The sequence below is a fragment of the Notechis scutatus genome, chromosome 1, assembly GCF_049901735.1.
Source record: "Notechis scutatus isolate UNSWTSFEM ecotype Mainland chromosome 1, rNotScu1.2, whole genome shotgun sequence".
Classification (NCBI taxonomy): domain Eukaryota; kingdom Metazoa; phylum Chordata; class Lepidosauria; order Squamata; family Elapidae; genus Notechis; species Notechis scutatus.
Genome location: NC_142009.1, coordinates 121,682,933 through 121,827,111, shown reverse-complemented (window position 1 = coordinate 121,827,111; position 144,179 = coordinate 121,682,933). Strand labels below are relative to the sequence as shown.

Genomic DNA, 144,179 nt, shown 5'->3' with positions numbered 1-144,179 from the left:
GTATATTAATTTTTGTATCTTTAAACAGTAAAAATTTTTATATCTGTTACTCCAAAGAAGCTAGCATTTTTATGTATTTTCTTCAAATATATCTCTTTATTAAAAAGAACAGTATAAATATATGGACTTTTTTTCTTCTTTTTTTCCTCCCTTTTCTAAAAATTGCATACTGTTATCATAATATTCTAGGGATTTCCAGGACCACCTGGCCCCAGAGGATCTTCAGGAGAAATGGCAAGTATCATTCTACTCTTTGTAAGAATTATTCAAGTAAAATATTAACCAATGAAGTAATAATATTAAACTATTGGTGATCTCCTTTTACAAGGAAGTAATCAATGTGCAAAAATTTAGAACCAGGCATACTGTGGTGTTCCATGAGAACAATTTATGATTTCGCTCATCCCATCAAGTGTGGTAATAAATCACTAAGGCAGGCAGTCTTTATATCACCACAACAATGGCTGGCTGACTCTGTAAAATCGCTACTGTAGAAGGCCTCAAGTGGCTTTATTGCTACACTTCTGGGTAGTTACGAATATGCCATTCTATTTCTGCGTCTTTATACTGTAACTAAGAAGGTCAGCCTTAATCATTATTTTAACAGCTTACAGTATAAATGTAGATTGACATATATATATATTTTGGTTAAAAAACATTTGTTCCAGAAGAATGAAGCTATATAATTTTCTTTTTTTAAATGGCTAGGGTTTATCAGGAGAACATGGAATACCTGGAAAACCAGGGATTAAAGGAGAAAAGGTAATTTTTAAACTAATATCCATAATTCCATGTATTTTCAATATTTTTGTTCCAATTATTGTATGGGTGTTATCTTGTCCCTCTCACATATGTTAAATATTCCATATTTTTGCTATCCTATTTGTTGTAAAAAAAATACTGCAATGAATATTTTTAAACTAAGGCAATATTTCAAATTCAATGGTAAATTTTGAGTTAGTTTAGTACCTATCAATTAAAGGGAGCAAAAGTAATATCTGGCTTCATTCATTTCTCCAAATGTTTAAAATGAGAGACTCCAAAAATTTCTATCATACTGTAATTTTAATGGTTTCAATAAAATTAATAGAAAATTATTACATTTTCTTTTAAATGAAATTAAATCTACTTTTTACCTAGCATCAGCATCACTTTGTCTTAGTTTTATTCATTTTAGGAGTTGACTTTACAGCAAAGCAAAACATGGTAATCTCCCCTTCCCCTTTGCCAAAAAGCAGCCAGAAAATGACTGCAATTTTAGAAGTCTCCAGCAGATATTTGTTCTTTTGTTTTTGGAGAGTTTCAATGTTGGAATGTTTTTTTTTAAAAAAAAAAAAACTTGCTAAGTACAAGAAATCCCATTAAGTCCAGCAACAAGGATGATATAAAAATTAATTGACTGAGGTTAATTGGGAATATACCTGAAAAAGTGGCTACCTATATTGACAAGTGGTTTGACAACACAAGAAGAATGTGGAGATAACCTGGTTCTTGTAACTTCCTATCAATTAGCATTGTCTTCATCTATATTACACAGGGAGACTCTGGTGGAATCATAGGCCCACCTGGGCCTCCAGGTTCGAAAGGTGACACAGGGCCTCCAGGATTAAGTCTTCCAGGAAAACCAGTAAGTATCATTATGTATTCTATTGCAGAAAAGATTATGAAATCAACAGAAGAAAAATTCCAACCTCAAGTGGAATTATCAAGCATTGCATATACTATTTCGTTCAGGACAAGCAATGTTATGTAGAGTTCAGAAAGGAGAAAGAAATTATATGTCAAAGAATTCAAAAGCAAAATTCAAATTCAAAATTCAAAAAGAATTCAAAATTCAAATTCATAAGAAAAAGGAAAGTAGTTTTCACGAACACTATTTATTATATCTCTCCCTATCTTTCTATTCTTGCAAGCCATCCTTTCTTCCACCATCACCATGTCCATACAACATTTCATGCAGCTTTGGGACAACCATGACCTGGATGATTGAGAATTTTCATAAACACAATACCTATTGTTCTTTTACCCAGCATTGAGTATTTTCAAAGATATGCTTGTGTAACTTAGAGCCATGAGTAATGAGCCTTTTGAAAAGATCTCTCTGTGGCAAATAGATGCAGATAACTCAATTTTGTAAGCTATTCAGTTCTACACTTTTCTAGACTTCCCCCACCATGATTCCCTTTGTTACTTCTCATAAATAATTAGCTCATCAATTATTGTGAAATTAAAACAGTAGTGAATAATTATCATTATAAGATATCTTATTTGGTTTTGCACAATTTAAGACACACCTGTGTCTTAAATTAGATTTTTTTTCCTGTCAATTTAAGAATTCTTATTATTTTCTAATTACACAAAAATATTTATTTATTTCACATATTTGAACTGCCCATCTTCCTCATGGAGGGTCTCTGGGCAGTGTACAATAAATATTAAAATACAAAAACAGCATATAAAACTTAAATTAGAAAATTTAGAATTTGAAAGGAGGCAAGGATGATTAAGATCTGCTACAACTAGTTCAAAAGGTGAAGAAGGGCTCTCAGGGCACCAACCAGCCCCACAGCTCCTCTAAGCTCCCCAAATGAGGCTGCGGAGCCATGTTTTAACTCCTTTCTGGAAGGCCATAAGAGTGGGGCTTGTCTCACTTCCGGGGGCGGGGGGAGTATTCCATAGGTCAGGAGCAAGGGCAGAGAAAGCTCTCTTCCTAGACCTCACCAGTTGAAGTTATTTAACTGACAGCATCTGCAACATACCTTATCTGCCAGATGGATGGATTGATGTATTGGAAAAAAAGACAGTTCCCATAGGTAGCCTGGTCCTATGTCATGTATGGCTTTATAGGTCACAACCAACCCGTTAAATTGGACCCCAAAGCAAACTGGCATGCAATACAATTCATGAAGCAAAGATTTTACATGCACCCTTCTTGGGGTATCCAGAATTGCTTGTATGGCCTCATTCTGGCCTAATATACAAAGTTTTCTCTCTTCATCTCTCCCCCCCCCATTTTAGGGATTACCTGGCATTCCTGGGACAATAGGTCCACGAGGGCCTAAGGTAGGGAAAGTCTATTCTAATGCTATATTTTAATTGTTTGGAGTCATGCTTTTATTCCAAGTTTTTTTTTAAACAAAGGCTTGTTCTTTTATCAGGGAGAAAGAGGGCTCCCTGGGGTACAAGGTCCTCCAGGAGAGATAGGGTCAGCAGGGAATGGAACCCCAGGACTACCTGTAAGTACAAAATTGGTTTTGTGCTCCTTTCACCCCGTTATTAACATGGATGTTTTTCTGTAATTGCTTCATTGATGCAACACGGATGGCAACTCTACCTGTAATGTATGATTGTGTGTGTGTATTTTTCTTTTCCTCTGTAAAGAAATGATAAAATGGGTCTTGGTTGATCCCACTTCTACACTTGCTAGCATGTCTGAATAGAATGACTAAATAAAGTTGTTCCTGTTTGGGTTTTCTGACTAGCAAGGGAATGGAGACAAAGGAATTATGTATTGCTGCCTAGCAAGGCAATTGTTCCTGTCTCTTCCCAGAGTGCAACTAAGCCAGAAGCACAGTTCCACACATATCTACTTAGGGATAAAAATGCCTTTGGGTCATATTATTCTCCCAAGCATGTCATTTGAAGTGGAGTAGTTTTGGAATTTTTTCTCTCTGTTATTTTATACAGTTATGAATGTCATGTTTTGTATATTTTACATTTGCATTTAAGTCTTAAATCAGAGAATAAACTGTTCTCTTCAGCAAGGGTTCTTAAATTCCAGAACCCCCTAAAAGAAAAGATGAATTTTTGTAACTATCTCACGTCAATGTAAATAAGTAATAGCTCAGTAAACAATAATTTAAAAAACTGCTAGCAGTTTTTGACAGATGGTCTGAGGCTATAGGTATTTTGATAGCTCTCTTGCTATGCCTGTAGAGTTTGATTATTCATCCTCTAAGTTGCTAATAACTACACAAAGAGTCTTGAGAAATATCTTGAGAAACTTTACTCAACAGTAAAATGTTAATAGGGATGCATATGAAAGGAGTGCATAGGTGGGTGGGTGGGTGGATGGATGGATGGATGGATGAATAGATGGCTAGATGGATGGTAAAAAAAATTATTCCTCCCTCACTTACAAGGAGCCATGTCTTCAGAGTAGAGTGCCGCATTGCAAAGATTTGCAGAATCTCTAAGTGGAGCAAGAAAAACTCCATACTAAGATCTCTGAGGGAAATTTTCAATCTGGATGGATGGTACTAAATTAGGCTCAACAATGATCTGACTGGTAAAAGCAGCTTCCTATCATGATTTCCAATATCATATTCTGCTGTAATCAACAGATCTGACAGAAGAATCTCAGCCTTAAGTAAAACATTTGTGCTGATGAATAACCAGACATGAGATCCATATCTGGACCTCATTGGATTTTTTACTTGGGCAAGTTTTCAATAGCAATAATAACCCCTTTTTTTGACGCAGATGAAGATGAGGACGATGATGATGATTGTATTCACTCATTGCTTTGTTTTTCAGGGTCTTAAAGGGCCTCCTGGGACACCAGGATTCCAAGTAAGATATTTCATATGAAATTTGGGTCAATATTTTTATTGTGCTTACTATTGTGCAAGTCTTCCTTGATACTGATGCTCCAAATGTTCCTTCTGTAGGGACCAAGAGGGCCTCCTGGATTACCTGGGACTCCTGGAACTCCTGGCCTTGATGTAAGTACTAATAAATACATGATAGTAATAACTTCTTGAACAAAAGCAATACAACAACAACAAACTCTGCCCTGTTTTTATGCACATTTAGGGTATTCCGGGACGAGATGGAAAGCCAGGAATCCCAGGCCCTCCAGGTGACCCAGTATGTATATAAACTAACTAGACTCTCTTACACTGAAGGCAATCGCTAAAATTTGAATACAGATAATCCTCAACTTACAACAGTTCATTTAGTGACCTTTCAAAGTTACAATAGCACTGAAAAAAGTAACTTATGACCACTTTTCACATTTACAGCCATTACAACAACCTGATCAAAATTTAGGTGCTTGGCAACTGACTCATTTTTACAAACCTTGCAGTAGCAATGTCCCATGGTCATATGATCACTTTTTGTGATCTTCTGACAAGCAAAGTCAATGGGGAAGCCAGATTCATTTAACAGATGCATTACTAACTTAATAACTACAGTGATTAGTTATTGACTTAGCAACTGGCAAAAAAGATCATAAAATGGGGCAAAGTTAACTTAATAACTGTCTCACTTAGCAGCAGAAATTTGGGCTCAATTGTGGTTGTAACTTGAGGACTACATACATATACATACATACATACATACATACATACATACATACATACATACATACATATATATATATATTCTTAAGTTTTCGCGGGTACTTACATGTATAGCATTCAGCTTTGTTCGGGTATTTTCCCACGTCATAATAGTGGTGCTTTTAAAGTTGTAGCAACGTTTCAGCAGAATCTCATCTGCCATCATCAGGCTTTTGTATAGTGTTCGTCTGTGAGTTAGACTTTTACAGTGGTTTCAGATTTAAATTTGGGGCAGCCTATTGCTGTGCCAGAATGGTTTTTTTCTTCATCCTGATTGGTTGAGAGTCTTGGTCTGTGTTTATTGGTCTTGGAGTTTGCTGTGTTCTGCTTCTAATATCTTCTGTCTGTTTTTTTGGCTCTTTTTGTATCTTGATTGGCTGGCAACATTGTGTTACTTTATTGGAGGCCTTTAGTGCAGCTTGGCTCGGGTAAATGGACGCTATCATTAGTTAGGAAGCTGGGTTTCATCTGGGTGCCTGGTTGGGGTGTGTTTGAGCTGGAGGTATCAGGGGGATCTGTTTGTGGCCAGGTGTTTGCCTGGCTTGTGGTGTGGAGATTTTTTGTTTGTGAGTGCAGGCTTCCAAATGATTGACAGCCTGGTGGAATCATCTCTTCTGTGTATATATATATCTATATCTATATCTATATCTATATCTATATCTATATCTATATCTATATCATATATATATATATATATATATATATATATATATATATGGATCTTTGGTTATTCGGGTTTTCTCCCGCGGGAGAAAACCCGAATAACCAAAGATCCACATACAAATACCGCGAGAACCTCAGAAAATATATATATATATATATATATATATATATATATATATATATATATATATATATATATATATATATATATATATATATATAGGCATTCATGTTCAGAGTATTTTCACGCCATTGTAGTTGTGCTTTTAAAGTTTTAAAGTTGTAGCAACGTTTCGATACTGTATACAGAAGCCTGATGATGGCAGATGAGATTCTGCCAAACGTTGCTACAACTTTAAAAGCACAACTACAATGACGTGGGAAAATACCCGAACAAAGCTGAATGCCATACATGTAAGTACCGCGAAAACTTAAGAATATATATATATATATATATATATATATATATATATATATATATATATATATATATACACACATATACACACACACACACACATATATATATATATAACCTCAGAAAACTATATATACATATATATATATATATATATATATATATATATATATATATATATATATATATATATATATATATATATATATATAAATATATATATATATATAATATATATATATATATATATATATATATATATATATATATATATATATATATATATATATATATATATATGTTTTCTTAAGTTTTCGCGGTACTTACATGTATGGTGTTGCTTGTTCGTATTTCACGCATTGTAGTTCTTTTAAAGTTGTAGCAACGTTTCAGCAGAATCTGAACCAGACGGACACAATACAGAAGCCTGATGATGGCAGATGAGATTCTGCTGAAATGTTGCTACAACTTTAAAAGAACTACAATGACGTGGGAAAATACCCGAACCAATCCATATATAATATATATATATATATATATATATATATATATATATATATATATATATATATATATATATATATTCAATTATTTACATTTGAAGAGTTGAAAATATCTTTGAATCAATTCCTTAAATGATCCCTACATTGCTAGAAAAGATATAAACTGAGATAACCCCCATAACTCCTCTTTTAAAGGGCTCCTAAATATACCATATGAACAACTACAAAAATTAGCGTTATTCAGAATGTCAAATTCCTTGTCTCAAATCCTCCCAAAGAGCTGGGAGGGATTTGGAATAATTCAGATTTGGGTTAGAAAGAGAAATTGGGAAAACTGAAGAATTTCAGAAGAATTTTTTCCTCACTCTCTCTGCAACTCTTTTCCTAGGTTTTTTGAGGATATTTAATGTAAAGTCTCCCTTGCAGGCATCTCTTCCAAGGTTTCCTCTATTAAAAAAATAATTCTCATAAACTGCCCCCAGTTGAACTGAACCTCCTGCTAAGATAGTCCAAATGCAGAGTTCTTTCCTTCTACCAAGGACTTGTCCCATTGTCTCAGTCCTAATAAAACAGGAAGAAAAGTAGCAATGATGGGCTTCACAAATTGGAAGCATAAAGGGAAGCTGTGTAACGGTGTGGTCTTGCCCATGGGAATAGTTTTAGTAGGAAGCTCACTTTTAGGGACTAAAAAAGCCAAACCTTTAGATATAAAAATTGAAAAGGAGAATATAAGGAAAAATGAGAATGGCCAAACAGATTTCAAAACAAGTAAATATAGGCAACCCTATAGAATTATGTATTCCATCATTCATAAGGCTTCAGTCTATGTAGATTCTCAATCATCCAGGTCATGCATTCAAATGACAAAGACTAGAGTTTAGCAACTAGCCTTCATTTCTCTTTTTCTTTCTTCTTTTTCCCTTGGTCATCATTGTTCAGTTTTAAAGAATTTGGTGGATGATTGAAAGCCAGCCTCCTTGGGGACACTGCCAGTCCATCTCTAATGTCATGGTTCTAGCTAATTATGAAAATCATTACCTAGCAACTGAATTACTTTCCTAGATACTTCCCCTAAGTTATTCAGTTTGGCCCATACAATCAACAATAGAGTTCTGAAAAGCAGCATTAAAAGAAAAGAATCAATGTAAATAACAATAAAATCTCACAACAATTTATATAATGCCAGGTTAAATTCAGATTGCTTTCTGCAATTATTGATCATCTTTCCCAATGTCAAAAATATGGAACAAACTGCATACCTTATTAACTTTAAAAACAGTGCTACATTTTAATATAAGTAAATTATCTGAACAGATGGAATAAACAAATACAGTAAAAAAAAACAAACAATGTGTTTTGGGTTCATGTAAGCACAAATCTAACAGTGTGTTTAATTACAGGTTGCTCTTCCTCTCCTTGGTGATATGAGTACTTTATTCAAGGTAATTGCCTTTTTGTAGCCACTCTAACCAATTTTTTAAAGACACATTTTCATAGGCTAGTTGTTTTGGGTCCTTTTAGTCTTATCAGTCTTTGGCATGCACTAGTCTCCTAGTCATATACAGTAGGTGGCATGATGATTAAAGGCAATGGCAGATCTATATCAATGGCCCTCTTTATTCATAATTCACCATCCACAATTTTTATTAATCATGAATGGTAAGTCAACCCAGAGTTTATTATTTAGGTAAATTTAGAGTTTCATGTGCCTGTGTTTTTTAGTCCTTCTTCTGTTTGTAGCATGACTTTGTTTCTTTTCTCCCCCCTCCCCACTTTCCATTCAATCATGGCCAATTGTCAGGAAATACGACTTCAGCAATAGAGTGGTCAATGTCTGGAATACTCTACCCGACTCTGTAGTTTCTTCCCCAAACCCCAAAAACTTTAACCTTAGACTGTCTACTATTGACCTCACCCCTTTCCTAAGAGGTCTGTAGGGGGCGTGCATAAGCGCACCAACGTGCCTACCGTCCCTGTCCTATTGTTTCTCTTATTCTTCTTTTATTTTTCTTATATGTACCCATTTCATGTATTCACAACTATGTATACACTTATACTTATTATCTTGTAAACAATTGGCAAATCAAATAAATAAAAATAAATAAATAAATAAATTGTCAATGACCCTACAGTTTTCTTGGCAAGGTTTTTCAGAAATACTTTGCAGTTGCCTCCTTCCTAGGGCTGAGAGAAAGTGACTGGCCCAAGGTCACCTAACTGTCTTTGTGTCTCACTTTCTTTCAGTTTCTAGCCTGATGTCTTAACCACTACACCAAACTGAAACATTATATTTCTTTTATAGAAATATAAAATGACTATTTTTTCTGCACATATAACATCCATGCATTTTCAAAGTCTTGTTATCTAAAGTTTTGTTTTAGCAATTTTTTACAGAAGTTCCCTGAGTAATGAAGGCCCTCTTCTTAAGTTTGACATTTAATGCTATTCTTATATTTATCACTTCTAAAACAAAAATCCAAAATAAGGCAACACTCTGCTTCACAAGATCTATCTTAGAAAAATAATCATCAAGGCTTTTGATATTTTGATCAGAATGTTTTTCTCAGAAGAGAAAATGCAATATTGCAGACTTATCATAGGCAAGATCTTGAAGTCAGGAAGATATATCTAGTATTATGTCCTGTGCGAATACATTCTCCAAAGCTACGTTTTTGTTTTGTTTTTTTAAAAAAACCTTTACCATTGTCTTTGTGCCATTAAGGGAGATCCTGGTCCAAGAGGTCCCCCAGGAATCCCAGGAAGAGAAGGGTCAAAGGTGAGTTCCTCATGTGAGCTTGTTAAAATGAAGTTTGATAATTTGTGGATTTTATTTAATTATACATGCAAGGTTGTTGCTTTTTGAAGTTGTAAATATATTGTTATCACTACCAGAAATAATCAACATTTTTGCAGATTAAAAGATCATGTGCATCCCACATTCCTGCACGTCCCCCTCAGAATAAGTGACTAGTCCTAATTGGTCCTCTCTTCTGGAAATGGCATAGAAGCTTTTAATTAAAGAGATGGCTGCACAGGAGCAGAATTTATGAAGGAAACATAATAAGAAAAGGAATCTGGGCAAGGCAATAGACTTTTCAAGTTCACAGATTTTACACTTTGACCTGATTTCAAAATAACAATGTCTGACCTACACGAGTCCTCTGAGTTGCAATAGTGGTAGTCCTACTAGTTTATTGTTGGACTCATTTGATTAGACTCCTCAGTCTGGTTCCTTGATTTAACATGGACAAATGATTTTTTTAAAAAAATTACTTTCTACTTAATGTTGCACTTTACAGAAAACGCAGGAACAATGAAGTACCAAGGAGAATTCCTGTACAAAATTATCTTGAACATTTTTAACAGCTGATTCATATATACAGAGTGATCTCTCTTACTCTGTCAATGCTGCAGTTCGATGAAAATTAAACAGTTCTCTTGAATTTAGTAGGATTCAACTCCAAGTGTTTATTGGATTACAAAATGTAAATGTTTATATGCATTTAAGCTATCATTGATGGTGCAGTTGTTAGAGTTGTGGAACAAGGAGTATGTTACAATCTCTGCTGTGCTATTTTAGCATCCATTACTTGAAACTGTTTCCTTTTAATAAATGTGTTTTATAAACCAGGTCATGTATATTTTCTTTGTCCCAAGGGGAGCAAAGGGGAACGTGGATTTCCTGGTCTTCAGGGAGAGAAAGGTGATGAGGTATGAAGATCTACTCCTGCTGTAACTAGAATAGTTTTCCTATTAGTGCTACCCTTGTCATCTTCCAAGTCTTCATTCTAGGATTTCAGGCATTTGATTTAACAAGCCTTGCTGCTGTCACTGCCACATCTATTAACCCTCTCACTACAACCCTAGGAAGCAAGACATTTTTGACATACAGAAAGCATTTCTCCACCATCCATTCCTCACAAAGTGAATTTACTTCATGCTTCCCCCGCCTCCTGCAAAAAAAATGATTTTCCTTATTCATATTACTGAGTGCAAAAAATCTCCTCTGCCTAAAAAAACATGACTGCAGGTTCAGGGATTCCCACATGACCAAGGATCTTTCAGATAAAGGGATTTTTAATGAGTGGATGTTTTTTTCCCAAAAAACATTTTTAAATTAGGAAATTTAAATGGAAGGTTATTTCTTGCTTTCAGTTGAATAAATCATCTCTTGATGAATAACATGCCTTTTCTCTAAATCTCTTTCTGTTGGATCTGGAGGAGTGGGCGCAATAACGGAGACGAGGCATCGATAGTGACTCAATTTAACTCTTTAATAGTGACTTCAGAACAGAGCAACAACAAGGGCAGCAGCAGCTCTTTTATAGAGCTAGCTGCTGTCACAACAACCAATGACTTTGAAGTAACCGCTCTAAAAGCGTCCAATCGGCGATGGCCCATTGTCAGCCAATCAGATCAGCCAGAATCGGCCAATCACGATTCGCTTATCCGCGGGCCAATCAGAAGTGCAGGCTTACAAGCCTGCTGCTGAAGTAAGCTAGTATAGTTTTTGACGAATGAGTTTATTTAGTTCGTAACACCCCTCCCCCCTAGGTTCCATCTGAGGGGTGGGGTGACATATTCTCATAAGTAGGCAGGCCGTTTCACCTGTCTATTCGATTTTCGCTGTTCCACCGGTTTCTGCTCTGGCGCTGGCTCCGGTGGGCTGTTTGTAGAACCGGGTGGCGAAAACGGTTCCACTATTCCGCTCAGGGACTCAGGGCTGTCCTCTCTGTTGTCATCCGGGCTCCCTGGACTGGCTTCTATGGCCGGGCTGCTTTGTGGCGAAACAATCACCCGGCTCGGTCCACCTCCGGAAGGTGAGTATCCCATGGTTGGCTGTGAAGACTGCTGGGTGTCAGTTAGTGGGTTGTCTGCTATTTCTATTTCGGCCCCCTCGATTTCCCTCCCCCCTCAGTTTGCGATTCAGGGGTTGAGATAGGTTTAGGTGCCAATCGGGAACGAAGTTGGTCTATATGGCGCTTCCATAATTTCCCATCGCTAGTTTGTAGACGGTAAGATCTGGGGCCCGTAATTTGAGTTATAGTAGCGGGGACCCACAATGGATCACCCGCAAAGTTTTTCGCGAAGACTAAGTCGCCTACCTTGAACGCACGACACTTGCTGCTGGAACCGCAAGGTTTTTCTGGCGTGTAGGTTGGGTGTAGGTGATCGAGGTGTGAGCGAAGTTTCCAGCCCATCAGAAGTTCGGCCGGGGTTCTGTTTGTGATGCTGTGCGGGGTGATGTGTTGGAGGAGAAGCATTTGGGTTACTTTGTCGTCAATGTCTCCATGTTCCATCTTGTGCAGGGTCTTTTTTATGAATTGGACCATGCGCTCAGCCCTGCCATTGGCCGCAGGGTGAGCCGGCGAAGTTAAGGCATGGCGGATTCCCCGGTCGGCTAGGTACTGTTCAAAGGCTAGGGCAGTGAATTGGGGACCGTTATCCGAGACTAAAATGTCAGGCAATCCGTGCGTAGCAAATAGTCTATTTAATTTTTTAACGACGGCTTCTGTGGTGGTGCTCTTCATTTTGTGGACTTCGAGCCAGTTGGAATAGGCATCCACAGTTATGAGAAAAGTGTGTCCCTTGGTGGGTCCCGCAAAGTCAATGTGGATGCGGGACCAGGGACCACAAGGTGCGTCCCATTCAGTTGGAGGTGCCTTCGGTGGGGTAGCGTGGATTTCCTGGCATTTGTTGCATGTGGCTACCCAGGCTTCTATCTGTTTATCGATACCTGGCCACCACACATAACTTCTTGCCAATGCCTTCATTCGCACGATGCCTGGATGACCATCGTGCAACAGTTTTAGAATGGTGTGTTGTAATTTTTTTGGAATGACGACTCTGTCTCCCCACAAGATGCAGCCCTTCTGGTAAAACAGTTCCGTCTGTCGATGTTTGAAAGGCGCGAAGGTTTCGTTGGGTTCGTTGTCAGGCCAACCTCGTTCCACCCAGCTGAGGACTCGAGCGAATACAGGATCCTTTTTTGTTTCCGCGGCGATGTCTCGTGCAGTCAGGGGTGGTGCAGGGAGAGTTTCGATTTGGAGTGCAGTTAAAGTTGGAGCTGGATCGTCTATGGCTTCCGGTAGCGGAGAACGACTCAAGGCGTCAGCGTGGGGAATGGCTTTCCCCGGGCGGTGTTGCAGTTGATAATCGTATGCGGCTAGAAACTCTGACCAACAGGTCATTCTGGGTGATAAGATGTGGAGAGTTGGTTTGTCTCCCGCTAAAATGCCAAGCAATGGCTTGTGATCGGTTATTATGGTAAACGGTCTGCCATATACATATTCATGGAAATGTTTAATAGCGGATACAATAGCGAGAGCCTCTTTATTGAGTTGGCTGTAGTTTCTTTCAGTCTTCGATAAAGTTCGTGAAAAGAAAGCAATAGGTGCTTCATTTCCGTTTGGTAGGACATGACTCAAGATGGCTCCTACCCCAAATGGTGAAGCGTCGCAGGTGACCGCTAAAGGCAAAGTCTCGTTATACTGCATTAATACAGCGTCTGAGGTTAAGAGATCTTTTACTTGCTGGAATGCTTGTTCTTCCCGATGTCCCCAGACCCAGGAAGCCTTCTTGTCGAGTAGTCTATGTAGGGGCTCAGCTACAGTCGCCTTTTGGGGCAAGAAGATGTTATAAAAGTTAATGAGTCCTAGGAAGGCTTGGAGGTCTGTTTTATTCCTGGGTCTTGGGGCGTTTTTTATTGCCGTTACTTTTTTCTCAGTGGGATGGATTCCCTTTTTGTCAAGAAGGTACCCCAGGAATTCAACCCTCTCCGTACAAAGTTGACACTTGTCTTTTTTTACTTTCAAACCGGCGTTTTTGAATTTCTGAAGAACCGTTCTGAGTCGTTTCTCTAATACGTCTTTAGTGGGGGCAGCTATCAATACGTCATCGAAATAAGGCACGAGACTGCCTTGTAGCAGTCTCTCCATCAGGCTTTGGAAAAATGCCTGGTGCTACACTCACTCCGAACTGGAGTCTATTACATTTAAACGCACCTCTGTGCGTGACTATAGTCTGGGCCTCAGCGGTTTCTGCATCTACGGGTAGTTGCTGGTATGCCTGGGCGAGGTCCAATTTTGCAAATATTTTTCCGCCACCCAGGGAGTGAAGAAGATGTTGGACCACAGGTACCGGGTAAGCACTCTGCTGAAGCGCGTGATTTAGGGTGGCCCGGTAATCCCCACAAATTCTTATCGATCCATCGGGGTTGAGGCTAAAAGATATGGGGGATCCCTTGTACTTGCCTAGCTTCTCAGTGAACACGTCCTGGAATTCCTGGATGAGGGCCGCTTCCCAATCGCTGTTCCCGGTCTGGTGAATGCCAGCTAGTTCAATTCCCAGTGGAGCGAACCACTGTAACCCCAACAAGCTGGGTCGGTCTCGATCGACGATGGTAATAGGCAGAGTTGCGGTGTGGTCCCTGAAGGACACCTGGACGTGGCGGGAACCGGCAACGGGAATCCTGTTTCCCTGGTAGTCCCGTAATATGATTTTTTGGATGCTGAGGTCCTGGCGACGGATGTCAGGGATCAGCTGCTTGAAGGTTTTCCATGAGACCATTGATAGTGACGACCCCGAGTCTACTTCCATTACGCATGGACGATTCTCAATGGCGACCTTCACTCGGATCTTTCTTGCATCCAAGGGTGATGCGTGACCAATGGTAATGGTTTGATGCGCCTCTTCTCGCCTAGCTGATGCAGCAGGCGCTCGATTTCTGTAGTGATAGTGGTTCCATTGGTGATTCAGACGGTCCTGATTTACAGGTGGGCTGCCCGTTCTTCGGATTGGGCTTGACGCTCACTTGCTTCTGCAAACCTTTGCGATGTGGCCCCTCTTTCCACAGGAACGGCAGAGTGCGTCGAGGAATTTGCAGTCCGATCGCGGGTGATTGGCCCCGCAACCGGCACATTGACGTGCAGGTTTCTGGCTCTTCAGGTCTCGTTGGTCGTGCTCTGACCTGTGTCGGTTGACCTCTTCTTCCTCACCATCAGACGAGGATTCGAGGTCTTCATGGTGAGCCGTTGTTGAGTGCCTCTCGGAAAAAGGCATAGTGTCACTGGCGAGTTGGCGGAGCGGTGCGTTGGTGCGGCGCATTTGAGCGGCCGACTTCCTGGTTGCTTCTGCTGCAGTAGCATCGGCGATGACATCTGCGAGGTCGATGTCCCCTTTAGCCATGATCTTGCTCTGCGCAGTGTGGTCATCTAATCCCAGAACTATGCGGTCTCTCATGGCTTCCTCGAGGTTTGCGAAACCACAGAGGCCTCCCAGGTTCCGGAGGTCCGCGATGAAGTCCCCAACGCTCTCGTTTTTCCGTTGGTCCCTCTGGTAAAATTCGTGCCTTCGGATAAGCATTGGTACCGCAGGTGCATAATGAGCTCGGAGGATCGGTGCGAGGATATCCCAATCCATTGTTTTAACTTCTGCTGGTTTAGCAAGTGCCTTAGCCATTTTAAAAACGGCAGGCCCGCAATGGGTCAGGAAGATCGCTCGTTTCTTGCCAGGCGCAGCGTCTTTCAGATTGTTGGTCTCCAGGAACATCTGGAACCTGTCTATATACGAGTCCCAGTCTTCGTTAGCTGGGTCAAATGGAGCGGGTGGTATGGCGCCGCTGGCCATCTTGCCGTTGTTGGCGCGCTCTTAACCACGTGCTCTGTTTGGTACTCAGCGAGTGCTCAGTCAGCTCTATCGTCTCCGCATCCCACCCTCGTCGCCAGTGTTGGATCTGGAGGAGTGGGCGCAATAACGGAGACGAGGCATCGATAGTGACTCAATTCAACTCTTTAATAGTGACTTCAGAACAGAGCAACAACAAGGGCAGCAGCAGCTCTTTTATAGAGCTAGCTGCTGTCACAACAACCAATGACTTTGAAGTAACCGCTCTAAAAGCGTCCAATCGGCGACAGCCCATTGTCAGCCAATCAGGTCAGCCAGAATCGGCCAATCACGATTCGCTTATCCACGGGCCAATCAGAAGTGCAGGCTTACAAGCCTGCTGCTGAAGTAAGCTAGTATAGTTTTTGATGAATGAGTTTATTTAGTTTGTAACACTTTCCATTTTTTTCCTGCCTTTAGTCCATCAGCCTGTCTTTTTCTTCATTTCATTCTCTCCCTTTTTTCCCCCTTTCTTCCTCTTTTTTCCCCTACCTCATTCTGTTTGCTACCTGTTTCTCCTCTCTCTATAAAGGAGAATAGTGGATTTTGCAACATTGTGTAATTGGCCATGTCTCCACTTGGTAGCTGAACAGCTATAGCAATAGCACTTAGACTTATATACCGCTTCACAGTGCTTTACAGCCCTCGCTAAGCTATTTACAGGGTCAGCATATTGCCCCCAATAATCTGGGTCCTCATACAAGGGCTAATCATATATACCTTGACAACTAGCTTATCAGAATAAATTTGCTTTGGGGAAAACACCATATTTAATCGATTTTAATAAAAAAAGTGAGCAGAGGCTTAAATACAGTTTCATCTGTATACAACTATGAATGCCTTATGCTCCAATGTCCATTAGCAAAGATTAAAAAATATATAGCAATAATGGCATTATGTAATATAGCACCAATATAGCAGAAACCTGTTCAATAAAATAGGAAGAATTATTTCAAATTCACCGCAGGCAAGCAATTATATTTATATATTTGGGTGTTTCACAGTATCCTTATGGGGTTCCTTTACAATGCAATCAAAGAAACTGCAATAGCAAAAAAAATCCAGACACCTGACGTCAAGCGATTCTTAACAATACTTTACTCTTCAGAGTAAAGAGCAAAAGGCAAAGCCAAATAAAAGGGCTGGTTTATAATTGGCAATTAGATTTTTAAGAGACTCCAGAGTGAATGCAAATCTTTTTATTAGATCGGTAGGGTGCCACCCGGACACATTTGGTTTCTGAGCAAGAGTCACACTGCTACACAGATGATAAGCTTCTTAGGCAATCTAGCACTCTTGAGTGATTCTCACATTCTATCACACAGCCAGAGGCTAAATTAATCCTTTATCCAGGACAGCAGATTGTATCTGAACAAAATATAGTTTCAAAATCAGCAAAGCAGGGTTGTACTTTAAGTCAATCTGAAAATGTTTCTGGTTCCACTGATCTTTGAATAAACCTCACAGGAAAATTTTGAGAGTATACATGTACTAGAAATGGATTCTTTTCCCAGGCCGAAAGGGAGAATTAAAGTATGGTATCAAGAAACATGTTCTATTTCCAGATTTTTTAATGTTTCTTCAATATTCTCTTTTATTGTATATTCAGTTTTATTGTAGACTTGAATTAGTACCTGCTTTTTTCCCTATGTGTTTAGGAACCTTCTTACCAATTAGTATAATGTTTGATTCATCCAAACTAATTGTGTATAGAAAATATTTACTGCTATATAACTGCATTTTCTATATATTTAGGTAAAGATTGTTGGCAATGATTTAAACAAATATCACAGACACCCAAGCATAGTTCACATATTCCCATTCTCATATTTTGATTTATTTCAGGGCCTTCAAGGAATTCCAGGGCTACCTGGTGTGGTAGGACCACCAGGACCTTCTGTAAGTATTTGATTTTATATTTGCCAGTGAAATCTTGCAGCCTAACAACTTGACAGCTGCTGCTCAATGTTCTTCTCAATATGACTTGAAAGATGATTTGCTAAATTGAGTGAAAATAATTGTACTTGATAGGTTACAGAAAAAGGAAATATCTTAGTTGGTTCCTTGCTAAGCAGGGTCAGATCTGGTTGGTACTTCAGTGGGGATCAGTAGGAATGTAGAATGGCTGTAACAGTTTTAATAACATCTCAAAAGAAGATATGAGCAAGGGATTTCCATGTTATTTTGTAATATAAAAAGAACATCTCATGATTCCTAAACATGTTAACGGTATTGGAATTTAAACAAATAATGCAATAACTTGAAAGAAAATATTGCTTGTAAACTTTGCAGTAATTGCAATAAAATGGTGGTCATATCCCTAATTCTCTTTTAGTAGAATTGTCAGTCTTACACTGAGATGAGTTATATGAAATGCATTATCTGCAAAAGGTACACTCTACATTGTTGGTTTTGGTTTATATCTGATATGTCAGATGAAATAAAATACATGTTTAAATAAATAATTGCACAAAATCATTTCTTTAAGATTACTTTCCAAAAGCACAGCTTTCAAACTCTAAATGTTATGACATTAAATTCTTTTGTTTTGTGTAATTTCTTTGTTTTACAGGGCACAATAGGAAGATCTGGACATCCTGGTTCACCAGGAACAAAAGGCGAGAAGGTCTGCTACTCTTCACAGTACACACATACCCCTCTAAAAGCATTTTTGTTGTTTCTACTTAATTTCTTCTTAGTTAAATAAATTAATTCCAGGTACACCCTTTAACATTATTGAGATTGAATCTTTCATTTTATAGAAATTCGAAGATGGATTTGTGGTTTTACATAGTTTGCATAGCTATACAAAGAAAGTAATAACTAAATTTGTTAGAGCGTTTTCACATAGAAATATTTTAAAATGCTATTTCTTATCTCAGTGGTAATTCCAAAAGTTCTTTGCACTTGACCCTCAATAAATATGGGCTCAAACATTGATTGTTCCTGATAGCAGAAATTGTAGTACTTCTGATCTCATCCTTTTGCTGAAAGTTTATGACTCACAATATGGTCATTTATCAACATGTAAACCCCAAAACTAACTTTTTAAACCTGTTTAAATAATTTCTTTGAAATGTACTAAGAATAGATGAGTTCATTAAAAAAAAACCTTAAGTTTGAAGTGTTCCGAGATTTTCAATGTCAACAGCATTCTCGAGACTCTCATAACCCACCTGTGGTTTAATGTTCTTCATTTGAGAATGAATGCCTTCTGCTACAACAATTTGTTTCATAGTACAGATTAATCACTATCAATGCCATCTTTTAAAATAGAGCAATGCACTTTCTTTTCATTTTTATATGCTGAATTTATATATTGCAGAGACAATTTGTCATAAAGTTTTTAGCATTGTGGAGACAATTTGTCACAGGGAACTGGTGGCAGTTATTTAGAAAAAATATTTTTATCTTCAATAAAATATCTCCATTTTTTTCAACTTTATTAACTTTAGTAATCTATCTGCCAAATTCTGTATCCTACAGTGAAGTACCGTAGTTACTGATAGTATATTACAGCACTCACATAAAGAATGTTGATTTGGTCTTTTTCTTCTGAATATATTTTTTAAAATGCAAGTAAAAGAATAGAATTAAGTTTTTAATTTGCATGGTAATTGTCCCCATGGTTAGATTAGAATATTTCTTAATCATTAAACTGAAGTGCAGAGAACTTTTTGAATTGCCACTGAGATAAGAGGTAGCATTCAAAAACATTTTATGTGAAAGAGCTCTAACAATTCTAAATATTGTTTACTTTGTACTACACATTTTAAATGCAAGTATTATCTGTGTATATTCTATAAAATCTTACTGGTCTCTGTGGAACAGGTCTTTTCAGAGTGTTATTCTTTTTTTGGTTTAGGGAAATGAGGGTGCTCCTGGGAAGCCTGGACCACCTGTAAGTAATTTGAATTCTCTTACAAGTGGCTGAAGTCCTAAAATATTTCATAGTATGATTTTAGTGGAATATATTCCCAAAGTTAGGGTAATATATCAACAGGAAAGGTCTGTATCAAGGAAAAACTGAATCTACTCTGGGGCTAGAATTAATTTCCTAACAGCTTCAATAGGTCAAATGTTATCAGTCCCTTTATTCCTAGAGAAATGCCTGGTCTTAACATGATCTGTTTCTGTAAGCAGAAACAATATCTTCCTGGAGAAAGATAGTCCATGGAATCAAAGCAGGGAAGTTCTCCCGTCTCATTCTTCATGGAGACCTTTTTTATGCAGCAACAAATGGAGAAATATTATTCAGTGATAGTCCTTGAAAATATTTGGATTATATTCTCCAATCATTTACTGCATAGAAAAAAAGGCTTTGGAGGTGGAAATGTCAATCTGTACAACTCCTTCAAGACTTTGCTTTTTGCATGGTCAAATGGAAGGCCATCTAAGTGCAAGCCAGAGTCATTCTGCCTCATAGTTTACCCTGCCCTGGAGAAAGCTAGAAAATTGGAGTAAGATGGCTTAGGAACAGGAGGGAACCTATAGGTTGATCCTGGAGATCCAGAATTTTCCCAAACCTGCTTTTTGGTTTAGGAGAATTTCTGTTTTCATATTGTTGTCTCAGAATATGTAGTGCTGATATCTTAGAAGGTATCAGGACTTATTCTGAGTTTTAAGGTTTCTCATTAATATATTCTTTTTACTTTTTCTTCAGGGTATGTCATATAGTGAAAGTAGTGGCATGAGCAGCTTATATAAACTACAGGTATTTCATAGCATGGAAAACATTTTTTTCTTGTTGAATGTATATCCTGTTTTTATTGATTAAAAATAGCAAAATGGAAAAGTTTTAATAGTTTACATTTTTAAAAAATCAATGCAGATCTTCTAAGAACTATCCACATCTTTTACATCTGAAACATATAGTATTCCATAACATAAAACACAAAATACTCTTACTCCACAAAAGATCAATTTAAAAAAGTAAGGCCAATGGCACTAAACTAACTATAAGTCATTTTACAAGATTTAAAATTTAATTTAATGTGAAGTCTTTTTTTCCCTTGCAGGGAAGTTCTAGTTATGCTGGTCCCCCTGGACCTCCTGTAAGTATGGCATTATTATAGTTTGATATTTATTATATATGAATATACATCCAAAGATTGCAATACTTTCTTGTTTCCATCCAGAAACAGGACTGATAACAAGAAAAACAGCATTTTGCATAGTAGTAATATTAACTAGCACCTAGATTCCACTTCATTTTGATGTCTTTCAAAGTATTTTTCAATGTGACATTATACATTTTTAAAAATTATGATTTTTGGCTTTTTTCCATGGAAGAAAAAAATGGTTGAAAAAATCAAATAATAAATCAGCATAGGTAGAGATGGTAAGCCTGTCAAGTCCAATGAGTATCATAATCTTGGTCCATGCAGTTTACAATTAGAAATAAAAACCAAGTTCAATTACTTTTAAAAAATTCAAAAGAGTTTAAACATGAAGATTATAATTTTATTTTTAAAATAGCATATTACTACATAGTACAGTCCTACACAATGAACTTCACTGGGTTGCAGTTGTCCTGATTCTATGACAGCATTCTGATACTGTATGTGCAGGCCTCCCACTTTGCCTGTATAAGTCCAATGTAGTTTTGTGTTCAAGATGTTGAATTCACACTGGGAGAGCCAGGATCTGGTCTATCCTCAGCTAAAGACTTTAGACTTTTGACAAAAAATGGAAAAGGGTAACCGAAATGCTACAGTATTGACAAAAATAAGTCTAGATCAAAAAGTATAGTGGAAGTTAAGCATCTTTTGGTTTCCCAAGAGCTTCTGGAGAAGGAAATCTTTAATATATTATTTGTCAGAAAAAGCTGCCAATTAAAAATAAAAACCATAACAAATAAAATAACTTCTGAAAAGAAGTTGTGATAACTTACCTAACAAATCCCCAGAACTTTTTCACTCAAAAAAAAGGAATGAAATGAAAATTTGAATTGGAATTGGTGAAAAATATCCCTCTAGAATCACCTCTTGTTTCTTATCAACCTGTAAAAAATTGACACAATTATAGTTGATGTAATTTTCTGATACATAATGAGATTATTGGAAACAGTTTCCAAGTATCTCTTTAATGACAGTTTTCCAACAAATTACATATATATGAGATTAATTAATTGAAAAGATAAACACAGAATTTTTCATTCAGATAGATCAGATAATGGATAGCAGTAAAAATGCTTTTTTAGTAATTTACTGAGAGTATTTACATCAAGACAAATTCGTTGTGTGTCCAATCACACTTGGCCAATAAAGTATTCTATAGTTTAGATTTGTTGATGACAGTAAAATAAATGAGGATTTATTTCAAAAGAAAGAAATCATAGGAATGAGTAATGTTTCATAAGCAAGCATTTGATAAGAATAGTTGAGTACAGCACTGGAGAGGTTTCTACAAAGAATAATAAATATTATGATCTATATAAAGGCCAGGCCTGTCAAGACAATATTATTCTCAAGATTTGGGTTTTTTACTGTTTACTTTGAGTGGCTGCTTTGGGAAATATTTTGACACATGCTTTTGAAGTGAAAAATTGACTTTATCAATATTTAACTGAGGAAAGGCATGTAAGTTTATTATCAGTGATTTCAAGGATCGCTGCTAGGATATTTAACTAATATTTTTGTGAAACTGAACACTCAACATTTCACTGCAAATTGATATAATATTCTTCAATATATTAAAGTCATTTATTAGGAAAATTGAATTGTAGAAGTATTAAATGTAAGATGCCAAGGTAAACATGTTTCTATTTTAAAATAATGTATTGAGAGCAATAAGATATAAAGAATTGTATTTTAAGTTTTCTCTGAGATTGTATTTTAACAATCATTTCTCAGATGCAGCTACAATATACATTTTTTTACTTGGAGATGGAGCCTATTCATTGCTAAACAGATTCATTAGTACCCAGAAGGAGTAATTGATAGATATCTTTTCTGGCATTTCTTTTAAAAAAAAAGTCCTGTCAGATTTTCTCCTTGAATTTTAGATCAATGTGCCAAATGATTACAGAAAATTATATCAGAAGATTGGAACCTTGATTCCATTTGAAGAACCTATTTGTCCAGATTTCTACAATTGCTGCTAAAAAGAACAAATATTGATCCAAAGTGAAATGAGAATTAAGGGTGGTTCTCTCAAAAATAAAAAATTCAGATTTCAAGACTTACACTAAACCAATTAGCCTCATTCTTTCCATTTAAAAATGGGCTTTTAAAATTGGTTATCATTTATTTCAAAAGAAAACATTTTATTTTATAAAGATGCAAAGATCATTATTAAAAATAATAGATATATGTGCAGGAATTCTTGCCCAACCCTAACCCCAGTGGATGCATGAGTTTATTCATAGAGAAGAATCAATATGAATTCATTTATTATTTGTGGATAAATGATAAATTATCTTGAGGGAAATGGGTAGTTAAGAAACATGATAAACAAACAAACAAACAAATAATCTGCTGTAATGATCTATTTCTTGCAAAGTAATTCACTGCATATATTGAGGAATAAAAGTATTATAGTACATGGAAAATAAAGGCATTCCCCAGATTATTTTTCAAATACCATTTTTTCCTAAACTCAGAACATTTGTGGAATGATGGTTCCTAAACCATCAAATAATATATTTTATAGGCTAATTCATTTGATAGTGAAAGATTCTTGATTCTGATAAAAGGCCATAAAATCATTGGATCAGTCTCATGGAGTATCAGTCTCATAAATAAATGATGTACTATTTTCTTACAGGGCCCAAAGGGGGAGACTGGAGCTGTGGTATGTAATGGGTAAAATGAGTCCTTATTTGTAAGATGTGCCCTTATGTGTTTGGTCATTAGTTTCCATTTCTAGTTTCCATTTACCTTCTTCTCTCCCTCTGGATAGTTAGTCTCAGTTAGGGAAAGAAAGCAAATGGCCATGGAGAACATAATGTCAAGTGGAGAGGAGATTTGTGGAAGTCATTTTGTCCAATTTCGAAACTAGAAGCCAACATTGACCATTTGGTTTACTTATGAAGCTAAAAGAGAGAGTCTGACCTTATAAAAGGAACCACTTTATGCACATATAGTTGAACTATGGAATTAAATTTTATCAGATGTGATGATGGAAAACAATTTAGTACTAGGCTCAGATTCTTTTAAAAGAAGCTAAAATGGCCATTAGTTCTTATTTGTGCAAGAGAATGTAATCACAAGTTATGCTCCTGTGTAACCTAAATACTGTATAGCCAGACATCACACAGAAAACAGTCTTGAATCTGAATCTTAGTTTCAAGTCATTAAAATGCTCAGCAGGGCAAAAATTGTCATTTCCAAGAAAGCAGTGTGTTTAGCAGCTCATGAAATACATCTGGCTTGATTTACTTAGAGGGTGTTGAAATCAGAAACTATTGTCTTTTTGTTTCTTTTCAAGGGTGAAGCGGGCCCAATGGGACTACCAGGCTTAGAAGGACTACCAGGAGAAAAGGTAGCATTTTAATCGCAAAATAAATGTGGAAAATTGATTGCATTTACCTACTGACAATTATCATTCTTTTCCAATTCTCTTTTACATATTTAAATCATATAGGAAATGCCTCCATTTAGAACAGAATAATTAAAATTTTACAACAGCAGCAAAACTGAGTATTTTAAGCAAATGGATATCACCTTAGTCTTATGACAGCACCAAGCACATGAGATGTTGCCGTTTGTGCTAGGGCAATTTCACAGAATAAGTTGAAGGTAAAAGAAAAAGTTGCTATGCACAACAAAAATATTGGCTGATGATTCTTGGACGCTAACTGCTATTTCTTTTGGGCAAACTACTTTGCACCAGGCTGGCAACTATGGTATGGCCTGTGAATCCAAATGGAATGTACTGTCAATTCCATTCCAATTCCATGACAGATAAAATTTAGGGTGTGGGAAGAAAAAACTATACTTGATTTTACATATAGCATTAAGTCATGGCTTAGTTAACCGTGTTTTTATGAAAAACATTGGCTGGATTCATAAAACAGTAACCATAAACCTTGGTTTCTAAACCACCATAGCTAAAATCATACAGTACAAAATACCAAGACAAAGCATATGATTGCTTCTATTACAAGATGCAGATTCAACCTGTATAAACTTTGCTTTCCTAATCTTTGCAAATCATCTTTCTATATTGTCTGTGATTGTTATTGAGCAACTTGTTATTGAGCAACTTGTTACCTTCTATTAAATAGCTTTGATTTATAATGCTTCCTTCCCTGGCAAAAGAAAAAAGAATGGAAGCTGCTATTGTGTCTTTTCCTAATATTAGTGATAAAATTCCACCTTGCTCCTCTGGACATCTTGAGATTGTAATTGGTAGATTCTTCATTGTGGTCTATTTGAATTATACATAGGGGTATTTGTGCCTCCAGAGCATCCTTTTCAGAAATCAGTATATCAGATTACAAAAGCTGATAAGTACTATCAAGTACTATAAATATTCACATTTGTCATTTTGCCTGTAGCTATAAGCCTATATGTATATGAGATGAATGTGAGAAACAAATCAGATATTGGTTTATTAGAGTATTATATACTCTACATTATATAATTATAGTGCATTTGGCAGGAGTTGCCAGGACAGTAGAAGTTCTATTACTACTATAGTGGACTCTTAATAGGTATATTCCAGGAATAAATTACATTCAACTGACTTCATTTCAATAGGCTTCTCTATTATGTTCTTTAAGCACCAAGTTGGCAGGAAATTGAGATTGCCTTAATTGTAGTAGAAATACAAATTTAGGAAAAGAGAATGTCCTATCCATGCAGTGAGGTTAATAAATGACAAAACGGAGATTATAACAGAATTAATTGTATGATAAAAGAATTTGAATATTCTCATGTTACTATTATCACAATCACGGTCATTATTCCTGGCTATAAACTACCCTGTTTTTCCAGGCTTCCCATTACTTGTAGTCCACCACTCAGAAAACTTCATTTCTTTGTTTTCCTGTTGAATATGGCAAAACAATTGTGACATACATACATACAGTTTACATATGGCTACATGTAAAAAGTTCATGCCTTGAAGATTTTTGGGGATAATTTAAGGTAAAGTGTCATGTCCTGAGTAAAGAGATATACTTTGGAAATACTGCAATGTAGTATATCTTTTTTAGGGTGACCAGGGATCAGTGGGACCTCCAGGAGTTCCAGGAATACCTGTAAGTAAGTTTCCATTTTGTGGAAGTGAATAGTAATCACAATAACTGGAGTAAAGAATAAGAGTAAAGTCTGCTAGTCATGCATTGTATAACAATGTGTTCAAACTGTTGGAAATTGTAACCAAATACTCTGCTGGATGTTCAGAATCAACATTGTCATACCTAATCATTAATCTTTTCTTATATGCTCTTTTCTTACTATAAAATACCTCCTATGTTACTTGCCATCTCATTCTGAATTTTCAAAAGAATTTGGAACTATACCCAAATAGCTAATCTTAACTTTCTTTTTACAAATGATCTCCATTCATATTTAGAAAGTGTTGAGCATACAGTTTTGGAGGAAATTTTTTTGTGGTTAGCAAATCAAGAAAAAATATTCCTTATTTATTTTATGCTAGAAATTAAAACAAATAACAAGACAATGAAAAAACAAGTCCACACCTACGTTCAGAATTAAGAAATCTGTCATGGAAGAATTGCATGAATGAATGAATGAATGAATGAATGAATGAATGAATGAATGAATGAATGAATGATTATCTGATCTTCTCTATTTTTTTTTTCTTTGTTCTATCTGTAATCCATTTTATAGTATTACTGCAATGGGTACATTCAGCTGGGCTATAGATCAACCTCCTGATTTGTTGAGAGTCTATGGTGGTGGTGGGGCATCTATTAATGTGATATCATTGGAAAGAGTGATACCAAAATCTTTTCACATTTTCATCCAACTTATACACATGTAACATAGGAATAGAAGCAATTCACCTTCTAGGGGTTTTCTGCTCTGATTCTCACTTTGATTTAAGTGTGGGGGAATAGAAAACAGTAATGTGACAATTTTGCTCCATTTTGGGGAGCAAATTTTGGGGTTGAAGGACTAACACATGCAGCACTTAAGCTATGACTCTTCTTTTTATGATATATTTTTATAACTAAAACTCCACTTAATTTATGCCATCTGAAAAGTATTTTGGGATCAATTTATATCCTAAGAAGATTTAACAATCTCAAGATATTTAAAAAAAAATTTTTTTTTAAAGATGCTTTACTGTTCAGAAGTAAGTGTCACTGAATTTAGGGTGAGTAGTCTACATTAGTATAGTTTGTATATATAAGAATGGAACCAAAAGCTTTTATAACTGAGGAAGAATTCATTGCTCAGGCAATATCAGTGTAATATACTGTCATCTAATATACATTAAAACAGCTGTAATTACAGAGCAGACTAAATAATTCATTTTTAAAGGTGATTTTCTATGTATTTATTTTCACAGGGAAAGCATGGCACTCCAGGGCCACCAGGAATCCCCGGAGAACCTGTAAGAGCATTTAGGATTCAGCACTCCCATAATAGTATTAGTATTCTGATTGCTTTCAGTTAATATAAAAAACTCTTTATTTTTCCTTTAGGGTGAAAGAGGCCCTGTTGGAGATGTTGGCTTCCCAGGGCCAGAAGGGCCATCAGGAATACCAGTGAGTAATTCAAAAGGGATTCTGGTATGACCCAAGACAGGGATTTGTTTTTTCTTCTTCCAGCTAATTAATTAATGGCCAATTATTGAATGGTTATATTATTATTATTTGTTCACAATCATGTGAAGTCACAGCTACCAGTTCTTTAACTAGGGCTGGTCTTTAGATGCATCAGGTTCTTCCCAAGAATCTAAGAAGTTGTAATGTATCAGCATAATATATGTGCAGATCCAAGCAACGTGGTCTTTTGCAATTGACAAATAGAAATTTTGTTAATGCAGTTTTTTTAAATGCCATCCAAGATTTTTTTGGTATAGTATCCAGTGTGTCGATAATCCTGGGACCACCATAACCAATTTATGCCATAATCTGATCAATTCATTTTAATTAATTATTATTATTAAGTCCCTGAAAAGCTACCCGGCCAAAATTATTGTTTACTCCTCCTCTGCAGGTCCCCAAAATGAAACTGCTAAAATTTACTGGGATTTTCCATTGTCTTACAAGGGAAAAGTGATAAAACTATCTTTACCCTCCTCAGCAATTAAACATACCTGTAAAGGAAATTGACCTCACAATAATAAAAGTGCATACTCTAACCCAGGTATCTATATAGTAATGGGCAATTTTATTATATTAGTTTAGAAGTTAGTTTTATTGATAATTTGCAGGCATTAAATGCTACTCTAAGTCCAACAGCCAGGTAGAACCACTTTGTGGTCATGTGATTGAAGATCCTGAATGAGTAAGACTTGGGGGCAACTGCCAACTGTCTTCAATCACTTTTTCAGTTGACATTTTGCATTCTGAGGGCTTTATGCTTATGTTCTGTTCCGTCTTAAGATATAGATAGCAAAATTCAGACCTTTGGTAATATGAAAATCATTATGTTTCTTTTTCCTTAGGGCTTAAGTGGGAAAGATGGATTGCCTGGTGCTCAGGTAAGAAAACTATTTATGTATGCAGAATATAATTGCGCTTTTGGCCTTTGTCAGCAAGAATATATATATTTAGCAATACTTTCCATTTTTTGTAGGGTGGAATGGGTAAACCTGGTGATAGAGGCCCCAAAGGAGAACGTGTAAGTTACTGTGCCAATCGTTATACTATTTATCCAGCTTATTATTTGCAATTTACATGCATACTTGTAAAATATAAATGCATATAAACTGAAGTATTATAGCTTTGATGGATACAATGGAAATCAAACAGATTAAAATGGCAGATTATTTAGAAGACTTCATGAATTCATTCCAAGTTTGTGACCAAAGCGACCTGAACTGGATGCAGTATTTTAAATGGGGTCTGACTTAGAGTGGGACGATTATTTCCCATATTCTGATCTCCATACTCCTATTAAGGCATCTTCAAATAGTATTAGATTTTTAACAGCTGCAAGACAACTGGTAATCTATCTTTTTCACATTTATTACTGTCAAGCCAGATCTTCCCCATCATATATTTTCTCCCTCATTTGTTCCTATTAAGTTTACAGGATATTTTTAATATTTGAGGCTTTTTAGTGCCCAGGGAAGAAAACTTGTGATGCTGATTCATGTCCTCAAGAAGCCAAAAAAATTTCTTCAACCTGAATGAAAAAACAACAACACTGGTATGAGATTTGGGGTGGAATTTTTGATATTTTTGTAATTCTAGTATATTTGGAGGACATGAATCTGGAGAAGGCTGATTTATATAGTTATCCATTGTTGAAGGAGTAGATTCATATATATATCAAATCTAAGTTGTATGTGTCACCTTCATAATTTCAGTTTGAGTAATGAATCACTTTATATAATTAATATTACAACGAGGACTTATTTCAATTTATTTTGGATTGTAGACAACACTGTCTTTACAGCCCTTATGATAAACACATTAGGGTTAGGGTTAGGGTTATTTTATCCAAAATTCAGAAGATAAACTAAGTAAGAAGGATCTGTTTTAAGCATTTGCTGTATTTAAAAAAAAACTGTAATTAGAAGAATAGGAATTCCTATGGATCTTTCTTTCTTTGAATCAAATACTTCAGTTGTCTATTTTCTTATATTTTCTTTCTTTTGCAGTGCTAAACCCTTATAGCTGATAAGAAAGTAGAACTTTATGGGATTTTCTGGTTGTTTTGCTAATGCATTCCTGTTTTCTTGGTCTTTTCTATGTGGTTCTTTCATAGAATGTTATTCTGTAGTGTAAAGAAATGTTATTTAGTAGGACTGTAAAATGCTTTGAATTTGAAGGCAAAAAAATATGCCTCAAAACATGCAGAAATGCACCCGCTGGTTACTCTTCTTTTTCCAAAATAGTGTGGCTGTCCAATCCTAAGGGGAAAAAAGTATGTTTAAGAACATGCAGAAAGTGCTATGTAAGCACCCTTGCAAAGCTCTAAGGATGTTTTTGGCTGGAAATACAAAGGACTGCACCCCTCTAATTATCATTAATGTTTTCTTTTTCAAGAGATTTAAGATAAATGAAAGCTCAAGCAAAGTATTTGACACGGCATGCTTTTTTTGTTTCAACAGGGTGATCAAGGTATACCGGGAGACAGGGGCCCACAAGGTGAAAGGGGGAAGCCTGGCTTACCAGGAGACCAAGGGCCCCTAGGACCTACTGGATCTGCAGGGCAAAAAGGCAATTCAGGATCTCCAGGTCCAAAGGGCCCTCCAGGTGTCCCAGGAATTCCAGGAATACCAGTAAGCTGAAGGGCAGGGAATGGACAACCTTCATTGGCTATGTGCTGCACCTAACGTTTTGGAAAGGGTAAAGCTGCAGTGGGCAAAATGGCATTATTTAATGGGAAGAACTTATCATGAACAAAGATAATGAAATGGGTTTCTATTCTAAGCCTATTTTAAAGATTAAACAACAGCTTTTATATGTTTTCTACACCAGAAGGGCAGAAAATCCTATTTTTATATTCAGAAATTGCAGTTGGAATAAGTTCTGGGCCTTCAGGTCTGCATGCTGTTCATTGGTTGGAGTTGGCCATCTTTTTCTTGAAAATTCAAAATAAAACTCTGGACAAATAATTGAGAAACAAGTATTTGAAGGCAATAGTATTGTTTGTATGGTGGCAGGAATGGTTATGATGGTAGTAATGCTAGCAGATTTTCATTACATGAATTTTATTTATAAATTTTATTGTTGAAGAGCTCTTAATAGAAACATGAAGACAATGTTATTTGTTTTGATGATTTTGTTGCCCAAGCCATCTATTCTTAAGCTCTCTCATTTTTTATTTCTTCAGGCTGATTCAATTTCATTTGAGGAAATGAAAAAATATGTCAGACAGGAGGTTCTTAGAGTTTTTGAAGGTAAGGAAATGGCATATGTGAAAATATAATACCTGTTTCACATCTCCTTTGTAAATTTTGCTTCCAATTGTGCATTATAGATCTACTGGATATGTAACATTTGAGCGTCAGTCATTTATACAAAATAGATTTAAAATGCTTCAAATGTTACAATTACTAAGGTGTCATAAAAATGCAAGCATGTCTATTGGACAGACGATTCCCACATACCAAAGATCTTGAAAGATAACAGAGCTCAGTTTTTTTCCATCTATACCTGATACAGGAATAGGTTTCAGTTCAGACTAGGCTAATTGCAGAGAGAGACTGTGTGCACCTCTTATATCCCAGCCAACTTCCCCATTATTTTGTTAAAGCACACAAGATTGGAAGTCAAACAAGTGATGTGGCAGAAATGGAAAGTTGAATGGGGATATGGGAGGAGTGCACAAGACTCCCTTAAAATTACATAGTTTATCTATTTTTTTCATGCTTCTAGAAAGTAGTTTCAGACCATCTACTTAAAAGACTAAAATTGATAAATAATAAAGCTTCTCTCATTGGCCCTTCACCCATGGCCATGGCAATTAAATGCATTAAAAAGATAACATATTGCCAAACGCAAATGCACATCTCAGGAAAAATCAGAAAGCAAGCCAGGAAGAAAGGGAGAAGTGAAAAAAAAAGAATAACCATTTTAATGACCACTTATAATTTGATAAACCATAATGCTGTAGATAACATAGTAGATACAAGTATTTTTCCAAGTGTTGAAAAGATATTTAATGCTATTTTATTATCCTTGTGATTTTTTAATAAATGAAGAGAGGATGACTCAGTTTGTGTCTCAGCTGAAGTTGCCTGCTGCTATGCTAGCTTCCCAAACTCATGGGAAGCCAGGTCTTCCAGGAAAAGATGGATTACCTGGGCCACCTGGGGAACCTGGACCACCAGGTAGGGCTTCCAATATCATTCCTATATGCATATTTTTTAAAGCATTCAAACAGTTTCAAAGTTGGGTAAAACTATACAGGTAATAGCTTTCTAAAACTTTTAAATCTGTACTATCATTTTCTAGACTAGACCAACCAATATATTAACATTTGTTTAGAAGTCTGTTTTGTTGTAAAACTAATTAGTGCATAATCTTAATAACTGATCACAACAGTATACTGATATACTCCTTTTATTAATTTACAATTATTCTAACTGAATAATTGGCACCAGAAGATAGGATAGTTCTAATAATAAGAAGATTATCTCATAATGAGTTATTTGAGTTTCTGTTCTTAGGGATCCAATGTGCTATAAAATATACACAAATTAAAGTGTCACCAAAATGAAAAAAACTGTAAATGTTACAATTTATTACTTTTCCGGTAAATTTAACTACATACATATATTCTTGTAATTAGATTTGTGCAGTATATAAAGAAAACTTAGCAAGAAATTCTGTAAAGCGACATGTTGATTAACTAAAAAAAAGGAATGTTTATAGTTTTCAGTATTATATTACATTAGTCTCAGTGAATCAGTGAAAACAAACAATATTGCCATTTTAGATGTACAAACAAGATATTTAGAGTTCACATTGTAAAACTATGATTGGGGTAGTAGATATAAACCCTATATAAGTATAGGTAGTTTTTAATTATTATTTTTTGTTAGTTTGGTCTGCTCGAGTCAGAGCAAGTCAGACTAGAATGAAGAACATGAAAGCAAAGCTGAAGAAGTGCGGAACACAAAGCTGTAAGAGAAGAATAATGGCTTAGAGACTGAGAAAGAGCTCAGAATGAGAAGAACTAGAATGAAAAGATCACACATTGTTACAGAGGACTAGAAGTTTTTCAGAATATGGCTTGCTCCTCAACAAAATATGCAAATTCTTGTAAATAATCAACTTGAATATCTCTGCTGCTAGATTGTTTAACCAGGATGCACAGAGTGAATAGCTAAAGATGTTTGTTAAAAAAAAATGAAAACGAAAACCAGCAAACCAAGATATAATGTGAATGATTTCCCACTGGCATGTGAAGAACTAGAAACAAGGCTTCTAGTCACAACAATAATAAAAGCTGCTTTTAGTGTTATATTTGTAAAGAGATCATTGCAAAATATCTCTGAGTGTAGCATATTACCTCATTGCACCAACCCTAAATCAGCCATGCTTTGAACAAAATGTGTACTTTGAATTATATCCAGGTGTCACCACACAGTAAACATTTCAGTAATTTAGAGGTAATGCTGCAGTTGAAAATTCAGCCAAGTCAGGTTCATTTACTTCCAAAAAGATCTGGCTTGCAAGATCTGCTTCTCAGAAAAATACATCTACCACCAATGTTCCTTTCTTTAAATGCCTCATTCATTCTTCTACAATAGTCCTCAGCCTTTGGGGCTAAATAGCATACTGGGAATATTGAGCATTTATAGGAGCACTATTCCAAAATGGCTGCTGAGGGGTATTCCTGTTCTCCAGATAGTAATTGAGTTCACACAACCTCTTACAAAGCACCAATTTATCAAATTATTACTTGCCAAGCCCTCTATCCACTACCTCATGAGATGTTCTGTAGCTTCCAACTAATTTTTCTCCGCTCACCTCTCCCATTTTGGATATTCAAGGTTACAACTGTAGGACTACCCAATTTGAGCTGCTAAATTCCAGATGGCTACTAAGAGTTCGATACATCTTCCCATACTTCATAACATGGGAGATGAGGTTGTCATTTTTTTAGATTCTCCACAGAATATTGAAAGTGACTAGAAGCCAGTAAATTCAAATTTTGGCCAATCAGAAGTTTGCAGTAGCACTAGGCTGGCAATATTGAAATTGCTTCAACTCTTTTCTGAATGAGTGAAATAGTGTTTTCCAATTGCTTCTCAACAGAATATCAACAGAATGAAAGATTCAATTATACCATTTGAGCAATGGAATCGGTATGGAAGGTGAGGCTAGAAAGAAACAGAACTTGTAGTATGCCCAACATCTTCTTGTATTCAGTATTCAAGCAGGATAGCTTCAGTATTCAAGCAGGATATTCCTATCCCACAATGCACCTAGACAAGAAGACACTATAGACACTAACATGCATTAAAGGAATAACGTCAGTTATTAAGTGAGACATTGAATAAAATATGCTTTGCAAAGCTAAATAATAATCTAGTTATGAAGGGTAAATTTTAAAGCTGAAATTCCTATATTGTTTGGGGGGGGGGAATGATAATCATGTGGCAGTCTGTAATTTCATTAACCCTGGTTTTTATATAACTGAGGAAGTAAAGAAAATATAAAGAATTTTCCTCACAAGTACAAGTGATTCTTCCTTAACAACCACTCATTCAGTGGCCATTCAGACTTCCAATGGCGCTGAACTTACAGCCAGTCCTGGGAGTTCCATCCATCAGGGCATCCCACAGTCAGCCATTTGCAACCTTCTTTGTTGGCTTCTGACAAACGAAGTCAATAGGGAAGCTGACAGGAGGTCGCAAATGGCGACCAAATCTTCGCTTAACAATTCACAGTAATTTGTTTATTGATGTCAACCAGGAATACCAGAATTGCTATTGCTAAGCAACATCATCATGTGGCGTCACACTTTACTGCACTCCTTAGCAATGTAATTTCCATAAACAATTGCATTTGTTCACAGAGGATTACCCATAGACACTTTATATGTGCTTTTTGTTGAAATGTAAATAATGGATACAATTACTACAAAAGTTTTTTTTCAATGTAGCAGATAACTGAATGGATTTCTAAAACATGTCTCAGTGGCTCACTTTTTTTAACAACCTTGTTCTTGCCTAGTTTCATGCACTCATATGATATATAATATTCCTCAAAAGATCCCCACATTTTAAAGATAAAATACCTCCTAAAGAACAAATTCTTCAAAAGATATTCTGAAGCCTGAATCCCAATCATAAAATTTTCTCAGTAGAAAGTACCTTAATGTAAATGCATCTTGTCCAATTATTAAGTTAAGTAGAAGGCAGAGCAATGGATTGTAGAAATATAGCCTGTTTAGTGATAGTTTTAATCTATTGTTCTGTCATCAAACTGGAGGACAAGAGGAATATTTTCTCAAATATGGAGAACTCTAATGTACTATAGATTTCCCGTTCAATAAAAATATACACACACAAATGTTATATATGTTAAGGCAGATTTTGAGTGAAAGATGAAACATGCCAACTTTTCTATTTAGAAGGAACAGAAATGCATACATCAAAGAGAGAAGATTCTTTTTAATGGCCATGAATTCCTACCCCTGGCATTAGAAGGTGTTCTAGACATTTCTAACAATTTTAATGTTTCTTGTCTAGTTTAGAGGTTATAGTACAGTGTCCACGGGCACCATAACATCTGCAGCAGTGGTGGAATTCAAAAAAAATTACTAGCGGTTTTGTGGGCTTGGTGGGGGGTGGGATGGCTTGGTGGGCATGGCAGGGGAAGGATACTGTAAAATCTCCATTCCCACCCCACTCCACAGGGAAGGTTTCTGCAAAATACCATTCCCTCCCCACCCGCTTTCCAGCTAACCTGCTTTCTAGCTCCGTTCTCCTGTGCAGGGCAACAAAAGAAGACCCAGCTGATCAGCTGGGACTTGGGAGGTAGAGAATAGATGGGGGCGTGGCCAATCAGAGGTGGTATTTGCCAATTCTCCAAATTACTCAAAATTTCCGCTACCAGTTCTCCAGAATTGGTCAGAACCTGCTAAATATCACATCTGATCTGCAGCCCTCCTAGATGGTACTAACTCATCCCAAAAATTTAATGAAATATAATATTCTAATGTCCAGAATCTTGCAAGATAGCTTGGAAAATCTTTTATCTCAAACATCACTCAAAGTTGTGCAACACTGTTGGTATCTGAAAAGATTGCTGACCCACCTGTAAGTGAATAGGGAACCCTACACCTTTTAAAGTCTTCTAAATGGGAAACCTAAATTCTAATCTTACAAAAAAGCAGTACTTTTGTTGTCAGTAGGACTGAAGATTCAGGTGTACAGTCTAAAATTCACTGATAATTAGAGAATGATACAATATCTTATTGTCAGCATCCTTTTTTTTTTCAAGCATTCCTGCCTATGTTTGTCTGCTTGGACGTCTACTCATCCAAAGAAGTACTGTTTATTTAAACAGGTTTTGTATTCTCCTCTAAACTTCCCAAATGCTGCCAGGGCTAACAATGTGATTGATTAGTGGAGTATTACAACTGTATCTTTACAATAAATCATAGTTAACAAATAACTTGTTTATGTTTCATTATACATTAATTGAGAGAATTTTAGAGTTACACCTTGTTTCACTTGAGTTTAAAACCTTATAATAACACCATAGTTTTCGCAATAAATTTAAAATGTCACTCAGGTAGACTGTGAAGTTAAACACTGGAGGTTTAATAATTACTAAAATATACCTCATATTTAAAATTGCTATGTTAATGACAGATATAGTTTTGGATTGCTCTTGAATGGTGTTCTCTTACAATATTTAAGTGTTTTACTTACTGTTTTGTCTCTATAAAATAAAGTCAAAATTTACAAATTGTTGATGAAATGTTTCATAAATGTTTTGTTATTGCTCAATAATGTAAAAATATTTTATGTAATTTGGATATGACTAATCATTGGGGGGGGTTAGATTTCATAGTCATAAATTGTGAATTGACTCTTATATTCATGTCAGCAGAAGTTCTGGGTTGCCTTATTTCTTGTTTACCTAGGGTTCAAAATTATTGTTTAATTTCCTTATCCATGACACAATCCAAGTGATTGAAACCTAAGAGGATATCTAAGGGAGAGGGAGACTTTTTTAATGCATAGCACCAAGTCTGCCCATGGGTGGGGGAGTGAAAAAAGTGAAGCAGAATTTCAATCACAAGGCCATGGCCAAAATCTAGGCTTTTTTCATCCTTCCTGAAGATGCCTCCTACCACTCAGCAGGATTGGTTTGGAGTATTATTTTTATTGTAAAATAAAGGAAGGTAATATAACAAACAACAAGCATAACATATGCCCTTGCTAGAAAGTGTAGTGATTGAAATAAATTACATACCTTTCCAACTAACATGTTTATTAAATTAATCATGGTAATTGGAGGACATTAAGAGTTCTATTCAACAGGACATAGTTTTCCAGATATGAAGATATCCCATTTCACTGTCAGTTTGTTTTTTAATATATGTCATTTTCTAAGCAGTATGCATGCTTCCTGATATGCTTGTTTTGTTGAGGTAACAATAATTGAAATCACATTTAACCAAAATTGTGTTATTCTAATTCCCTTCATCTGACAAAACTAGAACATTAATCTCATGTTAGCACTAATATTGACATTAATCTCATGCCTGCACCTCAAATGTTCACTTTGCTGAGAAAAAAATCAGCTACAGGCTTTTGATGTAATTCTTCATTTTCTTGAGCCACTGGCTGGATTCACCTATCTACGCCATGATATGACTTAGTTTTGGTTTAGCAAATATGTGAACTATGTCCTTTGTGAATCATGATTTATGTCTTTGCATGATGCTGAATTCAAATATATGTTGTTTACTCAATCAATTGATAAAGGAACCATGGCTGTTCTGCCAGAGAGTAGATGGGTCAGCTAGCTTCTATTGGTCAGTATCCAGCATGCTACATGGATGCTGCTTTCCAATCAAAGTCAACATGTGTTTTCTGAATATATTGCTAAAGACATTTGTTTTCCTTATTCAGAAGCAAGCAGAGAAGAATCTTGGAAGGAGACATACATCTTTGTCAATTGTGGTCATGCTCTTTGATCAGGAGCATCACTTTGAGCAACGGTGAACAAAGAGTTAAATCAGTCCTAAATTAGGCCCTTTGGTCTCACACACACACACACACTCATACACACACACACACACCAGAAGTAATAACAGACCTCAGCATTTTCAAATTCACAACTTTTAGTTCAAATATGCCTTTCTGACCATGTTATCATTTCTTTCAATATATATTTCCTCTTTAGTATTGTTGTGACAACCCATCTAAAATTGTGTGACTCAACAGTGTGAACTGACACTGCATTTGGAAATAAGCAATTTAGAATTGATTTCTCTCAGCTATCTGCTATATCTGTCTTCATCCTTTGTCCTTTAATTCCCTTAATGTCCCTTAAATGCCTTTGATGCCTGACAGTTTTTCAGAACCATTGATTAGTCTTCCCATTTTCTGGCAGTAGAAGATGGAATTTGTTTTAAAATCCTGCTTTTTCACAAAACCACTTTGTATCTCAATTATAGCTCTTACAAATATCTGATTCGAGTTTCATAACATGGATGAATATAAAGAGGCACAATTGTCTATATGTTTTCCCTTGATTTCACTGAAGGTATCTGAAACTTTTTTCTTCAGAATTGCTTATACAACTTCATAAGGTGAAATCTATTCATATAATTGACTTCAAAACTGGAGTTCAGTCATAGGGAACAACCAGGAGGGCCTTTTTGTCTTCCTCAGAAACAACTATTTTAAAGGCCGCAAATCCATTCAGGCCTACCAGATCTTTATGAACATTCTCCACATCTATCAAAATGGAATTCTAATATTCCCAAGAAGAAAAAACAATGCTATTTATATCTCAAAGAAGCGGCTTCCCCTCCTGTTTTATTTTTAATAATTTCCACATGTATCAGTATTTTAGATATAGCAGCCTTTTCCAATTTATCACACCATGGCTGTTCTGCAGGACAGTAAATGGGTCAGCTGGCTTCTATTGGTCAGTATCCAGCATACTATTGTACCTACATGGATGCTGCTTCCCAATTAGAGTCAAACTATGTTTTCTAAATGTATTGTTAAAGACATTTGTGATGTGCTGGGATTGTCCCAGAATTTTTACCTGGTATGGACATGAAATACTTCAGGAAGGTTCCAGATCAAGGAAAACTGATGTAGGTAGTCTCTATACTAGTGCAAACTTAAATTCAGATCCCCATGTCCATGTTGTGGTTAGGTTCTTATATTGTGCTAAACTATCATGATCTTATGGTTTATTGTGAACTTAGTGCAGTATGTGAACCAACTCAATACAATATCTGAATAACCTTGAATTTTTCAGCAACCTTCACATATAAAGCATGCAATGGCTACATCATTCTGTAATTATCCGTTCCTTGATAAACTAAGTGCATATACTTGAACCTAAATTTCCTGTGTTTAGATAAAAGCTATATTTTATCCTGTACTTGGTTTGGCAGCTCATTGCTGCTGAAATCTCAGTTTGCAAGCCATATCATAATATGTCCTGTGCTCAGCACTTTTAATGATATCCTAAACTTACCGCAAAGTCGTTCAATTCCCTGCCAATTCCCCATGAAACTTATTCTCAAGTATTAACAGACTCCATTGTTTCACCTTCCACTGCATCTTCCGGTCTTCAAGTACACATTAATCCAAATCAGGCAAAATTAATGCCAATAAATGGTTAAATATACCTAGCCAGCACTTTTATGTCAACCTCTGCTCCTCTCCACAGGAAATTTTCGGTGTATAGGAAGTATGTAAAATATTGCTTAAATTTCCTGCATGGGAAGATAAGTTAAAATGCTCATTGGGGAAAGAGTCTAACAAAACTTTAAAGGTGTCATTTCAGAACACTCTTATTCCGTTTGTATTTATCTTCTCTAGGCTACAGAGGACAAAAAGGTGAAAGAGGTGAGCCTGGAATTGGCCTGCCAGGTGATCCTGGCCCACCTGGTCCTACAGGTAAAAATAACTCCTCCTATTCTTGTTAATACAGCAAATACTGTATATATATCTACATCTATATCTATATCTACATATCTATCTATCTATCTATCTATCTATCTATCTATCTATCTATCTATCTAAGTTTTCGCGGGTATTTATATGTATGGTATTCAGCTTTGTTCGGGTATTTTCCCACATCATTATAGTTGTGCTTTTAAAGTTGTAGCAACGTTTTGGCAGAATCTCATCTGCCATCATCAGGCTTCTGTATAGTGTTTGTCTGTGAGTCAGACGTTCATAGCCGTTTCAGTTTTAAATTTGGTGCTAGCCTACTGCTGTGCCAGAATGGTTTTTTCTTCATCCTGCTTGGTTGGGAGTCTTGGTCTGTGTTGATTGGTCTTGGAGTTTGCTGTGTGCTGCTTGATTGGTGTTTCTAATATCTTCTGTCTGTTTTGTAGCTTTTTTTGTCTTGATGGGCTGGCAACATTGGTTTTCCTGTATTGGAGGCTTTTAGTGCAGCTTGGCTCCGAGTAAACGGACGGCTATCATTTATTAGGAAGCTGGGTTTCACCTGGGTGCCTGGTTGGGGTGTGTTTGAGCTGGAGGTATCGGGGGAGGGTCTGTTTGTGCCCAGGTATTTGCCTGGCTTGTGGTGTGGAGATTTTTTTGTTTGAGAGTGCAGGCTTCCAGATAATTGACAGTCTGGTGGAGTCATCTCTTCTATTCATGCTTTAAGGTCTTTTTTCAATCTCTATGGCTTCTCTGATAATTCTGTAGCTGGGGTTTTCTATAGTGGCTAGGGTGCCACCCACAAACCCAAACTATGGTTAAGCTACATCAATGACACATTTGTTATTTGGCCCCATGGAAAAGAAAACCTAAACAATTTCCGAACACACCTAAACAGCACACACCCCAAAATCAAATTCACCATGGAAACAGAAACAAACAAACAACTACTATTCCTAGATGTACTAATGTACAAAAAAACAGATGGCACACTAGGACATACCATATACCAGAAGAAAACACACACCAACCGCTACCTCAACACCCAATCCCACCACCACCCAACACAGATAAACTCTGGGGTCAAAACACTAATTGCTAGAACCAAACACCTGGCAGACAAGACACACATAAAGACTGAACTATGCACCCTGACTAAAGTACTGACAGCCAACGGCTTCCACAAAAGCAAAATCACTGGCTTGATCCACAAAAACACGCTGAGACATAATGGAGACCTAGAAGATGAACAGACCTATGGAACAGCTGTCTTGCCCTACATAAGAGGTACTACAGACAAAATCAGTAAGATACTACACAGGCATCACATCAAGACTGCCTTCAAAACAGACAGAGAAATAGCAGCCATCCTAAGATGAAATTGACCTGGAAAACCAAGGCATATATGAAGTCCCCTGTGCATCATGCCCTGCCACATACATTGGACAGACCAATAGAAGAATAAGTACCCACCTGGATGAACACAAAAATGCAGTAAAAAAGCTGGAACCCACTTCCTCATTAGTCCAACACATGAAAGCCACAGGTCATAGCATCGACTTCAATGGCACCAAAACCCTAGCCACTATAGAAAACCCCAGCTACAGAATTATCAGAGAAGCCATAGAGATTGAAAAAAGACCTGAAAGCATTAATAGAAGAGATGACTCCACCAGACTGTCAATTATCTGGAAGCCTGCACTCTCAAACAAAATAATCTCCACACCACAAGCCAGGCAAACACCTGGGCACAAACAGACCCCTCCGATACCTCCAGCTGAAACACACCCCAAACAGACAGAAGATATTAGAAACACCAATCAAGCAGAACACAGCAAACTCCAAGACCAATCAACACAGACCAAGACTCCCAACCAAGCAGGATGAAGAAAAAACCATTCTGGCACAGCAGTAGACTAGCACCAAATTTAAAACAGAAACGGCTGTGAAAGTCTGACTCACAGACGAACACTATACAGAAGCCTGATGATGGCAGATGAGATTCTGCCGAAACGTTGCCACAACTTTAAAAGCACAACTATAATGACATGGGAAAATACCCGAACAAAGCTGAATACCATCCATATATATATATATTCAAAAACAACTAAATTGAGTTGCCCTGTAATGCATAACTTCTGAAATAAAAGTCACGACCCACCACTGGATCCCTGACTAAAATTAACAAGGCTAATTGCAGTTTCTTGTTTGTTTGTTTAGTTACTGGTATGCAAGGCCCACATGGAGCTCCAGGAGAACCAGGTGAGCAGGGAATACCTGGCCCTGCAGGAAGATGCAATCCAGAAGATTGCTATTACAAAGTTTCTCAAAGTCAGTCCCGAACAACTGGGAAATGAACAGCTATTTTGGATATATTTTAATTCCTCAGTTATCTTTTCCTCACTTCTTCCCCCATCCCCTTATCAAATTTTGAAATTTAAGTTTTAAACTATTGGTGAATTTCTGTCTACGTTTATTTTACACAGCATCTCAATGGAACATTTCGCGTCCAGATTAAGCCAATACTGAGATGTTGTTTTCTTGAGTTCATTCCATATGTTTATACTTTTAATGTATTTTTCTTTAGCAAAATGTGCATCATGATGGCCTGTTGACCTCTTAATGGTTTTTTAGTTTATGAGGGTTTTTTTAATGAGTTTCTTACTTTTACCTTTAACACAGAAGCCATATTTAGTTTACTTTTGTTGCATGTCTCCTTGCAGTTCAATCTATTAAATGGCAAATATAGCTTATAATATGGTACAATCTTGAAGTTTTTCTAAAGGTTTGGTTAAAAATCTAAGTAGTGACTGGCATTTTCCTTGCTCCTGTCACCATAATGCAATATGGTAAGATCTGAAAGGCTTTTTTGAATTGTGTCTACATTTCTAAATGACCTAAAAGACTTTTGAGTAAGGCTACTGTATTCAGGCTGCAAATTTGGAACAACTACAAGACAGTAGCAAAGTGATACAGAAAACTCTAAGTCTAGCAATACTCTAGGTATTACAGATAAGAGCTAACATTCTTACTTCTGAGTCTCTCTCCCATTACTTGTTACTCAGGGAAAAATATTGTAAATTCAGACAGCACATAAGTAAACTATGGCTTCAGTTATATACTCACATTATAGAAGCGAGTTGTAAGCATGTTTTTTAGATTTTCCTCCCTATAAGAAACTGCTTGTAGGATTTTCCCTGCATATGTGAAAAAAAGCCTGATTATTAGAAACTAGTTTAGCTCTCAGCGGGATTGCTGGTAATAACTTGTCCTAGTTAAAATATACATTTGCAAGCTTATACTCTACAGGATGATTATAGTAATTATAATACTGTGCAAATCCAATCATAGTATCTATAGTCTATAGTCCTGTCAGCTCCACTTGATAGACTAGACCAGGAAATCAATGCCACAAGAAGCCTGGAAGTATTATTTTATTTTTATTTATTTATTTATTTGATTTGTCAATCGCTTATAAGATAATAGGTATAAATATAAACATGAGTAAAAATACAGGGAATAGGTATGAATAAATGGGGACAATAGGACAAGGATGGGAGGCACAATGATGCAGTTATGCATGCCCCTTAGTAATCTCACTTTGTTTTTTCATATAACTTTATTTTAAAAAAAAATTAAAGGTAGTAAAAATTTTAAAAAGTAGTAGTAGTTTTTGTTGAAGTTAGCTACAGCAACAGAATTTTTGGGTTTGATTCGGCTCTATCTTTCCTTCTCCCTACCCTCACCAAATCAGGGAGGTGTTTGCTTAATCAGCTTTTAACTACTATCTTGTTTTCCAGAACTTTTAAAAAAATGTTTCAGTCCCCTTTGCTTAGGCTATGGTTTTTGCATATTTCTACTATGGTCATTTTTCTTATTCTCCACAAATCCTTCATCAGGACATTTCATTGCCTCCAGCCAACATGCAAGTGTCCTGCTTTTTATAGACAATAGAGTATTGTTCACCTAGAGAACAAAAGAGTATAGAAGATTGCACAAATGTAATGAATTTTCAAGGTTTATTGTAAGACAATCAGGACTTTAGCTTGGGTAAAATTCTGACAGACTCAACAGAGAATTTCTGCAAGTAGCTGTAGTTTGGAAAGAAGTATCTATCATCTTACATCTTGATCAGCGATATTTGTTGGACTCCTTGTTTTGTTGGGTGGGGAAGGAGAAAAGATGTTCAGAAGAGTAGTGAAACATCAGCAATCCCACTGAGCTCATATATATTGACATAAGATAGGCTAGTTGGCAGTATAAACAACCTTTATCTGAAAAATTCAGGGATTGAAGCAGATTCCGATTTCATTTATCTTGAGGAGAAATGATTGTATAAAGTGAAGTTAAATAAAACTGTTCAGCAGAGATATATAGTAGCATTAGATAATGAATATAAAACTCTAGGTGAAATATTCGATCCAATTCTTTTAGAAATTTATAATGAAGGACTTTCAGAGGCAAGGCTACTAACGTCGTGGAGAGAAGCGTATATTACATTAATACCGAAAGAGGGTGCAGATACCACCTACATAAAAAATTATAGACCAATCTCTTTATTGAATGCCAATTATAAAATATTCATGAGCATAATGGCCAATAGATTGAAAAAAAATATTGAGTAGAAACATACATCCAGATCAAAACAGTTTCCTACCAACAAGGCAAATAAAAAACAATACAAGGACAGTATTAGACGTCTTAGAGTACTATGAGGTACATCCAGAAAAACAAATTTCATTAGTTTTTCAGGATGCTCAAAAAGCCTTCGATAAAGTAAACTGGCAATTTATGATGCAACAAGTAAAGGAGATGAAATTTGGGGACAAATTTGAAAAAATGTTAGGGTCAATATACTCAAATCAAAAAGCATGTATAATAATTAATGGAGAAACCACAAATTCCTTTGAGATAGGAAAAGGAGTCAGGCAGGGATGTCAACTTTCACCTCTGCTCTTTATCATGACACTAGAAATTTTGTTGAGGAGAATTAGGCTGAATTTGGAAATAAAAGGATTAAGAATTAAACAAGAAGAATACAAGGTGCAAGCTTTTGCAGACGACCTTGTATTCTTCATAGAAGAACCAATAAAATCAGGGCCAAATTTAATTAAAGAGATAGAGTGATATGGAGAAGTGGCAGGTTTAACAATTAACAAAGATAAAACCAAAATGATAACAAAAAATTTAATAGAGAATCAAAAAAAGAAATTAGTAGAAGTAGTGGCTGTACAGATTGTTAAAAAAAATCAAATATTTGGGAATCTGGCTCACAGCAAGATGTTCAACAATAAAAGAAGATAATTTTGTAAAATTGGTACAAGCAATAAAAAAGGAACTTAGAAAAATGGGGGGAAATACAATTATCAATGTTAGGGAGAATCGCAACCATCAAAATGAACATCTTGCCAAAACTACTATTTCTTTTTCAAACTATCCCAGTAAAATTGGACAATTTTTTTTAATGAACTAAATAAAATTACCACAAAATTCATTTGGGCAGGAAAAAGGGTAAGAATAAAACTAAGCACATTACAAGGTAATGGATGCAAAGGTGGATTTGGACTCCCTGCCTGAGAACTATATTATAAAGCAACAGCATTAACGTGGATTAAAGAATGGGCCAATCTGAGAAACAAAAGAATTATAACTTTAGAAGGGCATGACTTGCAGGCAGGGTGGCATGCCTTCATGTGGAACCTGGAAACAAGATCTACTCTTACTTTAATAGACATGTAATTCGAAATTCATTAATGAAGATTTGGAAAGAGATCAAACATAGACATTATATGAAGATTCCAGGGTAGGTATCCATCATGGAGGCATTGATCCACCCCAATGCTCTAGAAACTGGAAGAAAGATCAGATATTACGATGTTTTAAACTTCCAAGGAATACTAAAGACAAATCAAGAACTTAGAGAGCAAGTGATGAAAATAGAGTGGTGGTCATATTTGCAACTTAAAACGAGATACAAAAAAGACATAGAAGAATTTGAAATTGAGGTAAAGCCGAACCAGCTGGATAAAATATTAGAGGAACAGATGAAAAATTAATTTCCAAAATGTATAATTACCTATTAGAATTCGAAATGGCAGAAGAAATAGTTAAGGGCCCAATGATTGCATGGGCAAGGAATGTAGGGCACAACATCAACCTGGAAGACTGGGAAAAAATCTGGAAACAAAATTATAAGGTAACAAAATTGGCAGTCTATAAAGAGAATCAATACAAATGTGTTACCGGTGTACCTGGCTAATATGTACCCAAACCTAAGTCCGCTTTGCTGGAAATGTAAGCAAAGAAGGAGTACCTTCTTCCACGCTTGGTGGCTTTGACCAAAAAGTAAAAAATACTGAAAAAAATCAGAATTTGGATAAAAGAAATCACAAATATTCAACTAGAATTTAAGGCCAAAATATTTTTATTGGGAATGATAAAAGGTGAAATAAAATATTTAATTCTTCATATAATCACTGCAGCAACAATTGCGTTGGCACAATGCTGGAAGGGTAACCAAATGCCAACAAACAACTTGATAATCAGAAAGGTTCTGGACTGTGCAGAAATGGACGTACTTACCCAAAAGCTAAAGGATGAGGTAGACTCAAAATATAGTACAGTTTGGGAAAAATGGTACAATTGGGTTAAGGATAAAAACCAGGGAATAAAAAGATAAGGAATGGAAAAAATAAAGTGGTTAGATTAAGAGTATTTACCAGAAACAGGAAATGAATATTAGAAAAATTGTTTTTGATTAGAAATATATATGTTTGATGTTTATTTGATTTGTTTTTCACATTGATTTCGTTTGCAACGAAATGTCTTATATTATGCATTGTATATCCTTTTTTAAATCTTTAATAAAATTTATTTTTAAAATAAAAAAAATAAATAATGAAGAGCATTGGCATCTGGGACTAATGAAAACAACGACTGTCCCCTGGATTAATTTCTATTTTAACAAATTAACTGGACTTTTTAGCTCTTTCAGGAATAGATTTATCTATATAAAAGTTATTTTTTTGAAAAAAGGAAGATGCCTAGGTGGAAATAGTAAAGATTAGTTGAAGTGTAGTTCCTTGTTGGTAGGATATCTTTTATATCTCATGTAAACAACTTATAGTAGTTGAGAACCATACTGGGCAATTTGTTGGTAGCTGCAGCCCATAGTAGAGTGGTTAGTGAAATAATTTGTTCTAAATTTGTTCTGAAGTTGTATCATTGTCCTGCTTTGATGGAGCAAAAGGACATCTATGTTTCAGTATTGCATGATGGACTGCTGGATAGCTGTAATGTCTGGCAGGATTTTGTTTGGGAGATGTTAAATTTGTTTTATTTAATTTTATTTAAATTTTTCTAGTGATTCCCAATTTAATTCAGATTTTGATTTTTTTTTATTTAAAAATTATTTTATTTAGACTTTGTTATGAGAATAACTATAAGTACTTTATTTTGGCAAATTTCTGTAAAACGACACATTTTGGAAATATATAAGGTAGCTAAGATTATACATAATATGATGCTTTGTGTATATTTTGACTTTTCACTGAGTGAAAAATAAATGATAAATTATTTAGCATTTTACATAAAAGTAAAAGTATAATACTTGAATTGATCAGAAAAAAACATTTATATATTTTGGGAAAATATGTTCAATTCATATTGCTTTTATTTTTATTTGCCTGTGTTTGGTAATTATATTTATTAGAAAAATCATTTGTTCAGGGTTTTATTAGGTGATTGAGATAAATGTAAGTTTTTTCTCTTGGTTTCCTTCCTGAGAAATTTGGCAATATGACTTTCCATCATCAATTGTTAAAGATATTATATAGCTTTATGAAAGAAACAGGCCAAACTCAAACATTGCTTTAAAACTTTCATTAATTGCAGTACACCAAGATTTCTGTTCTTATCCTTAAAATCTACATTTGTGTGTATATGTCAAATTTTAGTTCATGTTAACATTTTGAAGAGTGTATTGCTCTTTAAACCCAGATAACCTATTTTGTTTTTCTAGTGCCTTCACATGGTTTTTAAACAGTAAAGTTTATTCTAATATTTTATTAAATAATTGAGTAGCCTATTTTAACTGTGGCTCATGATATTTTGAGGCATGCATGTTTTTATTCTTTCTGTGCCACACAACAGGCAGCTGTAATAACTACATTTAAAGTAAAAAAAAAATCTTTCTCTACCAATAGAGTCAATCATTTCTGAAACTATTAAGTGATATTGAAACCATAAACTGAAATACAAAGGATGTATTTAGATAAAATGCTACAAATCAAACCTCAGTGGGGGGGGTGTATTTTTGTATGTATACAGCCTTTTAAACAGGCTGCAAGAAGCAGTGGAAAACTAGTGGATGTCTCTGGATTTAAGGTCTGTGAATAAGACTAAGTGACTGAATGATAGAAGTCTTACATTGGAGAATCCACAATTAATCTATTTTTGCAGATAGAATCAAAGCACCCAACCACTTAGTAAATTGTAAACATGGAAATTAGGACATTCAATTTAAAAATGGACTCCAGTAAAACTACACTCAATTTAGGAGTCTGTTTTCAGACCTTCTCTCTCTACCTCCCTCCCTCCCTCCCTCTCTCTCTCTCATTTCTTTTTCCACGTTTCCAGAAAGAAAGAATTACTATTACATTGGTACCAGTGGTGGGATTCAATTTTTTTTACTACTGGTTCTGTGGGTGTGGCTTGGTGGGCGTGCAGGGGAAGGATACTGTAAAATCTCCAGTCAGAGGTGGGATTTGCCGGTTCTCTGAACTACTCAAACTTTCTGCTACCGGTTCTCCAGAACTGGTCAGAACCTGCTGAATAGCACCTTGGATTGGTACACAGTATGTTCTTGAATCTGGAATAATTAGGGAAAACTTTATTGAAAACACCTCAGTTTACCCTATGATATCTTGCACTGATATCTCTCAGGATACACAAAAGCTGTTTTCTTCTCTGTTCCCTAACATTTTTTCTGTCTCTTAGCCAATTATGAAAATTTTGTAGCATGAAACACTCTTCCTTTTTAACTTATGAATACGATTTAATAGAGTTTGAAATCTATAAATGCATGTACAATAAGAAACTTCGCTAAATAACAAATAACCTTGTTCCAAGTTTCCTTTTTTTTTTTTTACAAGATAATATATTTATCATTGTTTTTCTTTTTTTTTTTCTTTTTTGGTCTTAGAATTAATGTATAAATAAGGGAACAATTCAGGCAAGGTTATATTCGTTTTTTTTTTCTTTAAGTCTCATTGTTTTCAGCAGAAGATAACTTAAGCAGATGCTTATATCTCCCCTTTGAATCAAAGGGATTTTTGATAATGCTTATCTTTGGCTGGATAATCCTCATTCTGTATTTTTTTCCTGCAGAATAGTTTGAATAAAATCACCATTTATTTAATGTAGCTTGTACATAGTAGGGTAACAAATCCTTGGGCACAATCTTGCCCCTTCCACATCTGTATTGTGTGTAAATGGGGCAGAATCCTTACTGGGTTTCTGTGGATACCCATTTTTTTCCACATTTCTTTATGGGAGCAGTATGTATTTCAATCTTCACATAAATGAAAATGTCTTGGTAACGATGTGGAAGCTTTATGCTATCTATCTCAGATATTAAACTTTAATATCAATATTTTTATATAAAAAGTCAATTTGGTTTTAGCTAATATAAATCTGGGTGTTGCCTTTTCTTGTCTTTAATTTAGCTAACATTTTATTACTCCATGCAAATGTGTTAGATATAAACACACAGCACAGATTTTTCATACCTCTGATAACCATTAAGAAAACACAGGTCATTATGATGATTTAACTGCAAACGTTTTTGAGTGAATTTTAAAACTGTAAGGAAAGATGGTAAATAAAATAGACCAAATGGATGTACAAACTTTACAGGAACCAAAATGAATGTCACAGTCTAACAATTAAAAGTGCTTAGTTCTCTGATCTTTTGAGTCTAAGCAGGCTTACTTTACTGTTAGATTATGATCTTGGTTCGTTCTTGCTGTTTTCTTTTATAAAATAAAGATGCTTTTAAATTATTTTCTGAACTTTTCTATGTAAATATTTATTTATCTCATGTGCTCACAGTAATTGAAGGCATATTTTATTGCTGTCTTTTTATTACTGAATAATATTGCCTTATTATTGTCCTTACATCTCTATTTTTGTTTTCTTCAAATCCACAAGTGAGAACTTCACTTGTTTGCATATGGTATCTCATCTGCTTTGGTCTTAAATTAATTTTAAATGGCACTGAATTGAACCTGATGGATTTTTTGTTGTTTTTTGTGTGTGTATGCATTAATAATAGTGAACTTGTGGCTATTTATTTATTTTTTAAATCAGCCATATTTCATTTGAGTTGGTTCAGAATTTTATAAAATTCAGTTTCAAAAATTTTGATAGAATTTGTATTTCCACTTGGTTTATATTGTTAAATTTCATTCAACAATTTCCATTATATTTAATTCTCTTATCAGTTTCTTCTTTTGTTTATTTATGTTACTGCTATGTTTAAAATAAAAAAAATATTGATTGAACCATAGGTTTAAGGTTGTATTTCTTCTTATATGCTGTCCAGATCTTATGCAAATTGTTTAATAGATTCTAGAGCATTTGTGAATAATATTGTATATAGCAGTGCAATCAAGTACTTCTCTCCATAAACATTACTAATAAATTTATAACACAATCTTAAACATCTTGACTTGGAAGGAACATTCACTGAATTCCACATATTTACTCCTAGATAAATAGGTGAGTATAGAATTACAGCACCGATTTACAATTCATGCACTTTAATACATAGGAAATCAATATTTTAAAATGGTTAAGAAAGGCAGAAGTAGTTTTCATGAAACCATTGTCTCTACAGACTGTTGGCAGGTCTAAGGCAGGGGTGGGTTTCTACCTGTTCGCACCTATTCGCTAGAACCGGTTGTTAACATTCTAAGCAGTTCGGAGAACCGGTTGTTAGAAGAAATTACTGGCCTAATCCTGTAAGGAAGGCAGGAAGGAAACATTCTGGTGTTGCTTACAGAAACTGCCTCTCCGTTAACCCTTATTACATTCTTGGCAGGACTAGACTTCCTGTCTCAGGAACGTCTCTGGAATTTTTTTCCCCTCCTTTGCTGATACTTTGCTTGTGTGGAGTGACCATTTAAAGTTACAATGGCACTGAAAAAAGTGACTTATGACCATTTTTCACACTTACGACTATTGCAGCATCCCCACAGTCATGAAAGGCCAGGCGAGGAGATGCATGCCTCGATGTGAGTGATATTGAGTTGGCCACCACCAAGCCATGTCCACTCAGTCACATGACCAAGCCACGCCCACCATCTAAGCCACACCCACAGAACCGGTTGTTAAAAATTTGAATCCCAGCCCTGGTCTAAGGTATTTTGCTGCTGGACGAAAAAGGCACATATAGACTCGTGTATACATGTGCACATACATGCATCCATACTTATGTATAGAATTAGATTGCCATTGCATATTAGATTGTAACTGGTAATTCCTATCTGATGTGTGATAAGTGACAAGTCACTTAGGACAGAGGTCACCAACCTTTTGGACCTCAGGGACCATGAAACTCATTATTTTAAATCCTGCGGACAACTAATGTGACTTTTGACTGACGTGGTTTGCTGACGTTGGTGGGAGGGAGAGGGAGAGAGAGAGAGAGCTGATCTAACCTCGGAGGGCTGGTGATGTTCTTTCTCTCTCTCTCTCTCTCTCTCTCTCTCTCTCACACACACACACACACACACACACACACACACACACACACACACACAAAAACAGATCCCTCACACACCCCCACCCCCTCCAAGGCAGCCCCATTCCTAGCCTGCTTTTGAGCTCTGTTCTCAGAGGAAGAGGAGAAAGAGAAATCTGATCTAACCTTGAAGGCTGATTTTCTTTCGCTTTCTCTCTCTCTCTCTCTCTCTCGCACACACACACACACACCCTCCAAGGCAGCCACATTCCTCGCCTGCTTTTGAACTCTGTTCTCAGGCTTCATGCAAGGGAAGCAGCAGAAGTCTTTCTTTCTCTCCCCCCAAACTCTGCCAGAAATGAGCCTTTGCCGGCACAGCCTCTTGGAGCAGGATGCCTTGCAGGGTCCCAAAGACTCATTTCTGATGGAGTTTGGGGGAGAGAAAGACTTTTGCTGCTTTCCTTGCGTGCAGCCAAAAGCAGAAGAAAAAAGAAGCGGAAGAAGCAACCTGGTGGCCAGGCAAGTTCCCCCCTCCACCCTTTCCCCCCCTCCCCTCACTACTTCATGTTATTCCTAATGCAAGCCTTGTGTTCCCACAAGCCGTGTGGGCAGCGCAGCCTTGTGTTCCCCTGCGGCCTGGATTAATTGCTTTGTGGGTGACATTTCTCTGCGGACTACCAAAATTTTCTCGCAGACCACCAGTGGGCTGTTGCCCACCAGGTGGTGACCACTGACTTAGAAGACATAATAAATTTGCACAGAGCGTTGAGGTAATTCCCCATTAGGAGAATGAGCGCGCACAGGGAGACGTAGTGAGAGTAGTGAAGAATAATACACAACCAGCACACAGATACACTGTTATAGTAAAATGTAGGTTTTTACTTCCAGTAAACAGTTAAGCAAAGTTCACCAAACAGTCCAAGTCATTCACAGTTAAAGCAGTCAGTTTTTCAGTCCAGGGGTGATCCAAATAACAAAGTCCAGTATCAAAAACAGTTCAGTAACAGACTTACATCAAATCCAAGAATAACGATGATCAGTCAATAATCAATAGGGAAATGTAGGAACACACTCTCAGCAACAACAGGACAGGACAGAAACAACCCAGGTTTCTGGCTCCATCTTATGGCTGTTTGAGGAACCACCCCAATTACAATTTTAGCATTCCCTTAAAGAGACAGTATTAAAATGTCTATCCTGGTTTATATATTTTCCAACCCAACTGTTAGGTGACTTACATTCCTAACATTCTCCCCTTTTGGTAGGACAATATATACAACCTTACATTCTAAGTCCATAATCCTCACAGCAAGCCTTATGCTTTACAGAGCCTTGGGCTTTTGTAAACTGATCTGTGATGTTCTTTTCTGACAAACAGTATTCCAGCTTAATCATCTTACTTTGCACACATTGTCTCATATTTAAATATCTTAAATCTCTGTGTTTTGATCTTGTCTTAACAGCAAGATTTGAAGCCATCTGTATTGCTGATTGGTTGTCTTCATATACAACAATAGAATCTGTTACATCAATTCCCATATCAATTAATAGTTGCTTATAACAAATTAAATCTGTACATAATAAAGATAAATATGAGAATTCAGGCTCCATTGTTGACAAACTTAGATGTTTCTGTCGAATAGACCTCCATCCAATCAACACGTTTCCCAATAATACTACAGTACCCAATGTAGATTTATGTGTATTTACGTCTGTAGCAAAACTTGCATCAGCATATGCAGTTAGACTTTCATTCTTAGACTCCAAATACAATGCATAATGCATTGTTTGTTTCAGATATCTTAATACACGCTTAGCAGCTTGCCAGTGCCTTTCAGTTGGCTCAGCATTAAATCTGGTTAATTGATTAACACTGTATGTTATATCTGGCCTTGACCATTACTGAGAAAAGATAAACTACCAATCAAGGACTGATAAATGTTCTTATCAAAAATAGGACTTTGAACATCACTGTGGCTAAACTCCTGGCTCATTGGTGTCTTAGCCGGCTTACAAAGTTCCATTTTAAAACTTTTTAGTATTTAGTTAATTTTATCTGCCTGTGAGATCTTGTATCCTCCCCTAGTTCTTTCTATCTTTAAGCCAAGATATTGTTTAATTTCACCTAATCTTTTTATCTTAAATTTCTTCTCTAACAGTGATATTATTTTATTAGCTTCTTGTTCAGTTTTGGTGATTAATGCTATGTCAACAGTAAACAATAGCAACAATGAAATTACACCATTACTTTCTTTTTTAAACAAACATGGATCAGCCATGCCAGCTACAAAGCCTATCTTAGTTAATTCCTTAACTATACACTGGTTCCACTCATATCCTGATTGCTTTAAGCCATAAAGACTCTTTTTCAATTTCCAGCAATCAGTTGTATTATCATTTTTGATACCTAAAGGTTTCTTTAAATATATAGCGTGTTGCAACGGTGCATGCAGATATGCTGTCTCTACATCTAAATGATTTATAATGTATTTCTCCTTAGCTGCCCACACTAATGCTGCTCATAATGTCTTCAGACTAGGTGCAAACACCTCACCATAGTCATTTGCTGTCTGATTGAACCCTTGTGCTACTAACCTGGCTTTACGGGTGACAGTCTTTAGCTTATAAATCCATTTACACCCTATGGCATGTTTACCAGATGGTAACTTAACATTTTCGTATACCTCCAACTTTTTTAATGATTGCAGTTCCTTATCCATTGCTTCCTGCCAAGCAGCCTGATCCTTAGCAGGATACATTTTCAGTTCATTATAGTTACCAGGAACTGTATTCACTTGGCATACAACACTAGCCTGATATCTATCAGGTGGTCGTGTTACTCGGGTTGAAAGTCTAGGTAATAAAGGGCTTACTGGTGGACCCTCCTGTTCCACCTGCTCCTGTTCTTCTATTTCTTCCTGTGCCTGTTCTTCTACTTCCTCCTGTGCCTGTTCTTCCTCTTTAATGGCTATTTGTGGTTTACTTATTTCATCTTTACATGCATGTTTTTATTCTTTCTGTGCCACACAACAGGCAGCTGTAATAACTACATTTAAAGTAAAAAAAAATCTTTCTCTACCAATAGAGTCAATCATTGCATACCCTTCTCTACGCAGAAGTAGACTGCACTTCATAGACCAGGAAACATAGTTTGTTCCATCCAACCAGGTTATCAATGGTAGACTTGTTGAAGTGTCTTGTGCCATCTTTACCAGGATAGTAAACCACAATTAAACAGTAAACAGCTGTCTGTATACTTTACTGTGTATTCACACTAACTCTCAGTTATCTGAGCCTGGTATGGCCTGGGCCCATAGCCAGTGTTTAGGTAATTCCCCGTTAGGAGAATGAGCACACACGGGGAGATGTAGTGAGAGTAGTGAAGAATAATACACAACCAGCACACAGATACATAGTAAAATGTAGGTTTTTACTTCCAGTAAACAGTTAAGCAAAGTTCACCAAACAGTCCAAGTCATTCACAGTTAAAGCAGTCAGTTTTTCAGTCCAGGGATGATCCAAATAACAAAGTCCAGTATCAAAAACAGTTCAGTAACAGACTTACATCAAATCCAAGAATAACGATGATCAGTCAATAATCAATAGGGAAATGTAGGAACATACTCTCAGCAACAACAGGACAGGACAGAAACAACCCAGGTTTCTGGCTCCATCTTATGGCCATTTGAAGAACCACACCCAATTACAATTTTAGCATTCCCTTAAAGAGACAGTATTAAAATGTCTATCCTGGTTTATATATTTTCCAACCCAACTGTTAGGTGACTTACATTCCTAACACAGTGTTCTGCCTTTCTGGTGTGTACTGCTGTTGCCTGACTTATTTCTTCTGAAATGGCTGCTCCACTCTCCTTAAGGACAGGGCTCAATTTAATAAATACCTGTTTCCTTACACCATGCATATGACCACAGACCATGCATATGACCATCCACAGACCATGAAAGCACTCAAGTGTATTTTAAAGCCGTTGTACTTTCCATTAACTTTATTTGTGCCAGACTTCATTCATTTAAACAGGACTTGGATACATTCACAGGAAAACTGAAGAATTTAAAATAGTACTATTTATTGAAGAATCTTAGAGAGCGATAACCAAACAATGTCGGCAACATCACTCATTTAAGATATTGTCTTATTTACAGAAGACTTATTTTGTTTTCCTTCCTATCCTGCTGGTGTCCTTTTTTGAGCAAGATTATTTCCACTGACAGTCTAAGTACTCTATTTTTGAATTCCCCTGAGGTCTTTATTTTTTCTTGTTGCAATTTCTAGTCTATCTGTCCAGTTGCCAGGGTTGAATCACAGTTGCTGGCACTTGCCACAAACAAATATTTGTACAAACTTTTGTGAATTTATAAGAAATAGTCCAATTACTATGATTATATTTTGATCATTGGTGTACTTTGTATGCTACTTGTAAAAAAAAAAAAGCAATCTACAGTAGTTTAGCAAGTAAATTAGCTTGAACAACCAAATAAAGCTGGAACTTGAGGGATCCATTGGAATAAATAATCAAGAAAACACAGGTGAAAATAACTACATAGTTTGTTTTCAATACACAAAAACTGGACAAAAGAAACAGGTAAAGTGGGGTTTATTATTTTAAAAGGGTACTTTTATTGTTGAATTACAAATGACAGATCATGTGTTTCATAAAATAGAGATAATTATAAGGGATGTCAGTTTCCTGAAAAAAATAAAGCTATGCTCAAAATACATTATAATTTTTGGAGGAAATTATGTACTTTTGTTTTTTTTACTACTTCCAGTTTTTTTAAAAAAGGGAAATAAATTTTTTCTTTGCTTTACTTTCATTTACCTTCTATAAAAATGCAAAGGATTAAATAATGTTGTTTCATTTTTATACAATAAGAGATAAGGTATTTATAAATAAATAAACTCAGCTATAAATTTTAACTGTTCTCAAAAGATTAAAAATCCTTTTGCAGTGGTTTGAATTCTAGATGTTTCAAATAGAGCAGAAAACTAAGTTTATTTCACCTGACAAATTCCTGGTAAACCTGGCACTGAAGCATTATATATATATAAACTCCTCAGAAATTAGTACTTTTAAAAACAGGGTGACTACTTCTAAATCTCAGTGACATGCAAAGAAAGTTCAATTGGCTACTTATAGCACTAAAATGGACCCTAGGTAGAAAGGAAAAAAAATAGGATAACTTAGTATTCCGATGCATTAGACTGTACAAAAGATGGTTGTTATGTACTCTATAAGTAAGTACTTCAGGAACTTTGGGAACTCCAAAGAACTAACAGCTGAAAAAACATCTACTGCCTTTCATCACAATTCAAGAAAGATAAGAAAAACCGCTTGGCATCACTTTGTAAGCACCATTTTGAAATGTTTAACTGTCTTGTACTGTATTAGGAAACAGATGGAGGGGACAATCAGAACATTGAGATCTATCAAGGCCTTGATAAGATTTGCTGAATTTTTTACAGTCTGGTTTTTCTAGACTGTTTCTCTTGGTGGTTAGTAGACATCTGCAGATCAAAGATGGCTTCCAATTTCAAAACATCATGTCATTTTGTGAAATGCTACATTTTTCATGGGCCTTTCACATTCTGCCCTCCTTGTAATCCAGCTTCCATGGTGCAGGCCGACTGTTCACAATAACCAGGAGGACCTGGAGGGCCAGGAGGACCTGGAACACCAGGAGAACCAGCGGCTCCAGGTGGGCCTCTCTCGCCATCTCGCCCATCAGTGCCATAATTGGGCTTGCCGGGTTCTCCTGCAAAGACAAAAACTGGGCCATAAGTTCAGGAAAAGCACCTAAATATCATTTTGCTGTAGTTATAAAAGTCTTATTTGTAAGGATGATCGCATAAGCTTGGTTTCTCCTATTAATCCAATGCCATGTAGAAGATGTAAAGTATTTTTGCTATAGAGCAATTTTTTCAAACTTGGCAACTTTAAGGCATGTGGGCTTCAACTTCCAGAATTCTTCAGCTTACATGCTAGTTAGGAAATTCTGGGAATTGAAGTCCATGCGTCTCAAAGTTTTCAAGTTTGCTATAGACAGTCATCTTCCGTATGAAAGGGGAGGTTGGGTTCTCATTTTATCTCCTTTACTAAACCAATAGGCAATAGGTTTATCCAATGAGAAAACACTTTCACTATCTGGATTTATCGCACTAGATAAAATGCACACCCAACCATCCTAGTTTGTAAGCCATGATCTATGGCTTAGTACGCTCTGTGAACCGAGCCAATTGTACTTTATTCAATCAAAAACAGCAAATAATAGTTCATATGTAACATTCAGATCCTTGTTTCCATGAAGGCACACAAAGACAACATAAATTGCTTTTCACAATTGATCTATTGTGCCTAGAATGATTAGTCTGACAAGGCAGACAAGAAGTTGAAAAGTGACATAGAAAATATAATGTATTCTGGGGGAAAAAAGTGGGAGAATGCCTGCTGGAGAGTTAAAAAAAGAACACATTTTACTTTTAATGCAGAGAAACATAAAGGGGTTATTTGCAGAATTATTTCTGATTCAGTGTTTTAGAAATTAAAAATTGCCAAATTATTTATCTCCTACTAGCCACTAGAGGGCACTTTTGCTTCAGTTATCACCAATGAAGACTCGTGCAGAGCCTCTCCCTCATTCCCACTATATCTCCAATGCTGTATTCAAAAACTGAACTTCAAAATGCTGCACCACCAAAATCAATTTAAAGGATTTGCAAATCCTCACACAACTCATTTTAAAAGGAAACCAATGTGGTATTTTTAATTTATCCAATATGTGTTTGGTCCTTGTCTCATGCAATTTTGCATCCTGTGCAGTTATGACACAAATGAAACTGATTTTAATACTTTTGTTCTATGGCTTCTTGGCTTTCAAGCTAATTTTCATTAAAGTGTAAATCCTCAGTTTTTCCTACCATGATAAAAGTGTAAAAAGCAGCAGGAGAAAAAAAGGATAACTGTTATGTTGCAAGAACCATAACCTAGATCTAACTGGCTATTTTAAAAGAGGTACACATTGGCAGAGTTGATGCATAATATTTAAGCCAAGATGTTTCAACCAAGGTTTGTTTAAAAATTGTGGCCTACTTCATACAGATTCCTCAATCATAATGTGCAGGTTAAGTCATGTTAATCCAAAGCAACCCCATTATGGCTTGGTATTACAATCAGGGGTGGGATTCAAATTTTTTAACTGGTTGTGTGGCTGTGGCTTAGGTGGTAGGCGTGGCTTGGTGGTCACGTGACTGGGTGGACATGGCTTGGTGGTCATGTTATTGGCTGGGTGTAGCCAACTCAATATCACTCACATCGAGGCATGCATCTCCTCGCCTGGCCTTTCATGACTGTGGGGATGTTGCAACAGTCGTAAGTGTGAAAAATGGTCATAAGTCACTTTTTTCAGTGCCATTGTAACTTTGAATGGTCACTCCACACAAGCAAAGTACCAGCAAAGGAGGGGGAAAAAACTCCAGAGACGTTCCTGAGACAGGAAGTCTAGTCCTGCCAAGAATGTAATAAGGGTTAATGGAGAGGCAGTTTCTGTAAGCAACACCAGAATGTTTCCTTCCTGCCTTCCTTACAGGATTAGGCCAGTAATTTCTTCTAACAACTAGTTCTCCGAACTGCTTAGAATGTTAACAACCAGTTCTAGCGAATAGGTGCGAACTGGTAGAATCCCACCCCTGCTTACAATCAATCAAGTCAACTCACCTTTTGTGACAGAGGCCAAAGAGCTGCAACAGAAAAGGAGGCCAAAAATTGGGGGTAGAGGGGAAAATGGGTGATAAGTGTGTTTGGGTGTGTAGAGAGAGAGAGGGAAGCGCTCATTCTTCAAAGCAGATGCCTTTATTTCCAGCACTGTGTTAAATGGGGTTTCTAATGTGAAATAGTTTGGTCATTTTTTGGATGATCCAGATACCATTTTCGATACTTACCAGGGAGTCCTGTTGTTCCTGGCAAGCCTTTAGGCCCTTGACCTGGAAATCCTCTCTCCCCCTTCTCACCTGTGTCACCTAAAATAAAAATTTAAAAAACACATTTTAATTTTATTTTACATGTATTTCCTACCCCCTGGCTTCTTTAAAACATGTGCATGCTAACCCGCCACCTTGTTTAAAATTTCCTGTTAGGGTACAATCAACTGTAGCATGTCCTTAAAACTATTAAAACTTATTAAAAATACTTGTTTGTCTTGCAAGCGTCCCCAAACTTGGCAACTTTAAGACTTGTGGACTTCAAGTCCCAGAATTCTCCAGGCAGCTATTCTGGCTGGAGAATTCTGGGAGTTGAAGTCCACAAGTCTTAAAGTTGTCAAGTTTGGAGACTTCTAGTCTAGAGAACATCTGTGGAGAAAGTGTCGCTCTGATCTTCTCGCTTCTGGTATGGCTTTGATTAAGGAGGTAACTGGGCCAGAGATTAAGGTGCCTACATCCAAAGAAATGTGGGGTTCTGTCGATGCTTTTAAATGTGTGTAATGGATGCTTTTATCAAGGCATCTGGAAAAGGCCTTGAGACAGTGGTGGGATTCATATTTTTTTACTACCGGTTCTGGGGGCGTGGCTTGGTGGGCGTCGCAGGAGAAGGATACTGTAAAATCTCCAGTCAGAGGTGATATTTGCCGGTTCTCCAAACTACTCAAAATTTCTGCTAACGGTTCTCCAGAACTGGTCAGAACCTGCTGAATGCCACCTCTGCCTTGAGAACAGATCTTAAAGCTTGGTGCACTCTCAGATATATCGGCTTCCAGCTATTTGCAACTTTAAAAATAAGTCCTCATATCTTGAATTTAGCTTAGAAGCGAATCAGCTGGTCAATATATAGGCCTCGAGTCATGTTAATAATACCAGAGAGTTTTAAGAATGCTGCAAATTGAAATAGACCTATTTTCTGATTCCAAGACTTTGGGGTTTTTTTTCCAGTTAATTTTCCTTTTCATTAAACAGTGCCCCCCCCCCGTGTTGTTGTTGCCCCCCCCCCCCATCTCATGATTTCTAAGAGTGCCTACGTTTGATTGCAATTAGTCAATGTCGGGTTTCTATGCCTTACATCCTTACTAAGAGTAAAGGAGGCTTTAATTTTTATCCGGAATAGTTAAGCAATACCAGAGGAATGTAAGTTCACTCTGAAACAGCTGATACTGCAGATCTTCAGTTCCCTGCAATGCTGACAATCAGAAAAGGCCATTTGGTTCATTAAATCAGAATAGAGAAGCACATTTTCTCCCCCTTTCCTTTTCTAATATTCAGCATGGAGGCTGTCCTAATGGGGTCTCTGCATCCTTCCTGAGGCTGCGACTTTAACTCTTTGCCTGTTTTAGAATTTCCTTCCTCCTGCCTTGCTTTGGGGAATTGCCTAGATAGAGACTAAACTGTCTTTAAGGAGGAATGCGGCTGAAACATTATATATATTTTATTATATAATCTATGGACCACTCTTGGCAGGCCACATTCTTCCGGAAGCTTTACATTTCTTGCCTATTCCTGTTTTGTTTTGTTTTTGTTAACTGTGAGATATAAAATGCAGACTTTGCATTCTTTCTTTGTGCAGGTTAATTAGCTGCTGTTATCATGCCAGCTTAGGTTATTTTGCACACTCATTCCCATTCTCCTTCTTTTAGGTATAACATGCTTTTAGGTGGTGATTACTGTGTGCCAGTGTAATTATCTTGTAGGGTTGTCAAAAAGCAAGCTATTTTGGTCTAAAGCTTTGCTAATTTTCACTTCCCCTCTCTCCTTTTCAGCCACCTCGGATCTTTGAGCGAGGGAACTATGTCACAGAATTAGTTTTCTCTAACAGGCATATGTTCATATTGAACCTGGACTGTGGTTTGTGCTATTTGTCATGCCGCTGCATGGTGCCTTTGGAAATGCTCCCTAAGTTACGAACCAATATATCCAAACCAGGTTGAGTATCTTCAGACCTGATGGACATCTATCCTGAGTAGATCATCAAGAATTAATTGCATCCATTGCAGGCATTGGTTTTATACCCTTGTAGCCAAACATCCTCCAGATTACATTAGGGAAATAGAGTATTATCTATATAATAATGACATCACTCTTCATCAGCTAGATGAGCTCACTCAACAGCTGAATAAGGATCAGAACGTTTGCCTTGGATGTTGAAACATAATACATATAGAAAAATCGGGTAAAGTAAATGACACTCCCACCCACCCACTCCCCCAAATCCCAATTTGCTCAGGATCAAAAAGAAGCTATCTTGCCCACCCAAATCTTTCCTTCTCCATTTTTCTGATTAGAGCTAAAAATATCAGCACTATCAAGGTGCCCCATATGCAATGATTTGGATTAGATGTTACCCCTTCTGCCTATTCCGATGACAGATGCTTCATATTTGTAAAGCCGAGGAATTTCTGTTTGTTCTAGAACAGGCAGACTAATGAAAAAGAATGGATGTCATAAGGTGAGCACAGGTTTACTTGATGGAAGGGGGGGGCAGGAAATCCACTTCGGAGTCACTTTAGAAACACAAATTGTTTGAAGAACTCTGAATGAACTGAAGTGCAGATAGTCCTGAATTTACAAGCATAACTGGGGACCAAAATTTCTGTTGTAAGTTGAGGCAGTTGTAAAAGAGTTTCCTGCCTGAGCAGGGGGGGTGGGGTTTGACTAGAACAGGGGTCAGCAACCTGCAGCTCTGGAGCCACATGTGGCTCTTTCACCCCTCTGCTGTGGCTCCCTGTCAACGATCGGCTCCACAATTGATAGGGCTTTTGGTTAGGACAGGTAGAGGAAAAAGGACGCCGGGCTAGGAGGAGACTCTATGGTGGGGGAACTGCCATAGAGTCTGCTCGGCTCCAGAATTGAACAGGGGGGCTTCCAGTTAGGACCTTTGTGGCTCTTTGAGTGTTTAAGGTTGCCGACCCCTGGACTAGAAGATCTCCAAGGTCCCTTTTAACTGTTAAAATGAGTCATCATGTGACCAGACCTGATTCACAACTATTTTACCATAGCTGTAAACCAAACCTAGCATCCCCAATGGATAGTTTTTTTCTGTTTTCTGGTGTGCTGTCCAGACAGTTTAGAGTTAATGGGATTTGACCAGACTTGAAATTCTAGACCTAGAAAACCTTGAATTACACCGTCTTCGGTCTGATCTAAGTATGGTCTATAAAATCATACATTGCAATGACTTACCTGTCAATGAATACTTCAGCTTCAACCATAACAACACAAGAGCACACAATAGATACAAACTCAAGGTTAACTGCACCAAACTTGATTGCAGGAAATACGACTTCAGCAACAGAGTGGTCAATGTCTGGAATAGTCTACCTGACTCTGTGGTTTCTTCCCCAAACCCCAAAAACTTTAACCTTAGACTGTCTACTATTGACCTCACCCCTTTCCTAAGAGGTCTGTAGGGGGCGTGCATAAGCGCACCAACGTGCCTACCGTCCCTGTCCTATTGTTTATTGTTTATTTTTCTTATATGTACCCATTTCATGTATTCATAACTATGTATATACTTATACCTATTATCTTGTAAGCAATTGACAAATCAAATAAATAAATAAAATAAATAAATAAATTTGGGGTAGTTAGTTAGGAATTGTGAGCTGTCCCCTTAAGGGAATGCATCATGGTAAATGTAGTTAAGGTATCCTGGGAAATGTAGTCCATGTCATGTGGCCACATCTGTAATCCTGATTGGTCATTAAATTGACCCTTGTTGGGTTGGGGGAGGCTCCCTCACTCTTGGCTGAATCCATTACCATGCAGCTGCTTCTATCATAGCCTGAATCCTTTACCATACAGTCGCTTCAATCATCATGGGGTTGAGACTTTATTATCTTTCTACACTATGACTTCAACTATGCAAAGAATTGGACATTAGATGCATCTCAACATAACTGTGAGTCACCTTGAGGATACCTAATATAATCCAATAAAAGAAACTTTGTATGGAAGAATTTGTAGAGTTATTCTATCTGTCTTTATATTCAGCAAGTGAATCATAAGACAGAATATCTGGATAGTGACAAAAAAGGTAACAAATTGTGACTGCAGGATGCAGCAAATGATTATAAATCCAATCCAGTTGCCAAATATCTAAATTGCAATCATGTGATTACGGGGGTTGTGCAACAGTCATAAGTGCAAGTACAGGATGTAAAGCCCGTTTTCCAAAGCCTTCATAACTTTCAATCGTCATCGTTCAACACCCAGTCATAAAGGGTCCTTGGTGTACTCTGAACTTGGTTGTTTTCTTGCAGACATTTCACTACCCAAACTAGATAATATTAGCACTGATGACTAACACTGATGATTGTTACCTAGTTTATGCAATAAAACATCTGCAAAGAAAGAGCCAAGCTCACAGTGCACCAAGGACCCCTCATTTTATCCCTGAGCCTTTTTTTTTTTATTGGAACAAATATTCTTTTTTGTTCGAACAGTCATGAGTCAAGAACTAACAATACTGAAGTAAATATAACTTTTTAAAAATTATCTCATATTGCTTCCTTGAGTCAAATGTAAATAAAGAAAAGATACTTCATGCAACCCCAGTAGTAGCATACATTTGGAGGGAGGAGGGTGTGAAAACAACCAAGATGGCATTAACTGCAAAGTTTGCCTTTTGGAAATGCATCAGGATTTGTATGTCACTACAAAAAGAGTTTGTATCACAATACATCACAATGCAATGCTTACCATGATGCTTTCTTCAACCTAAACCCAGAAAAAATGAATAAAATTGAATCATGCATTTAATGGAGAATCATATAACTGGATTCCATAAAATATAATAAATAGGTCACAATGGCAATATATCTGATGCACAAATACAATATTCTGAATTTCTCACCTTTGGGGCCTTTCGGTCCAATGTCCCCAGGGGGGCCTTTAAGACCAGGCAGTCCCCGGGATCCAGCCTGTCCTGGGAAGCCACTGTGTCCTGGAAGTCCAGGGGAGCCGGGTGGACCAGGTAGGCCTGGGATGCCAGGAGCCCCAAATTCAGGCCTCCGAAGACTAGCAGCCATCTGTGCCAATTGTTCTGCTCAATGAAAAGAAGGAACTATTGAAGTTCATGCAGACCACTCTCACACCCCTCCGCCTTCTTCTCTTAAGCAGTTTGTGGACAAGGTACAAACTTATCTTCCTTTTGTGATTCATGAAGCAAACCACGTCATTCGTTTACAGTCCTAGTGTGAAACTCTGCAAGTGTTGTGGCAAAATAAAAACTAAAGTCCTCCCTCTCCTCACAAAAGGAGTGTCAGCTTTGGAAGCCATATTAGCACCAGAAGCTTCCACGCTGCCACATTCTTGAGCTTGGGAAGTTGGGAGGGGGGGATTTCATGGAGAGTATATGGTTAGACATAATAGCATTCTTCTTTAAAGTCAAGGTCATGTTATTCCTGCACCTGGCTGAGGAGTGGTTGAGGGGATGTCTCAAGTTGGAATGGATGGTGATTGGGGCATGTGATAGAATGATGGGTGCAAGGGGTGGATTTTGTAATTTAAATGCCTGTCTCGGAGTTTTTGATTGGAGTTGGAACCCTGATCCCAGGAGAAAGAAAAAAATGAAGAAAACCGAACGGCTAGTATTTGGCATAAGGGTTCTCTCCTGCTTAAAAAGGGAGGGGAAAGCGGGATATCAGTGTAAGTCCTCTTGAGCTGAGGGGTGAGAAAGAAGATCTACAAGGACTGTTTCAAAGCTCTGCAAAAGGAAATATGGATGTTACAGCAGAAAGCTGAGCTAGAGATAAATTAGATCAGTTTTCTAATAGACTTATATACCAGCACTCTCTGAACGTTTTACCCACTATTGCCCCCAACAATCTAAGTCTTGATTTTACTGACCACTGTAAGAATGGAAGGCTAAGTCAACCTTGAGTCAGTCAGGATCGAACTCCTGGCTGTGGGCAGAGTTAGCCTGCAATTCTGCATTCTGATCCTGGCACCATCATGGCTCCTGGCATTTTGGAATTGCAAAACTTCACATCTGATTTCAAAATGGTGCAAACCATTGGTATATAAGTTTCCTAAGTTCATTATAGATAATTAATATGAAATTTGCTATTGTTATAAAATGGTTGATGGTATATGGATTGTTGCTGGTTGTTCACATAGCAAGAAGTCAAGTTTAAAGAGATTTGCTGTGAGAGTGAGATTTAAGGCTGCCTTTCAGAGCGGGCTTTATTTAGAAAAGCTGAATTCCCACTTCAGAATCTGGGATCCTAGAAAGGCAAAGCTTCATGGTCCCTTCTCCCTCAGCAGGGAGGGAAGAGGTAAGTCTGGTAAGATGGAGGTAAGGTAGGAAGAGGTAAGGTAACTAGTAAGGTGAGTCTTCCATCTACCAATTGATGTGCCCCCCCCCCCGATGAAAAATTAGCATCCATCTAGTAGACTGATTTTTGCCCTCCAGTTCTGAGACTGTTGGCGAGGTCAGTCCAGTGGCACTGACTGTACATGATATCAGGGCTTCCTAATGACAAGGTAGCAGTAGATAAAGATTTGCTCCATATTCCTTCTTTGTCTGTCATTCTGATTGATGGATTGCTAATCTCCAGGCACAGAGCACCTGGCCTTTCTTTCCAGGCACAGAGCACCTCCTGGTAAGATGTAGCTCGCTAGGTGCTAGGCTTTGGTATCCCTATGATCTATTTCTAGATCTCCCTTTAGTCATAATAATAAAATTTGCTTTGCTAATCTTTGCTGAAATCAGAACATAAGAGGGAGAGGAGGAGGGAGAGAGAGAGAGAAAGAAAGAGGGAGAGAGATGAGGGAGGGAAGAGAGGAAATGCTTCCACCTGCAAGAGAGAAGAGGGCTTGTAACCTCTTTGGCAATGGCAGAGAATGAAAATCTCGGATCTTCTGCATGAAAATAGGTGCTGTAGCCCCGAGCTGCAGCCTTTACATTTTAGAATAACTGATACTGACAAGGGAGAAGGAAACATTTATCTTGGTAGCAGAGGCATATTGAAACGGGAAACGAATGTGGTCCTCTGTTGGGCAATTTAAAAAATAGTCTCACCCGAGAAGGCTTCAAATTAAATCACAAAGAGCAATAAAGCCTCTTAAACTTCAGAAATACAACACTGTAGAGTCCCAGCAGATCTCAGTAGCAGCCCCTGGCAAGCTATTTTTCCACCATAATAAATCCCAAACCACAAGTATAATAATGCACAAAGCAAGAATCAAATCGACGCTAGTAACATGTTTACGTGTATTAATAACTGACGGAGCAGAGTTCTTGTTATCTGCTCATTATATATATAATCCGAGAAAGATTGCTGGTTCTGGAGCTGAGCCCTCCAATTTCTATGAACTGCTGTACTTGACACAAACATTTGTAACCTTTACCTATGTTTTTACAAAAGGAACTCCATAAATTGCAACACTAGGTAAAAGCAATGAACTAACATTATTTATGATTAATGAGTGTAGATGAGTAATATCAGTAGGACTGAAAAAAAGGAAGATATTTTATTCAACACATATTCCTGTTTCCTGGAATAACCTTAAAACCTATGTTAAGGTCCTTAGGTTGAACCTATCAATTTCTCTTGCAAACCCAGAAAACATCCTGATAAACAGGTCCACCAATCTATTGAGGTTTGACTGCTAGTTTCAGATTAGAGTTTTTCTTAGCCTCCCTAGAGATTTTGGGGTTGAATTTGCATACATTTGGATGCAGTGTATATGTCACATCCTTTTTCTTCAGTGATCTGAAACCCACCATAGCAAGAAAGAACAAATGATTATTTAGCAGCTCCAAATATAATCTTATTACTTTAAAAAACAAACACCAGAAAACCTATTTTCCATGAAGAAAATTTCCACAGAGAATATCTATGTGTGTGAGCGTGAGGCAGAGAGGGAGAGAACAATCTAGAAGTTTAGATATGTTTCTTGGAGAAGAGTTTAATTTTCTCTGAAGAAATGAATTGCTATTATTGACCCCTTTTTTAAAACTACTAATCTTCAAAAATCGTAATTCCGATGCCAAAATTGTCTTCAATTGTGTAAATAGTGTAGTGCCTTGATCACTTTCTTTCTGCTCCCTCACCAAGTAAGGTTTAATGTGTTACAAGAGATGTACGTAGATAAGGTTGCATTTAGGGTTTTCTTTTTAAAGAGATTCTCATATTTTTTAATTTTTCCAGCAAACTTAGAAAAGCATATGCTGTATGTGCTGGTAGCATGTACTAGACCTCATGACATCTAAAAAGCTCTCTCACGTTCCATCAAAATTTGAAACTTTGTACTGGCATTGCTATAAATCAGTCACACTTATTTTTTATTTTTTTTAAATAGTCCTTTCCCTTAGTCCTGATTTTCCATGAGCATGGAAGAACATACCTAAAAAGGCATTCTGGAGAATTCACAAGCTCTCGATTATTACCGAATGTCAAAATGCCTAATAAATAAGTGCTCCCTTCGTATATTAATTGAACTGGGAATGAATTTCATTTATTACAATATTTATTTCCTGCCTTATTCTTGAGACTTCTACGCAGCATGTAGTACCTGGTAGGGTAAAACTTACCTTGCTGCTTTATCTACACAATAGCCCTGTGAAATATCTTGGGTTATGTGTGAGAATGCGATTGGACTTGAATCATGATAGAGTAAGAGACTTTGAATCTTAGTTTGCAAACCCAGAGCCTGCACCAGCTATTATAGTTAGTAACTCCTGCTGGATTTCAAAAACTAGCACAAGACAATGCTGGGTGAAAATGAATGCAAGAGCTGACAAAACAAAACATATGCACATGATATCGTAGAGTTAACCATGTACACGAAAATATATTCACGAGCAAACCTTAAAAATATATAAGTACCATAAAGTATTTTTATTTACCTTGTATTACTCTCATGCAAACCTGCTTAATATGCAAATCAGTCGGTTCTCTACCCTGAAAGAAATACAGCATTAAAATAACATAGTGATTGTGTTATGATGGAGTAGATAGGGATATAAGCAGTAAAGAGAACAATTCTGCAGCTGCAAGCATATTTTCAGGCCTGCAGATTGAAGCAATTCCAATAATACAAGGAGCAGAAAGCCAAGAATAAGAATATAGGCCAGAATAGGCATTAAGGACTCAACTACAGGATGCCAGTGAGTCCTTTATGCTGCTTCCTAACACCTTAGTTGAAAAAGGAGATAATCAGAAGAAGATGGGAGCTGAGCATGTGGGGCATGAGAACAGAGGCAAGAAGGGATACCCCATAGAACAGGGGTCTCCAACCTTGACAACTTTAAGGGTTGTGGGCTTCAACCCCCAGAGTTCCTCAGCCAGCTTGCTGGCAGTTGAAGTCTACAAGTCTTAAAGTTGCCAAGGTTGGAAAACCCTCTCATAGAGCCTTACACACCACCCAAGTAGAAAACTCTGCTACTCAGCCTCTTGCCTGAGAGTTGCAAAGAGTTCTTATTGTTCCCTTTGCCTATTGGAGGTTCAGGTTCATTATTACACAAATCCAAGTGCAGTTTACCAAAAAAAAGCACCTTCAAGGATAAATGTCAGCAAGGGACCATTCTAAAATTGAAAAGCATAGTGGTTGAGGAACGCTTATTTTTTCTCCAATGAAAATAAGTGCAATGACTCTGCACTTCTTAGACTGTGAAGTGGGACCATTTCAATAGGAGTTGTATTACTCACAGCCTAGGATTACTTCTCAAAGGTGGACTGCCTACCCTGTTCACTGCATGGTTTAGTTCTACCCGTTCTTTGCTGCTGCCTACACAAATTTATTGAATATGTATTTCATTAGTAGTTCCAATTGTTTTTCCAAAATTCTAGGCTGCCGTTTGTAAACTCAGCTGAAAGAGTAGTATTAAGGCTGGCATCTTAGATACTTTCAATTGTAGAGGATCCAGAACAGTAATAAATTCACAATGAACCTATTAGAAATATAGGCTCTCAAGTGAGGCTGCAACTGGGGCAGGTCAATTTTCCCTGGAGAGGTGGGGAGAGTCCCCTCAAGCTCCATGGAAAACACAAGTCATTTATGAGCCTTGAGGTCCATCTGGAGACCCAGCCAATTGCTTCCCTTTCAGACTTTTTCTTCAAAGTCTTGAAATGTATCGGCAGGGCCTGTCAGAACCAGAGGTGGGATTCTACCGGTTCGGCCCGGTTCTATAGAACCGGTAGCTCCAAAGAGCAGCTGACACCAAATCGGTTCACTCTGAAGATCTTCTTTTCTTTGGTTGGGCCCACCCACCCACCTGGGCTCTTGGCTGTCCTTTATTCCCTGCTAAAGCAACCCTAGTTGCTTTGTGCGGCACAGCTGAGTGCTGCACGTCAGCAGGAGATGGTTATTGCTTGCAGCAGAAGTTGTTTTACATGCATGCAGTGCACATTTGGTGCATGCTCACCAAACTGGTTGTTATGCCAGTAGGATCCCACCCCTGGTCAGAATCCCTTGCCCAGGATGCAGAAGGCCTCCAGAAGTAATAATCTCTGTGCTCCATTCAGATTTTGTGCAAAAAAAAGAAGTCTTCGTCCCTCTTGCATTTTGTACTGTGCTGCTTCAGCTAGGATAGCACTAGTGTTGCACTCAAACCACTCCACGCAAAACCAATCAAGTGTCGTGACAGAAAAGATCATCTGAATTCAGAGCTGGATAGCCATGCTAGCAAGCCAAGGAATGCAAAAGTCATTCTTCTTCCAGTATCTATTCTGCTAATACTGTCATTGCACTTGCCAGGGCAACACTCATATTATAAAAAGAAACTGTTACTCACCGCTGGTCCCTGACTGCCAGGTAACCCCTGAGTCCCTTGTTCCCCTTGCAAACCACGGGGGCCAGGGGGGCCACGAAATCCTTCGATGCCAGGCATGCCACGGTTTCCCTCTGGCCCGCGTGAACCAGGTTCACCAAGATTCCCAACCTAACACAGAAGGGGGCAAGAAGTAAACAGCAGATTCATTTTTTTGTAGAAACAATTTTCTACGTAATTAAAAGTTTATCACACCAGAACTCTGGTTCCTTCTTCATGACATTTATGTTCACTTTCTTGACACCTTGTTAAATGATAATGTGAGCTTGCTAAATGAGAAAGTTGTTCAATAAACAGACAACGAATGCTGTCTTCTTTTATCTCCTCCAAGGTACAATCAGTTCCAGTGAATCCATAGGTTTAATTCCCAGGCATATGGATTTCTACCTATCAGTGATTACATACCCTTTTCTAATATGCTATTATGACACCATAACATTTCACATTATTTTTGATCTGAAATTCTAGAAAGAAATCTTAGGAGGGAGAAATAACCTGGAAATCTGATGTGGCATCTTACGTTTCAGTGGGTTTTTATTATTATTATTATTTTGATAGAGGCCAGGTTCTTCTCTTAAACCAGAAAAGAAGCTTCCGCATAGCAAGTAGCATTTGATTTCCCTTGTCCCCACAGGCACCTGGTGCAGCAAAACATTATTTAAGCAATATGAATCCCCAAAGCAATTCCAAACTCCTGTCTTTGCACAAATCCTATGAATATATTAAATATTTAAAAACAGCTTAACCACCAGAAGGCTATAAACTACAAGGTCATTTAAGCTGATCACTTTTTTTGTTCCATAAATATCACTGTCAAGGAAAAAAATATTAGATAATATTAGATAGAATTTGGTCGTACAAGTATTTGGGATGGCGGTGAGCTATTTCTCTTCTAGGAGAAACAGAACATTAAGATGGTATTGTTGCAAGCTTCAGAGGAAGGGAGGGAATGGAGGGGAGGAAGGAAGGGAAGGGAAGGGAAGGGAAGGGAAGGGAAGGGAAAGGAAAGGAAAGAGAAATGGCAGTCAGCCCTCATTCTAAACCTCTTGTACTGCAAAAGTTATGGCAATAGGCCAGTAACAGTTCCAAATGCAATGGCTTTGAAAAGAATTGACTTTCTCCTGTGGGGTTATTGAGTGGCGTTTTGACCCAATCAGAATGTGACTCTTCAGATCCTGCTGAACTCCATCTCCCTCTTCAAAAAGGCTGTTATGAGGGCTAAGGGATAGAAAGTCACATCTCTGAAGTTTGCTTCTAGATCATCTTATAGAAATGTGTCACTCACTGGTATTGTAAATTGTATGTTGTGCTGCATGTGTCCACTGAAAGAAACATGCCCCTTTCTCCCAAAAAGCTTATCCGGGCCATCCAAATCCCTAAAAACTATCTCTATAGCTGGATGAGTTGCTGATACATCTGTTGATCACTGTGGCATGGTATCAATCTAAATATTTCACCACTGGAAAAAGGTAGAAGAGTTATATTTTTAAAGCCCATTATGTTACAGCCATTTTGGGGTCCTGAGCTCCATTTTCAGCTGCGATGGCCTTCTGCAACCCTCTGCCAGCAAAAACGGAGCTCGGGAGGGCCCCCACTACAGGCCGGTCCTTCACTGTTTCCATGGCAGCCCCGCGGGCCAGATCTAAGCACCCTACAGACTGGATCCAGCCCATGGGGTTTGAGTTTGACACCCCTGGCCTACATGGATATAATAAATTGGTTGCAACCAGCACAGAAGAATTGGCTTGTTGAGTAATATGCACCGATGAAAAGAACGCCCCTAGGAATGATTATACGGAGAACTGATACAATGAGAATATTCAGTGAGAGCAGTAATTGAAGCCCGTAGGAGAGTATTGTTTTTCAAAATGTAACTCAATTGCACTAAAACATTACATTGTGTATTTCAGAAATTCAATATAGTCTAGTACTCAAACTCTATTAAGCTTGAATGGTTCCTGTAGTCATCTGTCATTCACAGAAATAAATTGCAAAACCTCTTTTCCCTTTCTAAACCATCCAAGGCACATTTTCCCCATTCAGATCATTATACCTGCTTAATCATATATGAACCAATGGCATTCTCTTGCCACCTTCGTTATTTTTTTTCCTTCGTGTAAGTAACAACACATCATACTTTATAATATATAACAATATTTCTCCATTAGTCCTCATCAGGAAACCAGGTCTAATGGCTTTCAGATGAGGTGGATGATTAAACTAACTTTTCATATTCCAGTTTGTTTAAATGTCATTAACTATAATATTCCAATCCAAACACCACCGAGTCAACAAATGCTGCTCCCACTGCAGAGGCCACTGAGACATGTTGCCACACATCTCCAAGAATTGTGGAACCTTTTGGAGTTTGTCTAAAAAAGACCTTCAGACCATTTAATGTTTAATTCAGCATGCAAAATAACAAGCTCTCTAGCAGAATTTTACCATGGAGGTAAGAGGGAATTTAATTTTGCACCTTCCACAGATGGAAATGAACTGATAATTTGCAAAAGTGGAAGGCAATGTAAGTAACAGGGACCAACTTGAGAAAATATATACTGTATATATCTCACCATCTCAAAAACAGGCTTCCAATCAGTACATTTCCCTTTGCTTATTTTTGCATGCTGGTAAGCCACAATTTTAAAATAACTTTCAGATGATCAGATGTTGCATCTTGATTTGCAGTGCAATTGGACACACGGCTATGTAGAAATCCGAACCGCAGGTAAGGATGCCAAGGGTTTAAGCCTTATAGCAGTGGTGCTCTGTGCTCTAGAACAGGGGTCTCCAACCTTGGCAACTTTAAGACTTGTGGACTTCAAATCCCAGAATTCCTCAACCAGTGAAGTCTTAAACTTGCCAAGGTTGGAGACCCCTGCTCTAGAAGGCATGTGGATCTGGATATACCCTATATGGAAATTGACTTCATTGGTACTGCTTTGCCAATACTTAGTTCTAAATCCTTCATTTCTTTCCCAGGGTTTTTATTTACTTTTCTTGTTTACCAACCTTGTTTTTACATGCTCGCCCCTCCGCCATTCTACACATTAGGAAAAGTTATATTTCTCACTTTTGGAAAAGTCTCTAGAGAATAATCCACAGTTTTAAAAGGTAGAAAATGGATGGATCATTCCGTCTTAGCTTCTTTCCTTGGGTAACTGAATATTTTAACATATTTGAGAAAACAGACAACTACCCCCCCCCCTTTTTTTTGCCACATTCTGCTGATTTATTATGTTTTGGATTTTCAGTAACCCTGCAGTTCATCATACTTACAGATCCTTTAGGGCCTGGCAAACCTGCATCACCCTAACAAAGCAAGATGAATGATGTCAGGTTGGCATAGATGTGTGCAGTTTTACATATAATCAATTTCATATTATTCTTTCTACATATACGGGTATCACCATAATTACAGGAAAGGAGTGTTCTTAGAGGGATGCTTCAAAAGGGTGAAAAGCAATAACCACAAATTCCACAACGGAACACACATTTTAAAGTTGAAATGTTGAGTTGGTCCTTAGATGAGTTTCTGCCTATACAGAAACATTTGTATGTCAAATTGAAAGTATGTTTTTGGAGCATTCTTGGCTTGAGGCTATTTTTGCAACAATCAAAAATATGAAACCTAATAAATTTTTGTATCAGAAACAGCTATTGCCATTAGTACATGTTTTTTCAATCTTAGCCCTGTCTAGGACTGTGGGTTTTGTGGCTCAGAATCCTCAGGCAGCACAGCACAGCCAGTGAGAAATGAAAGTTCAAGGAATGATCATATTCAATGGGAGGTCTTATAAAAGAAATGTGGAACTAGCACCTGAGAATAAACCAATGAAGGTTAGCTTGGCCTTGAGAGCTGCTAACATGATTCATGCATTTATTTTTTATATGAAGAGGGAAATTTATTTTCAAGCTAACCCTAACCCTAATCAACTTGGGCTAATCAACTCAGGTAAGTAAATGAGGTGCTGCTCTGTGGACCAAATAAGCCAATCACTTCTGGGTAGGAAAGAGACGTGTTAATGATGGCAGTTCTCAGGCTGTCATCAAGTTCAGCAAAGACTTTGTCACCAGCTCACATTTCTTGATTTGGAGAGGGTTATTGGCCTTGTTCTTTCTGGGAAGACTACCATTACCTAGTCAGGTGGCATTTGTGTCTGTTATTTATCACAATGACATGTCTTTAATCCTTTTTGGAGGCTGTATCTGGTTGTTTTCAATTACCCAACCATATAAATTGAATAAATAATAAATGTGGAAACGGGCAGCTTTGTGACTTTACTGCATCTAGAGTGTTCTGTGAATTGCAAATCCCTTCCTAATATTTTGCTACGTCACTAAAGCAATGGTGGGATTCACATTTTTTTTACTACCGATTCTGTGGGTGTGGCTTGGTGGGCGTGGAAGTTGAAGGATACTGTAAAATCTCCAGCCAGAGGTAGGATTTGCTGGTTCTCTGAATTACTCAAAATTTCCGCTACCTGTTCTCCAGAACTGGTCAGAATACCACCTCTGCACAAAAGGCTTCCTTTGTGAAATTTGTAGTGTTTGCTATAACAATTTCCTTGAACTATTTAGTCACACTAAAAGACACAATAGGGTTTTGTTTTTTTGTATTTTAAGTCTGAATATTTCCTATTGAAAGGAGTGAATATTGAGTCTTACAAGGTCGCCTCTTTGTCCAGCTTCTCCTTCTCCCCCAGCGGGACCCTGCAATATAAAAAGACAGACAAGCCTAGATTGTAAATAGGCACCGCATATTTTCCTGAGTTTTTTTACAAGTTTGGAAAATAAATGGACTGTGCAAGTTTATATACTCACTTGTTCTCCTTTTGGCCCTTGCCCACCAGCTAAACCCTAAATGCAAATGAAAAATACAAAGTGGTCTAATAATTAAACAGTGAGTCAGGGCTGTATTTAGAAAGTGAAAATGTACGATTTGACTCTTAGAGTGCTCTGCTACCAAATCTTAAAACATGAATGGAATATTAATTAAACATTAAAACATAAAAGCAGGGTCTATGAATACTTAGCATTTTATCATCTTAATCCACATCCACATATTTACAGTCTCGTGCCCAGTGGAATGAAAACTCTTGGGAAAGCAAGGTCCCCATCCAGTTCAAAGGTTGAGGCAGTTCCAAAGGTGGCTTCATTCAGGCCTCTGGAACTGCCCACTTAAACCGGTGTACAGGGAAAATTCTCTCCAGGAATGTCATGCAATTTGACATGACTGCACTTTCAGAGAATCAATGATCTAGGGCAGGGTGTCAAACTCGCGTCGTCACGTTGTCATCACATGACGTGTCGTGACTTTTTCCCCCTTCGCTAAACTAGGCATGGGCGTGGCCAGTGTGTGATACACCCTGCCTGCAGGTCGTGAGTTTTACAGCCCTGGTCTAGGGTGATAATCGTGATAGTAACACTGTAATCAGTTCAGAGGTGGGCTGCACTTTTTATTGGCAAGGGGTTCGCTGGTTGTGAGCACGTGCTTTAACCGCTTCTTAAAAAGCATCACCAAAGTCAGGAACATCTGCAACAACAATTGTTGGCTTATAAATGGCAGGGTAATCTCCCTCCCTGTGATTGTCACTGTAGATGATCTGCTCTGCTCAAAGATCAAGACTTAGTCATACAAAGTAGATCCACACAACAGGTGCCCTGAAAGTAGATCATAAGTCAGCAAACTATATCCTGCTTAAATTGCATATCTGGAGTTGTAAAAGCATGGCTAGCTGTTGGAGTTCTTTTGTTGTGGGTCAGGACTGGCAAATGTATCACTGCAGAGATCACTGGAAGTTAGGAAAACATCTTTGCAACAGGCTTGGAGGAGGCATGCTGCAGAGAGAGTGGAGGTAATTTGTGCCTCATCACCCTGCATCCTGTGACTCCTTGCCTGCAATGCTGGACTGTATTTGGGACAGAAGAAATAACTAGCGTGGTAAGATTGGATTTTTTAAAAAAAAACCCAAATCAAGTTCCCTGAGGAATTGTAAGCGAATGGTTCAGTCCTAGGATGTACCAGTATAACAGTTTGCATAAGTGATCCCAATTAGTATTTGCATTAGGGGGAAATATCAATAGGAAAAATTGTACGCAAAATACAGTCAAAAAATCGTGTGTACTGCAGAAACCACCGTTGCTATGGAAAGACTTAACTAGCACTAGCAAAAGGCAAAGAGAAGCTATTATCCATATTCCTACATGTACAAATCCTTCCAAAGCAGATTTCTTGTACCAATGCAATTGGGGTTTTTGGGGGGGAGGGGAATTCAAAACAGCCTTGACTCCTGGTGACTGCTTGGATATTTTCCTGCAGGCTTTGGGAAAATTTCAGAAGTGGTTTCCCTTTGTCTTCTTTCTAACGCTGAGAGAGAATGAGTGGTCCAAGGTGATCCAGCTGGCTTTGTCTTTCTGAAAATATCATTTTGGCTATCAGGTCAAAATAAAACACTTTTATAAAATGGCTGATTAAATAATTAGGCATTGAAAGTATGAAGGCAATCATCTGAAATTATCCTGGATTACAAATAGAAGGACATGACTCTATTCTTCTAAGCCAAGGGTGTCAAACTTGATTTCATGGAGGGCCGCCCCAGAGTTGTATTTGACTTTGGAGGGCTGGGGTGGGCGTGGCCAGGTTGATGTCATTCGTGTTGGGGCCACCTGCACTGGCCCAAGCACTCTGCTAGTGAAAATGGGCTCCCAGTCTCCATTTTCAGCTGGGACAGCCTCCTACAACCCTCTGTCAGCAAAAACGGAGCTTGGGAGGCAAACATGCACCACTGGCCGGTACTACACTGTTTTTGGAGTGGCCCCTTGGGGCAGATCAAAGCACCCCATGGGCCAGATCCAGCCCACAGGCCTTCAGTTTGACACCCCTGTTCTAAGCTCTGCTATGAGTACCTACCAATGACACTGCTTTCCTCAGAATGGTGGAAATAGCATTGCTATAGCACAGCACCATCCTTGGGGGCATGTGTATGATGTCACAGCACACATCGAAAATGGGGGGCATCCCCCCTAATTGCTGCAACATCACTTAGATTACATCACTTAGACTGCCCCGCAGCCCCTCTGCAGATGCTACTGATTAAGAGGCTTCAAAATCAGAAGGATCCCCTCTAGAAACAGGGAAACAAACAGAAGGGAAAAAACCACACACAAAAATTGTCTGAATAACTTTAGCAACAATAGAGGTTCTGGTCATACAGAATACAGGCAACAAAGAATTGCAAGATGGGACAAAGGATTAAGAGTGGTTTGAAATTATTACGGAAGAGGATGGGATGGACTTGAACACAATTTGGCTCAGGTGCCAAATCGGGCAGCCAGTACTTTATGAAGGACACAGAGTGAGAACGAACAAATGCACACTTTAGCTTCTTTCTCTTGTTGAAAGGATTACACCCCAGACTCTTGCTGTAACAGAAAGATGAATTATTCTGTCAGCAAAGGAGAAATAGAGGGGGGGGGAATTAAAGGGGGAAATATTTTAATTATACAGCACAATAACTCTCAAAGAACACTGAAAAGAAAACTTGACGTGATCGTTTCATTTTTCTCCTTTCAGTGGATTTAAATTTGGCACAAGGCAAAAAGCTTCTGTGTTTTTGTCTTTTCTCAATGAAAAGATGCTTCCTGCATCTGCTTACCCTATTGCCTTTAGCACCAGGCAGTCCCGGGGGCCCAGGTAAACCTGGCAGTCCGATGTCTCCTTCTGCCCCCTGTGAAAGCAATCAGAGATGGCAAGGCTTTAGGGCACTTTTGCACCGAAGAAAAGGAGAGTTGAGATAGACCACCAGTCTCTGGGTTAGACCTTTCTCATAGCTGGCTGTGCATCTCATTCAAAACAGGAGAATATGTTGAACTCTGGAACCACCCAGAATCGGTTAGAAGATGGGCAGCTATATAAATGTTATAAATAAATGAAAAAATTGCTTTGTTATGATTTGCTGTTTCGGGAAAAAGCACCTTCTTGATTTTATCAATCTGCTGAAACAATGGGGGCCTTTATGGGTTTGGCAAAATGCTACAACCCACCGAGCCTATGGTGCATTCCCTTCTAACAGAGAATTCTTTCAGAGCCTGAATATTGAAACTGGCCTTCCAGCAGAAACCGCACAAATGAAATCCGAACAGTTTCAAAGAAAGTATTCATGCCGGGTAACTACTAGCAAAAAAAAAAAAAAAAGGAGGGGAAGGGGGTTTTAGCCTTTCAGCATTCCTGTTCCTTATAAAGGTATAAGAATATTAAAAATCTAATTTTAATATTAAGGAGCTATTTAGGATACTAACACATAAAAATGTTAGCAAAAAAAGCTAGTTAAAAAAAGTAGATTTTTTAAGGAAGTTCAAATAATGATGCAATTGAATCACGAGCTGAAAAATTAATGAAACTGACAATGGTCCCTATTCACATTTCATCTTTTCATTTCCTGAGTAAATGACCTGGTTACCGCAAACCCTTGACCAAGCAAACTAGTGTGATGGAAGTCAAGACTGCCTGCTTACCATTTTACCTGGTGACCCTGGAGGACCAGAAGGGCCTGGCTCACCTCTGCTACCCTTTTAGGAAACAAAAAATATATTGTTGAAGTAAAAACAGCTACATTTCGTCATGTGAAATTGCCTGCTTTTGAACATTAATAGTAATATTTTACTAAAAGCAAGCCATTCAAATAATAGCACAGAAACATAAAAGTGAAAAAGAAAGATGTTGCAAAAAAAACCACACACCCTACAATTCAATTTTATGATAAAAATAATAAAGTTAATTAAATAATAGATAGCTAAATAAAATTAAATAAATAAATAAAATAAGATAATAAAATACCAGAGATAGCTAATAAATGCATACATGCTTTTAAAAGAAAACTCATATTGCAACTCTTCCCAAAAAATCATTTCATAGCAATGCACAGGGAGATAGATAGATAGATAGATAGATAGATAGATAGATAGATAGATAGATAGATAGATAGATAGATAGATAGATAGATAGATAGATAGAGATATAAGTATAGATATAGATATAGATGTAGATAGATAGGTATAGATATAGATAGACAGAGAAATAGATATAGATATAGATATAGATAGATAGATAGATAGATAGATAGATAGATAGATAGATAGATAGATAGATAGATAGATATAGATATAGATATAGATATAGATATAGATATAGATATAGATATAGATATAGATATAGATATAGATATAGATATAGATATAGATATAGATATAGATATAGATATAGATATAGATATAGATAGATGGATGGATGGATGGATAGATAGATTGATTTTCACACTGGTCTCTTGAGAGCATTGTACATGACTAATTGCTGAAAAAGCATGCAATTTGGAGAAAGTAGCGCAGGATTCTATCGTATCTAAAATTATCCTCTGCTTGAGGAATGCCATTTCCAATAAAATAAAATAAAATTCCATAACTGCTTACAGTATTTGGCTGTTTCTTGCAGAGGCCCAGATAATCTGTCCTTGCAAGAGTCATGATGATATAGGAAAATGTTTTGCAAGATAGCTACTTTTGATTGATTGGTTGGTTGATGGTTTATATGAAAAGCCAAGTCATTTTCAACTCCAAGTGTCAATACAGGTAGGCTTTCTTGAAGATTGATCCCTAATCTGTCCCTTCAGGTCTCCCATTACTGTTCCCTGGTACAGTCATTGCCTGTAACTGAGTCCATCCATCTTGTGATTGGCCATCCTCTTCTTCTCTTTCCTTCCACTTTCCTAGTATTATAGCTTTGTCCAGAGAACTAGATTTCATAATGTGTCCGTGGTCAAATAATTTGAGCCTGGTTGTTTATGCTTTGAATGAGAACTCTGGGCTGATCTGTTCAATGATACATTGTGTGATATTAGGGTGTCAAACTCGCGGTGTCACAGTGGCATTACATGACGTATCGGGACTTTTTCCCCCTTTGTTAAACTGGGCATGGGCGTGGCCAGTGTATGACATATCTGGCCCGCAGGCCGCAAATTTGACAGCGGTGCTCTATATTCTTGGTTGTCCACAGTATTGTCAGGAATCTTCTCAACATCAAAGTTCAAAAGCATAGATACTCTTCCTATCCTGCTTCTTTCAAGTCCAACTTTGACTTTCATGGACTATCCCAGAGAATACCATGGCTTGCACGATTCTGATCTTTGTAGGTACATCACGGCATTTGAATTTTTTTCCAAACTACTTTTGGGGAGCCACTATTATGTAAAAATCAAAAAGAGTCTGATATCATCTATTCCTACCATCAAATATTATTAAAAGACATACTGTAAACTTTCAGTTATCGCTTCATTAGATACAGCAATGACATGAGCTGTAGTTCACAAAAGCTTATGCCTTTTAATGCAACATGTTAATCTGAAAAGGTTATCAAAGTCCTTTTGATTTGGGGTTATGATAAATTAACTTGGCTGCCCTCCTATAATGATTATTTGCAATTTCACTGGCTTTTCATGTATATTACAAGTATAAATTAAAGGGATTAGATTTATCTATGCCTAATGCAGCTGTGTGTGTAAATATTTCCTGTCAAAAGATCATGCTCAGCTTTTGAATTGCAAACTGGAAGCTATGCACTGAAAAGTTTAAAAAAAACAAACGCCAGGGCCAGAATAAAAACAATAATTGATTAAATTTCATTTGCATTTAATTAAAATTAAACACAATTAATATAGTTACTATCCAAAGATATATTTCATAATTCCCTCTTTTTCTTAAATTCAAAACTTTTGGAGAACTCATAGCTTTTGGGAACTGTCTTAGAACAGGAATCAAATTCTGAACTTCAATTGATTGAATATAAGCATATGTTTTACTGAATTTTGATGAGAGCGAAGATGAAAAAAACAAAGCAAGACAGAGAAAAAAAGAGGGAAGTTAAAACAAAGGTGCTATCCTAAGAATAGAGTGTGAATGTAAATCCACCACTTCTACAATTCTTCCAGTTTATAAATTACTTCTCATCAGAAAGTGATTTTTTTTAACAATCTGGATCAGAAAATCCAGAGCCTCAAACTAAACCCAGAGCCAAACATATATAAACTTACTGATGGGCCTTTGGGTCCCAGTGATCCTGGCTCTCCTTGTAATCCTGGTTCTCCCTGTGGGTGGGATTGCAAGAACAATACACTGTATATATTTAAAGATTGATACTTAAAAATTGCAAATCTTCTGATTTAGAAAAAAAAAGGTAGAACTCGAGAAAGAAACCATCTTACAGGTTTGCCCGAATTCCCCATCAAGCCAGGTTTCCCAGGAGGACCAACATCACCCTGTTGGAGAGAAAAGATTTTAGCACCTTTAAAGTAGAACAGACACTTTCAGGCCATTTCAGTGGTGGGAAACCAGACAACCTTATTTAAACATCTTTTTTTTACTAGTCTTCATTTTTCCACCTCTGTCTACTTTCTCCTTATCTGACCCCACGAGATTGTTCATATAACAGAATCATTTTCTGTCCCATTCCCACCTCATCTACAAGGAGATTGAGAGCAAACTTAGCCAATTATTTTTCTATATTTTCTGGCCCTTTTGGCTTTGATGGACCATCTTCCATTTTTCAAAATAGGCATCCTTCTTTTGTAACTAACAATGTGTAAACTTGCTTTTTAATCCAGTGTGGTGATTCATTCATTCTGCCTTTGAATGAAAGGGTTGTGTGCCTTCCTTTTATTTTATATACAAGTGCATTCAGAAAGTATTCAGACCCCCTTCACTTTTGGCAATTTTGTTATGCTGCAGCCTGATTCTACAATTGTTGAAATTCGTTTTTTTCTCTCATTAATCTACACTCAGTACCTCATAATGACAAAATGAAAATAGAAGCCTGGAAATGTCTGTAAATGTATAAAAAAGAAAAAAAGCTGAAATATTATATTGGCATCAATATTCCGGCCCCTTTGCGACAACACTTGAAATTTAGCTCAGGTGCCTCCCACGTCTCTTGATGTAAATTTAATTTACCACCTTGATGTGGTAAATTAAATGGATTGGACATAATTTGGAAAGGCACACACTCTCTACAGAAGGGCTCCCAGCTGACAATGCCTACTGTAGCACAGCAGAAGCCATGAGGTCAAAGGAACGGCCTGCAGAGCTCAGAGACAGGATTATTGCAAAGCACAGATCTGGGGAAGGCTACAATACAATTTCTGCTGCACTGAAGGTTCCCAAGAGCACAGTGGCCTCCATAATTCTCAAATGGAAAATGTTATGTCGGTAGATCGGTCCCAAGGAGAGACGCGAGAACAGTGATTTTCAAGCTCTTTTATTGCATGCTTAGATCAGCTCGTCGGGGCTTCGGATTGGTGGCGGTTTATATAGAACTTGCTTTCGGCGCCGTGGCCAATGACATCGTTTCGAATCTCCCATGATCAGTGTATCCAATCGCGGGTGATTCGCAATGGGCCAATCACTGCAGCTTACTCAGCCAATCCGAGCGCGGTGCGTCTTAACCAATCAGAATTAAGTATTACAAGAATGCTAATACAGTAATACAGAACAGAAAACATGTGGCAGAACCAGGACTCTTCCAAGAGCTGGATGCCCAAACTGAACTCTATTGAACATCTCTGAAAATGGTTGTCCACTAATGGTCGCCATCCAACCAGACTGAGCTTGAGGGAAATTGCAAGGAAGAATGGCAGAAAATCCATCCCTCAATTCAGGTGTGTAAAGCTTTGTCACGTCATATACACAAAGACTCAAGTCTGTAATTGCTACCAAAGGTGGTTCAACGAAGGACTGAATGAAGGGTCTGAATACTTATGCCAGTATGATATTTCAGCTTTTTTTTCTTTTTAATAAATTTAAAGGTATTTCTAAACTTCTGTTTTTACTTTGTCCTTATGGGATACTGAGTGTAGATTAAGGAGGGGGGAAATGAATTTTAACAAGAATCAGGCTGCAGCATAACAAAATTGACAAAAGTGAAGGTCTGAATACTTTCTGAATGCACTGTGAGGACTCTGCAGGATTCCAACTCCAGCAAGTGCTTCATTCACTGCAGAACACAGCTACTCATTCCTGGATAAAATTGCAGTTACTTTAAGGTTGCAAAAAGGCATAATGGTGTGCCAAAGTGCTTTTTTTATATCAAATCCAAAAGGCTACAAAGTTCTAATATAATTCCATTCCATTCTTTTTCTGTTAAATACAATCAATGATTGTTAAATACAATCAATATACTACTAAAACTCTCCTTTCTTCCTTTGCCCTTTAACTGAGCAAAACTGTTGATTCCGGTTTGCAAGGCTTCGGCGGTGGCAAGAATCCGCGATCGTGCGCGGTTCCTGCTGCGCTCGCCACCAAAGTGCCTCCGATCCAGCTGGATCTGGAGGATATGGTTGCCCCGTAGAGGCAACCGAAGATAGAGGAGATCCGGGTAGGGGTTTGGGGGTATCGCAAACCCCCTCCTCAGCTGGCTAAACTCCTTTTTCCCAAGGCAGTGGAGCAGCAGTCAGCAATGGCCGCCACAAAGAATCCTGCAGCCGGGTAAGATTGTGCAGGAGGAAGTTGGAGAAAGTGAAAGTTTGTTGGCTGAACCGGGACAACAAGGAACTTTTAAACACCCTGGAATTTCAATTGCTTGAATGATACATTGTTTCCTAAGAAGACTGGAAAGCGGCAGAAGAAAATTGAAAGGGAAAGTTATTTTCTCTCAATCTCCCTCCCCATGGAAATAGCTGATGGAAATCGGAAAAACCTGCTTGGGCACAATCAATGATTGTTAAATACAATCAATATACTACTAAAACTCTCCTTCCTTCCTTTGCCCTTTAACTGAGCAAAACTGTATATTACAAGGCAATAATTTTTGAACAAAAATACCTCAAATGGGCTAACTTAAGGAATGCATCCAAAAACCAGGACCCATGGCTCCCATGGAACTCAACTTTGGCAAATTTTAAAAAAACATTTTATGACATAAAAATAGCATAGCTCTCATGGCAAAAGCACTGAGGCACTTCTGGGTTGAAAGGATTAGCCAGTGACATCCCCATTGCCTGTTGGGGTCACCACTCCCAGTTAGGGGCACCTTTCATGTCCCCAGCATGAGCTGGAGTAAAGGATGGGAGCTCAACCCCGCCCACATTGGCACTTGGGCTTTGACTCTCTATCCCAGCATCCAAACCATGCAAGCCACCATGTTCTGACATACAAATAATCATAAAACAATTTACGATAGAATATAAAATGCCATAAATTCCCTGTGCTGATATTTGACTGTGACATGAATGTAGCCTATTTTTTTCTAGTGAAGGCAGTACATTAAAAGTTCCATCACTGTTGTAGCCCTTGAGGAATCTAGTAAGCACATATCTCTGAAATGAGGACCCAGGAGGTCCTGGGTTGTCTGGGACGATAATATTTGCCTCTTTTCTTAAATGAGGAATAAATGGCTTATTCCAAGCCTCAATATATAGTTATTAACCCGGTATGAACATTGTATCTGAAATGTGATTAAAACATTATTAATTAGTCACCCAGAATTTCCCAAGTGAATTTATTGATTGCATTTGTACCCCACTGCACCCTGGAGGCTTCTCTGCAATTTCACTAGAATACACATATTAAAATATTTAGAATCCAATAAAATCCAGAAGGATAAACTATAGAAAGCAAATATCCAAAATACAATGCAGAGAGCAAAATCTAAAAAGAAGTATTAGATCCTAAATGCCTTCTGAAAGTGCTCTGCCTGCACCCTTTCCAGAAGTCTAACTTCCAATGGGAGGTGATTCCAAAGCACTGGATAAGAAACACCTCCCAATGGAGAAGCACCAACTGGGCTTTATGACAAGAATAAATAGGTCAGGCTGACTCATGTAAGCAAACACAGTCCCGAAAGTAGCTTGCTAAAAGCTTTATAGGTCATCACCAACACCTTAAAAATTGCACCTGAAAGCTTATAGGAATGCAGAACATTAGCAAAGTTAATGCTGTCTGACCAGGGAATACAAGGGTTGCTGCATTAACTTAATCAACTGAAATTTTGAAGAGGTCTTTAAAGGCAGCCCCAGGTACAGGATGTTGCTGTCAACCCTGAAGCTGACCTGACCGAAGCCATCTTGGAGCTTCAGTGTTGGGGTGGGGTGGGGGTTGAGATAGATGGGATTTTGTAGACAAAATAAAATATTTTCTCTTGGGAACCAAGGACATTCTCACACTTGGTCAGAGGAAGGAGGAGTGATGTTACCAGGAAAGCAGACAGCACCGTGATTGAACCATGTGACTGATTGTTTTGAGAAAGTGACAAACCTTGACTTTTAATTAGGTGAAACCGCGGGAACCTTCAGAGTCAGTTTTCACCAGATCTGTGCCAATATGATATGTCCAATAAAGCAATTCTTTGAGAAATCTACCTGCCTCTGAGTTTTGCTTGCTATGGATCCATTACTTGGAACCCTGACAGTTGCAGGAGTTTGACCAAGTATTCATAAGGGCATGATTTACTGAAACAACTTCTCACACTCCAGGTAGGCTTGCCAAAGCTAGGTGAGGCTCTCCTGACTACAGCCTCCACCTCAGTGGTGGGATTCAATTTTTTTTTTACTACTGGTTCTGTGGGCGTGGCTTGGTGGGCGTGGCAGGGGAAGGATACTGTAAAATCTCCAGTCAGAGGTGGTATTTGCCGGTTCTCCAGACTACTCAAAATTTCCACTACCAGTTCTCCAGAACTGGTCAGAACCTGCTGAATACCACCTCTGCTCCACCTACTCTTTAAGTATGGGCTACAAGTTTAGGAAGACCTCCAAGTCATAGACTTATCAAGGATAGTGCTTCCTTAACCAAGAGAGGACACGGAGGAAGGGCCAAGTCATCTGTTGCCAGTAGCAAACCAAGGACTCAATGATTTTGCCCAACAGATTGTCAGGAACATCTCCAAGCACCCACCAGAAAGTAGCTAGCTTCATCAGGTGCTTGAGGCAGACTATCTAAATGGGCCACATCTTGTGAGATATGGGCAGCCAATAAGTTATAGCCAGACTAAGAAATGATCCAACCATGACAAAGGGGTGGTGACACAACCCTCCAGAGCCAGATCCCAAGGCTACAAAGTCAAAATGAGTTTAACCATGAGGTTACTGGGATGAGCTCTTAGTTGCTGTGAGTCCTGAGCTCTTCTCATTGCATGAAAAGTTCCCCAGTACCAAGGGGTGGAGAAGAGACTTCTTCAGCAGCCAAGCTGTGGAACATGCAGTTTGTTTAGGCTTCCTTTTATGGCTTAGCACAGACCTAGACATGTTAGGCCCCCCCAGACCACATCTAGCCCTTTGGCTGTCACTGTCCGGCCCATGTGAGATCAATTGGAAATTAGAAATCAAATGTAAAGAAATGCACCACAAGAGGCAGGAGAAGAAGCCAAGTTGGCTCTTTCAGTTGGCTGGTGGCTGTAGGAGGGCAAGGAGGACAAAAAAACCTATTTTTTGCACCTGCACAGTGCTCACCCTCACCTGGAGCAGCCTGAAGGTGATGGAGTTTGAGGAGGTTGCATTGGGTGGCCCTCTACAACAGTCTCAGTTTCTCATGTGGCCCCCTGGGAAAATTAATTGCCTACCCCAGGCTTAGCATGTTGTATCAACCAACCTGTTTAACTGATTTATATCGCAGTTTAGCCTATTGCACAAATCCAAAGTAAATGGCCCTTTCATTAACCAACTTCATGCTATATGAACACCAAAAAACAGTCTCACTTCAGTTTTAACTTGCTTTAACACTGGTACCAAAAGGAAATAAAAATTCAGAGTCAATAACTGTTTCAGGGTTTTTGAAAATAGTAGCTTGTAAAAATGATAATCCCAGTAGACCCGTTAATAAGAAGCTGGTATTTTGAATTTGGGCTGTGGGGACTTTGATCTAAATCTCTGCTCAGCCCTGAAGCTTTCTAACTAAATAAACTTTCTCTCTTTCGACTTACTGCTCAGCACTCTACAGAAGACACCATAAATGGGATTGTCGCATTTAGGCTCCCAAGAGAAGGGATATGTAACAGTTCCATCTGTAAAGAGAATGGACTATTTCCAAATTTCCTAGGATAGTTTACCTTTGGGCCAGCAACACCTCGTGCTCCAGCAGAGCCAGATAAGCCCTAAAAAAAGAATCAGATATTGAAAACATTTGAAATGTTGAGGAGAAATTTCTTGATGGAAATGTCAAAAGGTTGCTTTACTTTGTAACCATTTTTCTTGAAAGACTGCAAATATTAATTAATGAAGCATCACATCCTCAAATTCACCAGGAACATAAGAAAAATGAATGCTTCGACTCAGAATAAACAGGCACAAGGAAATTGATGTGTCCTATTATAATGATGGATATGTCCTACATACGGTATGTCCAACCCTAATGACATATATTTATTAAAAAGTTATCCATTCAGATATGCATCAATGCAAAGCCATCCAGCATAGGTAGATATTTCACAGAACACAGAAGAGCTCTAAATGAATTTTGGGAAGAGGGGAGGCCCTCAATGTTGCAAAATATAGATCTATTTATTTTTTAATTTATTTATTGGACCTTTATCCCATCTTTATTACTTTATAAGTAGCCCAAGGTGATGAATATACCAAACAATCCTTTCTCCTCCTATTTTCCCCAAAACAATACCCTGAGAGGTAGGTTGGGCTGAGAGAAAGGGACTGGCCCAAAATCACTCAGCCAGCTTTTATGTGTAAGGTGGGACTAGTATTCACAGTCTCACAGATTTCAAGCCTCAGCAATCTGGGAACACGCCACAAATCAGGACCACAAATTAAGTTCCAGTTAAGATGATTTATTTGCTCTTGCCTTTATAACTAACGTTCAGCATTAAGTTGGTGCTAGCGAAGGATTAATGGAATTCAGGGGACGGCTGAACTTGAATTGCTTGTGGGAATGTAATGACTCTAGGCTGATTACTCGCTTGACTCCATCCCCAGGCTACATCACAGCAACAAAGGACATTGCCTGGATCCATAAACTAGCGAACCCAGTGGGAATAATTATGCAAGTGGTTATTTGAATAAGCGGTTATTTGAATAGTTTGATTTGATCAATAACCAAACTGTTGATTTTCTCAATGTAGCAACAGATGACAGGGTTTCTAGAGAAAACAGCTTTTCACTACTATAGTTAGTAGCCAATCTCTTCCTTCTACAATAATAGGCCTGAATTTGAAGATTTGCCTTCAGCCTCTTGTGTTTTTACAGAAAACAGTTGCAGGTCAACGTGCAAAAAGAGTGACACTGCTTTGCATCAAAGAATTTCTATAGAAATTAAAAGTGCCAAGATACCGCCTTATTTCACTCCCCCTCTCCTTTTTTTTAAGTAAAAATGTCATTTTGGACTTGTACTAAATTACTATCATGCTCAACAAGAAAAACTGGTAATTGATGAAGGATGTCACCAATTTCTCTCACAGTCTTTAGGGTTTGAATTAAAAGCTGTCTTGGTGAATGGATGGATGCAATGTAAAACATACCCAAGAACAGTGGATATATCTTTCTACAAGGGTTGATTGATCTTCCCTAAAGCCTTCAGTCTCTTATCAACCAGTCAACTCTTTTCCAGGATAGTACCTAGTGTATAATTTGCTATACTCAATGAGGTAACCAGCCAGAAATTTTCCAATTAATTCAGTTTTTTGAACTGTATTTGCAAGACTGGTTAACTTTTTAAGAATGAGTGCCTATCCCTTTTGCCACTGTATACATATACTACAAGCACACAATTTGGTTCCTAAAATTAAAATTAAAAAAATCTCCAAAGCATGGTAAAATTACACCATTTTGATTGTTTATTTTTACAGTTAAGCCCCCCCACCCCCAAATACAACCAAGTCAGCAACAAGATTTCTTCCAGGTAGCATTACAATACACTTTGTCCACATTTTAAAGTTTCTTGTTTTCACCACCATCTTGCTATTTGGTTCAAAGCTGCTCTTACTGAAAATACAGCCTGACTCAATAAACACCCAGTTTCTGTTAGCTTGGAAATGTAACTTTGTTTATATTTTAAATATGGGATAAAATATGGAAAATACTTACAGGGATTCCCTGAATGCCTGTATCACCTGGAGGTCCTGGTTTTCCCGGTTCACCCTGAAAAATATATATATATATTATATTTGTATTTCAGGTTTATTTCAGGTGACTCTGAAGAAATCTTTGTAAGGAATCAAGCCATCTGCTTACATAGTGTGCAAAGTTATATAGCAAGAATATAAATAATTTTCCCACTTTGGCAAATACCATCCCTGCCACATATGTTAAATGTGGCATTAAGCAAACTGTCCAGTTAAAGTAAATCACCAACATATGCCCAAGAAATAAAGATGTAGTATGTAGATATTAACCAGTTAGAATAAGCTATCTAGCTCACCTTTCTATTTTCATAATAGGCAGGAAGTTACCTCTGGAAAGATCATATTGAAGACATGCAGACTTCCTACGGTATGTTCTAACACCTGATACTTTGATCTTTATTCAGTGTTTCTATCCACCAAGCTATCATTTTAAGGAAGCAGTAAAGACATTGTAAATAAAAATAGCATGCACAGATATTATTCATTTAATATGTAACTAATATGTATATTAAACACTAATTAAGAAATGCCTGTATCTAGACCAATATTTCTCAACCTTGACAATCTTAAGAGGTGTGGACTTAAGCCAGAATTCTCCAGCTAGCATAGGTTGAGAAACATTGATCTAGACTAGATAGAAAATAGCTATAGTACCTGTCATAAATAGGAAGGCAAGTAGAAGAGACATGTTCAATGGGTAATTCACTAAACATGTTGCCTTGCCTCAGGCTTATCATCCAGGGGGAAGCAGTAGCTAGACATATATCTTACACTGCATAAGTGACAATCACTAGGATTTTCTCTGGCATGGATCTTTGGGAGCAAGCCCTTTGTACCTTAAGAAAGGAAGAGCTACCATGACTGACCACGCCAGAAAAATAGGCATTTCCCTGTCTCAGGAAGTAAATGTTTGCAGGGAAATAATTAAAAAGATATAAACGGAGGGAGGTGAATACCATTTATATGTGTCAGACTCCAGTGATACTGATCTTCTTTGAGTTGTTGTGTTATGTATATGAAGATCCCATTAGTCACACCAAAGTGACATCCCTTTCAACATTTGTCTTCATTCAGTTCTGGCTTTGAGCAACTGGGCCACATACAAATAGAAGGTTTTCCTTGCATTTAGTACACAGAATCATTTCTCATTTGGAAATATATCTACTTCTGCACAGAGCAAATTAACCATAAAGGGCTGGTGGGCATCTGTAGTTCTATCTTCCATGAATTAGCAAATCTTCTCTGAAAGCCATCTATATTTGTTACCATCAGCACATATTCTGGGATGCATGTATTTGATTTATATCCGATCTTCTCATTGACTGTTCAAGGAGACTAACCCGAAAATGGAGCTCTTCTGGAGACCTTTCAGCAGTTAATTGGATGATGTATTCTACTTGATTATGATGGGGTGCTCTGATTAATTTATGAATTGCTGAAATTAATAACTTTTAATATGGATATTTCAATGTTAAATAAATTAATTTTTGGTTCATTTTGGTTTATGCTGCGTTATTTGCCCACTGTGCAATTCAGCAGTATACATGACAGGCAGACAAGCAACCATCAAACAGATAACACAATAACAGAATAAGATAGGTCCATCAAATACAGAATACTTTTAAAAAAATAAAAGTAATATGAAAACAAGTTACCAAGTTCCAAAAACCTTAATAATTTCCTTTGATTTCCATTCTCCCCCGATAGTGTTCAACCCACCTTGGCCTAAACATTGCAAGTTTAAATATGAAAACTGAAAGTAGGTTCTACTGTTTAATAAGCATTATGTGAGGAAATCATATTTGCCATCAGAGATTGTTTCATTTCATTTCCTTATTTCATCTCTGTAAACATTGGGGGTAGAAATGCCATTTGAGAATGTTCCTCACATATTTTGAAGAAGATGTTGTTTGATGTGGAATTTATAAGTTTTCTCCATTCTGTCTTTAGTTGGTGAGACTCAGCTTATTTAGTATTCTATCTAGACCATTTTCAGATAAATGGTTCTTACACAGAAGCAATTATTTCTACCTGTTGTTTGTCTTCAGTATCCAGGGTGTGTGTGTGTGTGTGTGTGTGTGTGTAGCCTACATTCAGAATATTTGTATGTACACACCAATGGTGGAATTCAATTTTTTTTACTACCGGTTCTGTGGGCGTGGCTTATTTGGTGGATGTGGCTTGGTGGTCATGTGACTGGGTGGGCGTGGCCAACTCAATGTCACTCACATCAAGGGGTGCCTCACCTGGCCCCTCCCCTCCCAGCCATTCCTTGTCACCCAGCCTCAACTTATCTATAGTTCTGTAAAAATGTTGTTCACCTTTTTTGACTTTATTATCTGCATACTATAGATGTACTTTCATGGACCACTGAAAGGAGGAAATGGCTCACATGCTTTACTCAAGAGTGTGATATAGGCAACAGGCTTTTAAGGGCTGCCACAAAGAAGGGGGGGGATGTATTTTCCAAAGCACCAGGAGGCAAACAAGAAGCATTGCTCTTCTTTTTCTGACCCAAAACTTGTTGCAAGGAAACAAAAACATGAAACATGATTCTTTGCGACTTCAGATACAGATAATCAGAGTTGGAAGGGACCTTGTAGGTCATCTAGTCCAACCCCCTGCCCAAGCGGGAGACCCTACACCATTTCTGACAAATGGCAGTCCAATCTAAATGGATTGATCTAAATGGATCTAAATGGAGCAATGGATGGAAGCTGAACAAAGAGAGAAGCAACCTAAAACTAAGGAGAAATTTTCTGACAGTGAGAACAATTAACCAGTGGACCTGCTTGTCCCCAGAAGTTCTGGGTGATCAATCACTGGAAATTTTTTAAAAGACTGGACAGCCATTTCTCTGAAATGGTATAGGGTTCCCCCAAAAGTCTCTTCTAAGTGTTATTCTGACACCTTTCCCAGGACCTCTACTCAGAGTTTGGCATCCTCAGTTTTCCTGCCTGAGCAGGGGCTTGGACTAGAAGACCTCCAAACTCCCTTTCAACTCTGTTAAACACACATATATTTATGCTCTGGATTATAGACATTGAATGCATGTAAACCCTGAAAAATATGTGGTAGACCTGGGCAAAAGAAAGGCAGTAGAATCACTCCAGGTGTAGGGACAGTGTAAAATATTAACACATGATAAATAATGGAACAATTAAAAATAATAACACAGAGTTTGCTCTGTCCCTCTCTCCCTTCCTATTTCTTTTTTTTTCTTTCTCTTTCTTTGTCTCTTTCTGTCTTTCTCTCCCTTCCTTTCTTTTTCCCTCTCTCTCTCACACATACCACACACTCTCTCTCCCTATTTCTTTTCTTTCTTTCTTTCTTTCTTTCTTTCTTTCTTTCTTTCTTTCTTTCTTTCTTTCTTTCTTTCTTTCTTTCTTTCTTTCTTTCTTCCTTCCTTCCTTCCTTCCTTCCTTCCTTCCTTCTCTTTCTTTCTTTCTTTCTTTCTTTCTTTCTTTCTTTCTCCTTCTTCCTCTTTTTTCTCTCCCTTCCTCTTTCTTTCTTTCTTTTCTTTCTTTCTTTCTTTCTTTCTTTCTTTCTTTCTTTCTTTCTTTCTTTCTTTCTTTCTTTCTTCCTTCCTTCCTTCCTTCCTTCCTTCCTTCCTTCCCCCTTTCTCTCTCTCCCTATTTCTTTTTCTTTCTTTCTTTCTTTTTCTTCCTCTTTTTCTCTCCCTCTTTCTTTCTTTCTTTCTTTCTTTCTTTCTTTCTTTCTTTCTTTCTTTCTTTCTTTCTTTCTTTCTTTCTTTCTTTCTTTCTTTCTTCCTTCCTTCCTTCCTTCCTTCCTTCCTCCCTCCCCCCTCCCCTCTCTCTCTCTCTCTCTCTCTCTCTCACACACACACACACACACCCCTGTCAGCCTCCATTCCCTCTCACTCCAGGCACCTTACTCACAAGGGGAAGTGAATCCAGCATTAGAGAAGTTCTGTAGGTAAATGGACTTGCATTTGCAGCTCCTGCAAACTTCCCCCCACTCCCCCGGCGTTCTTTCCTTCTCGCTCCTTGTGACTTTACTCACAAGGAGAAGCGATACTTCTAGTGTCCATGAAGAATCCAGCCTTGGAACAGTTTTGCAGGTTAACGGACTGCTGCTCCACCCACAGTCATGTGTTTTCAAGTGGCTGCTTGAAAATGCATGGCTAGGGTGGGGGAGCAGTCCTCCTTTAAACTGGGGCAGCGAGCTTCGGGTGGGCGGGGCAAGTGAGTGAGCGGAAACTGGGCACTGTGCCACCCCGTGCTCCATTTTTTGCCTTCCTGGGCCCCAGGAAACCTTCTGGGAGCAAAAGCACCCCCCCACCAGGAGGCTTCCCTGGGACCCAGGAGGCAAAAAAGGAAACCATGGGAGAGGGGTGCTGTAAAAAAAAAAGAAGCCACGCCCACTCAGTCACATGGCCACACCCACCTAGTCATGCCCACCTAGCCATGCCCACAGAACCAGTTGTTAAAAATTTTGAATCCCACCCCTGACACCAGCTATTATTATAGTCTTTCAGTTTGGTGGCTCTATTTTAATAATAATAGCTGAGAATCCTATTCATACTAATTCATCTAACTGATCTTCTTCTCCATACTATTTTCCAGGTCCCCATTTGGCTATATTAAATGAGAATAGGTATATTAACTTCACTTTAAGTACCTTTGCTCCTGGCATGGCAGGTATACCTTCATGGCCATCAACTCCAGGTAAACCCTGGAAGAAAAAATAGGACTGTATTTTATATACTGGTATCATGTAAGTCACACTGGTTCACTTAAGTCGCACACATTTCTGCCTGGCCTTATAAGGCAACATAAACCTGTTGGAAATATAAATAATAAATTCCAATACGCCTAAGAATCATGGCATACATACAGTTTCTCCTTTTGGCCCAGGAAGTCCAGTAATTCCTCTAATGCCTTGTGGACCCTAAAAATAAGAGATATTTTTTGAAAAACAAATGCATGTTGAAAGTATGACACCCATATCAATAGATATGAATAAAGCAAAGGAAATAACACATTTCAGATAATTCTTAACATTGGATATCGATATTTCTTCCCATCTATTTTTGCTTTCTAAGTTATTTTTCATGCAGCTTTCAATATATTCTGGCTTAATTTCATCACAGAGTAAGTCTTGTTAAAGGCAATAAAACTTACTTACCCTTAGATATGTGGATATGTGGATATGTGTCATGAAACTCTGTACAAACCCTATGGGACATATTTGGGCTTGTATTCCAGTAAACGTCCCTAGTTTTAGCTGGCAAACTGGAGATGCTCTTATTTTTCTTGACTATTACAAGGCTATTAAAAACTTACCCTCTCTCCTTTGGGGCCTGCTTCTCCCAGTGAACCTCGTGGTCCCTGATCACCCTGGAAAGGAATGTAGATAGTGATTAGCAATCTCTGAGCAATTCCTTGAAGCAACCACATCAACTCATCAGAGTGATTATCAATTACAGGAAATGCACATTGACTCCAATTGTAGCTTCTCATATTAGGAATCTTCTGCATGTCTAACTTGACCTGGAGCAAATATGCCCCTCTCATCATTTTCCCAGATTTGGACACATGACACCATAGTCAGTTTGTCCACCAAGACAGACTCTACCCATCTTTCCTGGTTTCGCATCAAAAGCAATATTGTTCCACTTCAATACAAAGCATGCCCAACAGTCAGTCTTCTTTAAATTGTCCTGAAACCAAAAGGCCACCTTTCCCATTCTCTTAGGAACCCAGGAAGGAGAAGAGAAGGAAAAAGCAGATCTTTGGGGTGCCAGTTCTGAGGCTCCCAAGAGACCATATCCCCAGAACAGAAGAGTGAACCTTTATCTTTCAGAACCTTTATCTCCCTCTTCCAAATCCCCAAAGTACAGTCACTCCTCCTCAACTTATACTGTATGTTGCTGCACTGAAGTGTTAAGGCAGCAGTCCCCAACTTTTCTGGCTCTGCAGAGTTGCAGTGGGAGGAGGGATGGTTTCGCGTGCACGCCTGCTGCTTGTGCAAACGCAGTTTCACACACTTGCCCGCCACTTACGTGGCCCATTTCCCAACTTACTGGACCCTTGTGTTAGGGCACTTGCTGTGGTATCTTGAAAATTAGCACTTGATTGTTTTGAATGACAATTGAGATAAAGGATTTTGTTAATGTGAGGGTGAAGACAGTTTAATTCTATCCTGAGGCCATCAGCAGGCTAAAGGACCTTAGAATTAGGCAAATTAACTCACAGCTGCCCCAGGAAGACCTTGGGGTCCAGGCTCTCCATCAAAACCACGAACACCCTATATTGTAAAGACCAAGAAGAATGATTATTACAATTCAAGATCTCAAAATATTCCATTTTCTTAGCAGTTCCAATAAGGACAAACTCAGTTTTAAATTTGTCAAGACTTGGTTCCTACAACCCATTCTATTCCCTTTGAAGTGAGTAGCACTCCATCTTAGAGAAAGCCTATTAAACACTGAATCTAATAGGATTGTATGGTCAATTACAAATAGAAGTTGAATAGTGAATGTGCTGCTTATAGCAAGAGTGTGTTACCCTTATTTGATGAAATATTGAGATAATATTGATATCATTACAACAGTGAATCATAATGATAATGCTTAAAAATGGCAAAAAGATGGGTTATATATATTTTAATCCCCCCATCATCTAGAGCAGGAGTATTCAACCTTGTCAACTTTAAGACTCAACTCCCAGAATTCTCCAACCAGGCATTCCCCAACCAGGTACGCCAAAGTTGGACATCCCTGATCTAAAGGGAGGTTGCTTAGAGCATTGCACATCTGTAGCAGTTGGATATCCAGGCCACAAACCCTAAAAATGTAGAATTGGAGAACCTGTATCTTTCAGAAAAATGGGAATATATATTCAGATTTATAGCTTATTATACAAGCTTATCTACGTAAGTCCTAGTGAGAAAACAAGCATAATGTTAAAAAGAAAACAGTTCTAATATTAATATTAAGAGTTCTTATTACACTTTCAGTGAGTAAATATTCCTGTGACTGTTTTAGTTTCATTCTTAAACTGCAAACCATAAAAATGTAGAAATGAAGAACCTTTATCTTTCAGATAAATGGGGATATATATTCAGATTTATAGATTATTATACAAGGGTATCTACATATGTGCTAGGAGTAAAATACACGTAAGTTTAAAAAATAAAAGTTCTAACATTAATGTTAAAAGTTTTTACCACATTTTAAGCAACCAAATATTCCAGTGACTGTTTTAGTTTCATCCATATATAATAGGATCATAGATACTAAACAATAGGATAGGCTAACCTTTTCAGCACTGAGTGCCCAGAGTGCATGTGTGCGCACCTCCCAAAATGCAATGTGTGTGTCCCCTGCACATGTGTGCACCTCCTGTGCATGGGCCTCCCATGCATGTGCCCCACCCCAATGCATGCACACACGTTCCCCATGCATGCGCCCCACCCCCACGCATGAGTGTGCATTCTCCGTGCACACGCCCCACCCCAGAGACCCAAAGACCAGCTGGCCGGCAGGAGGCACACACCCATGTGTGGAGGAGTTGAGCTTACATGCCCATAGAGAGGACTCTGCATGCCACCTCTGGCACCCGTGCCATAGGTTCTCCATCATGAGGATAGGCTATCCTTTGGGAACTAATGACCATGCTTGTTCTCTGAGGATCAGATTGAGGCATGTACTCCTCAATATCTATTCAAGGCAAGGTGAAGAAGCAGAAATGCAAGATTCACCATGGACATTTCAAGTAATATCTACCATGTCCTTATGAATGTCCTCACATATCAATTCTTCTGTAAACCAGGAAACCTCTCGATTAATCAACATTGCCAAACAATTTGAAATCACAAATGTATAGCTGATGCTACTTACTTTATCTCCTTTAGAACCCATAATGCCAATGGAACCTCTTAACCCTTGAGGTCCCTGAAATGCAAAAGATTCATGAAAATATGAAGCTCATGTACATGACTGATCACATTCAAATATATGTTCACTTTTCTGGGATAAAATGGTTTTTAAACCTCTTCTATGCCCATTCTTGTGGAAAAAAAATGTGTCTTACTTTAAAGCTTTTCTGTTGATTCATTTTTTTAAAAAAAAAATCCCAAAGTCTTAAGGAAATTAACCCTGCCTGTTCTTTTGAAGCTGAAGCTCAAATTCTTTGGTCACCTAATGAGAAGAGAGGACTCATTGAAAAAAGACCTTGATGTTGGGGAAAATTGAAGGAAAAAGGAAAAGGGGACAGCAGTGGACGAGATGGCGAGATAGTGTCATCGATGCAATGAACATGAATTTGAGCAAACTTTGGGAGGCAGTGGGGGGACAGGTCAGCCTGGTGTGCTATGGTCCATGGGGTCACAAAGAGTTGGACATGATTAAGCGACTGAACAACAACAAAGTCTTTTTTTTGTCTCCATTGTATGAACTCAGTACTTCCAAAATGATGTACTGTGAGTCATCTTTTGTTAAATCAGCTCCCAGAAATAAAATCACCTTCCTTTTTGTTACTATTCAGAAGATTATGAAATGTTGGTTATACTATGGGGATGCAACTAATGACATGTTGTTACTTTAATTTTACGTCATGTATAAGATGCGCTGTAGAATTTATTATTTATCAGTTGTGAGCGCTGCTTAGATTTGCTTTTGATTGGTGTTGTGTGAAAGTGCTTTGTCTAAAGAAACAGCAAACAACATACATACTTTGGCACGACAAGTAGTCCTCCATTTCAACCATTAGTGACCATTCAAAATTACAAGGGCACTGAGAAGAGTGACTTATGACAGTTCTTCACATGACCATTGCGACATCCTCTTGGTCACATGATAAAATTCAGGTGCTTGGCAACTGGCATGTATTTGTGATGGTTGCAGTGTCCTGAGGTCATGTGATTCCCTTTTGTGACCTTCTGTCAAGCAAACTCAGTGGGGAAGGAAGCCAGCTTCGCTTAACAACCACATTACTAACTTAACAACTGATGTGATTCACTTTACAAAATGTGGCAAGAAAGGCTGTAAGATGGGGCAAAACTCACTTAACATCTCTCTTGCTTAGCATTGGAAATGTTGAGCTCAATTGAGGCCATAAGTTGAGGACTACCTGTATGGGAAGATGACTGGGGCTCAGGCAATGCTGCTTCTCACATCGCCCAGTTGTCAGTTTCCTTATTCCTATTGTGAATGGCATTCCCATTTATTGTTATTCTTTCGATCTGGTTCAAGACAGGTAACAAATTAAGCATTTGGTTTCAACACTGAATGTGCTGAAGAAACATCCAGGTAGTTCTGGATTCAATTAGTACTAAATCCAGGAGGACAATGACTCCCATTAGTTTGATCGTGAGAACAGTCATGACAACATAGTCAGATCAGGAATTTATAATGATAAGAGGTAGATGGCTATTGGCTTCACTTAGTTCCTTACATCTCAATATGATGAAACACAACCAAAAAGTTAAATAAAAGGAAATACTTACTGGAGGGCCCTGTTCTCCGATGTCACCAATTCGTCCTTGTTCACCTTCTTCTCCCTAAAATATACAAGGCACAAGTTAGTTAATAACATGTTCTAAAAATTAGCATACATAATTTATTCTGTTTCCCTCAATATTATCTATTGTATTATTTATGTATTTCCCATATATGTAAGCATGGAGGCAGCACACATTAAATAGAGCTGACTTATTGGAGAAAGACTGTAACCAGGCAATAAAGGGAATGAAAAGCTGATGGTACACAATATCACACCAAATCATTATTGCTTTCAGCCACGGTTGATCAAACAAACTATATGCCAAAGCATAAACTGTAGTTTACAAATCACAAGATTTGTTCCCATGTCATAAAGAACAAAACAAAACAAAGCACATTGTTTTTAGTGATTCAGAGGGCCATCATTAGCTGCAGTAACTAAGTACTATGAAATTGGTGGAGAAATGCTAAGATTAATTCAAAGGCTAGTACTATTCCTTTCTTAAACACACAGCAACGTTGAACATTCTTCCTCTATAAACCATCACTATTCCAGATAATTTGTATGCAGTCATGTTCTACTTCCTCTTACCTTAAAGCCTTGCTTTCCTGGTTCCCCACTCTCACCTTTTGCTCCTTTGTGACCCTAAAATATAAAACAATTTTTTTTCCCACTGATGCTAAATATGCCACTGGAAACATTGCCTGTTTAAAAAAAATGGTTTCTGTATTTTAGCTATGTGAAACCAGTTATTTTCCTAGTCTGATGCCTTCCAGATGTCTTGAACCTCCATTCTTAGAATCCCTTAACCCAAGATCATATCAGCTGGTGTGTAAGCTATTAGAGCTGGAGGATATCAGATTGGAGAAGTTGAAATTAAAACATTTAAATCAGAGTCCTCCAAAGTGTTCAATATGAACCCCCAAGAGTTAATGGGATCACCCACTGTTGCTATTATGGTTGGTCACACAGTCAGCCAGATGTTTAGACTGGTTTTGGCATTTTTATCCACCTTTTGAGTCCTTCCCAAGGAACCAAGATAGGCAGATGTTGTTTGATGGTGTTAAAGATAATGTTGCAGGATGTAAGCTGTTCCAAGTAAAAGCTGCTGTTGCAATTGACTGATGGTGATTTTGTCAATGCCAATAGTGTTCAAGTGTGGCTCCCGTTCTTTTGGCGCTGTATCCAAGGTGCCTATTGCTATTGCTACTATCTTTGCTTTCTTTTGCCACACTCATTCTATTTCTATTTGCTGGCCTTTGTATTTTTGTAATTTTTCTCCAGTTCTTTCTCTTCAATTCTGTTGTCTCCAGGAACTGCAACTTCCACTGTCTAGATTTTCTTTTTGTCTTTCTTATTCACATTTGTGAAGTCTATGTTATGTGGTACGTATTTGTTTGAAGCCCTTTAGCTTTTTCATTTTCTATGAGTTTGTCTATTTTGTGATCCCACCAGTTCTGGTTTGCAGACAAATGGCATTTCTTGCAGATATTCTGTTGCAGCATGATTGCTACTATACTTGGTTGTGCTGTGTTTGTAGTCAGTCTGTGCGATCTTCTCGCAGCAGTTTAGTCATAGTACTATTACCTAAAATAGCATTTATTAAATTGGGAAATGGTTTTCATATAATGAATGTTTGTTTCATGTTCCAGTGATGTTTAACCTCCAGATTGTTATGATACTGCTATAACATCTTTTGAAACTTATCAACATCCAATCAATATCCAGTCCTACCCAGAACGTATCATGCCCATCCCTTCTCCTACCTTCATACCCATCATTCCAGCAAATCCTGGATGGCCAGCTGTGCAAGCATTTGGACACTAAAAATGAAGCAATGAATTAAGTTAATAAGTAGAAGTCTGGATTAGAGCAAATCTGTTTATCAATTTAATATAATTTAATTAGCATGGCTGTCCACTTTAGAAGACCCTGGGCAGTTTACAAAAGTCACATAGAGACCATTGCCCTACCTCCAGTTTACCCACCAAAACATGCTTTCTGCATAAAACAACTAATTGCCCAATGGCACAAACAGTGGAAAAAATATGACAGCTCCCACGCATATAAATGACAACCACAGTAACCCCAGATCTGGGAATACAGCCAGGTCTTAAGGGCTTTCCAGAAGCCTAGGAGGGTGGCCATCATCCATAAAAAGGAAGATAAATATCTTACCAGTGGATCTCCACCATGGTGGCCAACTGTTCCCTGAAGTAGATTAAGCAAAGTTTAAAATTACGATAGCCATGAATATTGTCAAGCATCGGGTTGAACTTGAGTGAATAAGGCTGGTGGTACAAATTCAAATATGCAGTAAAGGAATTTTTTTACAAGGTCAAGAGGTATTTTCCACCACCAACAGAGGACCAATTTAAACTCACAGACAGAACCAATATTGAAAAACATAGGACCTCTTTCCCTATATCATTGGACTTTGCCTTTGGAATCTTTTCCGTTCAGAATTGCATTCTCCATTCATTGCTTCTGAAATGTAGAAAAGGCCCATTTCTGGCCTTTTGTCTCCATTCAGTAAATGGGAACAACCATGAACATGGGCAGCCTTCATACATTTGCCCTTTTACTCAGAATACATGAATTAATATTGAATTGGATCAACTTCAGCAAAGGGTTCTCTGCACGGTTGCTGGGTGGGCATGGCCATCGTGGACGTGGCCTAGTTGGCCCCCTGCACCATGGTGGGGGAGGCATTTTTGCCCTCCCTGGGATCCAGAGGCTTTCTTCGAGCCTCCAGGAGGGTGAAAATGGCCTCCTTGGGCTCCGGACACTCTCTAGAATCCAAAAACAGGCCCATTTCTGTCCTCCCCAAACTTCTAGAGGCCTATTTTTCACCCTCCCCAAGCCTCCACCCATACCCTGCACTTACTTGCATCCAAAACAAGGCACATGGGGACTCCTAGGAGAAGCAGGGCAGGGTGGGTGGAGCCATCTAGGAGTGGGATTTGGGGGGGGGAGTTTCTCCAAACTGCACAGAATCTTAGCTAGAGGCTCTCCCAAATCCCTGAAAACCCCCAGCAGCCCATCCCGATGAACTGGCACCCTTTGAAAATAAGCCGGAGCAAACTGTATCTAAAATAGGGTGCAAAGAGCCATCTGACAAGCTATGCAAAGCTTGGTACAGAGTGTGATTTGTCCAGCTGTTGGGTGCTGGAGTTCTGCAAAAATTTAATGGAGTTCCATGAGAGACTAACAGAGGGGGAAATAGCACAGCCAGGGTATCCATAGCAATCAAAAAAAAAAAAAACAGAAGAAAGAGTGGGATTTGTTAACTGCCATTCAGAAGTCACCCCCTTTCCAAGAGTCTTTGTGGTCATGACAACTCAGTGCTTTGCCTCTTGGTTAAGAGTTTCTGGAATTTTATTTTTACTAAGAGATTTTGCAGCCTGAAACATTTAAAATTTCCTCTTTGAGAATATCTGTCAGGTGCAAAAGATCAGGTCTACACATGAAGGTCCAATTAAACTGATTTATGGCTGCTTACGCCTATGCACAGGAATATCCTCAACTAATGGGTAGCACAATTTTGATGGTAACTTACAGAATTCAGAGGGGGTTGGGCTTAGATCACTTGCGGCTACATAGAAATTCTAGGCTCATGCCTCTTCTAACTCTGCCTCCAGGTTCTGCTACTCCTTTCCCTACAATAGCATACAAATTGTTTAAAAAGGTGCTATAAATAAATTGGAGAAGGAGGACTTTGAAACACTTTTTATTTTCAGTAATAATACTGCAAACTTACCCTTGGCCCTGGAGGTCCCGGCACTCCTGAGGGGCCTCTCCTTCCAGGATCACCCTAAATAGTGTCAGAACAGCATAAAAATAAACTGTATATCCAAGTCTCTTAGAAGACAGGATAATGAAAACTAAATAAACTCTACATTGGTTACATTAAGCACCAAAATGTTCTGGGATAGAACAATATTCTGAGGGGACCCAATTAAAAAAAAAGAAGTGTTAATGACAATAGCAAAGGAGATTAAAACCATTCATACCTTTCATTACTTTTACTTCTCAACTGATGTAGGAAACTGATTGCATACAAATGGATTCCTATGTGAAATCCCTTAAATATACACCTTTAATTATGGAAGGGCATAGATAAAGATGAAGAAGAATCAATAATACCAAAGGAATTGGTATTTCAGAATGGGCAGATTAATTTATGGAGTTTTGAAAGACTTCATTTATTACAACAAAGAAATATTACATATCATTTGCATGTGCAGTTATTTGGGAAGAAAAGCTGAACTTAATTGGATTCGCTTTTTAATCTCCATCAGTTGGAATGAGCTGTAAAACCTTTATTATTCATATAAGCAGTCATACGAATGGCTACTTGTACAGTAATTGTAAAGTAATATTCCCAGATGATGAGACCTCACCACATGAGAGAATGTTAACCAATCTAATCTAGTCTGTATTCAATTGAGTTCCAATAAATGATACTTATAGGAATTAAGAGCTTTTTATGTAATTAAGTAGAACATAACAAACATAATAAGAGTGGTATAGGCTTAAACCAAAGGTCTACTTATTCCACAGAAGACAACAGGCAATGGACTAAAGTTAAAGTGTGCATCTTCCCTTAGACATTGGAATAATATTGGTGACATCCTATTGCAGAGATCGTGCAGATTTCCACAATCTGTGCCCTCTGGTTGGACCTTCTGCCTACAACTAAATTTCTAAAAATTATCAGGTTTGGATTGGCTAGTACTGTCTTTCCCCGAAAATAAGACCCAACTAGAAAATAACCCCTAGCATGATTTTTCAGGATGCTCGTAATGTAAGCCCTACCCCCAAAATGAGCTCCAGTTAAAATCGTCAGGCAGATGGACGCATTTGCTACTGTGTTTCCTTGAAAATAAGCCCTAGTGAATCTTTTGGAGCAAAAATTAATATAAGACCTGGGCTTATTTTGAGGGGGAAATGGGTACATATTTACAATTGGAACAATCCTTCAAAGATAGACTTAAAGGGTAGATTCATTTTAGTGTGTTCAAGTATAATAAATGTGTCAGCCATTACTGAGGGATGTCTTTCCTAAAAACATGGTACAAGTTTTAACAAGCGGGGCAAATACTAATCAGTGATTTAATGCAATATGGAACAAAGTACTCACAGGTGGCCCAACTCTTCCCACTTCTCCTGGAAGTCCTCCTATACCAGGAGGACCCTGTATTGAAAAAAAGATAGAAACTAATTAAACTTCTCATAATAGGGATTGGCAACTTTCTTGTAACCAAGATCTGTGCTTTATTATTATTACTATTTTTTTCATCTCTGAAGAACAGCAAAAGTTATCACCTTGGATGGGGTTTTAAAGAGACAAAATATCTGATTTATGTCTTAGTGCAAGATACCTATTTTGCACTCCAAATGCCCAAAATTGGAGGGGGAGGGAAATCCCATCCAACATTAGGAAGTGTTGGGTTTTTTAAAGTGTGAAATTGGTTTCTTAAACTTTTTTCAAGAGTTAAGGTCTTTTTCATCTCTTTAAAAATACCCTCCTCAAACAATGCAAAAAGCTTGGACCATCAAAACAATGCTGTGGGTATCCAAGGGCTAACCACCCTTGTTTTGAAAATGTTGCCAAGAACACTGTGGAGGCTTGTTGAGATGGTTATTGGGTATGTGCAGACTGTTTCGAAGTGCAAAGGAAAAAAAATCTACTCACAGGAGGTCCAGGATTTCCTTTTCCCTAAAATAGAAAAAAAACAAAGTTTTTAATTATTATTTTTATATGTTTAGTTTTCAACTCAAACCAACTGTAGATATATTCAGAATGGAAAAACAAAGATCAACATTTTTAACTGGGAACATAAAATATTGTTTTCATCTCTCCAATTTGTTGAGTTAGCAAAGAATTTCAAACAGTTTTAATTTTCTTTGAGACAGATGTTGAATGTGATCATTTAGAAAAGACAAAGCAGTTTTCTTGCCTGATTGATCTATCCTTAAAAGTACAACTTCACATTTTAAAATGCAAGTTTCATAGTTATTCCCACACTATCCTAGAAATGACCACATTTTTCTACAGAAATTTATTCCGGATTGTTTCAACGTTTATTTTCAACAGGCACAAATCTATTTTCTTTACCCAAAGGAAGGAGGTTAGACAAGAACTCCACTATGCAAAGCTTACAAGAAGATAGAATGGGCCCAAGCACTGAAAGCGGTGATGATTTCACAGTCAATTTGAAAGATCTCCTCTAATTCTTCGTTTGAAATACTGAGAACATTTTCCATACTTCCATTTTTTTTTCTCACTGAAGTGAAGCTTTCAACCAGAGGAGCTACTGATGGATATATTCTTTTCCATTTCAGCCCTAATGGCTCTCCAGCCTAAACCCCATGATCATTGCCATGACCATAGCAGCACCTTATACAAGTAAAAAGGATCAGTTCATTTGCAGTCTGCTGCAATTGCTACTGCTGGTGCGTATCTTTGTGGTACGGTATTCAGGGGTGGGTTTCTACCGGTTCTGTCCATCTGTAGAACCAGTAGCTCTGGAGAGCAGCAGACATAGAACTGGTTCTATGTCTGCTGATGATTTTGGCCACCCACCCACCCAGGCTCTTACCTCATCTTTATTTCCTGATTTTTCAACTTCAGCTGCCGAACGAGGCACAGTTACAGTTTAAAAAGCAGGAAAAAAGTCCTTTTTCAAAGGCTGCTTCTCTGCATGCAGAGTGCTGATGATGATTTACAGGCACGTGCCGCCAGCGTGCAGCGAAGCACATCATAAATCACCAACCTCGTAAATCACCTGAACTGGTAGTTAACCCTGTTGGATCCCACCCCTGATGGTATTCCTCTCATAAATATTGTCCATAATACCCATCTGAATGATCTGGGAGAGTGGGGATTGGAAGCAGAGATGGTGAACCTATGACAGTGATGACTAGCCTTTTCCAAGTTGCTTGCCAAAACTGTGCATGTGCAATGCGCACGTGACTCCCCCCCCATGCATTTGCACGCAACCCGCTGCATGTGCACCACGCACCTCTGCGCATACACATGCGACCCCCCCTCACCACATGCCTCTGTGCATGTGCATGCAAACCCCCCGAACGCTGCATGCCGAACGCATGCAGATGCGTGCGGGTCTCCCCCGGTGCATGCGTGGTAGGTACCCGACAATCAGCTGGCTGGCAGGGGAACGCGCATGCATGTGCAGTGGGGCTCTTCCATGTGACCTCTTGCATGCCAGCAGAAGTGGCTCTGTGTGCCACTTCTGGCACACGTGCCATAGGTTCGCCGTCACAGACCTATGACATACACGTGATGACAAGCCACAATGTTTTGAGTGAAATGTTTGCAGCATTCACATTTCAGCAATCAGAGAAAAGGGAATTGACTTATTTTCTAAAGACACCTGAGGATAGGACAATTAGCAGTGAGTGGAAGCTTGTTAAAGATCTAGATCTAGAACAATCTAGAACTAAGGTCGAATTTCCTGACAGTAAGAATGATTAATCAATGAAACAGCTTGTTTTTCAGAGTTGTGGGTGCTCCATTACTGGAGATTTTCAAAAATAGATTGACACCAGGGGTGGGATTCTACCAGTTCGCACCTATTTGCTAGAACTGGTTGTTAACATTCTAAGCAGTTCAGAGAACCGGTTGTTAGAAGAAATTACTGGCCTAATCCTGTAAGGAAGGCAGGAAGGAAACATTCTGGTGTTGCTTACAGAAACTGCCTCTCCGTTAACCCTTATTACATTCTTGGCAGGACTAGACTTCCTGTCTCAGGAACATCTCTGGAGTTTTTTTCCCCTCCTTTGCTGGTACTTTGCTTGTGTGGAGTGACCATTCAAAGTTACAATGGCACTGAAAAAAGTGACTTATGACCATTTTTCACACTTACTACTGTTGCAGCATCCCCACAGTCATGAAAGGCCAGGCGAGGAGATGCATGCCTCAATGTGAGTGATATTGAGTTGGTCACACCCAGCCAATAACATGACCACCAAGCCATGTCCACCCAGTCACATGACCACCAAGCCACACCCACCAACTAAGCCACGCCCACAGAACCGGTTATTAAAAAATTTGAATCCCATCCCTGCTAACAACCATTTGACCAAGATAGTATAAGGTCTCCTGCTTTGAAAAGGAAAACCTTCCAGACTTATGATTCAATATTATATTTGCCAAAATCGAAAAACTATTCTCAAAAGCACGGACCATTCTCATGCAATTTAGGGCTCCTGCAAGAGAATGGAGCTTTCACACAGCCTCCAGAGGCTCCAAAAAATCATGGAAGAACTGTGCTTTCATGCAGTTTTGGGAGGCTGCACAGATGTCATGGAAGAGCATATTCCAAAGTTGCTTCAAGAACAAAGGCCTCATGGGATGCAGAACAGCCTTGGGTGGGCCGCAGGGGCCTGTCAGCAGAAAGGAATTGTCATTTGTTTAGTCTGATGAAAGAGCTCGTCATGGTTGAAACTGGGGAAGAAATTCTATTCCTCAGTAGCTTCTCTGGGACAGATTGGTCCAAAACTTCATTTTAATAAAGAAATTACAGCATGGGAAAATGGTTTTTAATTACTGTCAACAATGAATTGAAAGATGTTTCTAATGATGTTCCTGATGTATCTCTCCTAAGAGAATGTGGTTGTGAAATGACAGTGGCATTCTGACTTGGGGTGGAGCAATGATGTTCAACTGTGTATATCTAGCACCCTGATCACACCTCACACCAAACTGACAGATGATTTGCCCCAGCAATTTCACGATGTTTAACAGCATGAAGAGAAACAGAAAGGCCCCATAATCTTCATGCTGTTAAACATTGAGTGAGGACATTGCATTGATTATCAGTTTGCTTCCAGGTTCAGTTCAGAGCACCGATTATCACCTCTAAAGTCCTGCAGAGTTTATTTCTCTCTTTTTGTATAATTTCGTTAAGAATTTTGAAAAGAAGATTAAAAACTAACAAGAACTAACAATATAAAGCCAAGCCAAGAGAGAAAGGAAAACGACAAAAATGCGAAAAGAAAAAATGAAAAGAAATACAGAAAGAAGTAGCTTTCAGTTTCTTTGCAGCAAATATTTGCAATTACCAAATTAACCTTCTACACTATGGTCACACAAAAAAAAGGAAAGGTCTCTTTTTTTCTATTCTCTTCTTTTTCTAATCATCAAAGCCATAAATCATAAATCTTCTGTTTCATCCAGAAAATCCATAAAAAGTGTCTAGTCAGCAGTCAATGTGAATGTTGTCTTCTCTCGAATCAAAGAAGTCAGTTTGGCCATCTCTACAAGCTCCACCTTCTTCACCAATGGTTTCTTCATTGTGGGTAGTGTCAGATTATTTCTCAGGTATTTACAAGACTACCTCTTCCATGTCAAATCTTGGGTATTCCTTGAAAAGGGAAATCTGAGCATTTCCATCCCACATGAAATGAAGAGGGTGAGTCCTGCTGACTTATTTGTGAACACCTTCCTTCCAGAGCTACAGAACATCCCTAACATCTTAACCTTTCAAAAGGATTTATACCTCATTCTTCCACTGGGTGTTTGGAGACCAATGTGATAAGGTTACTTTCAGTTAATTCATGTGGGGAGGATGATATTTATATTTTATGCTTTTCTTGCTCACAATCTAATTCACTTTGAATCTTGGGAAGTAAGTGGTCCACAAAATATTGTATCAATAAAGAAATATAAGAATACTGAATTTGTGCCAGATAATATGACATAATAGCCCAGCCAACACCAGAATGTCATGTGGGAAACTACCTTACTCTCGTTTTACTTATGCCTTTTTTCACCCATATTGTGCTTTATAAATCGATTTATACAATGGCATGATCTTCTCATCATTATGGAAAGGTATGACATGTAATTTCACCATGAACTAGGCTGAGTTGAGTTACTTAGCAAGCCCATGCAGTAGAAAAGGAACATATCAAACTTCAAAAACAGTGGTTTTGGTTTTGTTCAACACAATTACTGGAACAATAGTTCATAGTGTGGGGTATGTTTTAAGTGCCTCCAACTTATATTTCACCTCCACCAGTTTTATTATGTTCTTTTCCCAGATATTCCAGTGTAACAGAGTTGTAAAATTCAAGGTGACTTTCATCAGTTCAGCTTTCTTAAATTGGCAGATATTGCAAATATTCTTGGCAGTTGTTACCACACAATCTATTGGAAAACCAGCCTCTTTGAGAACTTTCTCATAACTTTCTCATAGGCCTTTTATCATACCATAATTCACTTTCCTTGTAGATCATAACACTGCATTATATTTTAGATAACACTGTTCTACTGATATTCCTATCTCCATTTCACAGCAACCTTTGCCCATTTAATTAAACTAACTTTAACTTTTAAAAAAGGAAAGAGCCCATCAAAAAAAAAGCCCATAAGGCAGAGGTCCCCAAACTTGGCAGCTTTAAAGTTGCCAAGTTTGAAGGCCTCTGCCATAAGGAATTGGTCATCTCCACCTTCTTCACCAATGGTTTCTTCAGTGTGGGTAGTGTCATCCAGAACAGCTTTGACCAACAAAGCTGGTCCTTTCATTAGGTGGTGTCTTTCTTTCTATCCTCTTTACAAATTTCATTTATCGCCACGCAATGTTTAATTTTGACTGCTTCGTTGTACTTGCACCTGTTACATAAATGGCTATGATAATAAATAGGTAACAGAAAACGAGGAAATGTGGACTTAAGAAAAAGATGATAAATGCATAACTATATTCTTAAATGCAAATGGTTGCCATGAGAAAGCTAGAGTGGGAGCAGAAATATGGTAGTAGGTGTATATCTGCAGGTGGAATGTAAAATGTCAAAATATGCCTATTTAAAAGACAGGGAGTCAATTGCATAAGCCACCATCTTGAGATCTCTCTCTCTCACACACACACACACAGGAACAGCTGCCCCTGCTGGTAGAAGCACTTATTATTTTAACAAAAATCCCACACGAAGAGTAATTTTATTGGAGGGTAATCCTCCCCCTACCCCACTCATTCTAACAAAGCTTTTTCCTTTGTAGTTCTCCAACGTTTATAGTTTTCTCTGAGCATCATTCAGAGAGATGTGTCTATTTAATCCAGAATCCTATTCTAGAACTCTTTTAATGCATTTTAATTTAAATATATTTCCAATTAGTGCTTGCTTTACAGTTCCTCTGATTTTGTCAACATGGCAAAATCTCTTTGTTGGACTGAGTAGGGAGGGAAGAGAGTTTTACAAAATTCCTGTTTCAAATTTCAGCACTTTCAACTGAAAAGATCCTATTGTCAAATCTTATTCACAAATAAAAACAGCTTCCTGCTGGAATTTAAGCTCTACTATCAACTCAAGCTATTTTCTGGTATTAAGTAATACGAAGGCCACAAAGACTAATATCCCCTACCAATTTCAAGACAGGAGATTACTCTTTGAACTCTTCCATGGATGACTGGAAACTTCCTCCAGATTTATTGATGCATTTTTTTGTAATTGATCTAATTTTTACAGAATAGTTAAGGAAATATATTTCATAATACCAGTTGTTAAAAAAAGATACCATGTAAAAATCAATGACTTACAGGAAGTCCACGGCCTCCAGGCAAGCCCACTTCACCCTAAAAATCATAAACGTTACAACATTTCAAATATTTAAAACATTTATGCAAGTTCTTGTTTGTTTGTGTTACTTTTTGTTTAAAGACAAGGCAGAGTACAAGAATTGAGGAGATGCTTTAGGCATGAAAACCCAGGTGAGTGATTTTGGGCAGGTCTTCTCTCTCAGCCCAAGTCACCTCACAGGGTTGTGCTTGTGGGGGAAATAGGAGACAGGAGAATTAAATTAAATTACTTTTCTTATTAAATTTAATTAACTATGTTTGCCACCTTGAAGTGTGGATAGATAGATAGATAGATAGATAGATAGATAGATAGATAGATAGATAGATAGATAGATATAGATATAGATATAGATATAGATATAGATATAGATAAATATCTATCTCTATATATACGCGAAATACCACTCACGCATCATCACAAAATCTCCAGAACCTTAAAGCCTACAAACTTGAAATTTGCCACATATGTTCCTCTTGGCTTCTAGGTGCTCACTAAGAAAGGATTTGTCAAAATGACCATCAGAGCATTAGTATTTCGTATATTATTATTAACATGCTCTGATGCTAAGAAGTTCCCCTCCCCACCTGAAAAGAAATCTGTTCCAAATGCAAAACACAAGCAGAGGAGAGGAGTTTCAGTTTTAGTTTCACAGCACCAAGCAGCTTTAGTTACAGAACAGTTGAGCTAAGCCACACTCAGGCTCCTTGCTGTCTCCTTCTTGCTCACACAGCAAATACTATTTCAGTTTCCAAACAGCCCTCAACTCTCTCACACACTAACAGGACACTAGCCAAATGAATACTGATGGATGCTGGTGGGCAGAGGCAGAATTTTCCCCTCTTATTTTCCTCCCCCAAAACTAAGCCCAACTACATATTTCATAGTGAAGCACGGGTATCGAGCTAGTAGATATATATAGATAGAAATACAGAGGTATAGATATAAAAGATACATAGGGTTGTTATTATGGTCCATCATACAGTCAGCCACTGGATTTGGCATTTTTATCCACCTATTAAGATTATTATCATTATTATTATTTAGCAACTGGAAAGCACCTCCAATCCTATAATTAAATAAAAACGTCTGGAGATTGAAAAATGGGAAGGAAATGTAATGAAATAGTTTAATCTTACCTTTTGTCCTTTTGAACCGGCTAAACCTGGTGATCCATCAGGTCCTGTCAATCCCTTTTGAAATAAAATATTAACTTTTAGTGCAGTCAATGACTAAAACAACTGAAACAGGAATGTTAATGACCTGCTAGATAAATACATATATTAAGAATAGAATTCAAGACTTTTTAGCTTCCAATAAAAGGGTTTCTTCAGACAGATTTCAGGATTCAGATGCAGCACCTTACATCCAATTTAAAGAGACTGTGTGAAAGGCCCCCAATTATAAAAATTGCATCCAGAAACTTAGACATCTGTTCCCAGTCTCGCATTCAACTCAGTAAGGAAATGCCTAAAATTTTGACTTGGACTTGGTATTACTTTTTGGCTCAGAAAGTGTCAGAAGTAGAAGCAGAATATGATCCAAGGTTTGAGACTGATGTTTTTATTTGGGGAGAGTGCATTTTATATCTGCTCACTCAGCTTACAATGAAGCCAAGATGAATCAGAAGCCTTTAGCTTCAAACCCCGTTCTATCATACAGGGTCTATGCCTTTGTACCACTGTAAAGCTAAATATTTTGCAAAGTAAATGTATAATGTATTTTCCATATATATTTTTATTTTTAGTAAGAAAGAAAGAGGTTATTTTTAGTTAGAAAGAAAAAGGTTTCTGTTTACATTTTATCACAAAATGTGACCAATAGCGAGAGTTACTGACTACTTTAATGCCACTAATAATCCAGAAAATTACAAAGAAAGTCAAAGGGACAACTATAAAATGGCCGTAGAAATGTTTTATGAGTTGACATAAATCCTGACACAAAAGTTGTAACTCAAGACCAACTTGCTAGTTATATTTTGGGATCCATTATGACTCCTAGATGGTCATCTAATGCTTTGCATAAATCAGAATATATACTGCAAGCATTACCGTAGGTCAGTGAAATATATTTTCCTTCTCCCTCAGAGGTACAGTTATCAATTTTTTGACAAAACACCAGGAGGTGAACTCCTACTTGTTAAAGGCAGGTTATTTTGCCTTGATTTTCTACTAGGAAAATGTTTGCTAGCAATTCCATAATTGCCAAAGGGTAAATAAAAGAGTAGGAGAAACTGGATAGTAGCACTGTTAGCTTAGGTTAGTACAGCAGACCATGACTCCAAACAAGTCACCAGGTCTTTCTGTTTCCCACATCAACAACGTTTTGAGTGACATGGGGAGTTCTGCTTAGGGGTGTGATTCAACCGATATAACAACTGGTTTGGTGAGTGTGCGTGCTCTACATTTAAAAAAGCTAATACTTACCTTCGACTGCAGCTGAAGAAAACAGCTGAGGCACAGCAAACTGCTCTGCTGCGCGAATTAGCTGTGCTCTAACAAAAAGACATAAAGCACAAGAAAGAGCAGAGGCGGGCAAGCAGGCCAACATGCTCGTCGGAGCAAACCGGTTGGAGTCAGCTGATCGTCAGAACAAGGGGTTCGTCCGAACCAGTCCTAACTGGGAGAATCCCACCCCTAGTTCTGCTGTTCTCTCAACCAGGTAAGAGTTTTAGAGACACAGAAAAATCCAAGTTCCAGCCAACGCACTGGTCATCCTGACAGATCACAGGATAGCCACCTTAACAACCAGCAGGTGAATTAACAATGGAACTGCTTTGCTTCAGAAGGACCAGCTGGTGGGTGGCGGGGAGGAAGCTGGTGCCGGAAGTGGCTCATTCCGGTCTCCCAACTTTGCTCCTGAGATGGAAGAAAGTATCCATCCCTTTAGAGTTCAACAGAAAGAGAGGGTAGGAAGTATAGGCCGTTGTCGTTTTTCTTCCTATTGACTTTTATCCTTTTTCCTCAGAAGTTAATGCCCCGTGACTCAGAAGCAAATCACGTCAATTTAAGCAGCTTTTGGAAACCTGCTCTTTAAGCCTTTAGCTCTCCACCTGCTTGTTAAAGAGATACAGCGATGCATGAAATTCATTTCATTCATACTTACCAGGACAAACACGTATTCCCCTACTGTGCATGGATAAACATTTCCGAAGGGCAGATGTTCACCTGGGATTATCAAGTGAAATCCCCAGGTGATTTGGGAAAGTTGAAGGGCATGAAAGCTCCTTTGAACTCATTTATTTCATGCTGCATGCAGAAGATATGTATAAAACCAGGCTCTCTGAAAGGTTATTAAATTGTGTCTGTGTTTGGAATGCAATTCAGGTATGGTATGGATGGATACGGGCTTTTGTTCTCTGCCCGCTATTTTTTAAAGTTAATTATATGAAACCAGGAACATATTTGTAATTAAAGGATTGGAGTTCTCTTTTCAAACAGAAGCAGATCCTAGCTAAGTTAAGGAGATCTCTTGGCTTGGCTAAGTTAAATAATAAATAAATATTTATTTATTGCAAGAAACCAATACAAATAATCCTCAACATACCACCACAATTGAGCCCAAAATTTATGTTGCTAAGTGAGACATTTGTTAAGTGAATTTCACTCATCTTTCTTGCTTTTATGTAACAGTTGTTAAGTGAATCACTGCAGTTAAGTTAGTAAAGTTAAAGTTAGTCCCAGGAAACTATAGACCAATCAGCCTAACATCGATACCTGAGAAGATACTGGAAAAAATAGAAGAACAAATCTGTAAACATCTAGAAACAAATAAAGTTATAACTAGAAGTGAGCATAGGTTTGTTAAAAGCAGATCATGCCAAACTAATTTTATTTCATTCTTTGACAAAGTGACTAAATTAACAGACCGGTGAAATGTTGTAGGCATAATATACTTAGATGTAGACTACAACCTACTTCTTGATAAGGTAGAAAAATGTGAAATAGGCAGCATCACCACCAGATGGATTTGTAACTAGCTGACAAATTGTATTCAATGAGTAGTCCTTAATGATATTACATCTACATGGAGGGAAGTAAGCAGTGGGGTACCCAAAGTTCCATCTTAGGCCCAGTACTCTTCAATATCTTCATAAACGACTTAGATGAGGGAATAGAAGGGGAACTCATCAAGTTTGCAGATGACACTAAGCTGGCAAGAATAGCAACTGTCCAGAACACAATCTCATGATCCAAAAAGATCTTGACAGACCTGAACAATGGGCCCTATCCAACAACATGAAATTTAATGTGGTGAAAAGCAATGTTTTACACTTAGGCAGGAAAAACCAAAGGTACAAGTACAGATTAGGTGAAACCTGACTCAAAAACAGTAACTGTGAGAGGGACCTTGTACTCCTAGTGGACAATCACTGAAATATGAGCCAGCAGTGTACGGCAGCAGCCCAAAATGCTAATACCAGCCCTGGTTGTATAAACAGAGGCATAGAATTAAAATCACATGAAGTTTACATGAAGTTCACATTAGTATCGCTTTAGAAAACCTTAGGAAGACCACACCTGGAATACTGCATCACCACATTACAAAAAATACGTTGAGACTTTGGAAAAAGTGCAAAGAAGAGCAACTAAGATGATTAAAGGCCTAGAGACAAAAACATATGAAGAACAGTTGTAGCAATTAGGTATGATCAGACTAGAGAAAAGAATAGGGGCGACATGATAACAGCATTGAGGAGGCTGCCACAAAGAAGAGAGGATCAACCGGGGGTGGGATTCTACTGGTTCGGGCAAACTGGTAGTACTGGTGAGCATTTGGCCCCACCCACCCACCCACTCCTGCTTTTTCCTGTGCTTTATTTCCTGGGTTTTTAGCACAGCTGATTCGCACAGCAGAGCAGTTTGCCGTGCATCAGCTGTTTTACTCACCAGGGATGCAGCAGAAGGTAAGTAATTATGTTGAAAATGGGCTTTTTAAAATGTAGAGTATGCATGCTCACCAAACCGGTAGTTTCACGGGTTGAATCGCACCACTGGGGTCAACTTATTTTCCAAGCACCAGAAGGCAAGAGAAGAAATAATGGATAAAAACTAATCAAGGAGAGAAGTGTGAGGTGGGGGATACGAAAAGACCACCACAAGGTTCGTTGATCCAAGGAAAACAAGATTTTAATCACGTGTTTGCAAAAACGGGTTCCCTCAGGCATTGAAGGAACGCAGAGCAAAATTCAAACGGCACTTTTATACCCTAACTGTCTGCCCCCTCGTACGAGGGCTTGGCTCACATTCTTCCTGTTTCAAATTGACACATATACATTTTGGAGGTTTTAGGCGTTCACTTATCTGGCAAAGGCAGCTACACGGTTTCTGGCACGTATACACTCTGTTACAGTTCTCCATTGTTCTACCCGCATCCAGTTTTTCTACACACTTTGTTACAGTTCATGGCCACTCTCCTGACTGTTACAACTCCTCTTTAGCCTGAGTTTGAGACACTTCCTTACAAGTCATAATGGCTTCTATTCTGCTCACAGAAGCAACCTGGAATTAAGGAGAAACTTCCTAGCAGTGAGAACAATTAACCAGTGGAACAACTTGCCTCCAGAAGTTGTAGGTGCTTCATCGTTGGAGGTTTTTAAGAAAAGATTGGACAGCCACCTGTCTGAAATGGTATAGGGTCTCCTGCTTGAGCAGGGAGTTGGACTACAAGGTCCCTTCCAGCTCTATTCTGATTCTAATTCTAGTAACATGGTTGTTAAGTAAATCTGCCTTGCCCAATGACTCTGCTTGTGCAGAAGGTCACAAAAGGTATGATCCCAGGACAGTGCAATTGTAATAAATATGAGTCAATTGCCAAGTGTCTGAATTTTGATCATATGACCACGGGGATGCTGCAACAGTCGTAAGTATGAGAAACTGTCATAAGTCATTTTTTTTCAATGCCGTGGTAACTTCGAGCGGTCACTAAACAAACCATTGAAAGTCGAGGTCTATCTACTGTATATTCTTCCTCAGAATAAGCAGGTCTTACAAAAAGCTTGGGTGGAAAAGTTTGTCTTAATGGCAACTCTAATAGTACAAATTTAGAATGTTGCTTTGTTACTTAGCAGACTTTCCAAATTGATTGCTGAAGAGGAACTATCAGATGGAGAATATCATTTATTATAGTCATTGTCAGACAGGGTCATTCACATTAATCACTCTTACATTTACATGCTCCAAACATAGACTATACAAAACAAGTACATAATTTTCTCAACACATGTACATTAAGTCAGTGGAGCATATACTAGTTGAAGGTAATTTGAATTAAATTGAAGGCCTTCTTGGATTATAACACTCTGTCACCAATATTATGTTGTCAACTTTCTAATACATATCTAGATTAGATTGCTTGAATTTAATTTAGTTGATATTTGACATTCTATTAAACCTTTACAAAAAGAATATGCTTTTACACTCTATGCATAAGCATGGGAGTCCATTTCTTACATTATGACATGAAAATAATAAATTGTGCATTGTGATAGCAGAATGCAAGCTCTATTCTTTCCTACTTTGTTGTAATATTGCGTTCCACTATGTAACAATTAAGTTGCATTGTGACATTACAATATACATGTTGTCATTTATGTCCCATCCCATAGATATCTATGCACACAGAAATGCTTTTGACTACATTATTTTACTACATTATTGTACTATAATTTCAGATCACACTCTTGAAAATTTGAATGAAAATTACATACTGTACATTCTTTAAGTAGTCTTTAGCATCTTTGGATGACTGCTAAGTGTGTATTTTATAAGTATTTATATTTGATATAAATATTTATATATATATATATTATATAAGGATTTATATTTAATATAAATAATGTATAAATATAACAGCAGTTATATAAACTGCTAAGTAAGAGTTTTATATTTATATAAAAGATAACCTGTTAGAGCAGAACTTCAAAGATTTATGATCACTATGCATTCCATTCATTGCTAGATGGACATAGATTTTTGCTTTATTAAATATAAATTTAACTCACTTCATACTTCTAAAACAGAATTTCATTGCATAGAAAATAGCAAGGAAATTGGGAAAAGGGAAAAAAATGTATTGAGATTTTTCTTAATTACTGGTTTCTAACAAGTTAATCAAGTAATATTGTACTATCCATTATGTTTAGGATATAAATGGGAATGTTGTACAAATTCCAGTCTCATTAATCAACAATTATTGAATGTGATTCTAAACAGAATAACAGTCTTCATAAATAGAATATGAAATTCTTTGTTTAATAAAAGTTGGCTTTACCAATTCTACCACAGGATTAGATTTACTTCAATCATTGGTAATTATTAATGGCGTTGTTTCTTGATTCAAATCATTTTGAGGTAACACACCAAGGAAATATCTTTATTCTTTTTAATTTAGCGGTATAGGTCATATCATGCATAACTAGAAATTTTGAAAATATCTTGGAAGTCCAGTAAGAAAAAAAGAGATACTTTTTTCCTACTGGAAAATAAAATTAAAAAATTACATACTGGTGATTTTTGATTGTCTGGATAGTCTGCAAATCAGATCTGATGCTGTTGGCTCACAACACTATAGAAAACATACATTATTTTGCTCACATAAAAACTTTTGCCAGCTCTTTTCAGCTGGTAAATTTTAACTTATTCGCTGCTTTGATATAGTTGGAAGAAGATTTAGGAAGATGGTATTGAATTCCCTTAATATAAATGCGATTAAAATGAATGTAACTCCAACGATGATTTAATTTTTCAGGATCCTTCCTATATTTATTCCATCACATTATTTTAACAAACGGACAGGGTACTGAATACATTTCTTTGCAAGTTCATCCCATGAAATTTTCATTGTATAAATTACAATTACCCATTTAAAGAGTGGATTTAATTTATCACGTGTTCAGATTTGTCACTGGGCTATTATACTAGCTTTAGTCGCTTCAAGAACTCACCCCTTCTTTCAATTTAACAAAATGATTATCTGACCTTACTGAAGTACTGGAATTCCTGTTTGCAGAAAAGTAAATGTCATCCCTGAAATAGTTTTGCAACACGTTTTGGATTATTATTGAATCACAAATGCAATTCTGACCCATGCACCCATGAAAAGTTTACCCCATAAAATAATCCCAGTTTTAAAATGCCATTTGTATCTGTGTGTAGGTGTATAAACTGGGCCTGTCATAATGCTTTTACTTTATCTGAACTCAATTCTCTGGAAGCAAACACTTTTTTAAAATAAGCTTGATTTATTACCAAGTGCTTCCTGAAAGTATTTTCACCTTAAGCATCTGATGTTTGGTTTCTTTAATCCAGCTTCAACTGCTTCTTTTGAAGTTCATTTATTTATTTATTTATTTACTACCATCCTCCACAAGGAACTCCGGCACTATTCTGCAGTGTTTAGGTGTTTTAGGCAGGGGTGTCCAACTGAAAGCCTGCGGGCCAGATCGAGCTCTGCTTAGATCTGGCCCACAGCTCTGCTTAGATCTGGCCCACAGGGATGCCCTGAAAACAGTGAATGGACCGGCCCAGAGTGCCTCTGCCTGAAAAATGGAGCTCGGGAGGGCAGCCTGTGGTCCTCTAGAGCAGTGGTCCCCAACCTTTTTGTACCAGGGACCAGTTTCAAGCAGAAACACTTTTTCAAGGACCGGCAGGGGGGGATTCTATTTTCCATTCCCAAAACTTTATGTTTACCCTACAACTAGCATTAAAGACACCTGACTGCAGTCTCTCTAGTTCTAGGTCTTGCCCAGCTGTGTAGCTACAAAATTTCATGCAGATGTTTCTCTTATCTCTGTTTGGTGAAAACAGGAATTGAATGAGGAGCATTTAGTCAGTGTGTTTTCCCTAGGAAGCTCCTGTAGTCCTTGTTTAGGGATCATTCAGAGCTACGATGGACCTCTAACATTCAGCCCAGGAAGAAACTGCTTCAAAGAAGCCGGGAGTGGCTTTTCCTGTCGCCGCAGCTCCTCCGAAGCGCCCGTTCACCCCACACCCCACCCCGCCCACCTGCGCGCGGTTCAATCCAGTGCTCCGTTCTGCCTGCCTGCCTAGAGCTCCATTTTCGCTGACAGGCAGTTGCAGGAGGCCATCGCAGCCAGAAACAGAGCTTGGGATCCTGTTTTCGCTGGCAGAGTGCTCAGGCCACCACAAGCGCCCTGACACAAGTGACATTGAGCTGGCCATGCCCACTCTGGCCCCACAAGGTCAAACACAACTCTGAAGCAGCACTCAATGAAATCGAGTTTGATATCCCTGTTTTAAGGAACTATCTGTGACTTTAAAGTCAGTAATCTGCTTTTGGAGGGATATGATGACAAATGATATGATTGCTATTAGTCATTTATATGATCATAGGAGTAATGAATTTGAATGTTCTGTACTGGAAAGCCAGTAGAGAATTGTATTAAAAACAATTTGACATGAATTTTGCATGAAGATAAAATGACTTTATGACTGGAAAAAAACCTCCTTCAGTTTGATTACAATCACCCTGCTGGAGATGGTTTGGTTTTGTCCTATGGTTCTTGCATTTGAGATGACATTAACAGGACTGTCAATATTTTTCTGGATCAGTCTCTGGAAGATCTATCTGTATGGGTTGTTGTTGTTGTTGTTGTTATATCCCTATTATTTGTATGTATCAAAATATAATTTGTGGGTTTTCCAAGCATATGGAATGGCTGCAGGATTTTTGAACATAGGAAAGAGAAATTAATTTGCAGCAATGTATTTTTGGTAGTGTGTTTGTGTGTGGGAGGTTTTTGGACAAAGAATAGCTTCAAATTATACCATATGTGCTTATCTGTGGAGGAAATAGTCACCACTGTGTAAATTGTATGTAAGTAAACAAGATTTTGATAAGACCACTGAGTCCAGTGCCTAGAATACATTTCTCCTACCTGATACACTCCATAGGCTCTCAGAATTGTCACCCAGCAAAGGCAAAAGGTATCAGGACAGTGAAGGACTAGAGCTACATAGCTGTATCTATGACAATGGCTCATTCCCAGGTGCTGATTCTTTCTAAATCCCTAATAGCATAGGGCACACAACTTAAGGAAAGCATGCATGAAGAGCATGGAATTATTTCCAGTCTCTTCTTTCTGGAGTTCTGCTCTAAGTCACGTGACCAGAAGGAGAGGAGTTTGGAATGGAGCAGTTGACAATTGGAGAAATATTATGAGGGTTGTTGTTTTTTTCACATTACTAATTCCTCTCACTATATCAAATTTTGTCCCATTAAGTTCAGTTTTCAGATGATTGTGCTGATGAACGGAGTCCTGATCTCCTAGACGTTATTTTTTCCCCAAGCATTCCACTGGATTGGAAACAACAGAAACATAGGCCAATGAATACTCAAAGGGAAGTCAAGAACCAGTGAGTAAAATATTTATAGTGAGAAATCCAAATTTGGGGAAAGAAAAAAAGAGAGACAAATTCCCCGATTATTAAGGAATGGAACAGACTACCTTTTGAAATATAGATGGTCCATCACTGAAGGTTTTCAAGAAAAGATTCCCATTAGTCCGGGATAGTACAAAGATTGATGCACTTGATAGAGGATTGGATTTGATGAATACCACCAACATCCATTACAACCCTATGATTCTAGAGTGTTATGATCCTCTGCCTGAATTTAAGGGAATGGTGAAATAAAGAACTCCCAGGTTTCAGGGAGTACATGTTCTCACCTAGGTATCCCTAACAGTACAAAGCTGAGTTCTTGTCCCCTATTATTTAATTTACAGTGAATTCCTCTCCAGCAAAGTCCCAGCCAACAGTCTGTCAAGTTAGTTCACAATTAAAAGACCTTTATCAGGCTTGAAGAGTGGCCAGGCCAATATCTTTCAGATACCACAATACTTGGCAAGAATGAACTAATTGTCTCCTGCAAAACCCCACTCCCCTTACGCTCCTCTTTTATTCCCTGTGGGATGGGCCATTCACTGTCCACCTGTGGCTTTACTCCCAAGTTGCTCCTAGCCATCTTTTTGACGAAAAGTGCTTCCCTCACCAGAAGCACTTTTTGTCAATCTGCAATACACACACTCCAGCTTTTTCGGGTAGAAATGGCTTTCTACCGGAAAAGGCTCCCGCCATCTTTTGATGAAAAGTGCTTCGGTGAGCTTTCTACCGGAAAAGCTCACGGAAGCACTTTTACCAAAAAGATCTCCAACAACCAGCGGCCCGTAAGACTTGTTCCGCGGACCGGTGCCGGTCCGCGGACCAGCGGCAGGAACCCTGCCCTATGGGATGGGCCATTCACCGTCCACCTGTGGCCCCAAGTTGCTCCTTAGCTGTTCCCTTCATCTGGCAACTCTGCACATACGCACACTCCAGTTGAAGAGGCTCCAGCTGTTCTTCTGCCTCACTGATATCTGACTCTGAAGGCAGCTGATAACTGTCAGGCGACCCTGGCCCCATCTCTGCCTCAACGCCAGAGCACTCGTCAGAGCTTTCCCAGACTCCAGGACTGACCCATGTTCCTCCCCAACCTCCTCATTGTCCGAATCTGCTGCCAGCTCTGCTGGCTGCTTACGGGTCACAACAGTGCACTTTCATACCCAGTATAGATTTGAAATAAAAAGAACCTTTTTAGCACATGGAAATAGCTTAGAATGACGGCATAAAGATTTATACTCACATCAGCTCCTGGGACTCCTGGCAATCCAGGGACACCTGGTTTTCCAGCATTGCCATCAGGACCCTGTAGGAGTGAATTGCATATCAGTAAACTCAGTTAGCAAATAAAAACCTTTTTTTTTAAAGAGATGTTTTTAAAATGCTACCTGTTCTCAGTTACTTACTGGATGGCCTGGGAGGCCACGAGGGCCCCTGTCTCCCTAATGGGATAGAAGGAAGTAACAGTCAAGTGAAATTCATTTGAACAGAGTATCATTTATCATTCTATCTGAAAATTGCATATGTATTATATAGATATTAGAAATGTCCCTGTATCCACACTTAGCACTAGCACTTAGACTTATATATCACTCCATGGTGCTTTACATCCCTCTCTAAGCAGTTTACAGAATCAGCCTATTGCCCCCAACAATCTGGGTCTTCATTGTACCAACCTTGGAAGGATGGAAAGCTAATTCGAAACTTGAGCCGGTCAGAATCGAACTATTAGCAGTTGGCAGTAAATTAGCCTGCAATACGTGCACATGCACCACATGCACATTACACGGAGAAATTCTTACGGCTAGTAGACAGAATTGCTGTGAAGCTAATAACATGGAATTTGCAGATTATAAATACTAATCTTGTAGAATCCCTAATGCAAATGACAGATTAAATGATGGATCTGATCCAGCTGCAGAAAATAGTTTGTTCTAGTTCGTGCCGCCAGTTCTTACATTTTGGGAATGTAAAGAACGCACCTCCTAAGTTTCCAGGTCGATGAGCACAACATTTATAATGCCAGTTAACAAGACATGATGGAGATGTGCCCAAGTGTGTTGCATGCTGAATATACCCAGAGAGACAGCAGTGTCATTGTATAATACTGGAAGAGGAATTTCTTGAATGCTCCCTATCACCACACAACACAAGCTATACTTACATCTATGCCATCAATGCCAGGAACACCTGGGGGTCCAGGGGGGCCAGGGGGGCCTTGTGGACCTGGAGGGCCTCTCTGGCAAGGAATAAAAAGAACTGTTTAAATAGGAAGAGGAAACAACTCAAACCATCTTAAAAAGCGGGGAAGGAGCAATTGAGAACCGCAAACAAGATATTCTGACTAACCTAATCAAATTCAGTTTGCTTGACTGGGTAATATGTTCCTGTTCTAATCTGTGTGATAGTAATTCATGACAAATATGAACAATTACAACCTGAGATGTACAGATTGACACATGGTGTGTGGGGACAGATGTGCATGCATATACATGTATCTCTGTGAGTGGAAGTGGGCAGAGACAGAATTCATGCCGATGCCTCCCTTAAATTTCAAAGGTACTTTTTCCTTCAAAAGGCTACTATACTTTTTTCCAGGAGGAGGAGGGAGGAAGAGGAAGAGGAAGAGGAGGAGGAAGAGGGAGGAGGAGGAGGAGGAGGAGGAGGAGGAGGAGGAGGAGGAGGAGGAGGAGGAGGAGGAGAAGAAGAAGAAGAAGAAGAAGAAGAAGAAGAAGAAGAAGAAGAAGAAGAAGAAGAAGAAGAAGAAGAAGAAGAAGAAGAAGAAGAAGAAGAAGAAGAAGAAGAAGAAGAAGAAGAAGAAGAAATGTTTTTACTTCTCATTCAAGAAGCTTCATCAGTTCTGATGATGGGGTGAAGCTTCTGAAACTTCTGATGAAGCTTTGAAGCTTCTTGGATGAGAAGCAAAACTTTTTCTTCTCTAGTTGCCTATTGAAGAAAAAAAAGCAGCTTTGAGACAACTATGACCTGGATGACTGAGAATCTCCACTGACCTATAGTAAATCGTAGTGGAAAAAGCCCCTTAAGGCAATAATAGGTGAATGAAAAGGAAGGGTTATATTTGTATTTCATTCTAAACAGGAAAAGAAGGTGTCTTCTCACAATGACTGGCCCTGTGATAAAATGCAATAAAATAATGTCCTGTAGTTTAAAATTGTGCCCCATTAACTTCACTCCCTTGTAAAATGGGAAATCAATTTGAAATAGAGAAAATAAAATGGTACCTACACAAAGGAGTTTAAGTGAAATTGCCATTACGGTATAGATAATATCCAGACTTATCTTCTGAGATATGTACATAAGTAAGAGATTAAATATGCACGCATACCATAGCCCTTAATAAAACCTTGTCCTCTATAACTTTCCTTCCTTCCTTCCTCCCCCACTTTCCTTCCTTCCTTCCTTTCCTTTCTTTCTTTCTTTCTTTCTTTCTTTCTTTCTTTCTTTCTTTCTTTCTTTCTTTCTTTCTTTCTTTCTTTCTTTCTTTCTTTCTTTCAAACTATTTTTGTAAGTCCCAAGAGACTTGGAAAATTCCAAACCATTCATTTTCAAAAATAATTTAGGGGAGGGAATTCAAGGCCTATAGGACACACGGTTTCCTTTTGGTGATGAAATTCTGACTTCACAGTAGATGCTCTGTGATTTTCTAACAGCCCCTTTTTTGGACTTCCATACTTTTCAGTAAATGGTAAATGGCTGAGAGGAAAAGCAGTTTTCCTATTCATTTCAGAATGTGAGAATTTCAGCTTCTCACAACTAGTAGTTTAAAAGGTATTTTTAATTCTGCAAAAGAGTCATTATTGTTGCTTGCAAAGTAACCTGCTTTATGTCACAATTAATCATAAGGCTGCATAGTACACATTCATTTTCTTTGTAAAAACATAGGTAGATTTTTTTTTCTAGTGTCTAGCAAAGCTAACTTGAGTCTATACAAATAAAATATGTTGGATTTGCTCACTGTACTTCAAAACATTAACATTTCATTTTGGAGAAATGCATTATTACATATTAATAATTTTAAGTAAACTCTCAGCTGATTTTCTGTCATTCTTTGAAGACTTGGTTTTAAAAAATGAGAGCTTTTCACCTTTTTTAAATGTAAGCTCATAAAAGAATACATGTATATATGCAATTCTGCTTTCCCGTGTGTCAGTCATTAGAGAATTCTTCCACAAAACAATGAATGACTGTTATTAGGAAACATATCATCTTTTCAAGATCCTCAAATAAGTGTGCCAAGTGAAATTCACAGAATGTTTCCCATCATGTGTTTCCCACAGTAAAATGCTTTCTTCCACACTCAACTTACTTCTTCCATTTATTTATCTCAGTACTATTACCTGTGTATATCACTATCTGGTAATTAATTCTTTTTTTAAAAAAAAATCAATTTTGGATCTATATTCATAATCACTAAGATCAGTTGGAAGCCCACATCACACATAAATGTGGAGGAAATGATCCCTTTTTATTATCCTGTTTGTAATTATGAGAAGATTGCTTAGGGACCTGAAGTGATAATTAATCCACCTAACTTAATCCGAAGGATGCATCCTTTGTGGATTACACTGAATTAAAGCAAATGAGTTTCCTTGGACTGAAAATTCTGATTTAAAGCAGAAGGGTACTGTAAGTAGCTGGGGGAGGGAAGCATCAAAGTTGGTAGAATGGATCCCAACCTAATCATACTTGTTGATCGTAGTTAGATTACTCTGATGAGTATCTAATGATATGTAGGCTCCCTGTGAAACCTCACCAACTAGGAAAAATAACTAGTGCAGGTTCAAACTATGATATGTCAAGCAATACATTTTATGGTGGCTTTGGACTTCCTCTAGGAAGGTCTCCAGCCAGGCATAATCACATACCTTCTCCAATATAGCAGCATCACTAGAAACATACACACTGTTTTAATTGATGGACAAGCAAAACTAGAATCAAAGAGCAATGCTTCAATTGAATAAGGATCCTTCTACTGTAGTTTTAAGACCTACCTTTACAATTGTCTGGCTTATCTGAAAAGAATAACAAAAAAAAGTTAGGCAAAACTTACTTGGGCTAGACAAAGGCACATGGCTTGCAGAAAAATCCACAGGAGCCAGGGGAACTTTGTGCAGGAGCCCGAGCTAGCCATGGTTACTTCTTCGATTGTCACAAATGGGTTTTAAAGTTACTGAAGAGCAGAGCCCCTCCAAATACTTCCAAATTGCACAACCGGCACAAAAATAAAAGCACAGCTGTTGTGCGGATGAGTGTTGGAGGAGGGTAGCGCGACTGGAGGAAACCTGATGTCTAGAGAGGAGGGATTGAATGACTCCAGCTTTTTAACCCTTTGGTGTGCTTTTAGCATTGGACCCTTCCTGGCAGCGCTTTCTGCCTTGATCTGTGCTGCAAAGGGCTTCACTGGGCAAGAAGAGCATCCCAAATGACTTTTTAAAGATCTGCTTTCAAAGGAGAAATTCATTATGGCCTTTTGAATGCAGGTAATCCTCGACTTACAACAGTTCGTTTAGTGGCAGTTCAGAGTTACAACACCATTGGGAAAAGGTCTCTTTTTCATAGTTACAACCTTTGCAGAAACCCCATGATCCTGTGATAGAAAATTCAGATGATGGGCCACTGGGGTCCTATTTATGACCTTTGCTCTGTGCCAGTGGTCCCCTTTGTGACCTTCTGATGAGCAAAGTCAATGGGGAAACCAGATTCACTTAACAATCATGTTACTAACTTATCAACTGCAGTGATTCACTAAACAATTGTGGCAATAAAAGGTTGTCAAATGGGGTATTAACCAATGTCCCACTGAACAACAGAAGTTTTGGGCTCAATGATGGTCGTACACCGAGGACTACCTGTATTCCAAAGTTGAAAAGTAAGCTTTGCCCTTAAGATTACCGAGCTCCGGATTGTAAGTTCACTGCATGTCTCTCTTTGAGGGCGCCGAGGGTCACAATGAATCATCAGCCACTGGATCTCAAACTGGGAAGACAGCAAAAGGGAGGCAGTAAGAGAAAGAGAAAGTTTATCAAACAGACACCTGATTATTGATCATCATCATTCATCAACAGAACCAGTGATGGGATTCAATTTTTTTTACTACCGGTTCTTGGTGGGCGTGGCAGGGGAAGGATACTGTAAAATCTCCAGTCAGAGGTGGGATTTGCCGGTTCTCTGAACTACTCAAAATTTCCACTACCGGTTCTCCAGAACTGGTCAGAACCTGCTGAATGCCATCTTTAAACAGAACCACTCTGAGGCTGGTTATTATTGCTTTGAGGGTATCCTTGCCCTAAGTCTGGGGATTGAGAATTGCCTGACTTCCTCACTTCGATCCTCACAGTTTTGTGATATAGTTAATAACTGACGCCCTTCCCAAATAGGAAATTGAGGCCAGGAGGGAGAGATGACCCAAAAACCTATCCGATAATTCCAACCTGCTGATAATTATAAATTAAAAATTGAAGCAAGCTCTTCACGCTCAGAGGATGAACTCTGGACCACAATGGCTAGAACAGAACAGAACAACAGAGGTAAAAGTAAGCAATACAAGCTTGGCCACATGAAAACAATACTATCAAAGCAAAACAGATAGTTCTCAACATATGACCAGTTGCTTAGCGACTGTTTGCAGTTATAATGGACCCTGAAAAAGGAACCCGCACCCCAGTTGGATGGATTTTGACATCCATTTCCCCCAACCCCCATGATCATGTGACTGCATTTGCACCAGGACTCATTTATGGCCATTTGCAATGTCCCATGGTCACATGATCACAATTTATCATGCTTTTGCCAGAAACCAACATTTACTTCTGGTTTCTGGAGGGGAAAAAACCCTGCTCCATAGGAAACAATGGGTTCACTTAACAACTGTCACATTTGCTTAACGAATGCTGCAAAAAAGATTGTAAAATTGGGTCTGGTCACATGATGATCTACTTTAACAAGAGTCACAACATACGACCATAATTGTGGGGCTCAATTATAGTCTTAACCCTGAGGACTACCTGTACTTAATTCTTGAATGAAGCTTAGGAAATGCTAGCAACCCAAGTCTTTAGACACTCACCTTTAAGGACCATTTCCAAGAATATTATTTATCATACTCATTCCTACCAAATATACTAATTTGCAGAAATATATATGATTTAATCAAAGGACAAAAAACTAATTCTATGATATATTTTCTTTCAGGAAAAAATCTGCTCTTGTAAGTTTTACTTGCCTAATCAATTCCAAAGGATAAAACCCCTAGCTTATTTCATTTTATTTTTATCAACTTAGATTGACAACTTTACTTTGGTTAACTTGAAGGTCACTTCAAATGTTAAACACCATGACAAGAACTCCATTCCCAAATTAACAGGGAAAGGATCCCTGTCAGATTTGGGAGTGTTAAAGACTGCATTGTTATCTTAAGCATCTAGAACAGGGTTGTCAAATACGTGGCCACGGGCTGGATGCATCACACCCACCACAGCTCTGTGAAGGGGAAAAATGTCACGTGACATCAATGTGATGCAGCGAGTTAACACCTGTGATCTAAAACATTAGAACACCCTTTGCACCCCTAAACTCTCCAGACCACAAATAATGCCAAAAAAAAAAAGTCCACAGTTTTGTCTCACTCAGTCTGAGCAGCTCCCTTTCATGCAAAGTCACACTTTTTGCACACTGATGTATAAAAAATATAAAATAGCAATTGTTATTAATTTAATCCTATTATTGAAAAAAAAAAAGCTAGGCTTGTGTATATTTCCACTGTATACAAGTAATAACTTTCTAGATGGATTCTTCCCAAAAAAAATCATGCCATTTTTTCCCTTTGGAGAACTAGAATTCTAATGCTATATCAATATGCTGTCAACAACTTTGTTAAATTCAAATTATATTTGATGGATAGAGGAAAATATGTTACTATATGGTTCATTTTCTTCCAGAATATCAAATAAAGATGAAAGTTTATTTGGGATAAAAGAATTGAATGCCTTATCAAAATGGAATCCTGAAAATTCAGTTTATATCAGGTAAGGTCATGAGTTGAATTGGGTTGAGTTGGGCTGGGCTGGATTGGGGTTAGGTGAGGTGGGGATAGAATGTCAAAAAAGGTCATATGAAAGTTGCTTTTCTCTGAAACATTTACAATTTCATTCTTTTCTTTTTAATGTTTCATACAACAATTGTCAGTGATTTTGCTTCCATTTTCCCCCAGATTCTGGAACTTTTAGATACTCGGGAGGAATAATCTATTACATTCCTTATACATTCTCATTGCACATTACCTGCAAATAACTAGATTTTGAATCATTTGGAACTGCTCCTAATGCCAAAAGGACTTTATTGATGGATGCACATTGAAAATCAGAGGGTTACTTTCGAGCAGTTGTCTTTTATATCATTTAATATATTTGAATATTCTCCTTGTTTTCCGGTATCTTCCGGGTGTGGGGGGAAGCAATCACGTATATACATGTCTTTGCTTCCTATGCCTAATTTGTAAGAATCCAATTATGGGATGTAACTAATTTAACACAGATTAGTCTTGAAGACTGTAATTAACTCATTCTTCACTTTCTCTCTCCTGTCAGTGCATGACTGGAAAAGAATGAAGAGGGGAATCCACTTCCCTTTAGTATGAGTTAGCACCTTCCTCTTACAGTTTCATGGAGCAAGTCTCCTTGCACCGAAGAGGCTCACCTCTTCAGACTTTTTTTGAATGTATTTATAGTAACACCTAAGAGGCAGGAAACAACAAGGCAGAGTTAGCCTTCTTACCTTGATTAATACAAAGAGGTAGTCCTCAACTTGCAACTATTTGTTTAGTGACCATTCAAAGTTATAACTTTCATATTACCTTTTTTGACATTCTATCCCCACCTCACCTCACTCCAACCCAGCCCAACCCAACCCAACTCAACTCATGAACTTAAAGTGACTTACGACCGTTTTTCACATGACTCTTGCAGCATCCCCATGATCACATGATCAAAATTCGGATGCTTGGCAACTGGCATGCATTTATGACAGTTGCACTGTCCCGGGGTCATATGATCAACATTTATAACCTTCCCAGCTCCAAGCAAAGTCAAAGGGGAAAGCCAAGATTCACTTAATGACCGCACGGTTCACTTAACAGTGGCATTGATTCTCTTGGCAACTGTGGCAGAAAAAAAGATTATAAAATGGAGCAAAATCCTGCCTTGCTTAGCAATGGAAATTTTGGGGCTCAATTGGGGTCATAAGTTAAGGACAACTGGTATACTGCCATATTTATCAATTTACCAATTCATTAGAGAAAATTAAATGTGGTGCGGTAGCCTAGAGGTAGAGTTCTTGCCTCACAATCTGGAGGCGGTGAGTTCGATCCTAGGTATATTTCTCTGACTGGGCACAATGAGTATATATCTGTTGAATATAACTCTGCATTGGCAACAGGAAGGGCATCCGGCTAGTAAGCACTCAGCTCCATTCAGATGCCCAGACTCCACCCACAAGGGATTATGGGGTCATTAAAAGATGGTGATGGTTAGAGAAAATTAATTCAACTGAATTAACAAAATAAACCATTAACCATTTCATGCAAAGGCAGTCAGCCATCCTTTTCATAATGTCACTGCAAGGAGGATAAGAAATAGCCACGTGCTGGGATCATTATTAGTTCATGGCATAAAATGGCAGGACAATGATTGATTTATTAACTTATTGACTTATTATTAGATTTTAAGCTATATTTGTTATATTATAAGGAGTGTTGGTCTGCAAGAGGGTGACTGGCCAAAAGTCACCTGGCTAGCTTTGTGCCTAAGGCAAGACTCGAACTAATAGTCTCCTGGTCTCTAGGCCAGTGCTTTAACTACTACACCAAAATCCTCACCAGCCTATATTAATAGCACTTAGACTTATATAACTGCTTTTACAGCCCCTCTCTAAGCAGTTTACAGAGTCAGCCTATTGCCTCCCAACAATCTGGGTCCTCATTTTACCGACCTCAGAAGGATGGAAGGCTGAGTCAACCATGAGCTGGTGAGAATCGAACTGCTGAACTGCTGGCACCCGGCAGTCAGCAGAAGTAGACTGCAGTACTGCATTTTAACCACTGCGCCAAAACATTCATCATTACTTTAAATCTCTGTTTTAAAGCATGGCTATTGATATTTTTGTGAAAGGGTTTATAAGAATTAAGTTTAGCATCATTTAATCCAAGTTTTGTATATTCCTTACACTAGTAGTAGGATTATGAATACTACCTGATACATACCATCCAGTGCCTGGCTTAACATGAATAAAATAAATTACTCCAATCACTAAGTTAGACATGGGACCTCACACATACATGTATAGACATATTTATGGCAACTGTTTACTGGGACACAATCATATCTCCATCATATTCAAACCTTAAACCTATTTAAGTCCATTTTATTTTATTCCTTAAACTAAGAAATAGTCAACAGTGAGTTGGAATTCATGCCATAACACTTCATTCATCAGTAAGTATTTCAAAACTGTATGCCATATTCACGATCCAGTTAGGCCCATATGAACCTTCAGAATTCACCATCAATAGCTTAAGAAGTTCCGGGAATTCACAGCTCAAGGTTGACTCAGCCTTCCATCCTTCCGAGGTGGGTAAAATGAGGACCTAGATTGTTGGGGACAATATGCTGACTCTGTAAACCACTTAGAGAAGGCTGTAAAGCACTATGAAGCAGTGCTATTGTTATTGCTATTGTTGGGTTGATAGGCTGGAATCTTATGGGCAGGTGGCTCATTTCAAAACAAAACACCATGCTCTAGAACTTGTCACTTCGTTTTCTGAGTTTGCCTGTATTACAGGAGGCCATTGGCATTGTTGGAAACAGATTAAATTTAAGTCTAACACTGACCAGTAGCATGCTAGCATTCCTTTTTTCTTACAAAATAACCAGACAACAAAATCACATAATGCTGGATGCTAAGAGAGAACTCTGTGGGTATCATATTGATGGTGATTGTGCTCATTTGTGAAAGCAGGAGATGGTTAAATTTAATAGGATAGGAAAGAATGGTTGTTGTTTTTTTCCAGAAAATGAAAGTGTAAATCAGTCTGAAACTGGAGTGTTCCCCTTTTAAAGACTAATTTAGTTAATGCAGATTGATTGCATTGCAAATTTAGTACCATGAGGTAGACATAAAAGTGAATAATGAATGGAAAGGCCCTTACAGAGCCTGCGAAACTGGTTTTCCATATATTTGTTCATGCCTTTGTTTTATATCATTGGAATAAAGCTTTATTATGCTGTTAGAAATAATGCAAAGTGCTGCCTTTGTTCAAAGATATCTAAGGTTTACATGCCCTCTTTTCTGCTACCCCAGGTGGCAGATTCTTCACTGAATTCTATCTAGCAAAATGAATAAAAGTTCACACCAACAAACATTTTTTTTCTCAATTGAATCCATTGCTCCAATTTGGTTAATGTCTGGAGATTCTCAATCTCTTGCCAAATGCAAGATATGTTCCAAAATAAAGTGCTAGTTTTATTTTTAAAAATGCTTAGTTTTACTCTTACATAAAAAGCATGTGGAGTCTAGATTTTGGAACTGTGATCTTCCTAGCAATATCTTCCACGTCAGGAAGATACAGTTTCCATTGAGATTTTTTCAGATAGTCTTCTATACCAGAAATAAATTCTATACCCATAAGCCAACTCACATATTTTAACTGACAGCATAATTAATTTTGATAAGCTGCTTAATTATAATATAGTTCAGAGTGATGATTAAATTTTCCCTAAAAAAATATCAGGTTTTAGTTACGTACCCTTGGAATGAATTAAGACATACATTTTCACTGGATCCAGCTTCCTTTTTAGTCTGCTCTATTAATTATCCCCTGTTTTCATCTTATTTCCCTTTGTAGCTATGCAGTTCTTGAAATGTTTACTTAAAACAAATGTCCAAATATTCAGTTATAATGAGGTTTCAGTCTTTATACCTTATTAAGTGATACTCTTTCCACCTTATTAAGTGATACTCTTTCCTTATGACGTCAAAACTATTGAACCATTTCTTAGTTCCATTTGAAGCATATTATACTCTTAGCCTCTATTACCATATACAATTTCTTTAAAAATTGAAAAACCTTTTTGATGTAAAGGGAAATGTCTACAACTTACCGGAACTGAAATTTGCGGATTATTTTTCAATTTTCCCAATGTGGTAAAGCCGTCAATATTGATCTTCCCCCTTGGTTTTACGGCTAAAGTTTGTATCTTAGCACAGTCAATATAAAGTGTGACAGATTTCTTTTCTATACCGACCATAACTTTATGCCACTGGGAATCAAAAAGATAAGGTAAATCCAAAAATGATGCTGTCTGGAGACTTCCATCAATTGCTTTATATGAAAAATCAAGGCTTTTGGCTTGGCCGTTAATCTTCAGTCCAACTTGCTCCTTTCCAGAAGAATCTAAAACTTGCCATAGGCTCCAGGATTTCCGAATGGTATTCCCAGTCATCCGAAAAGTAGTCAGAATGGAGTACAGATCAGGTAGTCCTTGAGGATACAAGGATCTATTTTAAAAAAATGCAAATAAAACAGGCTGCTTACTTGGCTGACTCAATGTTAATTGAGGTACATTATCATTTCAAAGAAAGATCAAGAAGCCACTATCTAAAGACAAGATTAACAAACAGATTCATCCCAATCTGAACCAATAATTCCATTTTGCTGTCAGAGAGAAATGCAGTAATATTAGCTTACTCTGTGGAAGAATTAAATCCAGACAAGGCCTAAAAGCTCACGACCTTTTACCAATAACAAAACAGTACTATGGATTAATTCAAATGTAAGAGTGCTAATCAGATTGCTGAAGTCAAGCTATCCCACATTCTACATCATTTTCCATTTGTAAAGCGGTAGTTCAGATTAAATATTATACTATCAAAACAGATTTTTTTTTCCCTGGCTGTACGAAATTCTTCAGATTTGCTTTAGTCAAAATCTGCATTCCAATACTATTCACTACCTGAATATTTGTCCCTCCTGTTTTCCATTGTCCCAAAGGTGCTTTTTCAGGAGGCAACTGGACTTTCTTGTTTTTTCTTTGAAGATGTTTCACTTCTCATCCAAGAAGCTTCTTCAGCTCTGACTCCTCACCATCCAGTCAGAGCTGAAGAAGCTTCTTGGTTGAGAAGTGAAATGTCTTCAAAGAAAAAACAAGAAAATCCAGTTGTCTCCTGAAAAAGCACCTTTGCTATGCTAAATTTCTCACTTGGGGAATTGGCTTCTTCTATGTATGTGCCTTTGTTCTTTCTTCAATAAGCATCTCAAGAAATGTTTAATTAAGAAAAGAGGACAAATTGCCTGTCAGAGGCCACCAATGATTGCAGGAGTATGTGATTAACTCATCTCAAATGGCTGTAAAGTGTTGAAATTAACTTCAGTAATAGATTATTGGGCTGAAAGCAATGAATAAATCTCATCCTCCATTCCTATATGCCCGTCTGATCTCTCTCATTAGGTTTGTGGTTATGTACAAAATCTGAGATGATTCACACGTTTTACTATAAAGGAACCTTAATCCATTCCTCCTCTGGGTCTAATGTACTTTTTCCCCCTGTGGTGTCTTCATGAATACTGCAAGACATGAGTATATAAGTCATCACAAACTGAGAAATCAGATTTATTGTTTCCAAAACAACATTTCTTATTTCTGACACACAACCTTGTTCTTGCAGACTTTTGTAAGAAAATATGTGGAAGAATTTAGCACATAGGGTGGGTAGGTATTAGTTCTCAAAGAAAATCTGTTTGTGTTCCCAGCTTCTACAAATTTTAAATATCATAGGTGCACCCTTTTAAAAATATTATTTAAAATGTGCTTTCCAACGTTGATTTTATTTGCAAAATGGTCCTAGCTCCAGTCTATATAGGTTCTTCATTCTGGTCCCCAAATCCCAGTGGGCTCCTTGCATACAAAGAGAATAGTTGGCTAGTCATTTTTTAATTAATTAATTTGTTAGGTTTATACTTGACCTGTTCTTCAGGATCTCAAATGACTTACACAGGGATCTCCCTTCATTTCATTTCACCTTGATACAACAAGCCTATGAAGTACATTGGGCTGGAAAAAGGTGAGTACAAAATCACATGTTGCACTTTTCTGGCAGATTTAAAGATAGCACAATACCTTAATCATTACATCATGCTGCAGAAGCAAAGTAATAAGAGTTCTTTCCTGTAATTATTGCAAAGATATTTCAGATTCTAGCCATACTTTCTCTGAGTTTCAAACTAGCCAACTGTGGTCATTGACCTGAGCCAGGGGTCTTCAAACTTGACAGCTTTAAGTCTGGTGGACTTCAACTTCCAGAATTCCCCCTCCAGTCATGCTAGCTCAGGAATTCTGGGAGTTGAAGTCCACAAGCCTTAAACTTACCAGACTTTTAGGTACTTCACTTCCTCAAAATGCAAAATAGTTGAGTCAGCATTACAGTTTGAAAATGCTAGAGGTAATTGTAGTGATATCTGGATCATCTCTTCATCCCAAGCACAGAGATCAACAGGACCGCTAGATAAAATTACACTTAAAACAAGTTTTAAAATCTTTAATTTCAGTGCTGACTGTGATCAACTTGCAAAAGACACATAATCTTATGTGCAAAAGGGCTTTCTTTTATAATCACACAAATTGTTTCAAATTCAAAATCTTTCACAAGCTGTTTTGGACTTGAAACAAGGGATCTGAATTCAAACCAGAGTGTTTCACTTTAAAACATATGGAATTTTAAATGTTTTGCACCACTGCTGATCCCTTGGACTGCAAGGTGATCAAACCAGTCACTCCTACAGGAGATCAACCCTCATTGCTCTTTAGAAGGCCAGATCCTGAAGTTGAAACTCAAATACTTTGACTACCTAATGAGAAGGAAAGACTCACTGGAGAAGAGCTTAATGCTGGGAAAGATTGAGGGCAATAAAAGAAGGGGACGACAGAGAATGAGGTGGCTGGCTGGAGTTACTGAAGCAGTAGGTGTGAGCTTAAATGGACTCTGGAGGATGGTAGAGGACAGGAAGGCCTGGAGGAACATTGTCCATGGGGTCATGATGGGTCGGACACAACTTTGCAACTAACAACAACAACTTCCTTTGACATTGCCTTTATATCAATCTGTATCTGTTTATATATTCTCTTCTATACCTTATACAAATATACATATATTCACCCAATATACATTATGGTTACTTTTCTTTCATTAATATAAATGAAACCTATACACACATAAACACATCCTTGCTCATCTATGCTATACCTACTTTCTTTTCTCCTTCTATACTTTCATATATTAATAAATCAATTGAACAAACAAAGAAGTAATCACAACTCCATGCATCAGTCCGTAAGAATCTCTTCATATGACTCAGCATAGCATTGTGTTAGATGATCATATGCATTTCAAATTTTGGACAATTGAATCAGCCAGATTGATAGTGGGATTTTTTTCTTTTTCTTAAGCATTGGCAGCACTGTCTCACATTAACATTCAGATTAACATTCAATCATTTTCCATCAAGGACTATGGCTGAAATCCAAACTTTGGATTCACATACTGAAATAACGACTTTAGATGCACTTAGTTTGACTGGAAAACTGAGTGTATTTCACCCCTTCCAGGCTATAAATTTAGGCTATATGAATTTATATTATGCCCGGTCCTTGCTGGAAAATATACCAGCCATAAGATGTTCACTTTATATATTTATTGGGGGGAAAGAAAAACTGATGAAATGAAACAGATAATCTTCTGCTTTTTATTAGTTTCCAAGGTTTCCTTCGAGATATGCAAATTGGAAGCAGTGACTAATAATCACAAAATTATTTATTCCGAAATGAATCTTGCCAATGCCAACAAATACTGAATATACATATTAGCATTTATTAGCCTACCCTGATGCAGCATTTGTAAACATATTTTATTTTATTTATTGTAATATTTAATAACAAATAAGCTAAGACATATGCAATAACATTAATTAACTGTAAGCTTCCACAAAGACAGAATAGACTATTTTAATAAACAGCAGAAACAACACCCTCATTCTAATCCTGATAGTTTTAGTATCCTCTAAATTCTCCCTAGTTACACCTTAAATATCTTAATATATGCTCACTATGCAATATCATAAAGCAGGGGTCTCCAACCTTGGCCACTTTAAGACTTGGGGACTTCAACTCCCAGAATTCCTCAGCCAGCCAGCTGGCTGAGGAATTCTGGGAGTTGAAGTCTCCAAGTCTTAAAGTGGCCAAGGTTGGAGACCCCTGTCATAAAGGAAACAATGACTTTGAAAAAAATAAGTGGTGTTACTTAGAAGAAAAAAGCGAACCATTCAGAAGTAGGGAAATAAGTGGAACTTTATTTTAGTATTTTAGCTAATGCCATTTTAAAAACTGGACTCAGAAATTCTTCAGCACTTTTCCATCACTAGACTATATGAGTCCTTCAGCAAAAATAAATTGGTGATTGCAAGTAATGCTGCCATGGCATCAGTGAGGCACACTCAAGTATGAGATGCTGCAGCCCTATACATTTTCATGAGAGAAGAACATTGCAGTCACGTTTAAAACATTGATAAGTAGAAGAGATTTATTTTAAAACATTAAGCATTGCTTTTCTACCTTACACAAAAGTCTGCTGACAGTTGAGTTTCTGAATACAGAACTGTTCTTGTGGCACCACCCTCTTCCTGTTGCATTTCTTGTTTTAAAGTTTTATTCTGTATCCCCTTTTTCGTGATGTTGTAAGCGTCCCAGAGCAGTGGTGGGATTCAAATTTTTTTACTACTGGTTCTGTGGGCGTGGCTTGGTGGACATGGCAGGGGAAGGATACAGCAAAATCTCCAGTCAGAGGGGGTAATTGCCGGTTCTCCGAACTACTCAAAATTTCCACTACCAGTTCTTCAGGACTGGTCAGAACCTGCTGAATACCATCTCTGCCCCAAAGTCACTCAACAGTGAGACAGGTGGCATACAAGTTTAATTAATTAATTAAATAAATTTCAACACATAGAATTCATCTACTACTTTACAACCAAGTTCCAAGTCCTTCCCCAGCCCCAAAAAATCCCATTCTTTTTGGAAGATTGCAAACAATCCATTAGAATGTTTACTGTCTGATATACGACTTGTGTACTCCAATTTTTCATGTTAACTCAAGGGCTTTACAACCTTACAAGACTGCCACAGAATTTCATTATTAATCTTTTAGCTTTTGATAGAATGCAGTGCTTCTAATCGAGCTTTTAATGAGAACGATTATGAAAAGAGCAAGCAAGCATTCCACTGAGAGCAAAGACTGGGGGTGGGTGGGGAATGAGAAAATCTGCAATAAAGAAAAAAAGGCTTTACATTCTTCGATTCATATTTACAAATATATCCTCAGTCTTCTTCCTCTTAAAGATTGTTGTCTGATCAAACTCAATAAATCATTTAAAAAAATTTATGTTTGGGTGTGCGTGGAAAGTATACCTTGAATGTTCCCCCACTGCCCAATCATTGAAGGTTTTTAAGAGATGATTGGACAGCCACTAGTCTGGAATGGTATAGGGTCTCCTGCTTGAGCAGGGGTTGGACTAGAAGACCTCCAAGGTCCCTTCCAAATCTATTACTCTGTTAAATCTGTTTTAATACAAGTAAACCTTGAAATAATTGTGGGACTCTACATATCCACTCAGATTTTAAAATGTAGCTTTTATTTGTACCTATTATTGTTTGTGAGTAGAATAAATGTGCAAAGCTGTTTGAAAAATGCTACTATATAAAGAAAGGTTTCTATCAGTAATTAATAAAGCTGAACTGTAAATAACCTCTTCTGGATTAAGTTGCCTGTAAGAAGCTATAAAGATGCATTCTTATTTTTCCCTTCAATTTCTGGTGATAAATTCCGATGTGAGGGATTTTGGCAAAATACAATAATTGAATTTACCCTTATCTACATGACAGTTTCCCCCTAAGCCTATCTCCAAATTAATTTTACATTAGCATTTTTCTCACAATGCAAAATTCAACACAATGCAATTCTTATATTATTATGTTGCAAAGAAACACATGAAAAAGAATAAAATAAAGTCTATTGTTGGAAACACAAGAGGAAAAATAGGAAACTAGGGGGAAAACACAATAGATTCTGAAATAAAGCCTGCAAGAGATTAGATTCATATTTTGATGCGTCTGACAGAGGTTTGCTACACTCCTACTTTTGTTAGTAACATTTTTAATCTTAGGAATTAACCCATAATTCCAACTACTTTTGCAATTCCTCTTGGACCGAGTGAGGGGAAATTTGTCAGGATTTTTTAAACAACAGCAACAGTCATACTAAATTATAATCATCTCTGTCTAGGGATTACGACGACAAGAATAAAAACCACCACAAAACTAAAATAAGTCGGTTACAAATCATGCAAATGCAATAAGAAGAAAAAGGCGATCTACTGAAGCTCGTTTACATCAATACAATAATTGAGCATCTTTCAGCACCAGTTTTGGTGAACAGCACCACTGAGCTTCCACGGCCGCTAGATGGTGGTAGGTTCAAGACCTACATTTCAAGAAAATAACAGAGCCCTTTCAACCATATCCAGACAAATTATAGAAAAGCTCACACATTCCCCACATAAGAGCTGGCTACTGTTGTATCCCAGACTAATATTAAAAATAATTACATGCTTCATGTAAAAATAAATGATAGTGCAGTGTGGTGAGGGATAACAGCTTTATTAGGCGGATTTAGGGACCAATGTATTACTCACATTCAGGTTAGGCGAACTGAACAAAATACGTTCTAAACTTATTTGAGATCTCTTCTGCAATTCATTCCTGGGTTGAACACCCCTTTTAATTTAACTCTTAGAATGATGCCCCACTAAGCCAGATTTCATGAGCTCTTGACAGCCAACACAGGATGCTGATTGCTGGGTAAATACTTTAAAGGTTTAAATGGTTTACTCTGCAGAGCAGAAACATGTTTTATCAGAATATAGCCTTTTTCATTCAATGCTGTCCAATATCCTTGCTTAATGTTTTTCATTTTTAATTCCAAAATACATTAAAAGCTTGGCAATGGAAAGTCATGCTTCATAAAAGCTAAGGAAAATAGCATTGGGCCTCTTATAAATTTGAGGAAAGTTTTCTCATGCCCATTATATATTTCCAATGAATACTCGGAAAGAAGGTACCTAAAACTGAAGTACCAGTGTCTGTATATTTAGACCTGAATATAAATATAAATGAATAAAAACTAAGACATGTCCATTAAAAAGTGGTGATAGAACTATAGGGTCGTGTTTGCCTGGGTGATTTTCTCCCTATTTATTGAATATGAGAATGATTACATTAACTCTGCCCTCACACTTTCACCATTCTCATAATCTTCAGTATATATCAGGAATATAAAACTACTGGGGAACTTTCTTTATACTTGTAGGCTCCCGCTCAATTACTAGCCCTAAATTTCCAGCACTATAATTGTACAGGAGGGTATCAAATGCAGCTATTATTCTGGCTATTATTCCTCAATATGAGAAGGATATTTTTTTTAATTTATATTCTACCTTTATTATTTTTACAAATAAGTCAAGGTGGCAAACATATCCCACACACTTTTGTCTCCTGTGTTCTCCACAGAAACAACCCTGTGAGGTGAGTTGGTCTCAGAGAGACAGGCCCAAGGTTACCCAGCTTGCTTTCATGGTTAAAGAGGAGCTAAAATTCATAGTCACCAGCTTTCTAGCCTGCACAATTTCTTTCTTTTAAAAATGGCTGCTCAGTCAAATAAATAGACAATCTTAAAAGAAATAATAAGAAAAATAAATTAAAAATGTTACCTAGTAGGAATCCTGAAGTCTGCTTTGGTACCTAATTTGTAAGCAACTTGTAAAGATGTGGAGCCCACCACACGTTGGATAATGCCTGTGGAAGCAGCTTTATCAAGCTGGAACTGCGAAATTAAGTCATAACCTGAAATAAGGAATACAAATATTTGACAAAAAAGTAAACCACAAAATGATGTAGTTAGATCTTTTCTCCCTGCTATTTTTGCTTTCGATGTGTATTTTCTGAGTAATTCAACTTTGCTGTTGTTCAAAATTCAGTTTAGGACAGTTAATTTTCTTAATAGTTCACATTAGAAATATAAAGGTGTATCACCTTGAAAATAATAAAAGGTGGTATAATTAAATAATATATAAAGCAGCTTCTTTCAGCAACATTCACTTCATGGAACAAAAATAAACGGTCCTTTAAAAAGATGTTCAGTTTATATGAAGGAAGATATGTGTAATAACTTGTGTTTACTTGCCTGGTAGATCATCCTGGCCAATCTTGGTTCGTGGACAGAGGTCCATTCTCATGTTGGAATTGAATGTTATTGGAAACCCTGCAACAAGATTAGACATACTGCAGTTATCTCTGTCCATTTTGCTGTTGAATGGTCTATGACCTGGAGCAATCTCCTTAGAGGGAGTTGCAGAAAACAAATCAATTTATTTATTTAGGATCATGTATAAAAACATAAAGCGCAAATAAGTTCACACTTTATACAGCTAAAATCAAAAGAAGCTACATTCATGAAGTCAAATGATACTACAGGTGAGATAAATTTGTATTGGAGAAAGCAGTGGAGAATCTAAGTTCTTTCCCTGCTATTTCTGAAGGTCCTCTGTCTTCCCTAAGATAGGTTTATACTAGAAATAGTTCTGTAGTGCAGAGTTTGTGGTTTGGACAACTTTAAAAAGTTTCTACCAGTGGTGGTATTCAAATAAAGTTGCCACCGGTTTGGTGGGCGTGGCTTGGTGGCCGCGCTTTGCATGCATGCACACTTTGCGTGCACACGCACGCCAAACGCACTTTGTGCAGGCGCAGAGGCATTCTAACTTGCCTCCTGCAAGCCTGCACGATGCTGGTCACTGCAGCAGCTGCCACGCAGTGCTGTTCTGTGCCGTGCAAAGCAGCTGTGCTTTTAATTCTGGCCATAAAAGTGAGTATGGGAGCCCGGGTGGGCCAAACACAGAGCAGCGAAGAGAACCGGTTCGGTCTCCACTGCTCATCGCCACTAGTGGCTCTCCAGAACCGGGCAGAACCGGTCAAACACTGCCACTGGTTTCTACCTAGATAGTTAGTGAAGTTCATACCTATACTAAAATCAAAATAAGCAAGCGTCAACTCTGCTTTTGCAAAACCTGTCAAAGTTTTGGCATTCTTCTCTTTTCCTTTCATATTTCAAATATTTTCTTCTTATACTCTTTCTTTCCTCTGATTATACAACAAGCTCAATTACATGAGGGCAAGTGTTGGAATCATAACTGAAGGTTTCTTGCAAGAACAAACAGCCATTTCACTCTCTCTAAAGCACCACTGTGTTCAGTATATGTGGAAAAGAAAAAAAATCTCAGCCTATTTAATGTACCAACCTCACCCATCCTAAAAAAAAAAAAAAAAAAAGGAAAATTAAACATTGGTTCCAGTTAGCTGTAGAATTCAACCTATGCACTGTTTCAAGTAAAGGTGGAAGATCCATCTAGAGGCTGGAAGAAAGAGTTACAGTTTGAAAGGAGAATTTTTCCCCTGACCTCCAATGCAACCACCCAGTATCTTAGCCAGCATTATCACAGTTAGATGGAAATTTGGGGAAATGTAGTACCAACACATATGGCAGTAATAAATTTAGGAAGGCTGTCCTAGAAAGGCAATGATCGTTCTTTGCAATTCTTTGCAAGTTTGACCACTTATCCTTGGATAGTGCTTGGTGTATATGGGTGGATGGGTGCACATCTGTGTGTATATATATAACAACTTCTATAAAATATTGATGTTCATATTTTAGACCATATATTAATCTTTCTAGCTCAATTCCATTCATATCCTCTCCATATTGTTCCAATATAATCTTTAATCATGTCTATTCCTAGATCTTTCATTTCAAAAATGTAATATATTTCTGTTCTTTTTTTAATGCAGTAATAAAACAAAAAAATGTGTCACAATGGAGAGATTGGCTGAAAAGTCAGCCATCAGATTCTATGTTCCCCAATTTCTACTTTTTGGTTCCTTTTCTCATTCATTGCACAAGAAGAATAACTTAGCTGTGTAGCAAATCAATCTACAGTAGTCTCTTACCTATACCTGAATATAGTAGAAGAACCATTTTGATTACCAAACATTTAGTAAATGTAATGAAGATGTTTCTCACTTGTTTGTCCTTGAACAGTAACTGATGTCAGAATCTCCAGAAAGCAACTCACAGAAAAGAGAAATTGATACTGCCTGCAAGGAGGGAGAAAAAAAAACACTTCTTAAACATAAACTACCTAATAATCTCATACATTTTCATTTCAGAGTCATGGATATATTCTATGTAACTTAAATACATAATTCCATGACATTTATTTATTTATTAAAATTTATTTTGCCACCCAACTGACTCTCAGCGACCCCAAATGGTTTACAAAAATAAAAACCTAATATAAAAACAATAAAAAAGCAATAAAACACCCCACACGCACACTCCCAATCAATTTCCATAAACCTTCCTTAACACAATAGGCGAGCAATGCTTCTTAAAACATTTCAGGTCGACCACATTTTATTTCTCCGTACAACCAAACGGTTTGAGTTGGAGTCATTCTCTCAAACATCCTTTTCTTACACATACATGATTGTCGTAGGGAAATAAAAGGATAATAAAGAGCTCAGCTCACATAGACTGTTTTGAATACAGTCCATTGAAGTTTCTCCATTTTAGAGAGCGCTTCTTTTAGAAATAGATTCTATTGCTTACCAGCCGTTCTTCATGTTTTCACCTTATCTTAAGTGGTAGAAGACTGGAGAATTATTTTTGGGTTTTGTTCCTGCTAAAGAAAGTTTCACGGTGCCCCGGGGTCTCTTTCTCTCCTCGGCAGGGCATCTGTGGAGGAATGGATGTCACACCTCTGAGACAGTTCTAATGATGAAACGTGGAGGTGGGCACTAGGCAAGCTTACGTGTCCCAGACTAGAAGGGAGGGTGAGAAGATTTTGGCTGGGACATACAAGGAGGAAAGGGTGGGGGCAGGGGTGGGTGGGGGATTTCAGTAGAAACGTTGGACTAGCCATACTACCTAGCAAGTGGTGGAAGAAAACTAAAGGGGAGGAACTAAAAGGAGAACATGAATGGCTGGTGCCTGGAACTGACCCAATAAAGTTTATGTATATTTTGGCACATGTACTCTTCAGGGTAAATTTAAAGGAGAAAAAAGAAACTTTTCATTTACAGACTCAAATGAGGCAGCCACTCCTGCTCTACAGGAATTTTGCTGAACAGAAGCAGGCAATTTATGCAGGGTTCATAGCTGAGGTCTGAATCTCACCAGATAATAATGCAAATAACATAGTTCGGTTTACTGGTTAATAAGTCTGCTACCCCTCTCTTCAGTTTAGCTGTAATTTAAGTATACATAATCATGCCTGCAGACATTTTTCTGCAGCTGGGAAAAGCAAGAATCTTTTAATCCAGGGGAATTAGAAACTGCTTGGGTGGATAGAAATAATCTTTGAAAATCAGTTAGGATAATATTCCTCTATATGATGTTCGTGGATGTTCATCCTTCATAATTTGGAAGGGAAACTGAGCAGTGGCTAGTCAAATATGTTGAAGGCCCCGGAAAGGGAAGTACCCAAAGGTTTGTTAATACAGGTAGTCCTTGACATCCAACTATTCGTTTAGCGACCGTTCAAAGTTACAATGAAAGAAGT

At 37.9% G+C, this 144,179-nt stretch overlaps 2 protein-coding genes across 3 annotated transcripts in view; one reads left to right on the top strand and one right to left on the bottom strand.

Moving 5' to 3' along the window:
• The window catches only part of COL19A1 (collagen type XIX alpha 1 chain), a 47,844-nt gene extending 3,359 nt beyond the window's left edge, over positions 1-44,485 (top strand). Inside the window, exons 4-31 of the mRNA XM_087950889.1 lie at positions 190-234; positions 709-762; positions 1,538-1,627; positions 3,019-3,063; positions 3,159-3,236; positions 4,537-4,572; positions 4,671-4,724; positions 4,816-4,869; positions 8,330-8,371; positions 9,652-9,705; positions 10,587-10,640; positions 17,439-17,492; positions 18,166-18,219; positions 19,459-19,494; positions 20,257-20,307; positions 20,612-20,647; positions 23,361-23,387; positions 24,024-24,077; positions 25,756-25,800; positions 27,081-27,125; positions 27,217-27,279; positions 28,185-28,220; positions 28,316-28,360; positions 29,799-29,969; positions 30,524-30,590; positions 31,395-31,523; positions 39,228-39,305; positions 41,520-44,485. Coding sequence (XP_087807015.1) covers positions 232-234; positions 709-762; positions 1,538-1,627; positions 3,019-3,063; positions 3,159-3,236; positions 4,537-4,572; positions 4,671-4,724; positions 4,816-4,869; positions 8,330-8,371; positions 9,652-9,705; positions 10,587-10,640; positions 17,439-17,492; positions 18,166-18,219; positions 19,459-19,494; positions 20,257-20,307; positions 20,612-20,647; positions 23,361-23,387; positions 24,024-24,077; positions 25,756-25,800; positions 27,081-27,125; positions 27,217-27,279; positions 28,185-28,220; positions 28,316-28,360; positions 29,799-29,969; positions 30,524-30,590; positions 31,395-31,523; positions 39,228-39,305; positions 41,520-41,656 — 1,692 coding nt within the window. The 5' untranslated portion in view covers positions 190-231 and the 3' untranslated portion in view covers positions 41,657-44,485. The remainder of the gene's footprint in view (positions 1-189; positions 235-708; positions 763-1,537; positions 1,628-3,018; positions 3,064-3,158; positions 3,237-4,536; positions 4,573-4,670; positions 4,725-4,815; positions 4,870-8,329; positions 8,372-9,651; positions 9,706-10,586; positions 10,641-17,438; positions 17,493-18,165; positions 18,220-19,458; positions 19,495-20,256; positions 20,308-20,611; positions 20,648-23,360; positions 23,388-24,023; positions 24,078-25,755; positions 25,801-27,080; positions 27,126-27,216; positions 27,280-28,184; positions 28,221-28,315; positions 28,361-29,798; positions 29,970-30,523; positions 30,591-31,394; positions 31,524-39,227; positions 39,306-41,519) is intronic.
• Positions 44,486-55,550: 11,065 nt separating this feature from the next.
• Positions 55,551-143,342, bottom strand: COL9A1 (collagen type IX alpha 1 chain). Of its 2 annotated transcripts, XM_087945125.1 has the most exons (38): positions 143,228-143,342; positions 142,640-142,713; positions 140,750-140,827; positions 140,277-140,409; positions 132,568-132,964; positions 126,308-126,391; positions 125,407-125,427; positions 122,559-122,633; positions 121,801-121,836; positions 121,638-121,700; positions 111,134-111,187; positions 109,958-109,993; positions 104,089-104,112; positions 103,534-103,587; positions 102,151-102,204; positions 100,569-100,601; positions 100,157-100,213; positions 98,982-99,035; positions 98,395-98,448; positions 96,788-96,841; positions 95,140-95,193; positions 94,230-94,283; positions 93,781-93,834; positions 93,565-93,618; positions 88,886-88,939; positions 86,902-86,946; positions 81,074-81,127; positions 80,903-80,956; positions 78,336-78,389; positions 77,477-77,548; positions 74,643-74,678; positions 74,487-74,531; positions 73,098-73,130; positions 69,783-69,929; positions 67,896-67,950; positions 63,897-64,085; positions 59,000-59,077; positions 55,551-56,817 (listed from the first exon to the last, which is right to left on the bottom strand). In XM_087945125.1, exons 1-38 carry the CDS (start codon positions 143,239-143,241, stop codon positions 56,633-56,635), a joined length of 2,766 nt encoding a protein of 921 aa, XP_087801251.1. In that variant the 5' UTR covers positions 143,242-143,342; the 3' UTR covers positions 55,551-56,632. The 2 variants fall into 2 exon arrangements, with proteins under 2 accessions (XP_087801251.1, XP_087801240.1); XM_087945114.1 differs by lacking the exons at positions 125,407-125,427; positions 126,308-126,391; positions 132,568-132,964; ... (2 more) ...; positions 142,640-142,713; positions 143,228-143,342 and adding an exon at positions 125,466-125,659.
• Between the last annotated feature and the right edge of the window lie 837 nt (positions 143,343-144,179).

What these genes read in the sequence shown, in the direction of transcription:
- COL9A1 (XM_087945125.1), bottom strand. An exon ending in CTGCCATGCCAGGAGCAAAG is followed by an intron (nt 88,940 to 93,564) that starts GTACTTAAAGTG and finishes TATATTTTTCAG; the next exon opens with GGTGAACCGGGAAAACCAGG. An exon ending in CTGGCAGTCAGGGACCAGCG is followed by an intron (nt 67,951 to 69,782) that starts GTGAGTAACAGT and finishes TATTTCTTTCAG; the next exon opens with GGTAGAGAACCGACTGATTT.